We start from the raw sequence: 144,179 nt of genomic DNA on the forward strand, positions 1-144,179 counted from the left end.
GAGTCACACAGCTGAAAGTTCACCTTGTCTCCAGCCCTCCCTGAAACTGTGTCAGGGGGGCTATTGGAGGATCGGAGGTCCAGTGGACCTCCAGCCCCCTGTCGCTCGGGGGGGGGGGGGGGTCGGTCGCCCACTGGGCCACCATGTACTTTTTAGAAATGCTGAGGGGAATTAGAAGGCGCTGGAGACCCACCGGATCTCCAGCCCTCCCTGAACCTGGGGGGGGGGGGGGGGATCGTCAGGGGGACCGGAGGTCCGCCGGACCTCCAGCCCCCGTTTTGTCTTGCTCGGGGCAGGGTAGTTGGGGTCTGATGGTCCCATGGACCTCCAGCCCATGTGTTTGACAGGTTTGAGCTTTTGACAGCGCAGACCTGTCAAACAAGTGCGGGAGGATTGTGCTGAGTGCATGCTCAGGCACAATTCTCCTGCACTTCTACCCCATGATAAGAGATAATTGCATGCTTAAATTTGCATGTCATTATCTCTGATCATATATCTAATAATGCCCTGCACTGTTCCAGCGCTATTTTTAGAGCGCGGTTTGGAACAGTGCAGGGCTTTTGATCATCTGCGCTCTAGTATATTGGATGTGTTAGTGCCTAATATACTCATTAGATATTATTTTATAAACATACATAGGTGCCAAATGTAACCCATATATACATTGCAGAGTGCCAAGTCACACACATCCGGGTCTTTTCTCCAGCACACATACTTATGGGGCCTGATGTCACACATTGGCATCCTGTCCTGTCCTATTTTTCCCTTCCCTTCCCTCCTGTGGAATCAAACATCTCTCCCCACTGCACCCCCTCGAATACAGCACCTCTCTCCCTCTCTATCCTCCTCCTCTTCCCCCCCCCCCCCGCCCCACACACACACAATCTGTATGTCTCTTTCCTTGCCAGGATTAATTTGCTGTGCACTGTCGGCACTCTCAGCAATAGCAGGCTCCTTCAATCAATCCAGAGGCCTTCCTTCAGCCGCATCCTGCCCCTTCTGAATAAACTTCCTGTTTTCTTGAGGGTGGGATCTGGCTGAAGAAGGGTTCCCAAATTGGATGAAGCAGCCTGCTATTGCTGAGGGTGCTGGCATAGCACAGCAAGATTAATCATGGCAAGGAAAGAGAGGTACCAGATTGTGGGTGGGGGAGGGGGGAGGACAGAGAGGGAGAGATGTTTTGCATCATGGGGGGGCAAGGAAGGAGACAGATGCCGCATCAGGGGTGGGGGCAAGTAGGGAGAGCAGTGCTGCATCGAAGGGAGACAAGGAGGGAGATAGGTGCTGCATTGGAGCGAGGTAAGGAGGGAGAGCAATGCTGCAACAGGGGAGTAAGGAAGAAGAGAGGTGCTGGACACGGAGGTCAGGTAGGGAAGGGAGACATCCAATGAAGGGGGAGAGAAAGAGAGGGGGGAACAAAAAGGGAAAGAGGTGCTGGACTTGGGGGGGGGGAGAACAAGAAAGGAGAGAAGTGCTAGGATTTACGCTAGTCAGCTTAAAAGAAAAATACTCTTATAAGCCAGGTGTCTTAACAAAGTGGTGAGATACTGGATGAGCACTGACAGAGAGAAGAGCACATAGTAATGTCTGTGACCTCAGGGTACATTGGAAGGCTGCCATCCATGCACTGATTAGGAATGAGGCAGTTTAGTGTCAAATCTCTCAAGCTCAAAGCCCAGTGTGGAATGGTTGCAGGCCACATCCTATGAATTGCTTTTAAGTCTTTTGAAAGCCAGCATTGTGGTCCCAACCATAGGGCTCCTTTTACAAAGCTGTGCTATCGATTTAGCGGTGCGCTAAATGCGAAGAAGCCCATTCTATTCCCATGGACTTCTTGGCATTCAGTACGCCGCTAATGGTAGTGCAGCTTTCTGAAAGCACCCTATAGCATGTGACCCAGCCATCTGCAGCTCAAGCAAGAAGAAAAGGATTTTGCGAAAGAAGCCCCCTAACCTTCACTAAAAGGACTGGTGCATTTCTGAGCTGAAAAAAAATAATAAAATTGGCAGGTTGCTATTTATGCCACAGAAACACTTCAAGCCCCCCCCCCCCCCCCCCCCCCCCCACTAAATAATAATTAAAAAAAAAAAAGAAAATGCTTTATTTTGCAAACAAGCCCTTTCAAGTAAGAATGCCATTTTCACAAGGTGCAGCACCTGATCGTACTATAAGCTGTGATTATTAAGAAACAAATAAATAAATAAATAAAATCACCTAAAAGCCATTTCTGATATCTATCACATTGTGTGCAGCAAGAAAAGCAGTTCCAATGCACAAATGCATTGTATGCCCTGCTGGAAGTAGAATATTTATAAAGTATGACTTAGTCTGGGGAGAAAGTAAAAATGTTTACAAACTGAAGATCCTCAGTATTACCAGACATGTTTTCTAAAGAGGTGAAGAATGAGATTGGTTTGTTCTCTTTAAGGGGCCTTTTACACAGTTGCATTAGCATTTTTAGCTCGTGGTAAAAACCAGCTGGGGGTAAATGCTGAGACCCCTATAGGAATATAATGGGTGTCTCAGCACTTACCGCCAGCTGTTTTTTTACTGCGAGCTAAAAATGCTAGCACGGCTTTGTAAAAGCCCCCCTTAGAACACTGGAAAATAGGGATATGCATTTATTTGGCATGATCTGGAGCATGTCATACAACGCAATGGACCCAATCAGTCCCACATACAGAGGCAAGCAAAACAAGTTGCGTGGGAATGACCATGTAGATAGACCAGGATGATGCCAGCAAATCCTTTATTGAGGTAGGATGACAGCAGCAAATCTATTATTTAAGCCAGGATGATGCTTCAATGTTCTCTGTGTGGGTTTACCTTCACCATTTGTAAGCATATGTTTTCATAACAGAGGACTCCTGAGGAAGGCTCGACAGCCGAAACACAGCCCATGTTGGGTCCACAGCTTGATTTCCACCTATATTCTTAAATAAAGGATTTGCTGTCGTCATTATGGTCCATCTGCAAGGTCATTCCCACCCTTCTTGTTTTGCAGGGGCATGTCATTGCATGTACTTTTAACTTAAAACAATAGAGGAAATGCAAAATGTCAAGGTTTTGTCCTGTCATCAATAATGTGCACTATTGTGGAACAATGCACATTATTGCACAATGGTATGCCCTATGTATACTAATGCACCTTATTTATAAATAGGCACACTAATAAAAAATAACCCAGCCAATATTCAAAGTGACTTAACCAGCCAGAAATGGCTGCCGCCCTATTAACTCACTTGGAGGCTCATTTTCAAAGCACTTAAACTTACAAAGTTCCATAGGTTACAGTCATGGCTATCCAGTCATTTTCAGGGCACTTAACCGGTCATCCTTGCTAAACATGAAAATTTAGCGCCAAACTTAACGCTGACTATGTTGGGGGTATTCCGGGGGGTGGAATCCAGTTAGGTCCCGACATTCAGACCTAACTGGTCAGGTTTAGCACATAAATAGGACTACATAACTTGTTGTCCTACCTTTGGCGTTCTTTTACGAAGCTGCAGCAAAAGGAACCCTGCGCTGGCATTGGCACATGTTGTTGATGCGTGCCAAAGCCCCCTTTAACCGCAGCGGGTAAAAGGCAGGGGGGTTCAGGTAGGAGCACTTACTGCCACCAACTGAGGTGGCCGTAAGGGTTCCCGTGCTACCCCAATGGTAACCAAGCAGCGGGCGGCACTGCCCAATTACCACTGGATACACACTGGTGCTACAAAAACAAAAATATTTTTGTAGCACTGAAAATGGTGTGTGCTGGGGGTGGTACTTCCCTTTTACAGAGTGGTAAGCCCACGTTGGCCTTACCGTCACTTTGTAAAAGGGCCCCTTTATGTGCTGGTTGTCTGAATATTAACTTAGTAGGTCATGCGCTAGCCAGCTTAAAACAAAAACAGAAATTCAATGCCGAAACCCACACATGGCCCGGCACTGAATTTCTGGTTTTAGTGGCGGACCAAGAAAATGCTGTCCGCCACCAGCTGAATATCAGCCGGGGTGTGCACTATTGAGCAATACGACAAGCTACAGAACAATAGTGGGCATTATTTTAGAAAAAAGATGCACTATTGTGCAACAGTGAGCACTATGGATGACATCACCACTGAAATGAAAAGGAAAACAAATAAAATAAAAAATAGGGTAAATTATACATGTCAATTTAAACAGAATGAAAATGTTTGGCCTGCACACCCTATTGTTCAGGTCATTTCTGTAGATTAATTATTGCCGGCAGCGTGGACACTGAAGAGACAGAACAGGAAGAAAGTGGCAAAAGATGAAGCAGATCTCACCCAGCATGACTGGAAAGATGGCAATTCCACTCACGCTCCAGTGCATGAGAATGCAAAGCTAATCTTGTTCAGAGATAGGACTCACACCTACTGCCCCCAGCCTCTAACAACAGATGCACACGTGTTTGCTCAACTGCCAAGTGACTGTCATGGACATACTGTCATCTGCTCCTGGAAGAAGGAGCACCTTGCTGGGAAATGGTTATCAGCTGTAGCAACTTCACACTGAGGCGAATTGACTACAGTAGGACTCCTGCCTTCTGATGCTGGATTATTTATTCAAAACATAACTACATGCGGCTTTTTTCTACAGGTTAGACATAAAGCACGAGTAGAAGCATGTATTTATGCATAAGGAAAGGGACAGGGAATCGAGACAGCAATAAGAACATAAGAGTAGCCATACTGGGTCAGACCAATGATCCATCTAGCCCAGTATCCTATTTTCCAAACAGTGGACAAGCCAGGTCACAAGTACCTGGCAGAAACCCAAATCATGGCAACACTCCATACTACAAATCCCAGGGCAAGCAGTTGCTTCCCATGTCTGTCTCAATAACATACTATGGACTTTTCCTCCAGGAATTTGCCCAAGCCTTTTTTAAACCCACATAGGCTAATGACTGTTACCACCTCCTCCAGCAAACAGTTCCAGAGCTTAACTATTTGTTGAGTGAAAAAATATTTCCTCCTATTTTGTTTTAAAAGTATTTCCATGTAACTTCCTCGAGTGTCCCCTAGTCTTTGTACTTTTGGAACGAGTAAAAAATCGATTTACTTCTACTCGTTCTACACCACTCAGGATTTTGTAGACCTCAATCATATCTCCGCTCATCCATCTCTTTTCCAAGTTGAAGAACCCTAACCTCTGTAGCCTTTCTTCATACGAGAGGTGTTCCATCCCCTTTATCATTTTAGTCACTCTTCTTTGAACCTTTTCTACTTCTTCTATATCTTTTTGAGATACATTGTCCAGAACTGAACGCAATACTCAAGGTGCAGACACAGCATGGAGCTACAATACAAAGGTATTAAAGTATTTTTGGTCTTATTCACAATCCCTTTCCTAATAATTCCTAGCATCCTGTTCGCTTTTTTGGCCGCTGCCGCACACTGAGCAGAAGATTTCAGTGTATTATCTACAATGACATCCAGATCTTTTTCTTGAGCGCTGACCCCTAAGGTGGACCCAAGCATCAGGTAACTGTGATTCAGATTATTCTTTCTAATGTGCAATGAAAATGGTTTGCAGTAGAAAAGAACAGATACCTAGTCCACCTTTCCACCCGCCCTCACGTGAGCTCACTCATGCTGTCACAGTACATTACGATTTTTTTTTCATAGCCCATCTGCTAACTTGCAATCAAATCTGGCATGGTATTTCTATTCCTGTGATTTTCATGATGTGATTGCTTCATTAGAAGGTTTGCAGAGCCCACATATGTGGACACTAGTGAGTCATTTTGGTAAGCACAAAGGGGATGTGTGGCACATCCTGTTCCACATTACTGACATGTTTGATGTGGGAATCTTTACAGCTAAGCAAGGCAGATACCTTTCACTTGAAAAAAATAAAGTTAATATGGAAGAACAAACAGGTTTGCTCATTATTTTTACCATGTGTGCAGGGGTTTGTTGAGAACAGAATTATTCAGGAAAAGACAGAAGGCTCAATGGCCCTTCATCGGGATTTTCATTAATAGAGGATTACAATAAAAAATTTCAAAGTATTGTACTGGTAGCCCATGGGCACGGTCCAATCTTCTGATGTGAATACAAACCTACTGTCCTCCCTTGTGGTCAGTCTTGGCTAGTTCTACACCAAAAACCCAAGAGAATCCACAAAACAAACTATACACCAAAGAAATTAGAGAAAAGAGGTTAAAGACAGGAAGATGATTAAAAACAGACAATTGTACATGCACAGTGGCAATTGATATGAAACATTTAAAATAAAATAGACTGGATAGGCCGTTCTCTGTCATTATCTTCCTCTGTTTCTGGTAGGGTCCATCACATTGCATAAAAGTCTGATGCCAATGACCACCATGCATTTTCTAAAGGAAGGACAGGGCAAAGCCGTGAGACAGAAGGATGGAACTGACCTTTATCCAACACCCTCCTGGAGCTGCTTTTTGATTTGATGTGTACTGGTTCAATTAATGCACTGTGCCAAGAAGTCTAATGGTTAGACAGCAGAATAATTAGTTTTCTTTGCTGTTGGGAAAAGCTGATAGTTGATTGAATGGGATCATGAGCTAAAACATACAAAATAGCTTTAAGAAATCTTGCCATCCTGTTCGTTTCCATGTGTGTGACTTAATGTGGTTCTAGTTCCAGTTCAAAAGCTGCTTTTACAAGTGGCTGATAATATCACAGATACCGTGTTTTACTCTGCGAAACATTCAGAATGCGGCAACTGTGAGAGTTGTGTTTAGAACACACTCTAATCATCCATTCCTGTTGTGTTAAGGAGTCTTTTTACTAAGCTGTGGTTAAAAGTGGCCTTAGCGCGTTCTTAAGTGGGTCATTCCTATGCACTAAGGCCATTTTTACCGCAATATCGACTGGGTATTCGAATGGTTTGGCAATAGTGCTGATAAGTATACGTACATGTAATTTGTAATCTGTAAGAATGAAGCTATGGAGTAATAATTAGTGCATAAATTTATTAAAAATCAAAAAAATCTATTCTTAGTGTGTATTGGCCATAATTTATGGAGGAACAGTGAAAATTTTATCCCAAAGTGAATTTTGTGTGCCACTAGCATATGAGTATTTAAAAAAATGACCACGGTGGTATTTACTGCCATCTATTTTGTGGGCGGTAAGGGCTCCCACAATATCCATGCGCTAACCAGATAGTGTGCAGTAAAGTACTAGTTAATGCAGGAATGCCCACTCTCTGCCCCTGACATGCACCTCAGAAACCAAAATACAAAATAATTATTTGTCTTGCATTTAATGCTAGATTTTATAAATGACGCCTAAAAAATCAGCTCTGAAATCAGTGCCGACTAAGCATATTCTAAAATCAGCACCTATCTGGGCCTGTTATGAACTGTGGGCTCAGTAATGGAGATATATATCTAGCAGCAGCCATTAAACAAAAAAGTCTCATTGTATTTTCAGTGGCGCTCTATGGACATCCCCAGTGAATTTTATGTGCCTATTCCAGCACATAAGACACTGTCCTACATGCTCAAGTCACTTATACAATTACTGCCTAAGCTGATATAACTGAACAAACACTTGCGGTGTGCCATTGTCTTTTTCTTTGACAGGTTTTCCAAACATTGGTTTGGTTTGTAATGAAAGTATGAATGTTCAGGCCATTCTCTCACTAAACAGATGGGCAGCTGCTGCTGCACGGAAACAGCTACTCATCAGATTGTGGTTAAGTGTGACAAGGTTTTTGCCTGCATCTATATTTATAAATCATGCATGAGAACCTATCCTATCTTTGCACCACAGAGGTACTTCCATGTTTGATATTCTAAGCCTGAATAACCACACACTGAAAAACAGTGTGTTTCAGTCTGCTGCCCTTCATTTGCATTTTTTACCCATGTTTAACCCAATTTCTCTAGCTTATTATAAATTGTTTTGGGTTCTTTCTTTTTTTTTTTCCCCCATCGGATTGATGTAGATCCTAAACATCACCTGAACAGTTTGGTCATAGGCTGCTGAACAGCAAGTCTCAACAAGTTAAAGCCCTTCCACATTGAAAACACATCCAGCAGACAGATCTCATTTTCTAATAGCAAAGCATTGATGGAAGAGAATGCATTACCGTTATACAACAGCAACAGGTGGAGCAGTCCCCTATGACAGATTGTACCTAATGCCTAGCCCAAAGCGATGCTCCACAGAGACAGCTGAAACACCTGGAAGCTTAAAAGGAAATACTGCCATTTCAAACAAATATATATTATGGAGGGGGGGGGGGGGGGGTCCTTTATTTACTCCTTAAGAGTTTGACAGCTTGAAATGGCAGTGGTGCTTTTTCATCTCTCGGGTGGCTCAGCCTTTGCATAAGGAATTAGATCATGTGAGCGGGCTCAGGTTCTGTTTGTTTTCTTAATGGTAAAATCTCCTGCAGTGAAATGTTAGACTATGAGTATTTGATATTGTAGCAGCTGATGAGTTTTCTGTATGTGCGGAGCCTTCTGATATTTTGATGGGTGTTTGGCTTGATTTGCAGTCTTTGCCCATCTGAATTTGCAGCATGGAACCTGACCCAACCATTCTTCCTACCATTCATGATAGTGGTCAGAAGGTAAGTCCCTGTCCTCTGGATTCTATATAGGTTACCCAAAGTTGGACACACAAATTTGGATACGCAGGGCAGATGTGTGCACAAATTAATGAGTTAACGAAGTGTTAATTAGCACTAATTTGGATTTGTACATGCATCTGCCTATGAGCTATTCTATAACACTGCATGCCTAAATTGAGTTGCACACAACCAAAAAGGGGGCATGACTATTTGAGGGACATAGGCAGGTTATTATTATTATTATTATTATTATGTGTTGCATTTGTATCCCACATTTTCCCACTTATTTGCAGGCTCAATGTGGCTTACATCATGCCGGAGGTGCGTTTGCAGTCTCCGGTGTTTACAAATACAGAGTGATGTTGAGATGAGATAAACCTCATGTGGGACAGCCACATAAGGTCATTGAACAGTGGGAGAGTTGTGTTTTGTGCATTCTGAATTCTAGTGTTGTTGTGTTGCAGAGATTAGGCATTTGTTGGGTTGGTAGGGTATGCCTTTTTAAAAGATAAGTTTTTAGTGTTCTCCGGAAGTGTAGGTGTAGGTGTAAGTGTAGGCCAGATGGCATAGAATAATGCTACTTGAATTTTGTTTGGATTAAGTCATTTTGATCATATCTCTCCAACAGTGGTGGCCCTACCATTAGGCCACCTGAGGCGGGTGCCACAGGTGGCACTCTCCCCTTCCCTCCTCAACCCCCACGTTTACCTTATTTTTTTCATTCCCAAAAGGTGGCAGTGGCAGTGATTCCCATAGGTTGCCCTGCCACCGGCACAGGCCTCTTCTCCCTACTGTGGCCCGCCTCTTAACATAACTTCCTGTTTCCTCAGAGGCAGGATTCAATAGAGTGAAGAGGCTGGTGCCGGCAGCAAGGCAGCCTTTGGGAATTGCTACCATTGCCGCCTTTTTGGAAAAGACAAAAATAAAGTAGACACAGGGAAGAGGGCTGAGGAGGGAAGGGGGGAAATGCCAGACCATGGGTGGGCGAGGGAAGCATCTCATCCCTGCCTCAGGCGGCAGCTTGCCTTGGGGCACCCCTGCTCTCTGGTACTGATGAAGTTGCATTGATTGCCAATAGAATTTCAGATTCAGTATAATTTTATTGTTACTAGTATTTAAAGTAATTACTAATATTGTACCATCTGCTAGTCTGCACTTGTATCAGCCAGCTAGATCCTCGAGATCTGTTACAGCTAATTTACTTGATATGCTTCCTTTTCAGGTAGTGCATTTGCAACAATATAGTGCCTCAATGTTGTATATAATGGGACTCATATTGTGGAACAAGTTACCCCTAACAATGAGAATGCTTAAATCTTTGGATCAGTTTAAAAGAATGTTAAAAGACATATTTCTTTCAGTGTGTCTTTTCAGATTACGCATTTAGGGGTCCTTTTACCAAGCTGCAGTTAAAAGATCCCTGTGGTAGTGGTGGCAGCCGTTTTTGCCATGCTCTAGGGCCCTTTTTACCGCAGCAAGTAAACAGCCTGAAAAAACACATGGACACGCGGTAAGCTTGCAGTTACTGCGTGGCCATGTGGGGGGAGCACTTACCGCTACCCTTGAGGTGGTGGTAAGGACTCCTGTGCTACCCCAGCGGTAACACCCTGCGGTATGTTTTTTTAATAATCCAGCAACACCAGATATGGCGCATGCTGGAGGCAGAACTACCGCCGATGGCTGCATTGGTCTAGCGGTAGCTCTGGGTTGCCACCAGGGGCGTAACTAGGTGGGGCCACAGGGGCATGGCCCCCACAGATTTAGCCCTGGCCCCCTCTACTTTCGACCCCCCCCACCGCTGACCCTCCCCCGCCACTTTCAACCCCCTCCTCCCGCCACCGCCGCCGCCGCTTAACTTCCCCCGCTGCAGCACACATGCAGGGCGTCAGGAGTCAGGACTCACTGAAACAGATCAGCGAACGTGCCAGAGGCCGGCGCTGAAGAAAACTTTGGCTGTCGGGGTTTGGGGACTCCCGCCAACAAAGGTACCTGTCAGTGGTGGCGATGGGGGAGGGTTGGCGGCCGGAAGGAGGGGTCAAAAGTGGCAGGGGGTTCGGCGGCGGGCTAAACTGAGTCTCCCACCTCGGGCTCTGGACCCCCCTCCCTCCGAGGTCTGGCTATGCCCCTGGTTGCCACACTGCAACCCTTTAGTGAAAGGGCCCCCTCAATGAGGCTGAAGAATGTGCCACTTTGCTCAAGTCAGGTTGGTTATATGATATTTAGAACTATTATAAGAAGGGAGCAGATGTTTGTCTTATGTGTGTTTTTATATGGTTTTTGATGTATACAAATGATTTTGTTTGTTTTACTGTACACTGAATGGTAGATTGTGCGGTAAAGAAATTTATAAAATAAACAAATAAGTTATGCGCCCAATTTGCGTATCAGGATTTACACCAGGTTTCAGCAGGTGTAAATACTTACACCCAAAGTTGGGTGTAGGAATCAACTCCATGCTCTATTCTATTAAAGAGTGCTTAGCCCAGAGCACCCATTATGGAATACAATTTAGCACAGATTTTCCCACCACCTAAATCTGAGTGCCATTTACTGAAGCTGGTCCCGTAGGGGAATTTTATAATGGGGTACCTAGATTTAGGTGCTAGCAGAGCATCTACTTGAAGCCTATTCTATAAAGAAAAGTTGGTGCCTACTTCTCTTTAAAAAACATTGCACTAGTGTAAACCACCTTAGACATGCCTACTTTGCAAATGTGGACATTTATACCAGCCTTAGAGTTGGTGTAAATGCTAAAATCTAGACTGCAAAAGAACATGCACAAATTACAAGATGTCTCTCGTATTATACCAAGGGTGGGGTGGTAGGGATGGTCCGCCCCAGGTGCAGGCAGAAAGGGGGGTACACAAAGCAGTTGCTCAGCTGTCGGCTCCTCCAGTTCCCTGTCCCCTCTGATGTTACTTCCTGTTCCGGGGCAGGAGACCAGCGGAGCTGACAGCCATGCGACTGCTCCATGCACCCCCAGGTGGTGAGGATGATGCGCTTCAGGGAAGTTTTGCCTCACCAATTTGCTTTATTTCTTTGAATACGTGAATAAACATGTGAGTAAAGGTGACCCGGTTCATGTAGTGTATCTAGATTTTCAGAAAATGTTTGACAAAGTCCCTCATGAGAGACTCCTGAGAAAATTAAAAACCCATGGGATAGGAGGCAATATTCTGTTGTGGATTAGGAACTGGCTGATGAATAGAAAACAGAGGGTAGGGTTAAATGGCCAATTCTGTCAGTGGAGGACAGTGCATAATGGAGTGCCCAAGGCATCTGTAGTGGGACTGGTACAGATGCCTATTCAGCTTATTTATTAATGATCTGGAAATGGGAACGATGAGTGAGGTGATACATTTGAAGATGGCACAAAACTACTGAAAGTTGTTAAAACACATGTGGATTGTGAAAAATTGTAGGACGATCTTAGGAAGTTGGAAGACTGGACATCCAAATAGCAGATGAGTTTAATGTGGTAAGTGCAAAGTGATACACATTGGAAATAATAATCCAAATCATAGTTATTTGATGCTAGGTTCCACCCTATGAGTCAGCACTCAAGAAAAGATCTAGGTGTCATCGTGGCCAATATGCTGAAACCGTCTGCTCGGTGTGTGGCAGCAGCCAAAAAGCAAGCAGAATGCTAGGAATTATTAGGAAAGGGATAGAAATTTTTTTTTAAAAAATAATTGAATGCCTCTGTATCGCTCCATGATGCGACCACACCTTGAGTATTGTGTGTAATTCTGGTTGCTGTATCTTAAAAAATATATAGTATAATTAGAAAAGGTTCAAAAAAAGGTTGCCCAAAATGATTAAGGGGATGAAACTCCTCTCATTTGAGGAAAGGCTTAAGAAGTTAGGATTTTTCCACTTGGAAAAGAGATGACTGAGGAGGGATATGATAGAGGTCTACAAAATACTGAGTGGTGTAGAATGTGTAAACATAAATCGATTTTTTTTTTACTCTTTCAAAAAGTACAAAGACTAGAGGACACTCAAGGAAGTTGCATGGTACGAACAGGAGGGAATATATTTTCACTCAATGAATAGTTAAGCTCTGGAACTCATTGCCAGAGGATGCGGTATCACTGGTTAGTGTATCTGGGTTTAAAAATTGACCACTGTTGGAAGCAGGATGCTGGGCTAGATGAACCATTAGTATGGCTATTCTTATGTTCTTAGCTTTGATAAAACATTTAAAAAATAAAAATACTGGACTTAGGATGAGTTAAAGTGGGTGCTCCTAGCTGGAAGACCAGATTGAAGCAAGTTCTCTGATGGTCCTGATAAAAATTAAAGTAGAAGATAAAATTATATATTGAATAATGGTTGTAAGATGTGTTGAAAAGTGGTCTGGCTACCTATTAAAGAGATTGATGATGTGGGAAGATTGTATTTTCTGATGTGGTTATCATCCCCTATCTAAATCGCTAAGTTTTGTAATCCAGAGTGTGTAGGCCTTTATATAATAGGTACATTTTTCAAAAATTTTATAGGTGCCCTGTTATGAAATTACCCCTCCCCCTACATTATTACTAAAACAGCCTGCAAAGGTTCACGTCAAATCTGTTGCCGCATTCAATTACCTTTCCTGATTTATCATCCAAGCTGTAAATGCAGTGCTCATCTCCCTCATATATTTCCTGGTGTTAGGAGGCTGCCTCTGAAGCATTCCCTCCTATCCACAGTCATTTTATGCAACAAGAGTAGCTTAAGGCATGATTCAAATCAAATATCATCTTAATACACTCTCCTCCTTACAATTTTACTTTTTACATAGAAAAATAGAAACTACTCCTAAATCATAGTAAAATAGCAAATGACATCAGATAAAAGACCTGTATGGTCCATTCAGTCTACCCACCAAGGTAGCCAGAGTTGTACCTGCCACTTCATGCAGGTTACATCTCTCTTTGCCCTGTTTAAAGTGTGAAATCAATTATTTCCCGCCAAACCAACAGGAATGACTCTATACGAGGACTACTTTGTCCTGGGATGGGCTTTTAATAACTGGTAATGGATCAGCTTGAGAAGAATAAGGATCTGAAAAGGATATTACAGTGGGAATTGCTATAGATAACCATGGTTTGCATGACAGTTGTTTTTTAATTTAAATCATTTATTTATAATTTTTAATTTTACAAGGGTGACTTGCAAACGGTAATACAGAGATGATTGCACATTAATACAATATAAGAAGAAAACAATCCCAACTAGATATATGGATTATATACAATCTTTCTCTTTCTTAGACCACAAAGTGAAGAAAAATAGGGAGAGTGAAATAAGACAAGGAGATTAACCTGATTATCGCCAGATATTACTCATCTAATACATTATTCTACATTGATCATCTGGTTGGCTTCCTCAAGACCAAATACGGCGTATAGTCAATTCATTTCATTGAGAACATACGTATTGTCCAGGTTTTAGTTAGAAATAATACATCTGATTACATTCTCTCTCTTTTAAAAACCAGAAATTATTTAACGATACATATACTCAAGTCTCTAATTCAAATCCCACTGATTAAAGCAATCCCAGTTTTCACAGGCTTCACTCCTTTCGAAGTAATAATTAAGGAAATATTTCTGAGTGCATGACAGTTCTATGACAGCATGGCGTTAGATTAGCAACGTCGGGCTTCTCACCTAACCCTGTGACACAGGGCATCGGTACAGTCAAGCCACATGCCCAACTACAACATCCAAGGGAGTCAAAGGAAAGGAAAATAAATCAACTCTAAGTGCAACTTTCTCCATCCAAACCCTGCTAATAAAATAAATGAGCTAAATTAAACTCACATCCGCTGGCATTAAAACAGCCATCTGAAAACACATTAAAATCCAATTGCTTAGACATCACTAACAAAATCTGTATCCATGCGAGATGTGACCCTGCATTAGCTCTGTGTGATAAGGATTTACACGCTTAAGATGCCATCTCGCCTCATTTTCTCCCAGCTTCCTGGTAGAATTAGTGCTTCGCCTTGCATACTCTTCCTCAGTTCACCCCCTTTCCTTTTCCCCTCTCTAAAGATGCTAATATTTAAAGAGTATTTACTCAATTTCATTTTCAGTCTTGTAGTGCAATTGATTGCCATTTAGTTTGATTTAGCCAATTTGGTCCTATAAATTAATTGGTTAATAAGCCATCTGTATGTGTTAGGACTTGATTTCAATTTTACGTGGTTGTGCACCCGGGAGTGAGCACGTGTATAATGTTCAGATATATCCACATATGAAGAAATATATGCACACAGTCAAACACACAAAAGCGCAAATGTCAAATGAGGCGCATACTTTGATGTCCAGACACACAAGGACATGCATATACAATGACACAAACATTACAGTTTCATATATTTGTATGATATACATTCCCCCAGCATTTCATACGAATCCCTTGCGGTATGGGAGGATGGTGTACTGAGGAAGTGTGGATTCATACATGATGTGTAAGAGGAAAGGGATATGGTATGGGGCCATTCACATTGACTGTGAACCAGGAAATCTCATTTGATGGCTTCTTGCCCATAAGGAGGACAGGTGGTCTAAACAAGTTCAAAATTGAAAAGCCAATTCTATAACTTAGATACTCACATTTCCACATGTGTGATGCATATAAATGTTTAGAATACTTGCATTTATGTGTGTATGTGCTTTTCTAGAAACATCCGCTTAACTTACATAGCACGTATTTGCTTGGGAGGTGTATACAGGGGTGGAGCATGAGCAGGGCATAAGCAGACCACAAACTTATAAATGTAATTTACAGAAAAATTTAAATTACATCCAATCCTGTAGCACTTTGGTGTGTGTCCTTACACCAACTCTATGGCTGGCATAAGTGTGAGAACCAGAGGCAGACTGACAGAGGTCTGGGTCCCCAGGCAATAAGGGTCATGGGCCCCTAACTTGCTATCAAACTTAATTAAACTAGATAGGGCCTAGAGGAGAGTGGATCCCCTACTCTTGATGGCCCTCAGGCACTGCCCTGTTTTCTTAATGGTCAGTCTGCCCCGATGAGCGTCTAAATTTTAGGCACTTTGATAGTCAGTTATGTTTGTATTCTATAACAGAACCTAGGTCCCTTTCTTTTTTATAGAATAGCCTCGAACACCTAATTGAAGGCATTGTTTTATAGAATTGCTCTGTAATTTTAAGCACCCCAATGCAGCATGGGTAACACCTATTCCATAACAGCATCTGGGACTTGCAGATTCCATTATAGAATACCAGCATAAACCTGAACTGGTTCACCTAAATTTAGGTGTGACCACTTAAACCAGGTAAATTACTCGCATAAGTCAGAGATAGGCCTTGGCCCCTCCCATGTGTACACCCTCTTGCAGTTACACTCTATCCACCAGATTCCATGAATGGTGCCCAAAAGTGCACACAATCCTGAGATCTATGCACAAATGAATTAGTTAGTGAGCTGTTAATCTAATCTAATCTAACATGGAGTTTGTATACCGCACAATTCCCAGCAGGAGGTTCAAGGCGGTTTACAGAGCAGGGTTAGTGCATTGCCTGTTAACAATCGATTATTGACCTTAATTGGCTGCAATTTGCATCTGTGCACAGATCTGCCTTTAAAGATCCGTGCCCAAATCCTCTCACGTGCATCCCAAAAGAGGGTGTGGCTATGGGCGGGGCATTGGCTGCTCTGAGTCATTCCAAAGAATTACACATGGAGGGGCATAATTGAACGGGGACGACCATCTCTAAGGGTGTCCATCTCTAAGAACATTCCGGCAAAGGGGCGGGGAAACCCGTATTTTCGAAACAAGATGCACTTCCATCCTTTATTTCGATAATACGGTCGTGGACGCCCAAATCTCAACATTTAGGTCGACCTTAGAGATGGTCGACCTAAATGTTGAGATGGTCGACTTTAGAGATGGTCGTCCCCGGTTTTCGGCCATAATGGAAACTGAGGACAACCAAATCCAACCCCTTTGGTCATGGGAGGAGCCAGCATTCGTAGTGCACTGGTCCTCCTCGCATGCCAGGACACCAACCGGGCACCCTAGGGGGCACTGCAGTGGACTTCAGAAATTGCTCCCAGGTGCATAGCTCCCTTACCTTGGGTACTGAGCCCCCCAAACCCCCCTAAAACCCACTCCCCACAACTGTACACCACTACCATAGCCCTTAGGGATGAAGGGGGGAACCTGCATGTGGGTACAGTGGGTTTCGGGTGGGTTTTTGAGGGCTCACATTTACCACCACAAGTGTAACAGGTGGGGGGGTGGGCCTGGGTCCACCTGCCTGAAGTGCATTGCACCCACTAAAAACTGTTCCAGGGACCTGCATACTGCTGTGATGGAGCGGGGTATGACATTTGAGGCTGGCATAGAGGCTGGCAAAAAATGTTTTACATTTTTTTAGGGTGGGAGGGGGTTGGTGACCACTGGGGGAGTAAGGGGAAGTCAAACCCGATTCCCTCTGGTTGTCATCTGGTCAGTTCAGGCACCTTTTTGAGGCTTGGTCGTGAAAAAAAAGGGACCAAGTAAAGTCGACCAAATGCTCGTGAGGGACGCCCTTCTTTTTTCCATTATCGGCCGAGGACGCCCATCTCTTAATCACGCCCCCGTCCCGCCTTCAGTACACTGCCGACATGCCCCCGTGAACTTTGGTCGTCCCTTCAACGGAATGCAGTTGTGGACGCAAAAAATCAGCTTTCGATTATGCTGATTTGGGCAACCTCGGGAGAAGGATGCCCATCTCCCGATTTGTGTTGAAAGATGGGCGTCCTTCCCTTTCGAAAATAAGCTAGACAGTGTAATAGAATTTGAGGGCTGTACACCCAAGTTGTGTGCCAGGATTTACAAGTCAAACACAGGTGTCAAATCGAGTTTGTCATTTAGACCATTGGGTGTAATTGCGTTTAATTTAAAAATAAAGTATGGTTCTTCTTTTAAAATAATATTTTCTAAATCCCCCTCTCCATTTTTTTTAAATCTGTTTTATAACAAAAAATGTAATGTCTTCTATACATTTTTCATTATATCTTGTACAATAATATCATCACATATGTTTACGTTGGTCGGCTATCCTTTCACTTCATTTATCCATTTACACTGGGTCTTCACATATCCAACAATTTTCACCATGTATCATATGATAACAATATTTTATATGTTTATATGTAACATCCTCGCTGTGTTTGACTTGTTTGTGTGACTGTTTCTTTGCCATGCCAAGGAATACACCAGGTTTCAATTGGTATAAGTCCTCACACCCAAAGCTGGGCACCAAAATATGTGCTAAACATTATTCTATAAAGAACGCTCAGCCCAGAGAATAGCTCTTGAGTGTATTTTTTTCTAGTCTCTACTTTTCAGCAGCCCTATAACACTTACATGCTCCTTATAGAATAAGGTATATTGCATATACTTGAGTAAGTGGTAACTATCTTGGCACTTACATGAGCATGGCTTGTGTAACTACATGCACCAGTTATAGAATTGCCCTTTCGGTGCTTATTTTATGCCTATTTCATAAAGGTCACACTCCAACAATTTTATGTGTCTTATTATAATTATCTTCACCTGAGCCCTCAATGGTGCCGTTTGTCAATATCATAACCCATACTCGGAAAAGATGAGTACAAACATATTTATTACTGTGGGGAAATGTGAAGAGTTGATAAGATTTAAGCAATTTATAAGACTTCCAAAGTTTAAAAAGTATATGAACACACCTAATGCCCAATGATGAGGTGGAGGCCTAAGACTTACCAATGAAAAGCATTCTATGATATTGACAAGCGGCACCATTGAGCACTTCGGTGAAGATAATTATAATAAGAAACATAAAATTGTTGGAGTGTGATCATTGATGTTTCTTAAAGTATATTGCCTATAACGATTTGAGGTATTTTATAAAGGTGACATAAGAGCTTATGTGCTGTTATATAACAGACTCCTACAATGACTCTCAGTATTGAACAAATTTACACCTGCTGGGAAGAAGGTCTAAGGGTGTGCATGTACTTCATGTATGTGCATGCATATTTAATACAGTATGGGCTTGGATTGTACCGCTGCCTCATCTTCATCCAAACTCAGGGTCACTGAGAGACAAAGCTTGACATGAGGCAAACAATCTTCAGGGCGCTGCCCCCACCCCGCTGCTTCTGTCTCCCGCCACTGCTACCCCCCTCCCGCAGCAGTAAATGAGAGAGAGTGCTCTGCTGGTTATAGGTACTTCTTCCTACTATGACACGCCTCCTGTGAAGTAACTTCCTGTTTCCACATAGGGAGGACATAGCAGGAAGAAGGACTTATGGCCAGCAGAACAGTCTCTTTTGATCGCCTGCACCGGGCCCTTCTTGGAGACCGGGCCTGGGGAATCTTGCCCCCCCCCCCCCTCCCTCTGTGGCCCTGTCCAAACTATACCCCTGGCACACTGAGCAAAGGTAGACTATCTTTCAGTGTACCTGTTTTTTATGCATGTCTACTCCCATGCAATTGTATAATAGCCATTTTATGCAGTCAAAGCTTTATAATATTACTCCCACAATGACTTAAAAGGGCAAATGGTTGCACTATGTTTCACCCAGCCCTACAGCTTGTTCTGAAACACAGACTGCCCTGATGGTGGTTTGGCCAACAGGTTGATCAAGGGTCGTCATGGCTAATCTGTGTTCCACTGAGCTCAATGAGGTTAAGTGGAGGAGAGGCCTAGTGGTTAGAGCACTGGTCTTGCAATCCAGAGGTGGCCGGTTCAAATCCCACTGCTGCTGCTCCTTGTGATCTTGGGCAAATCATTTAACCTTCCATTGCCTCAGGTACAAACTTAGATTGTGAACCCTCCTGGGACAGAGAAATATTCAGGGTACCTGAATGTATACTGAAAAAGGTGTAAGCAAAAATCTAAATGAATAAATCGCAGGTTACCAAACCTGCCAGAGACCTCAGCTACCTGAAAGTTAGAATGACCAGCAATGTACAGAAGATCTCTGGTTGCATTCACACATGTGCTCATAACCAGTGCAATTACCCTGTGCTCTTGCTGACAGACTGAGGGAATTCTATAAATGTTTTTCGCAAGTCGGTGATGGAAAGAAACAGCGCTAGGCTGATTATATAAGGATACTTGCCCTTTATAGAATTGTACTTAGCGCCAAGTCCCATGCCAGACTTATGCCTACTGAAACCTAGTGTAAATGGTGGCACCCAAGTTAGGCATGCTGAGAGCGTATTCTATAATTATGCACACGTTTCAGAATGCCCCTGATATGCTCATGGCCAAACCCCATTTTGAGTTAGCACTAGTAGAGTTAGGTGCCCTTAGAAGAGCGTACATCCAGATTCACATGCAAATTATGAGTGCCAGTTAACTTCAATAATTGGTTGTCAGCACCTAATTATTCATAGTTGAGGGCTCGTTCTCAATTAAATTGCACGCAAATCTGGGCGCCATATATAAAATCCAGAAGATAATGCTTTCTTTCTATGCTTCACATGCCAACAAAGTAGATAATTGACACTTCAAGGTATGCTATTTATGAAAAAAGAATCTACTGCTCAGTGTTAGGAACCAGATGCTAATTATTCCTGAAATACATGGAGTATCTGCTTGGGTTAAGCTTCAAAGTAGGAAACTGCTTCTTGCCTAACTGGATTCAGTGTTGCTATTACATTTGCAGTCACTCGAACTGTGTTTAAACAAATGATCTGGCAGCTTGTTATTCCAGTATGACATTAAGCCAGTTAAACAGAAGGAACATAAAGCACAGAAATGATTGATAGGGTGCTTCAGCATTGTACTAAAGCACTGTTCATGCTAGATGCACTGGATTATGTCTTAAAGCTCCATGTTGTGTAGGAAAGCAGCCTAAATGAGCAGAGAGAGAGGAAGGAGGCAGAGGACCCGTTTCGGACAGTCATACTTCCAGTTGAGGAAAGTTATCAACTTAAGTGGGTTCATCCTTCACCAAGTGTAGACTCTTTCCAGTCACATCTTCTTACTTAGAACGAGCAGTGGCGATCTTAGGTCGGCTGCCACCCGGGGCGGATCGCCACTGTGCACCCCCCCACCCGGGTGCAGCGGCGTCCCCCCCCCCAGGTGCAGCACGACACCCCCCCCCCCCGGCACAATGACACCCCCTCCCCGGTGCATCAAGCCCCTCCCCCCCCCGGTGCATTCTTGGCTGCTAGAGGGTGCAGAGAGCAGCCGCGCGGCTGCCGGCTCCACTGGCTCCCTGCTCCCTCTGCCCCGGAACAGAAAGTAACCTGTTCTGGGGCAGAAGGAGCAGGGAACCAGCGGAGCCAACAGGCACATGGCTGCTCTCTACACCCTCCAGCAGCGTGCACCCAGGGTGGATCGCCCCCACCTTGCTACGCCACTGAGAACGGGCAACTTGATTGAGTGAACTGATTAATAAAGAAGACGGAGAATAATATATGGTAGCAAATCTATGCATTGGTGCCCAGATTTGGGCACTAAAATGCAGCGCTGTTTGTATCAATTCTATAACGGCATATGGGTGCCCAGATTCTGTTATAGAATACAAGCACAACCTGGTATTGGCATGCCAAAATGTACACACACCCACTTACATAAATCAAGTGTAAGTAGTCTCAAAAAACTGATTTACTTCTACCAATTCTACACCACTCAGGAATTTGAAGACCTCAATCATATCCCCCATCAGCCGTCTCTTTTCCAAGCTAGAGTCCTAACCTCTTTAGCCTTTCCTCATATGGGAGAAGTTCCATCCCCTCTATCATTTTAATCACTCTTCTTTGAAACTTTTCTAATTCCGCTATATCTTTTTTGAGATATGACAACCAGAACTGAATGCAATACTCAAGGTGAGGTCTCACCATAGAGCGATATAGAGCTATTATAGTATTTTCGGTCTAATAATTCCTAGCGTCCTGTTTGCTTTTTTGACTGCCGCTGCACACTGAGCATTTTCCACTCTCCTTGCAGATACAGGGGATGCCTCTTATGTGCACCTCTAGCGTACCAAGGGTGGGGCGGTGGGGGCGGTCCACCCCAGGTGCAGACAGCAAGGGGGTGCACGGAGCAGTCTTGCACCTCTCAGCTCCACCAGTTCCTTGTCCCCTCTGACTTTACTTCCTGTTCCAGGGCAGGGGACCCATGCACCACTAGATGGTAGGGATAATGCATTTTGGGGGGAGGTGGGTGATGAGCTTCAGGAGAAGGGGGTGATATGTCAGGGGGGGTGATGCACCAGGGGGGCATAGCGGCTACCTGCTCCGGGTGGCAGCCAACCTAGGTATGCCACTGATATGCACCCTTATATATGAGCACTTTGGACAAGTGTGTGTGTGTGTAAGTAGCAATTAAGGTGCCATTCACACACACTTATGCCCCCAGATGTTATAAAGTTCAGTGCCCATATTTCTGAATGGTGTGCAGGTTATAGAATAGTGCCAGTTGTGCACCTAACTTAATTTTTAAATTAGGCATCATTTGGCCTTAAGTGCCAATAATAGCCCTTATCTGGTGTTAATTGGTGCTAATTGGCACTAATTTGTAGTTATGCACGTACCTGTACTTATGCGCTATTCTATAAACATACCCGCTGATATTCAGTGCTGTTTATCCATCCAGGAACAACTCCTGGCCAGATAAATAGCACTTAACCAGCTAAGCATTAATATTCAGCATGAGACAGGCAGTTATCACTGCTGAATATTACCACTTAGCGCATACCCTTGGATTCTATATAGAGCACCTAGCATTCCGCGCCAAGATCCAAGCACATCAATCTATATAAATGAGCTTGGACCGACTCACCCACAAATGCGCAGTAGAGCCCGAACGTTGAGAGAGCAAAAGTCCAAGTCCCGCCTCCACCAGCTCCAGAACCAGAAATGAGGAGGAGTCAGAGGCGGGGCAAGGGGTGGACAGTACAGAAAACAGCCCGAACGTAATGCAAACATTCTGTCTCTCACACACATGAAACTCGGAAGGGGAGGGAGGATGGAGGGAAGGACGAGACGTGGGAATCAGAGGGGGAGGGAGGGATGAGGGCAGGAGGGGGTGTGGAAATCAGAGGTGGAGGGAGGAACGATTGAAGGAGGGGTCGAGGGAATCAGCTGTCATGAACAACGGCGTTGCAGTCAAAAGGGAGGCTCTAGGGAGGGAGGGAGGCCAGTAGCAGGAGCACTTGAACTCAACCAATAGGGAGGAACTCTGGCAGAAACATCAGATACAGCACTCGAAGCCGCCCCTGCATTGAAGCCACCCGTGGCACCCATTGCAAAAAGCCAGGAAGAATCAGAGTAAGAAAATGGCGCTGCCTCCACAAATTTTGGACGTTTTTGCAATGGGCAGTTAAGGACGTCCAAAAGTGGATGCTTCTATGAGAAAGATGTCTTTCTCATTGAAACATCCAATTTTGGACGTCCTTAACTGCCAATTGCAGAAGCGTCCAAAATTTGGACTTCCTCTACTGCCCCGTCACAGAAATGTACACATTTTGGATGTCCTCAACTGCATTTGCATGCTGGCAGGCCCCCATTCCCCCAATGATGCAAACCACCCCCCAACGACAGAGGACTGGAGGTTTGGCAGACCTCCGGTCCCCCCGACGATCCCACCCCCCCAGGCTCAGGGAGGGCTGAAGATCCGGTGGGTCTCCAGCCCCCCCAACCCCCCAGCAAATGGTCCCTGGTGGTCCAGTGGATGCTGACCAAGCCCCCCCCCCCCAGCGACAGGGAGGCTGGAGGTCCGCTGGACCGCCATTCCCCCCTCCCTAACCCCCAGCATTGGCAAGGGTCCCTGTGTGATAGTGTCACTCCATCCACCGCCTGCCACCCTACCTTGGTTGGAGGAGGGATGCAGCTTGCCTGCCTCCCTCCTCTTCCTTCGACGCCACAAATGGCGGTGCCCAGCCCTGCCCAGTGCATCTGGGATGCACTGGGCGGGGCTACACACCATATAAGGGAGTTTCTCTTGCCAATGCTGGGGGTTGGGTTGGGGAGGGGGAACCGGCGGTCCAGCGAACCTCCAGTTCCCTTGTTGCTGGGGGGGGGGGCTTGGTCGGCACTCACTGGACCACCAGGGACCATTTGCTGGGGGGTTGGGGGGGCTGGAGACCCACCGGATCTCCAGCCCTTCCCGAACCTGGGGGGGGGGGATCGTCGGGGGGACCAGAGGTCCACTGGACCTCCAGCCCCTTTTGCTTGGGGCAGGGGTAGTCAGGGCCTGGTGGTCCCATGGACCTCCAGCCCCTGTGTTTGACAGATAGAGCACAACTTTAAAAGGGCCCCCCTTGTTTTTTTTTTTGTGCTAGCAGTAGGCTGCAGTGCTGTGAGGACACACACACACACACACACACATATATTGTCAGACTGCTGCTCCTCTCCGGCTGTCTGCACTCTAGTTGCACCTCTCCGTGCTGTCCGCAAGCCAGCCGCACCTCTCCGTGCTGTCTGCACTCCAGCCGCACCAACGTCAGACTGCCGCTCCTCTCCGAGCTGTCTGCGCTCGAGTTGCACCTCTCCGGGCTGGCTGCAATCCTTGTAAGATATGCCAGCCGCCCTCAGGTTAACTCAGTTGCGTTCTCTCCAGCCAGTAGCCCACCCCCTTGTTCAACCCCTACCGGCTACTGGCAAGTATACGTCTCCGAGTGGAGTCCCCCTCCTTGTAGCCTAGCCGCCTAGATTCTTTCCAGTCCGGCTATTAAGTCCCCCACCCAGGCCTCTGGACCGGGCCCTGTTCCTGACACAGGCCCCTTTCTTTAGAGCCTCTATTCAGAAGCAAATGTTTATCACACAGTTCAGCTTTTCTCCAGCAACAATATAAAGTTCCAAAGTTTCCACTATGGTATGAATTCCTCTAGGTTTAGCACTTCCTACTGGCTACACCTAGAGACCCACCTCCCTCATTTGTCAGCACTAACTCCTGACAACCACCCACTGGGTTAAGGAATTCATACCTTTTGTTGTCCAGTACACACAGCACTCTTTCTCCTTCCTCTCTGGCCCTGAGCAAAGGCTGATATATCCATTTCCTCTGATTCCCCTCCCCCTTCCCCCCCTTGCCAATCCATCTGTTCCACCACTCCCCTCTCCCCAGGTGTTCCTCCTCCCCTTCCTCTGACTTCATCTCCCAATCAACCCCCTCCCCCTTTCCCCTCTGAGAGGACTTCTCCTCCCACTCCTGTTTCCTGCTCAGCTCGGGCTTCTGGGACTTGTAGTTCTTATAGCCCCACTCTTTCTTCTTTTGATCCCCGGCGGGCACAGGTAGTCCTTTCCTCCCCCACCCCTCCGGTTTGCCACCCCCTTTCTCACAATATACACACTCTTACTCTTTCTCTCTGTCTCTCTCTGAACTCTCTCTCACACTCTCTCTTTCAGACAGACGCACACACATATTTCATTACATTTTTCACAACAAATATGTCACCCGTTTTAATGGACTTTACAGCTTGTTCTATAATAGAGCATATGTTAATTGGCCTAACAAGCTAGTTAGCATTGCTAACAGCAGTTAACACACAATAATGAGTACTAATTGACAATAATTAGAATTTACACACACAATTCGCTAAGAGTATTCTGTAACTCAGTGCACCTAATTTCTAATGTGTGCAGAAAAAAAGGGGCGTGATTATGGGTGTGGAAATGGCCATTTTGCAGGAGTTCTGAAATTTACACGTGTAGTTATAGAATATGACCCAGTGCGTCTAAATCTATGCACTAGGATTTACACCACATTTTCGTTGATCTAAATATAGGTGCATTTTAGGAGCTGGGATATCTACTAAGGTCTTGCACATACCGCACCTAAATCTATGCACGGCTAAGGCTTACAGAATACACTTAGTCGGCAATGTTTTCTGTGCTGATTTTTTAGGTGCCATATATAGAATCTCCCCCAAAGCGGCTAACCGGCTATATCGTATATAACCAGCCAGCCGCAAATATTCAGCGCAACACTGCCTAAGTTTGGAGGCTAAACTGGGTCACCCAAATAGCAGTCCTATCTTTGGCCACTATAAACTTAACTGGCCAGTGCTGAATATTGGCCAGTTAAGTTTAAGCCAGCCAGAAAAAAAATGGATATTTAATGCTGGTCACCATGAACGTCCTGGCATTAAATATACGGGCTCAGCGCTGATCATGGGACTTAGCCAGCCGGCCTCCAGTGGGTTGAATTTTGGCCAGATAGCACCTAAGTGCTATAGTGTGCACATGGGCAAGGACATAAGAACGTAAGATTAGCCATACTGGGTCAGACCAATGGTCTATCAAGCCCAATATCCTGTTTCAACAGTGACCAATCCAGGTCACAAGTACCTGGCAAGACCCCAGAACAGTAAAACAGATTTTATGCTGCTTATCCTAGAATATGCAGTGGAGTTTTCCCATCTTAATAATGGCTTATGGACTTTTCTTTTAGGAAATCATCCAAACCTTTTTAAAACCCTGCTAAGCTAACTGCTTTTACCACATTCTCTGGCAATGATTTACAGTGTTTAATTACTCGTTGAGTGAAGACATATTTTGTCTGATTCATTTTAAATGTACTACTTAGTAGCTTCTTTGTGTGCCCCCCAGTCCTAGTATTTTTGGAAAGAGTAAACAAGCGATTCACATCTACCTGTTCCATTCCACTCAATATTTTATAGATCTCTATCATATCTCCTCTCAACCATCTTTTCTTCAAGCTGAAGAGCCCTAGCCACTTTAGCCTTTCCTCATAGGGAAGTCGTCCCATCCCCTTTATCATTTTCATCTCCCTTCCAGTGACCAGAACTGCAACTTGTTATAAATTTACCTTCCAAATGCACACCTTGGCATACATTCCTAGTATGGCCAGTTCAATGCAAACTATGAGGTACAATGTGAGATGATCATAGTAATACAACTTAAATATGAGAAGTGGAAGCAACAGTGAGTCCCCTTGGAGATAAAGGCAATTTTGGAGGTGCGATATTGGCTACTCTTTGATGTGTTAAAAAATAGTTATAGATATATAAAACAAGAAAGAATGAATCTTTCGTTCTTACCAATGATGTTACGGGCTCTGATTTCCCAAATCAAGCACATTTGCCATCTCTCTGGCAATCTGACTCACAACCAGGGCCATACTGAGGGTTGTGCGAGCAATGCAGTCTTACAGACAGCAAAATCACTCTCTGTCCATTGTATCCTCTTCTTGTCTGCAATGCACTGGGCAGAGTGGAGTGCCAGGGGATACGTCACACTGAGTGTGATTCCAGCTCAGTGCAGTCCTGATCACAATGGCTGTGAATTGGAGAAATCCAACTCCCTTAAATATAATGGATTGGTATTTTTCAAAAAAATGGACACATTTTAGAGAAGGAAAGTCTTTCAAGTACTTTCAATTTTTCATACAAAATGTAGCTGGGATTCCTTAAGTACTCAAAGAGAGAGATACATTGGATTCTAAGATGGCACTTTTGGCCAGTTCTAACCCTTCAATGCTGTACATGTAATTGGTCTCCTGTCAAACCCAGAATGTCAGGTTGACTTAAGATTCCTTTAAGAATAAACGTAGTCACTTGAAGACTGATCTTTCTCACATTTATTATCTACTCTAATTTCTGTCACATGCCCTTTTTCCAAATGCCTTTTATTGACCATTTGAAAAATTGACCATTTGAAAACGGTTGCATCTTGCAACATATATATATATATATATATATATATATATATATATATATATATATATATATATATATATATATATATATATATATATATATATATACTATGTTTTTTTATGAACTACCAGTACTCTTGACATTATTTGTTATACATAAGTAGAAAAAGGATGATTTGAAAGGGTCAGGGGAACATCAAACTCATGGTAATATGAAGTGAGGTTGGCAATACTGATAGTTTGTAGCTACTATAATATTGTCTTGCCTGGGTGAGCACCAGAAAAGTTATTTTAATAAATATTTTAGTTTATAGGGAGGGTAGGAGGCAATCCACTAGGTGGATGAACACAGACTCCCACGGAAAACAAAACTATCTGATATGGAGTGGGAAGTGGACCAATGACTCCAGGGAAACAGGACTATGGTGGTAAAGGAATCAACTTTATTCACAGACACGACACAGTACTGTGTTTCGGCCACAGGCCTGCCTCAGGAGTCTTATTGTTTTTCAAAAGATGGTAGTGGCAGCGACTCCCATAGGCTGCCCTGCTGCTGCCACCAGCCTCTTCACTACTGTGTCCTACCTCTGAGTGTCATGTCCCCTACCTCAATGCAAGCGGCGTCCTCAGGCTGCGCAGGGTCCCGTCGACACACACACTTAACTGGCTATGTGGCCGAAACACAGTACTGTGTCGAGTCTGTGAATAAAGTTGATTCCTTTACCACCATAGTCCTGTTTCCCTGGAGTCATTGGTCCACTTCTCACTCCATATCAGATAGTTTATAGGGATGTCAGGGCTGAGACCAGCACAAAGCTGTATATCGATTAGCATATTAATCCACTCAGTTAGCATTCTTCTTTCTCTCAATAAAGCAGTTCAGTCCAGAATGTGATTATTCAGCCAAAACTTAGGACAAATGCAACTATATACAGCAAAAGCAAAGAAGGAAAACATTTTAACACTTAAGTCTTTTAATAGATTGTTTCCTGGGAACCCTCTGTCTGGAAAGGGGTTCCTCGATACAGTCCCTCTGCTGTCTTACACTCTCTGGGACCCCTTCTCCCACACGGTAAGTGTAAGTCTTTTGTATTTTTAGTAAACAGGGCTTACTGAGCATTCAAGCTCAAAGCCTTGGCTATTTGATGTCTTCCTCAGATGGGACTCTGTTGCTGATTCCTTTATCCTTGTAAATATTATGGTTCCCTTTTTGGTCCCCTCTTGCTCTTTCAGGCCTGACCTTCTCACAGATCCTCTCCTTCTTCTTCTCCTGTGAAGGCAGTTTTGGTGGTCTGGTCCCCATCTAGTTTCTGTGCAGCAGCTGAATGGGCTGTGTTACAGTTTCCACATTCCTTTTCTTCTCCTGTGCACTGGATGGGCTAAGCTCTCCTTACAGTAATGGTGAGCTAGCCAGGGAGCAGGAACCAAAGACAAAACATTTTCCCCTGGACTAGGTATTTAAATGACCCTACATTTCCCTTCATGGGAGTCTTGCTCCTACTGCTGTCAGTCCAGGCAGATGGGCCATCCCTTGTTCCAGCATAGAGTGAGAAAAGGGTTAACCACAGTACACTGGTAGAACTCCTAAGAAGGGCAGAACCCTAATGCCTCTGCACTAGTATAAGATACTGTACCATCCATTCTATTATGTATCCCTGCAATTTAGCAAGCCAGAGTGGAAACCTATACTATCGCTATCTAGGTGTTTGTGAAACATGCATATAGTACAAGCGATTGAAATATAAACTAAGGAGCGAAGATGTTTAAAATTGGGCATTGTAAAGTATAATTTTTTGAAAAGTCATAATAGTTTTGCAATGAAAGTGTTGATCCGTGTCAAGCAGCATTGGGAAGAGTTTTCAAACTATAAAACTGGCCAAACACTGGAACAAAATGCCAAGAGAGTTGCCAAAATTCTGGTCACTGAGAGCTTTAAAGTGTAGATTAGATGCACGTCTGCCTAGGATAGTTTTTGTGTTGGGCATCCTGTTTTCAGTCCAGTGTATGATCCAGAGGATTCTTGATGTCCCTTTAAGCATTTCAGCTTTGATATTCTTAATTATTTATTCATCCATGTTATCCATTTATGTGTAAGACAATAGGGCTGGAAGATTCAGCTGATAACAAGATCCCTGTCAACTCTTCCAGTTGATTCAATGCTGTTATCACACCAAATTTTCACTATTCTAACATTTACAAGCTAAAATGTGTGTGTGTTTGGTTAATTACTGTCTACGAAGACGACTTAAGCTTCCCCATGAGTATGCCATCTTTCAAATACAAATTCAGTACAGGTTTCCAAATACAGTAGGATCCTCCTGGTGATTGTAAATAAAGACTTGGAAGTAACAGTCAGAAACTTATTTGCAAAGAACAAGGGTGAACAGGAAGGGGAAATCCAGTGGCGTAGGAAGAGGGGGGGGGCAGTGGGGCGGTCTGCCCCGGGAGCACATGCTGGGGGGGGGGGGGGTGTCAGCTCCCTGGTTCCCTGCTCTTTCTGCTCCGGAACAGGTTACTTCCTGCTCCAGGGCAGAGAAAGCAGGGAAGCAGCAGAGCCGACGCAGCTCCCAGTGACGTGCACTGGGGACGGATCGGCCCTCCCGCCTGCCCTCCGCTGAAAGGTAGGGTGCGTTTCGGGGGGGGGAGCGCTCTGGGGGGGGGCGCCGTGCCCTGCACCCGGGGGGGGGGGTGCGCAGCGGCAACCCGCTCCGGGTGTCAGGCACCCTTGCTACAGCACTGGGGAAATCATGCATCTTCTAAGATGGGCCTGCAGTGGGACAAAATGGTTTGAACACGGAGCTGTAGCAACAAAAAACACTATCAGCTACTGTTTTTCCTACTTAGCAAATTAATCTCATATGTCTTTCAATGTCACTCCCTGGAAGTCACTTGATTACCCTGCACCTAGTCTTTATATGTTTGTGTCTTCACTGAGACTCAGGCTGATTTCAAAGGGCTTATTAGCTGCAATTCTGTAACAGAGAGCCTCCATTTAGGCTCCCCAGTGGATATTATTTATTCATTAGGACTTATTTACCATCGTTTTGAAGGAGTTCACCCAAGGCAGTGTACTGTAAGAATAAATCAAACATGAGCAATAGACAATTACAGCAGTAAAAATATTCAAATAACAATACAAAGTATGGCAAAGAGGGGCATAATCGAACGTGAATGCCTATCTCCATGGGCATCTATGTCCGAAAACGGGTACGTGAAGAGGCAGGATAGACCGTATTTTTGAAAAAAATGGATGTTTTTCAGCTGGGCGTTTGTTTTTTTAGCGATAATGGAAACTAAAAACGCCCAGCTCAAAAACGTCCGAATCCGAGCCATTTGGTCGTGGGAGGGGCCAGGATTCGTAGTACACTCGCCCCCCTGGCATGCCAGGACACCAACTGGACACCCTAGAGGTCAGTGTGGTGGACTTCAGACAACGCTCCCACATGCATAGCTCCCTTACCACGGGTGCTGAACACCCAACCCCCCCTCCCCAAAACCCACTACCCACAAATGTACAACACTACCATAGCTCTTAGGGGTGAAGGGGGCACCTACATGTGGGTACAGTGGGTTTTGCAGACCTCCCATTTACCAGCACGAGTGTTACAGGTAGGGGGGATGGGCCTGGGTCCACCTGGCTGAAGTGCACTGCGGTACCCACTAAAAGTGCTCCAGGGACCTGCATACACGCAGGCCTCTAGGACTTGTTGCTGCTATATAACATTGGCACACCAGTTGACACCTGAAGACTAATCTCTCCGAAAACGTCCTTTATTGGAATAAGCACGCTTACTCACAGTTAACTGCAGATCAGAGGTTGTGCCCCATTGGTAACGAGTCTCCCAGGTACTGAGATGAGCAGTAGGTCAGAGCTGGCAGAATGGTGTACAATGCCCTCTTTCAGCCACATTCAAGGTAAGAACTAAGTTCTGTAACGTGGCTAACACGTGAAAGGGATCTAAAACTGGCTTACAAAAATGGCCACTACCTCATGGACTACCGGAAACAAAACAGGGCACACTCTGACCCAGTAAGCAGGGGGAAAAGCACCATGGGAGTAGAGCCTACCAACTACTAACATCGTGAGCATTTGCCACAAGCTACTGGAATCACTGAGACCAATACCCTACACCCACCACAATGCATTGCTGATGTGACTCTGCAGTGCGCATAACAGAAAAGGTGTCACACTCACCCAAGAGCCACATCAGAACCAGGGAAAGGCTGTCACAGGATAGAACACATTCTGCTGTCATGGAGGTGGGTATGGCATTTGAGGCTGGCATACAGGCTGGAAAAAAAGTTTTTAAAGTGGGTTTTTTTTGGTGGGAGGGGGTTAGTGACTACTAGGGGAGTCCGGGGAGGTCATCCCCGATTCCCTCCAGTGGTCATCTGGTCAGTTGGGGCACTTTTTTGGGACTTGTTCGTGAAAAAAAAAGGTCCAAAAAAGTGACCCAAAATCGCGGTAAAAATTGCTTTTTTTTTTTCGATTATCAGCTAAAGACGCCCATCTCTCCTCGGCAGATAACCACGCCCCAGTTCCGCCTTCACCATGCCTCCGACAAGCCTCCATCAACTTTACCCGTTTCCGCGACGGATTGCAGTTGGAAACGCCCAAAATCAGCTTTCGATTATACTGATTTGGGCGCCCACGGGAGAAAGACGCCCATCTCCCGATTTGGGTTGCAATATAGGCATTTTTCTCTTTCGATTATAAGCAGGATAATATACTACTTTTCACTCAAAGTCTACCAAGTGGGGATAAGATATTCCACTCACAGCACTTGAACTGTTTAATCAACCCAAGATCTCAACGCTACCAAGCCTCGCTATTCCGCAAGGAGTACTTGCTCTCTCTCTTGCACTTATTAGAGAGTGCCACCGCTTTTAATTGGAGCTATAGTCCTATCACAGGCCTTATTCTTTTTATTCTTATTTTATAGTGACAGGAGCAATCAACAGCCAATGTAAAAAAAAACTATCTTCTACTCTACATACTCATAATCAAACATTATCACTTCCAAATTCTATTGCTTCCAGTTTTCTGTTTTCATATTGATCACCCTTCACATCACCCACCCTTTGTCTTGTACTTATCTTAAGCGTATGCTCAATTTCAGCTCTTGTACAGACCATCCAACCGGTTGGTGCGTCATTTACCTTGCTGTCCAATTATTTCATTTAATATCTGCTGAGACTACCCGTTATCATTACTTATGTTTCAACCAACCAGTTGGTGGTGAAAGACGCACCACTACTACTTAACACCAACCGGTTGGATGGTCTGTACAGGAGCTGAAATTGAGGGAAAGTCCCATGTTAAGATGCACTAAGCCCAGACTTTGTGCGACTTAGTAAAAGGGCTTTGCGCGGAAGTCTATAGAATGCTGCCACTTCCCCTTAAGGACACTCCCTCACAGTCTCAGAGCCACCTTAAAACCCATAGTTCCACCCAAGGGGGAATTGTGACATGGGAGGGGAGGAGCCAGGAGGTCATGATCCAGGAAGTATAAAAGTCAGGGGCACAGCTAGGTAAAGGAGGCCCAGAGGGAAGCAGTAATGCCCCACTACATATGCCTCTACCACCTATGTTTGAACTGCAACAGCTACAGTGAGGTACGCCAAGCCTGACTTAGAACCATGCATTTTTGTATCTTTGACCTGACTGGTTGCAGACTGGCCGCACTGAACTACTAGCAATTGTCCTGGTAACTCTGGGAAGCCAGGCCAGAGCCCAGCATGCTTGCCCTGGAATTGGTAACATAGAATATTGCTACTATTTGGGTGGTTAGTGGGGTTCCTCAGGGGTCTGTGCTAGGACCGCTGCTTTTTAATATATTTATAAATGATTTAGAGATGGGAGTAACTAGCGAGGTAATTAAATTTGCTGATGACACAAAGTTATTCAAAGTCGTTATCTCGCGACAGGATTGTGAAAAATTACAGAAGAACCTTACGAGACTGGGAGACTTGGCGGCTAGATGGCAGATGACTTTTAATGTGAGGAAGTAAAAGGTGATGCATGTGGGAAAAAAAGAACCCGAATTATAGCTACGTCCTGCAAGGTTCCACGTTAGGAGTTACGGACCAAGAAAGGGATCTGGGTGTCGTCGTCGATAATACACTAAAACCTTCTGCTCAGTGTGCTGCTGCGGCTCGGAAAGCGAATAGAATATTGGGTATTATTAGGAAAGGTATGGAAAACAGGTGTGAGGATGTTATAATGCCGTTATATCGCTCCATGGTGCGACTGCACCTTGAGTATTGTGTTCAATTCTGGTCGCTGCATCTCAAGAAAGATATAGTGGACAAACATGTGGACAAAGGGGAGCCGGGTGTCGTCGTCGATAACACGCTGAAACCTTCTGCTCAGTGTGCTGCTGCGGCTAGGAAAGCGAATAGAATGTTGGGTATTATTAGGAAAGGTATGGAAAACAGGTGTGAGGATGTTATAATGCCGTTGTATCGCTCCATGGTGCGACCGCACCTTGAGTATTGTGTTCAATTCTGTCGCCGCATCTCAAGAAAGATATAGTAGAATTGGAAAAGGTGCAGCGAAGGGCGACTAAAATGATAGCGGGGATGGGACGACTTCCCTATGAAGAAAGACTAAGGAGGCTAGGGCTTTTCAGCTTGGAGAAGAGACGGCTGAGGGGAGACATGATAGAGGTATAAAAAATAATGAGTGGAGTGGAACAGGTGGATGTGAAGCGTCTGTTCACGCTTTCCAAAAATACTAGGACTAGGGGGCATGCGATGAAACTACAGTGTAGTAAATTTAAAACAAATCGGATAAAGTTTTTCTTTACCCAACGAGTAATTAAACTCTGGAATTCGTTGCCGGAGAACGTGGTGAAGGCGGTTAGCTTGGCAGAGTTTAAAAAGGGGTTAGACGGTTTCCTAAAGGACAAGTCCATAAACCGCTACTAAATGGACTTGGGAAAAATCCACAATTCCAGGAATAACATGTATAGAGTGTTTGTACGTTTGGGAAGCTTGCCAGGTGCCCTTGGCCTGGATTGGCCGCTGTCATGGATAGGATGCTGGGTTCGATGGACTCTTGGTCTTTTCCCAGTGTGGCATTACTTATGTACTTATGTAGGTATTTGTGACCTGTTTTGGCCACTGTGGAAACAGGATACTAGGCTAGATGGACCATTGATCTGACCCAGTATGTTTCTTACGTGGCATGCTGTGGCAGTGCAGGAGCAGGCAACATAAGGACACTCTTTTATGAAGGAACTAGTTTTGTGTTCACTTTTCTTCCCATCTGTGAATTCAACAGGACTGTATCCTTAACCCCATGTGGCTTTGCCAGTGCCGTAGCAAGGGTGCCTGACACCCGGGGTGGGTCGCCGCTGCGCACCCCCCCCCCGGGTGCAGAGTACGGCGCACCCCCCCTCCGGAGCGCACCCCCCCAAAACGCACCCTCCCCCCGAAACGCACCCTTACCTTGCAGCGGAGGGCAGGTGGGAGGGCCGATCCGCCCCCAGTGCACGTCACTGGGAGCTGCGTCGGCTCTGCTGCTTCCCTGCTTTCACTGCCCCAGAAAAGAAAGAGCAGGGAACCAGTGAGCCGACACCCCCCCAACGGCGTGCACCCGGGGCGGGCTGCCCCCCCCCCCCCCTTCTTACACCACTGGGCTTTGCTTTATCCTGGCTCCAGGGCCTGCCCTCATTCATGTTACCACAGGCCCCTATAAAATTATCCACAGTTCATACATGTAAGTGCTCTACAAGACATGGTTGAAGGCATTCCTTGGGGCAGAACTTAGATGCAATTTGCTTTTATGTAGGTATTTTATAAAATATGCACATAATTGTATCCGGAAATTTGTGAATGCCTGACAGCTGGTGTGACCGTGTGAAAACTTCCTGGGCTTATTTTATAAAGACAGAAATGAACATGAGCTACTCTTATAAAACAGTTGTAAATACAAGCTAGCCAGTCCTTTAAAAAATTGCCCTGATTATGGTGGCATTTCCATTTGAAAGCACAGCCGGCTCTCAAGAAAAGGTATAAGTGTGCTTTATTAATGACCCGACATGGGCCGTGTTTCGTCGTGAAACAACACCTGCCTCAGCGGTCGATTCTAAAATCAACAAAACAGCACAACTAACTAATAATGCTCAGAGAGTAAACAGGCCGCTCTCTCGGAGCGATGAATCACGGACTAGGTGGGGCACCAGCCGACATCAAAGCCGCCAAAGGAAACCTGTTTGTGCTTTTTTCTGGATTGCTATTTTGTGCACTTTGACCCTCTCCATTGTATGCTGACATTTCCATTCTATAGTGCATATATATTGCCACAGTGCTACAGCCATCCGCCAGGATTACTTCAGAACGGTACCAGCAAATGACTCATCCATCAGGAATTCTTTTTTTTAACTCAAATGATAACATGTGTAAGTTAAAGGGTCATGGATTTGATATACCACATTTCTGTGGTACAACCAAAGAAGTTTACATGTATTATATGCAGGTACTTTGTCACTAGTGGGCTCACAGTCTGTTTCCCTGTTTCCAGAGCCCTTAATGTTGGATCCAAGAACTCTTCAATTTGTTTTATAAAGGACTTGGTGAAAAGTACTTTATTGTCTGCTTCAGGGGCATAGCTACAGGCAGGCCTGGCTGCTTGGGGCCCATCCACTTTTACCTCAGGCCCACCTGCAGCCAGGCACAGCATCCCTTTAGCTGGGTGGAGGGGATCCCTAAGTCCCACCAGATGAAGAAATATGGATCCCGCCTGCAGTCTTTCATGCTCAACAGTCAACAGCAGCAGGTTGAACTGCTGACACTGGCACTGCGGCATGCTCAGTTCATGCTCTCGCCTCCTGCATCAGTGGCTCAGTGTGCCACCACTGACTGCCAGTTTGACAGACTAGAGGGGGCTCTGCATTTCTTCAGTTGGCAGGGCTTAGGGATCCCCAACTGCTAAGGTACTTTTAATTTTAATAGGGGAAGAGGGGCAGCCTAGGACCCACTCATATTAACTGTTGCCCCCACCCCCACCCCCCCACCAACACCAAGAAATCTGATGTCTGGCTATTCTACTATTTGCAAGCACTGACACTACAACGGCACCTGTATCCCTTTTCCAAAGCTTGTACTTTCTGGCTCATTCCTACGTTTTTTTTTTATAGACATAGCTGAGTTTACATTGTGCTGTCAGGCACAGCAAATCTGATGCCCAGAGGGACAGATGCATGTGTGAGAAAAAGAGAAAAACCTCTTCATTTTCAATGGCCAAAACCAGCAACATTGTGTCATCTGCTTCCAGTCTCAGCAGGCACACCCTGGGGTGGGCTCTCATTTGCTCCCTGATAGTTCATTTTCCCTGCCTGCTGACACAATCCTGAAACAAAACTCTAAAAAAATGTCTCTGATGAGATGAAAAGGAGAAAGTGAGCGCCGCAGATTGCAAGTGGGCATTTTTGTTCTACACTTGGAGGGTTTTCTAAGTAATAAAAACCAATTAGATAACACTCGGCAGCTAAGATGAGGAGTGATCTATGCAATCGTTTCTCCACTAATAGCTTTTTTTTTTATATATATAACAGATTGACTGCTTTTCTGTTGTGGCTGAGTGGGAACCTGGAGTGTTTTCAGCTGTAACACATTGTCTGTCTTGTACCAATAGAAACGACATATCATTAAAATTGCATGAATATGGAGGCCGAACTATATTGTCCCTCTCATTCTAGGAGGGTGGGGCTTCTACGTGGGTGAAAGATTAGAAGGACAGATGCAGCAAAGGGGACAAAGCCTTTGCATGGGGGTAGCGTGGGGTGATGCGCGGCTTTTAATGCACAATTTTCATGGGTGCAGAGATTAAAAAACAAATAAAGACAAGGGTTTTGTGCATTAACTAACCCTGTGCGAACTAATGGCTTGCATTAGATACCGCGCACAGCATATTGAAATCAATGGTAATGAGGCTATTAGATATTCAGCGCAGATGCAGAGATTTATGTCATAAGACTGAAATGCTGAGCATAATGTTGGGGCTTCAACGCCAGTCTGGGGAGGCTTAAAAGGTTAGCCCATTCTTCTGTCAAATTTAGTGGTGATTTCATGCCTGTTTCTTCTCTTTACTGTCAACATATAAGACCAGAAACTTTCTTTCTGGTCTCACTAGGAGCATAGTTTTAAAAGAAAACACAAACAAATAAACAAAACAACAACAAACAAAACAACCCACTGAAGGGGAGGTGTGCTCATTCTTCTGAGGTCACTCTAGCAGCAGATTGAGCTGTGCATAATTCGGAGTAGAAAAATAATATTGGCGTGCATATATATTGAGTATGTGCTAGGATGCAAAGAAAATTATGCACAGAAGAACATTCCAGCATATGTGCAGATGTGAGTGCATGCACTTCGGGTGCTGATACAATTTTCTTTTTTTACTCATAACCGTGAGCAAGCGCTAGATATCATGTTTGCATTCACCCAGTGTGCTCTCCTGGCTGAAAGCACAAGTTCTGCACAAGTTCCATTTACATGAAATGTGCTTACTTTTACTGTATCAACAGGCAAAAATTTGGTATTAATACTTGCACCAGGAAATCATGCACTAAGACATCAGTGCATGGCTCTAACGCAAGCTTACTGCATCAACTCCTAGCTCACTTGCAGGCTGAAAGGATATGGAACCTGTGTTACACCTAACTTTTGCAGAGCCTGCTGGCTGGACTTTGAAACTACGCTTAAGGTAATTTCGTGAAGCAGCATATAAGAGCCCAGGACAAAATTAATATGAACACTAAATACCCTGTCAGAGCATCCAAACTAAATCTGTCACAGGAAGATGGACTTTTCAGACTGTGGTTACAATAAAACTGATGCAGTCTGTACAGAAGGCAAGTGCAGTAGAGAAATGAAGAGAGCTGTACATTTGCTTCTGGTCAAGTAGGACACAGGTCTAACCAGGTTATACACCCACTTCATTGATGGACCAAAGTACATTGACATCCCAGAAAGGAATTTGTAATTGAATATAGTACTTCCTTTTTTTAAATAACTTTATTTAGCTTTATATTTATCACCAAACATTTCACAGTAACCTAGTCCATACAATTCATATTGATAATGGGAATACATCCTTCCCTTATTTCCAATCTTTCTGGACATCAACTTAAACATCTCTCAATTATAAATCCTATTCCTGAGCCATCTAATACACTTAGCATTATTATATCCTCTGAGTAATGTACTTTTTCTATCATGGTTGCCACCATTAATTTCCTGCTATCTGTGACAAAGATAAATACATAAATCATATCAACAGCAATAAACAATTTATTCTTAATCTCTTGAACTTGGTGTGTTTGTCTTATCTGTCTTAATAATTTCTTATAAACTTCTCCACTACCTTATTTGACTTCCCATTCCTCCTTCTGGGTATGTGAAGCAGGACTCTTCATTGCTCTCTACTCTACTGTCCACCCCCTTCCCTAAAATCCTCAGCCCTTCTCTGCTATCATCAAAGAACTGTGGTTCCCCCAAACTCTGCTTCTCTATTTCTCATTATGGCCATCCCTCCATTCCATCTCCAACATCTGCCAGAATGTTGTTTTCCATCTAGTTGTTAACATCAGAGCTGGTTTCCTTTGGAGGTACAATGGGGTAAGAAAGCTAAAGATGTTTGAATTCTGTTATTATTGATCATTTAACCAAGGATCAAACAGAATATTGAATAATACAAACAAGTATGCCCCCAAATAACAATAATAAATATAGAAAAATGGTTCCCTAAAGTCATCAGAAAGGGCCAGAGGAATAGCCTACTGGTTGGAGCAGCTGGTTGGGAGCTAGAGGGCACAGATTCAAGCCCTCATAGCCTTGGGCAAGCCACCCAACCCTCCACTGCCTTGGGATGGCCAGGGGTGGCACTGGCAATCTCCCCCTGCTTGGGCTTGCCATGGAAATCACCATGTTTTTGGCAGCTCCCATAAGCTATTTGTAGCTTTCTTCATGCACACAGCGAAGAGAGTCAATTAAGAAAAAAAAAACATAAGCTCCTCAATCTGCATCATCCTTTTTAGTGAAGCAATACATATCGGGCGTATGAGCAAGAGAAGAAACGGGGCAGCAGTTTTTAGTGAGCTACCCATGTACAAAGGGAAATTCCCCAGGTAGGTAACATATAAGCAGGTATTAAAAAGCTTTGCCTCTACTCGTCTGCAATAGGAAGAGGCAATGAAAACTGCTGACATCTACTGAAACATTCATTAAGGGGGTCATTTTATTACAGAGATCCCACGTCAAATTTGGAAAAAGGCACCAAGGAAAGGAAATAGTCAATCTTATTAGAGAATAAATAATGAAACAAATAAACACTGAACAATCAAGTCCATGTGTTGGAGACAATAGAGAGTCCCATCAAAGAATAAGAAACAGAAAGAAAGCTAATGTAAAAAAAAAAAAAATCACAATCCTTAGAAGCCCCTTATACACCTCCTTATTACTCATGAAACAGTTGATGAAGGAGAAATCTCTTGGTCACAAAACAATTTTTTTCAAGATGCACTGCGCCAAAAAATAAAATAAAGGTGTCAATATTCAAAAAGGTACACTGATCAGGAGAGGCTCCCGCCTGGTTATACCCCACTTAAACTGGCCAGCTGCAAAATTCAGCAGCAGTTAACCAGGTAATGCCACTGAATGTCATCACCAATCTGGTTCATCCCCTAGCCAGCTAAGTTAAGGATGGGCCAGAGGCAGTTAGTCCACTATCGGCTAAGCAAGTGATAAAGTTAGGCCAGCAAAAAGGCTCTCCTACCTTTATGCTCTTAGGGTCCTTTTAATAAGCTGCGATAAGAGGGGCCTGCATTAGCATCAGTGTGTGTTTTCAACATGTGCTGAGGCCCCTTTTACCAAAGTGAGGTATAAGGCTGTTATTTTTTTCTCGATAAGAAATAGTCATGTGGTAAGTGAAGTGCGGCCATTTTGGGGGAAGCACTTACTGCCACCCACTGAGGTGGTGGTAAGGGCTCCCACGCTAACCTGGCAGTAACTGGGCAGCACCACCAGGTAAGCACCGGTGCTACAAAAATAGAAAAAAATGATTGTAGTGCCGTAAATGGCACACATTGGGGTGGGAAACTACCGCCGGGATGCTGCAGTAGCCTGGTGGTAATTCCAGATTGGCATGCAGCAAGCCCGATGCTGTGCGCCGACCCTTTAGTAAAAGGGCCCCTGAGTTAATCAGGCACCAGTCTGAATATTGGCTGTTGCCCAGTTAACTTCCAGGTCAGTGCACAAACCCAGGTATTCAATGCCAGGAGCCATGCATGTGCCAGGGTTGACTATTCAGGGTTAGTTCAGGCCTCAGTTGGGAGCAGCTTACAATCCATTTACCACTGTGGTCTGAATATACCCTCAAACATTACAGGAAATCTATAGGAAGGGCTGTGCTATAAATGAGCCAAGTGCAATTATGTGTCTTGTGCACATAAGTTGGCATCTTATTGGCATGCATGCACACAATTATTTTATTTATTTATATTTTGCTCACATCTTTTTCAGCTCAAGGTGAGTTACATTCAGGTACTCTGGATATTTCCCTGTCCCAGGAGGGCTCACAATCTAAGTTTGTACCTGAGACAATGGAGGGTTAAGTGACTTGCCCAAGATCACAAGGACAGCGCAGTGGGATTTGAACCGGCCACCTCTGGATTACAGACCGTGTGCTCTAACCACTAGGCCACTATGAGCTATTATATAGGGGGCATACACATGGGCAGACCATGGAGTGTCTCCAACTTCTATAAGAGAGCTATACATGTGGGAGACATAGCATGGCACATTTAGGTGTGCCCATTTATTACCTGCCAGTGACCTAAGTGTAGGCGCAACAATTGCTAAGTTACACTACTATGGATAATTGGCACCTTGGTGCAGAGAACCATTATAGAATTGGTAGTCAGCATATGGCATCTGGGTGCCTAACTCGAGGCACCAAGTTTTTAGAATTGCACCTTTACAAGGGAACCACAAACAATCTTTGCCCTGTTACCAAAGCCCTAGATTTCAATATTCAAGGCACGTTCTCTGAATCACATGCTAGCATTTACAAAGGTAAGCCGGCACCTGCTTGTCTTTGGAACCCTTTTCTACTGAGCTGCATTAAACAGCTAGCTTGGGTTTTATCACATGATAGACGTTTGCATGGACCCACATTATGCATACCACACATTAAAATTATCAAGCATGGTATACAACCCACACTAGCTGCTTATGGGGGTAGAGGCAGACATGGGCAGATCGGAGGAGTAGTAGGCTTTCTGCTTATAATCGAAAAGAGAAAAACCGCCTATATTGCTACCCAAATCGGGAGATGGGCGTCTTTCTCCCTGTGGGCGCCCAAATCGGTATAATCGAAAGCCAATTTTGGGGTCGTTTCCAACTGCAATCCATCGTGGAAACGGTGTAAAGTTGACGGGGGCATGTCGGAGGCACTGGGTGAAGGCGGAACTGGGGGCGTGGTTATCGGCCGAGGAGAGATGGGCGTCTTTAGCTGATAATCGAAAAAAAAAGGCGTTTTTACCGCAATTTTGGGTCACTTTTTTTGGACACTTTTTTTTCACGAAACAAGTCCCAAAAAGGTGCCCCAACTGCCCAATGACCACCGGAGGGAATCGGGGATGACCTCCCTGGACTCCCCCAGTAGTCACTAACCCCATCCCACCAAAAAAAAACCACTTTAATAACTTTTTTTTACAGCCTCTATGCCAGCCTCAAATGCCGTACCCATCTCTATGACAGCAGAATGTGTTCTATCCTGTGACAGCCTTTCCCTGGTTCTGATGTGGCTCTCGGGTGAGTGTGACCACGTTTCTGTTATGCGCACTGCAGAGTCACATCAGCAATGCATTGTGGTGGGTGTAGGGTATTGGGCTCCATGATTCCACTAGCTTGTGGCAAATGCTCACGATGTTGGTAGTTGGTAGGCTCTACTCCCATGGTGCTTTTCCCCCTGCTTACTGGGTCAGAGTGTGCCCTGTTTTGTTTCCGGTAGTCCATGAGGTAGTGACCATTTTTGTAAGCCAGTTTTAGATCCCTTTCACGTGTTATCCACGTTACAGAACTTAGTCCTTACCTTGAATGTGGCTGAAAGAGGGCATTGTACACCCTTCTGCCAGCTCTGACCTACTGCTACTCTCAGTACAGGGAGACTCATTGCCTGTGGGGCACAACCGCTGATCTACAGTAACTGTGAGTAGGCTTGTGCTTATTCCAATAAGGACGTTTTCGGAGGAGATTAGTCTCAGGTGTCAACTGGTGTGCCAATGTTATATAGCAGCAACAAGTCCTAGAGGCCTGCGTGTATGCAGGTCCCTGGAGCACTTTTAGTGGGTACCGCAGTGCATAGGAGCCAACTTTTTAAAATTATTGGGGGTGCTAAGCCCAGTGGAAATAACCCCTCCCTGGACACATAAAAGGAATTTTCTCAATATTGGGGGTGCTCAAGCACCCACAGCACCCACAGAGTCGGCTCCTATGCCGCAGTGCACTTCAGCTGGTGCTGGTAAATGGGAAGTCTCCAAAACCCACTGTACCCACATGTAGGTGCCCCCTTCACCCCTAAGAGCTATGGTAGTGTTGTACATTTGTGGGTAGTAGGTTTTGGGGGAGGGGGGTTGGGTGCTTAGCACCCGTGGTAAGAGAGCTATGCATGTGGGAGAGTTGTCTGAAGTCCACCGCACTGACCTCAAGGGGGGCCCAGTTGGTGTCCTGGCATGTCAGGGGGGCGAGTGTACTACGAATCGTGGCACCTCCCACGACCAAATGGCTCAGATTAGGACGTTTTTGAGCTGGGTGTTTTTAGTTTCCATTATTGCTAAAAAAAACAAACGCCCAGCTGAAAAACATTCATTTTTTCAAAAATATGGTCTGTCCCGCCTCTTCACGTACCCGTTTTCGGACATAGACGCCCATGGAGATAGGCGTTCGCGTTCGATTATGCCCCTCTTTGACAGCTAATGCACAGGTGGGGACTGCACACTAGCTATCATGATTCCCAATAGTGTGGCTGCACTTAATGTCACCTCAAGAGTTGTTAGTATGTGCAGCTATCAGCAGTCTGGTAGTGCAGCCACGGCCCTGGAAGCTAACACCAAACAGCCTCCCTCCATGATTCCTCTCGAACTTTGGTCTCATCTTCCCATCTCAATCACACCACCCCCCATCAACCCCACCCTAGATCACCCTCCCAACCCAATCACATCTCTCCAATCACTGGTCCCCCATGATGCTAGAGCCCTCCCTCCTCTGTGAAGCTCAGCCTCCATCTTTTATTGTGCATGTTTTATTTTAATTCACTTAGTTGTAAGCGGAATAGAAATGTTTAAATAAATAAATGGTGAAACCCTGCCCCTCTGGCCAGTGATTCCAGTTCCTCCCCAACTGCCACAAAACCCTACATTCAAAGTTAATACATCTAGTCTTTAAGACTTACCCACACACTCCCTGGTGTCAAGTATATAGAGGAAGGAGTTGTCGCCCTCTTCTCCTGCCTCTGCCAAGCCATGGGTTGAAATTGGCAGATCTGAGGGAGATATTACCTGACTGAGCTGGTCAGTTTCCTATGAGGCATTCTACAGACAGCTTTGGGTACCTTTGTGACATCATTATTGGCTGACATGACCCATTTAAAAGGAAACATCCCAGTTGAGAACACAGGTATGGGCATATTGTTTCTAATTTCTTGGAACAAACCAATGCTTTGCACCCCCATCAAACTGGATTCCATTTGTGTAATTCTGCCGAGCATACACTATTGGGTCTAGTTAATTTTGTTATTTATCCTGGATGGTGGCAGAGATGTCATCTTATTCTCCCTTGACATGTCTGCCATTTTTGATTTAGTTGGCCATTCCATTTTGCTCCAATGCCTAACAGCTCTCAATATTTCAGATACTGCTTTTCAATGGTTCCATTCATACCTCACTGGTCACTCTTTTGTTGTTCAGCACTCCTGTACACTTTCTTCTTCTCGACCCTTACTGTCTGGAGTTCCTCAGGGCTCAATTCTCAGTCCAATTTTCTTTAATATCTTTCTCGTTCCCTTGACTATTCTCCTACAGTCACTCGGCTTCACATTTTTTTTTTATCTATGTAGATGATATTTGGCTTTTACTCTGCATGGGTTCCTGTTCACCCTCTTTTCTTGCTTCAGTTTATGAGAAGCTGGATAAAGTTGCTAACTGGCTTTCAGAGAACAAGTTACAGTATTATTAAATACTGCCAAGTCAGTTGCAATTCTCTTTTTCTACAATTTTATTCCAAACTCTCTCCCCTCTTTTTCAGTCATGGGTAAACCACTTCCTTATTATACATCCACTAAGAAATGTGGTGTCACTCTTGATAACACTTTCACTTTTCATTCCCATATTTCTAAGGTGGTTACTTCTTTTTCTTCACCCTTAAGAAGGTACGCTCAATTTGATCTCTTTTAAAACCCTCTTCTTTGCGTATTCTTCTTCTGGTATTTGTAATCTCCAAATTGGATTACTGCAATTTCCTAGTCACTGGTCTCCATAATTCACAAATACATAGGCTTCAATTAATCCAGAATACTGCTATTAAACTAATGCACAATTAGAAGAAATATAATTATGTGACTCACTTTTCATTGCTGAACGTTGGCTTCTGATTTCTTACAGGATTCCATACAAACTACTCACCCTATGTCATCAGCTTCTATCATCTGGGATACTCTCATTTTTGGCCAGCCTTTTATACCATATTCCCCAGCCAGGATCCTCCATTTGTCCCAAGATCACCTTCTTTCTGTTCCCTCTTTCTGTCAAGTGTACTTTAACACCACTAGGTCTTGCTTTAGCCTAACTGCCCCTACCCTATGGAATAATCTCCATCTACCTGAGGCTTGAAACCTCCTTTCCAAAATGTAAGTATTAACTTAAGGTTTATTTCTTTTCTATCACTTTTCCAAATTCTTGCCAGGATTAAACACTGTAGCATGGTCTTTAGGCCCAAACCCTTGAGAGAGAACTAATTGTGAATTCTACCCAATATTCTTTCCTCCCTGTCTTTCCTTGCTTTTACACTGTAATCTTTCCCTTCTTCTTTCACCTTCCTGTCTATGTTTATTGTCTGTTGTCTGACATCTACTGACATGTTGAATGATTTATGCATTCTCCTCCATTTATGATATTTCATTGAATATCCTCTTATTTTCGAAGGAGAAGGGCGTCCATCTTCCGACACAAATCAGGAGATGGGCGCCCTTAGCCTAAGGACGACCAAATTGGCATAATCAAAAGCCAGTTTTGGCCGCCCTCAACTGCAGTCCATCGCAGCAGCGGCAAAAGTTTAAGGGGGCTGTTGGAGGTGTAGCGAAGGCGGGACGGGGGCGTGGTTTACACATGGGCGCCCTCGGCCAATAATGGAAAAAAGAAGGGCGGCACTGACGAGCATTTGGCAGACTTTACTTGGTCCATTTATTTTCAGGACCAAGTCTCAAAAAGGTGCCCAAACTGACCAGATGACCACCGGAGGTAATCGAGGATGACCTCCCCGTACTCCCCCAGTTGTCACCAACCTCCTCCCACCCCCCAAAAAATTAAAAACATTTTTTGCCAGCCTCTATACCAGACTGAAATGTCATATCCAGCTCCATGACAGCAGTATGCAGGTCCCTGGAGCAGTTTTAGTGGGTGCAGTACACTTCAGGCAGGCAGACCCAGGCTCACCCCCCCCCCATCTGTTATACTTGTGGTGGTAAATGGGAGCCCTCCAAAACCCACCTGAAACCCACTGTACCCACATGTAGGTGCCACCCTTCACCCATAAGGGCTATGGTAGTGGTGTACAGTTGTGGGGAGTGGGTTTTGGGGGAGGGGGATTTGGGAGGCTCAGCACCCAAGGGAAGGGAGCTATGGAGCAATTAATGAAGTCCACTGCAGTGCTCCCTAGGGTGCCCGGTTGGTGTCCTGGCATGTGAGGGGGACCAGTGCACTACAAATGCTGGCTCCTCCCATGACCAAAGGGCTTGGATTTGGCCAGTTTCGAAATGGATGGCCTCGGTTTCCATTATTGGCGAAAACCGAGGCCGGCCAGCTCTAAGTCCAGTGATCTCAACATTTAGGTCGACCATCTCTAAGGTTGACCTAAATGTTGAGATTTGGCCGGCCCCGACCATATTATCAAAACAAAAGATGGACGCCCATCTTGTTTGATAATACGGTTGGCTCTGCCCCTTCCCGATGGGCGCCCTTAGAGATGGGCGCCCCCGTTTGATTATGCCCCTACACGTAAACCACTTAGACTTTTATTATATAAGCAGTATATCAAATAGTGTGTACTTGGCCTTGGGTGCACATGAGGAATAAGGATCAGGAGACAATTTTCATTTTGGATGGGGAAGTGGAAAATGAAGAACAATGGTGCTGGAAGATCATCTTTACCCACACTGAAAGACCCAATGGATCAATATGTAAGATGGGTTTGGCTCCCCGGGAACTGTAAGTGCTTCTTCTTTTGAAGCATCCTTAAATTCATGTGGTAGGACACACAACCTCACCCCTAACCATTTTTCTGCTTTAGGAGTTAGGAACTTACCCTCTGGTTTTGAGGGTCATTTCATGTCTCCTATGGATCCTTTTCCAGAGGGTGAATCTCGAATTTTACCACGTGTTGATGGATGTGGTTCAGCTTCCATCTAATCTGAGTAGTATGGATAAGACTAGAATTATTTCCAAGGAAAAGGAGGTTACCTTAAAAACATATTACTTGGAATGTTGTGCCCAGATCGAGGCTACTCTGCAATTGATGTCAGACAATTAAATGCATTCTCTGAGAAAACTGTCCCTAAATTGTCTGAGCATGACAGGAAGTTGGCTGGCAGAGATGCGTATTTTATCAAAACAGAGACTCAAACTGCTACGCTGCAATCAGTTGCTACCCTGAGTGTTAAAGATAGTTTATGGATTCATAGTCAATTGGAAATTATGAAGAACTCTTTCAGATCTAGGAATCTGAGATTGTTACATTTTCCTATTCTACACTTTCTGGCACCCCTAGAATTGTTTAAGAAATATTTGAAAGAGTTTCTGATGGATCTTCAGGTTGAAACATTGAGGCCCTTTTACAAAGTGGTGGTAAGCACTAACACATGCATACCACGTGCTAAAACAGTACTACTGTGGAATGCTCTCAGGCATCCTGCGGTAGTTCTGGGATTGGCATGCTATTTTTTAGTGCAGGGGCTGTTTTTGGAGGCGGCGAGTAGGCATGCCCAACGCTAATCGGGTAGTGCAGGTAAATTGCTGCGTGCTGCCCAATTAGCGCAGGGTTAGTGCAGGAGCCCTTACCACCTAGTAAATAGGTGGTGGTAAGGGCTCACATGCTTATGACCGTGAGCTAATTGGGAAATTAGCATGTAGCTGTTAAGGGGAAAATAGAAATTGCGGCCATTTTACTGCCATGCTAAAATAGCACAGGGCACTTTTTAGCACTACTTAGTAAAAGGGCTCCACTGATTGTTCTTAACATCCATTATTTACCAAGGGGGTCCAGGGAGGCATAGAACAGATTGCTTCAGGGTCAAATTCTATAAATTGCACCTTACAAATCAGCGCTGGAAATCCACACGATCTATAAACTACGCGCAAAGTTACACATAGTTTATAGAATATGCTCACATGCCATTCTTGCGACTAAAATTTAGGCACACCCATTTAGGCAACCTAAAACCAGGCCTAAATGCCTGTGTCTAAGTTAGGCACAGATCAGGTGTATTCCATAATAGTGCGTATAGTTTTTTGAAACATCCACAAGCCACCCATTCCATGCCCAAGGCCATGTCCCCCTTTTCCAACTGCATGCATTCGAATTTATGCACATCTCATTATAGGATACGCCTAGAAAGTTGTGCACATAAATTCTAATTAAAGCCAATTAGTGCCGCTAATTGGTTAATTATCAATTATCGGTGCTGATTGGCTTGTTAATCAATTAAGTTGTGCATGCAATTTGGCCATGCAGCCAAATTAGCGCACATAACTTAAGGCACCATATATATAACTAGTGGAACGGGCCCTAGGTAGGCTGTCCTGTAAGCTTTTTTTTTTCTCTCTCCCCTGCCCTCTCCTCCATGTCCAGCGATTCTTCCCTCCCCTCCCCTCCATGTCCAGTGATTCTCCTCTTCCCTGCCCTCCCACCCGTGTCCTGTGATTCTGTCCTCTACTGTCCTCCCCTCCCATCCATGTCCATCAATTCTCCTCTGCCCTGCCCTGCCCTCCCCTTCCTTCCCTCCTTCCTCCCTCCCCTCGATGTCCCGCGATTCTCTTCTCCCCTCGATTTGTACCTGAATGTTCTCTGGCTGTCTGGCGCTGGCTTCCGTTCAGTTCGTAACATCCCTCCTGATGTCAGCTCGCCTCTAGCATTCCCTTCCCTCTCATTGTTCTGCCCTCTGACATCATTACGTTTTGATGTGAGGGCGGGGCAATGAGTGGGAATGGATGCTACGAACCCAGGCATCCAGACGTAGAATGTTGGAGGTGCAAATTATTATATAGGATTTGGGGGTCAGTGGATAGCTTGGAATTGTCAGTATTTTTTGAGTCTTAGCATGCACTACTTTACTAGTCTTCTCACATTCTGAGATACAGAAGAAAGCTATTTTAAAATTGTTTTTTGCTAAGAAACATGTTCTCTTGTGTGGTCAGAAGATCAATATCTTCCCAGATGTGGCCAGACTGACTCAGTTATGTAGGAAGGCATTTTTAGAGCTGAGGCCTCATGTTTTAGCCTCGGGTATCTCATTCTTTCCTCAGTTTCCTTTTAAATATCTGTTCATGTTTGAAGGGAATCAATATGTTTTTCTAAACCCTATTTAATTATTGTCTATTGTTTATTGCATTTGATATACCGCCTGTTTTGCCAGGCAAAATAAAAATAAATTAAAGCAGAAATCCATAAAGTGGCAGGAAAGACACAATCATTCAAAAAGCCATCATACATTAAGAACAGGATTTAGCTGAAGTCACTGTGCTCTATCAATCTAACATACATATTATGGAATTTTCTTTCTGAAAAATCTGATGTTAATGATACTTGCAGGTGGGAATAGACTAAGAGGTTCCAGACTTATTTTTGTATGCCTGATTTATTAGGGGTCCCTTTACAAGGCGTGCTGAAAAATGGCTTGCGGTAGTGTAAGCGCGGATTTTGGCCATGCAATGATCCATTTTTTAGTGCGCTTGTAAAAAAGGCCTCTTTTTTGTTGTTGCCGAAAATGGACGTGTAGCAAAATCAAAATTGCTATGCGTCCATTTTGTGTCTGAGATCTTACCGCTAGCCATTGACCTAATGGTAAATAATCTGGGCAGTAATTACCAATGCGTGTCAAACGCTACTTGGTGCGCATCTGTTATGCGTGCCAGAAAATAAAAAATATTTTTTCAGATGCGCGTAGGGCCACACAGTAACTAGGTGGTAACTCCAATTTGGCACGCGTTCGGCGCATGTAGGTGCCTATGCAGCTTAGTGAAAGGGCCCCTTAATTTGTAATTTACCCACCTGGGATTGTTTTCTTCCCTTGATGTTGACTGGAAGCAATATTATATGGGATGGTGGCTTTTTTTTCCGTGTTTCTTTTTTGCATTTTCCTGAATTTGTATTGCAACTGTAAATACATTTAAAATTATGTGAATTTTTAAAAAAATGGCAGTTCTGACACCTAGTGTCAGTCACTAAAATCTTACCTGTTTAAAAAGGCACCCTACCAATCCAACATAAATGACGATCTCTGCAATGCACCAAAACTAAAGTACGTAAAGGACATGACTCAACTCTTCCGTTGTATGAATCCCAAATGTGGCTGTGCCACATGAACTTTATCTTACTACAACATCACTTTGCATTTGTTTACACGGGAGTCTGCAAACGCAGCCCCGGTACTATGTAAGCCACATTGAGCCTACAAATAGGTGGGAAAATGTGGGATAGAAATGTAACAAATAAATAAATTGTGGTAGTCTCTTAAAACTACCTCTAGGGGGTGACTGTCATCTATTGAAGCCAGGGCTTGGCTGGGGCAAGAGTAGAGAGGAACTGCTACATTCTCATCCTCTAGTCATCAGATAGGGGCCCTTTTAAAGAGTGGCAGTAAGCCCAACGCAGGCTTACGGCTTGCTCTTCCGGGACTACCACCGTCCCAATGCAGGTGTGCTATTGTGTCAAATTGTTTTCTTCTTTAGACCAGCCCCATGTTACATGCATTAGCAGATAGCACGAGTTCATCTGTGCTGTCTGCAAATGCATGTAATATAGTGCCAAGTGTCAACAGTACCTTGGGAAATTCAACATTCGCAAAGGCGGTTAGCTTAGCGGAGTTTAAAAAAGGTTTGGACGGCTTCCTAAAGAAAAAGTCCATATACCGTTATAAAATGGACTTGGGGAAAATCTACTATTTCTGGGATAAGCAGTTGTGAGAGGGTAGGTGAAAGGGGATCCAGGAAGGCACGCAGATGGGGGGTGCAGGCAGCCGGGGAACCCCAACGGGGCAGACTTCATGTGCACAACACCCACATTCAGAAAGCTGCGCTACCAGAGGCAGAGAGGTTGGCCGGGTTAAGGAAGAAGAGGAGGAACTACCAGTCCCAGAATCCCTCTCTTCCCCACCCGGCTGTGCAAGAGTTAGGGGAGGAGATAGAAGATTGGGAAATGGTCTCTGAGGGAGGTGATGAGGGCCAGCTGGAGAGGTTGGGGGTGGGGGAAGTTGAACAGGAGGATAAAATTGAGGTAACTGAAGGACTAGAGGAGGAACAGATGGAGATTTGAGCTCTGGCTCAAACCCGAAAAACTGCTGTAAGAGGGTGGCTAGCTGTGCCTTGGAGAGATTGGTGGAAGACCAGAGGAGAGAGACTGAGGCGCTGGGGGAGATCTCTACTAAAGAGGAAACAGGTGCAGCCCTTGGGAGAGAAAGAGGGCTGGGCACAATTGAAACCCCAGTCGGAACCAGGTGGGAGTCAGACCAAAGCTGTGTAGCTGTGCTGTAAGAAAGACTGTGTAAACTGTTTCATACTGAAAAGGTCTGGACCTGCAACCTACCAAGCTATGGTGTTTTCTTTCTGATAACGTATTGTTCCCTAAAATAAGTAATTTTGGCTAAAGTGAAGTTATATGGACTGTTTAAACCCTGAATGAGACTTTGGCAGCAAACCTTAACAACCTGGGAGTAAGGTGTTTTCCTTTTCTGTCTATGCTAAATGGAAGCAAGAAAATAAAGGTTTTTTTTTCTATAAACATTTTGCCTTGATTGAGCCCCTGTGGAAACAATAGAGAGAGGAGGAAGTCCTGCAAGCTCTCACGGGGTCTGGCGGTGAGTTCCCAGGTGGTGTGGAGCGAGGAGGCAACAGTCGGGTGAAGAAGGAAGCTAAGCAGGGTCAAGCCTGGCTGGGTCCTGGAAGGGAAACCCAGCTTCAGCAGTATAAAATGTTTTGTACATTTTTGGGATCTTGCCGGGTATTTGTGACCTGGATTGGCCACTGTTGGAAACAGGATGCTGGGCTCGATAGACCTTTGGTCTTTCCCAGTATGGCAATACTTCTGTACTTATGTACTTATTTTCCATTTGATCCAGTCTTCTACGAATAACCATTAACCCCTAATTATATAAAGTGCTCCACAAGTTAGGCACCAAACTTTAGGTGTTCAAATGGAAGTTTGGCACGCAAATAGGGGAAGAAGGCAGATAGGCACCTAACTGCACTTAGGCGCTATTCTGTAAATGCATAAGTGCTTTAGTGAGTTACTACAAAAGACGCATGCCCCCCTTTAATGGGCCCTTTTACTAAGCCGCGTAAGCGTCTACATGCGCCCAACGCGTGCCAAATGGAGTTACCGCCCAGCTACTATGTGGCTCTTGCAGTAATTTCATTTTTGATGTGTGTCTGATACGTGCATCCAAAAAATAATTTTTATTTTCAGCCACACGCCAAGTGGCATTTGATGTGCGCAGGTCATTACTGCCTGGTTACCGCGTGAGACTTTATTGCTAGGTCAGGGGCTGGCGGTAAGGTCTCAGACCCAAAATGGGCATGTGGCAAGTTTCATTTTGCACACGGCCAAAACATGCATCTATATTAACACAGGCCATTTTTCAGCACGCCTTTTTGATATGATGTCTAAGTCCAACTTTGGATGTTTTGCCAAAAACGTCCACAATTCAAGGGGGGAATATAGCCATTTTCAAAACAGAAAACATCTATCTTTGTGTGTTTATCTTTTTGGTCCATTTTTGAAAAAAAAAAAAAAAGACCAATTGAAAAACGAACAAAATCAAGCTATTGGGCTGTAGGAGGAGCCAGCATTCTTAGTAGACTGGCCACACAGATATGCCAGGAGAGCAATGGAGCACCCTAGGGGGCACTGCAGTGGACTTCAAATAAATAGTCCCAGGTATTCATCTCACCATTGCTCCCTTATCTTGTCTGCTGAGCCTCCCAGAACCCATTGAAAAACCCACTACCCCCAACTTTATACCACTACAATAGCCCTTATTGATGAAGGGGATACTTATATATGGGTATAGTAGGTTTCTGGTGAGTTTTGGAGAACTCACAGTTTCCACCACAATTGTAACACGTAGGGGAAGATATGGGCCTCGGTCCACCTATTTGCATTGTACTGCACCCACCACTAGACTACTCCGGGGACCTGCATGCTGCTCTAGTAGACCTGGCTTTAACATCTGAGACTGTCATAGAGGCTGGTAAGTAATATTTTTAATTACATTTCTGGGGGGTGAGAGGGGGTTAGTGATCACTGGGGGAGTACGGGGAGGTCATCCCTGATGCTCTCCAGTGGTCATCTGGTCATTTAGGGCACTTTTTTTGGCTTATTTGTTAATAAAACAGGTGTAGACCAAAACACCCAACTTATAGCTTTGGATGTTTTTGTTTTGTTCCATTATGGCAGAAAAATGTCCAAGTGTTAGGAACACCCAGATCCCGCCCTTAACACGCCCCCTTGTGATTTGTATACACTTCTGACAGACTTCATAGAAAAACGTCACAATATTGGTCTTGAAAATACCAATTTGGATGTTTTTGTGAGAAAGACATCCAAATGCAAATTTATGCCACTTTTTGAACATTTTTCTCTTTTGAAAATGAGCTCCTTAGGCACCAAACTTATAGAATACTTTAAGTTGTACAACTAGGAGCCAACATGTAGGCAATAACCTTTATGCCTACCTTTTACATGGTGTAAGTGTTGATGCCTAAATGCCAACTTAAGTTTTATTATATAGCAGAATCTAAGTACCCAGATGCTGTTATAGAATACTATCCTAGCTAATGGATTTTGGGAGCCTAATTTATAGCGCTCTTTATAGAATTACCCCCTTTATCTTTAATTCATGCACTCATTGCAATTTTAGATTAATGGATTTTTTGCTCCACAACAGCAATCTTATCACAATGCTATATATGTGACAATATTTATTTTAGTTTTATTACATTTGTACCCCGCACTAACCCACTCAAAACAGGTTCAATGCAGCTTAATATTATATACAGGTACTTATTTGTGCCTGGGGCAATGGAGGGTTAAGTGACTTGCCCAGAGTCACAAGGAGCTGCCTGTGTCTGCAGTGGGAATCGAACCCAGTTCTCCAGGACCAAAGTCCACCACGTTAACCACTAGGCCACTCCAGCAATCTGTACTAAAGAATTTATATTAAAGGAAAATTTATTAATAACAGAGTCCGGTGTAACCAGCATTGCCCATATGTTTTGTAAAGAGACTTCAGAGCTGGGCGCTGATTTTGAATTACCTCTGAAGTACCTATTTCTCTCTACCACAATACCTTGACTTGGAACCAAAGCATTATTCTCACAGTCTGGTCGCTGCTGAATACTTCCAAACACCAGCTCTGCTTCCTCAACAGATCCTTCCATAGCTGTCAGGGCTATTGCAGTGTTTTCCTTCACTGAAATGCTGCCCACAGTGTTTGATATTATAGATGCCAACACAGGACTCGAAACCGAGAAACTCGTCTGAGGGCAAGAAGAATGATTATGCGGGCCGAGGCATACCTATGCAGCTCCAGCTTTCCATTCTGAGATGCTGCTATAAAGGACTGGCCCCGAAGCACTTCCAAGAAACTGCTAAGCGAACTCAGTGAATTGTGGCTCAGAGTCTGCAGGTTTTGAGCTTGCTGAAGGATAAGCCCAGACTTTATCTCTACATTTAGAAGCCATCAAAGAAAACCCGCCAAAGGTAAAAGAAGAGAACTCTCTACAGTCTCAGTGTCTTGCTTTCATCTTGACTGCCTAAAGTTCTCACTTTTTACCTCTTGGTCTCACACTTTAGTTTCCTGAAGTAGTGCTATTCTCATAAGAAATAAAATGGAAGTTGTACTTTTGTTGTTATAAAATCTAATATACGTTTAGGAGAATAATATTACCAGCTTACTACTGAGGGGGTTTCTAGGATGATGGTTTGGGTGTGGGGGGTAGAGTGGCGCTCTATGCTGCTCACCCTCAGGGCTGGGAAGAAGGGTAGTTCCATGACCTCACATTCTGGAACTTTCCATTACCCCCCCTTTCCCTCAATCACTCCTCTCAGTAGCTTGCTCTTTTCAGTCTAGAGAGAGAGTTGACTGAATGCAAAAATAAAATGGTTTATATTCAAATGTACTTATCTGGTTAGTAGGTACTCCTAACCGGATAAGTTCTGGTAAGAAGGATATTCAGTGGCACTAACTGCATAAAGCCACTGGATATATCCTCTGACTGCCTCGGCACTTAACCTCAGGCTGTGCCCAATCTCTGCCCACAGACTGCACTGGACTGTCTGAAATAGAAAAATCAACAGTAGTAATGGAATTTGTTTAGGCACTTGGCAAGTTCATTAACACTGCAGAAACCTCCTTCTCCTTTCTCTCCCAGTTTCCTCACTCACTAAACCACCCTCATCTCTTGAGCTCCTTCAACTTTGATAACCTCTGTAGGAACAGCCTCTGAAAGCATTAAAAAAAAAAACAATTCTAAACAGCAAGATACCATCTAGGTGCCCTAACGACATGGGTAGTGAGCTTATTCTATAAGGACAATTATGAGTGTGTATGTCCTTATAGAAACTAGTGTACCCAACAGCAGCTCTGTGGCTCATATAAATCTTAGCACCTAAATGCAACATTTATGAACATAATTTACAGTATTCTGTAAGTTCCCCACGTAAATGTCAGCCATGCCTATGCCCTGCCCATACCTTTCCAATGTGAACAGCCCTCTAACAATAATGCACTATCAGCATTATTTTCGAAAGTGATGGGCGCCCAGATTTCAACCCAAATCGGGAGATAGGCGCCCATCTTGCAAAGGCGCCCAAATCGGTATAATCAAAAGCCGATTTTGGGTGTCTTCAACTGCACTCCATCGCGGGAACGAACAAAGTTGATGGAGGTGTGTCGTAGGCGTGGTGAAGGCAGGAGTGGGGCGTGTTTATCGGCAGAGGAGAGATGGGCGCCTTCGGCCGATAATTGAAAAAAGAAAGGCGTTTTTAGCGCGAATTTAGGTCACTTTTTGGACCCTTTTTTTTCACGAACAAGTCCCAAAAAAGTGCCCTAAATGACCAGATGACCACCGGAGGAAGACCACCCCTGACTCCCCCAGTGGTCACTAACCCCCTCCCACCAAAAAAAAACAACCAATTTTAACAACCTTTTTTTCCAGCCTGTATGCCACCCTCAAATGCCATACCCAGCTCCATCACAGCAGTATGCAGGTCCCTGGAGCAGTTGTTAGTGGGTGCAGTGGACTTCAGGCAGGTAGACCCAGGGCCATCCCCCCTACCTATTACACTTGTGGTGGTAAATGGGAGTCCTCCAAACCACCACCAAAACCCACTGTACCCACATCTAGGTGCCCCCCTTCAGCCAAGGGTTATGGTAATGGTGTAGAGTTGTGGGCAGTGGGTTGTGGGGGGGATTTGAGGGGCTCAGCACCCAAAGGAAGCGAGCTATGGACTTGGGAGGTATTTAACTTTTTTTTTTTACTTGTTACAAGTGCCACCTAGGGTGCCCGGTTGGTGTCCTGGCATGTGAGGGGGACCAGTGCACTACGAATCCTGGCCCCTCCCATGACCCAATGCCTTGGATTTGTTCGTTTTTGAGCTGGGCGCCTTCGGTTTCCATTATCGCTGAAAAACGAAACCACCCAGCTCAAATTCGCACAACTCCGATGCATTTGCCGTGCACAAACCGTATTATCGAAAAAAAAAGATGGGCGGCCATTTTTTTCGAAAATACGGTCTGTCCCTCCCCTTCACGTACCCGTTCTTGGACATAGACGCCCATGGAGATGGGCATTCACGTTCGATTATGCCCCTCTATGGCATTTAAGCATGTAATTATGAAAGCATGGTGCACTACTGCCATTTATGCATGTATGTGAATCCTTACTTGTGTGGATGGCAGTATTCTATAAATTGAAGTGTGGAAAATTTCTTATTTTCAGCCCTAGCTTTTCTGCTTCTTGACTACCTTGACTTTCAGGACCCTTTTCTGGAAGTCCAAGGGCTCAGGTCTTGAGTCCCGAGCCTTCCAGGGAGTTTTTCAGAGATAGAATAACACTACAAAACACATCTAGTGCTTCCTGGGAATACTAGGGCAGGGAATCTAGCAGGTCTGAGCTTGAACTAAAGTAACTCCACAAGACTGGATAGAAGGGACAAAATCCTCTTTCACATTAGAGAAGTTATAACAATCTTATAAATCATCAAATCACCATATTTCTTCTCATTGCACTCCTCCTAAATGGGAATACCATACACAAGTATACTCCCATTTGGTATCAGAGATAGGTGACTGTGGAGCCTCCAAATTAACACCACCACCATGAGATCATTTCAGATTTCATTCTTGAGGCTGTATATTAGTGTGTGTGTGTGGGGGGGGGGGGGGGGGGGGGGAGGAGGGTTGGGTTAAATTTTGCCATGCCCTATACTATTTTCCAATAGCAGCTTTGCATCATTGAAAGGGAAAGGGGATGGGATTTGATATACTGCCTTTCTGTGGTTGCAATCAAAACAGTCAGTTACATATTATATAAAGGTACTTATTATGTACTTGGGGCAGTGGAGGTCGAAGTAGCTTGCCCAGAGTCACAAGTAACTTGAAGGCAATCGTAGCTACATAAAAAGGAACCCAAATCACACACATTATTTTGCCTTGAGAATCCTTATTTTCTCAGTCATAAATGTGTCCTCTTTTCTTGACTAGCTCACTTAGGGGCCCTTTTACTAAGCCGCATAAGTGTCTACATGTGCCCAACGTGCGCCAAAATGGAGTTACCATCCGGCTACCGCGTGGCGCATGGGCTTATTTTTATTTTTGGTGTGCGTCCGATACGCGCATTCAGAAAATAATTTTTATTTTCGGATGTGTGTATTGGACGCGCGCCAAATGACATTTGATGCACGTAGGTCATTACCGCCCGGTTACCGCGTGAGACCTTACCCGTAGGTCAATGGCTAGCGGTAAGGTCTCAGGCCCAAAATGAATGCATGGCAATTTTCATTTTACCGCACGTTCATTTTCGGCAAAATTTTTAAAAAGGCATTTTTTGCATGTGCGCTGAAAAATGATTCTGCACTCGCCCAAAACATGTGCCTACCCTACTGCATGCCATTTTTCAGCGCACCTTTGTAAAAGGACCCCTTATTCTTCTATTCTTTCTTCCTGTTTGTTTGCAGTGTTCTTATCTAATCACTTGGATTGTAAAAGGAATTCCTCAGGACACACAGAGGGGCATTTTCAATATGACATCTAAGTCCGACTTTGGACATTTTGCTCAAAACATCCTGAATATAAATGGCAAATATAGTGATTTTTGAAACACCAAAACGTCTTTTTTTTTTTTTTTTTTTTATGACCACTTGCTTGATGTTTTTGTGCTCTGTTTATTTATATTTTTGGTCCATTTTCAAAAAAGAAAAAAAAAATTCCAAGTGAAAACACACAACATCAAGTCACTGGGATATAGGAGGAGCCAGAATTCTTAGTAGACTAGCCACACAGACATCCCAGCAGAGCAGTGGGGCACCCTTGGGGGGGGGGAGGTACAGTGGACTTCACATAAAAGGTCCCAGGTACACATCTCACCATTGCTTCCTTATAATGTATAGCGAGTCCTCCAGAACCCACCAAAAACTTATGGTACCCAACTGTGCACAACTACAATAGACCTTATGGCTGAAGGTTTCACTTAAATGTGGGTACAGTAGGTTTTTGGAGGGTTTTAGAGGGCTCACACTTTCCACCACAAGTGTAACAGAGTGGATTATTGGCCTGGGTTCCCTTCTCCACAGTACACTGCACCAATCACTAAGCTACTCCAGGGACCTGCTTTAATAGGACTGGCTATAACATCTGAGGCTGTCATAGCGGTTGGTATGTACTGTTTCTTTTAACATTTTTTTGGGGTACAAGAGGGTCAGTGACCACTCATTCCTTTATTCCTCCAGTGATGATTTAGGGCAATTTTTTGTGGCTGAAAAATGTCCACATCTTAGGAACGTCCACATCCTGCCCTTGACATGCCCCCGACCCCCCCCCCCCCCCCCCCCCCCCCCCCCCCCGAGATTTGGATGCACTGCAGACGAACAGCATAGAAAAACATCTGCAATATGAGTTTGGAAAATAATGATTTGGACATTTTGGCGAGGAAAAAACATCCAAACGCTGCCTATGCCACTTTTTACATTTATTATTTTATTTTTATTTATTTAGATTTGCTCACACCTTTTCAGTAGAAGCTCAAGGTGAGTTACATTCAGATTCACTGGGTGTTTTTCTCTTTTGAAAATGAGCCCCACAGTCTATCTAAAATTCTGCATGAACTGATCAGGTCCATTATAAAATATTTTGCACCATGAATCAACTCTCAAGGATATGTCCATTACCAAATATCAGTAATGAAGTCCTGAACTGTAATCTAGTTTAAGTGCAACTCCAGAGGCATTTGGGAGGGGCATGGAGAAGCAACCACAAAGCATCAGTTAATTCCTGACTGAATGCTTGACTTTGTGGCTCACCCTGAGTTACAAAGGCTGACCCACTGTAAGTTAAAGCTACAGGACATGATTCAAATGGAGGTTCATCATCACCTCTGAAAGGGAATGACTAATACAATTATTTTATAATGATTGTACAAACTGTTAAGAATCTCAGTCTAGTTCTGTGAGATGGTGAGACCACATCCCCTTACTATTTGCACCAACTTTTGTGTGCATGTGTTGATGAAATGAAACTGGACAGCTGTCGTCTGATAAGCATAGCAGCACATATAAATCTGAAGAACCATGACATGTTATAGAGTGCTCAGTGATGCGGCACATTGGGTTGTGTTAACCCACAAGTCAAGGTCCTTATGGGCAAAAATGTCTTCTAATCATATTATTTCAGAGCAGGTCATGGGAATCTGAACTCAAGTCTTTCTGAGATAGGATGGCCAGCCCCCAATTTACTCTTTGTTTCATTCTTGTGTCTCTTAAAAAATTGTTCATTTTGGTCTGTTCTGGTTATTCTTCATTTTTGTTTCAGGGATAATGTCGTTTAAGGACTGTGCCATCTTTTCAAATAGGGTTAACACTCTTTGCAGATAGTGGACCTGATAGTGCATTCATGTGCTCGTAATTTGTGCATATCTGATGATTGCATATGTGCACACTTTTGAGAAAGAGTGCACCACTTTTTATCAACCAATGAAAAAAAAATTATGTTCATTTTCCTTTGTTAACAACATGCAATGGCATGAGATATGGAGGAGTGGAGGAGTGGCCTAGTGGTTAGTGGATTTTGGTCCTGGGGAACTGGGTTCGATTCCCACTGCAGGCACAGGCAGCTCCTTGTGACTCTGGGCAAGTCACTTAACCCTCTATTGCCCCAGGTACAAATAAGTACCTGTATATAATATGTAAGCCGCATTGAGCCTGCCATGAGTGGGAAAGTGCGGGGTACAAATGTAATAAAAATAAAATTGCAATTTCCTATATCATAGCAAATGCCAGCCCATACATAATTGTGGGGAAGAGAAGTAAAGCCAGAGATTGTACAGGAAAAAAATCGGAGCAGATTTGGTGGGCCTTTTTATTCACTATGATATTCCTGTGTTCTGTGCTTCTGTGGCACTAGTGCCATAGCTAGAATTCAATGTGCAGTATGTAGAAATGCATATCAAAGGTAGAAGTGTTTGCAGGACCAGAGTTTTGCTATGTAGACCAGGGGGGTACATGTGGGTTGTGTAGAGGGGTAATGAGACAACAGACACATGTGATTTGTGTCTGCTATGGTGTGGGAGTAAGGGCTTGTGTATTTCTAGAGCACAGTGGTGATGTGATATGTGGGAGGGAGTCAGTGGCGTTCCTAGGGGGCGGACACCGCGGATGGCGCCCGCCCCCCCCCCCCGGGTGCAGCACCCCCCTGATGCAGCGCGGACCCCCCCAGGTGCACGCGCTGGGGGCGGGGGGGGTTGCCGCAGCGCGCGCCTGCCTCAGAGTTCCCTGACTTTGCACGTTCACTGCAGCTCCCTCTGACCGGAACAGGAAGGAGTAACCTGTTTCCAGGGCAGAGGGAGCTGCATGGTGAACGCGCAAAGTCAGGGAACTCTGAGCAGGCGCGTGCCGCGGCACCCCCCCAGCGGCATGCACCTGGGGCAGACCGCCCCCACCGCCCCCCGTTGGTACGCCACTGGAGGGAGTGTAGATGACGCATATCAATGTGGGGTGATTGGGGAATTTGGGCAGTGTGTGTGTAAGGAACCAAGAAGGATCTAGGTGTGGGCCCGATCTAAGGTGGTGCAGGGGCTAAAGGTGTGTTTGTGGGGGGAGGAGGGGGAAGGAAAGAGGTAGTGTCTGAGTTTCCAAGTTATTTAATACTTGCTATACTGCATGTCAAACAGGATATCTGCGTAGTTTACAATTTTAAAACTATGAGAGAATATAGAAGAGGAAGAGTAAAAGGAAAGGAATTAAGAAGGAACTCCATTGTATAATAGGATAGTAATACAAAAGGTGGGTCTACAGGTGTCAGGGGTACAGTGGAAGGAAGTGTATGTGTGTGTGTGTGGGGGGGGGGGGGGGGGGGGGGTTGAAGTACAGTAGGCTTGTCCAAGTTCATTGAGAGCTATAAGCAGACAAAGGTTTTCAGGATATCTCTAATATGCATGAGATGAGGTCTGCATACAATAGATATAGTGGGCATGCAAATCTTTCACATGCATATTCATTAGGGATATCCTGAAAACCGGCCTGTATGCAGCCCTCAAAGATGAACTGGGACAAACCTGGAGTTAGAGGGTCCAGGATTGGTATCAAATCAATACCATCTGGTCTAGTGGTGCCTTCTTTCAGGCACATATATGTGGCAGGAATAAAGAGGGTGCTCATGCCCATTTAGGGGTATTTCTATAAAGAGAGCACCAATATTTAGGCACCAAGAACAATATAAATGTCCACATACACATGTAAATGTCAGTATTCCAGCAAACACATTATTCAATAAGATCATAGGCGCGTCGGTGGCCCAACTGTTTGGGGAGGCTAAAGGGGGCGGGGTTAGGGGTGGGGCCAGGGGTGGAGCTTAAATCCCATAATTGTCTGATAACATGCAGAAAAAATAAATAAATAAAAAATAAAAGTCACAATTAATACCTTTTATTACATTTAGATATTAGATATGTATCATTATGTCAAAGAATAAAGTGGTTGCTCAAAGCATATTCTAACCACAATCACGCAACTGCAAACACTATGCACAACTTTGTCCAAAAACACACTCAGAACCTTACTGTACCATAAATATTACACTGGGCAGAACCTAATACACCAATATACCACCCATACGGAAATGCAGACCATCAACAATACGAAACAAGGGATCATATCATCACAATTCTCATGTAGAGCCACAAAACACCCTAATTCATGTTTAATGTTGAGCACCTGATTCTCAAAGTGGACATATTCCAAGCACTATAATGAAAATAAAATGATCTTTTCTACCTTTGTTGTCTGGGACTTTTTCTGATCATGCTGGCCCAGTATCCGTTCTGCTACTATCTGTCCTCAGTGCAGGTCAGGAAGTCATCCTCATTAAATATCTCCCTGGAACCCAGGACACGTCCAGCCAACCCCCCCTGCTTTCCCAGCAGTAAGGTAAACAAACCATAAACCAATTTCTAAACTGCTAGAGGGCTTTCACTGCAGCTCCTGCTTGAGGATGGAGGTAAATCAACAATTTAATCCCCTCAGAGCAGCTGGACTCCACAGCTGATCCAGCAGGGGGGAGGCTTAGCCTCTCCACGCCTCTTATACCGGTGCATATGAATAAGATGATGACCAAATGCTATGCAACACAGTTTGAAGGTGGGCATAAGCATGGGATAGAACATGGCAGGGTGGACAGTTACGGCTCCTGATGCAGGCGGGTGTGTTGAAACACAGCACTGTGTCACATCCTTCTTCTAAACTTCCACTGTTTTGGGAATTGCTCTTATACAGACCTGACAGTCTAGTTCTTATTACAATAAACTTTGTGTTTGTCATTCCTTGACTCCTAGGTTCCTTTTTTATTATTTATTTTATTTTATTGTTTATTGGTCCTCCTTCTTTTTCATGTCGTTTTTCATAGGGGATTTTTTCTCCTTTTTGGTGTTTTGCTGTTTACACACACACATGATAGATTATGATAATTTACACATATGATTTAGCAATCTAGGTGTGAGAATTTACACCAGCTCAAGGTGTAAGTGCCTGCCTCAAAATTACACACATGTGTTTATGCTGCTACACTAGTTTTCTACAAATAAAAATACTTCCTTTATAGATTCAGGACTCCAAACAGGTGTCACTATATCAAATTGCCTTCCATGTGTCCTTGTGTAGAAGAATGCACTCCCTTATAGTAGTTTCATAGGTAGAAGCTCTCAATAATATCTGAAGCTGTGCTACACAACTGAAACCCTGAGGCAATGTAATCTTGGGCTGAAATTCAGTTAATGAAGCTCTTTGCCTTACAAATAGTATGCTGTTCCTACTCTAATGGCATGTATTTGCCATGTTATTAACTGGTTTTCTGTGTCATATTATGGTCATGTTGAAAGAATTTTGCCCATGGGGATCTCCAGTACTAAATTTACTAGGAAATATTTAAAAAATTCATGAATTGTTGTAAAAAAAAAGATATTGTTATGGTCACAGCTGTAATGTAGACAGGGAAAAAAACTTCCTACTTCCTATAATTTCTAGGATAAGAGGGAACCATTGATTTACTTGTTACATTGATTTTTATCACTGCTATCACTGGTTAATAATCTGTAGTGTAATTGTGGTGACCCAAGTACTAGCTGTTTCCAGAGCTATTAAAATGAACTAAGCTCTTAATTCTTAATACTAGGAATAAAGATCCCATTGTCTATATCCCCATCAGCGGCATGTCATGGCCTTTGACATAAAGGCATTACCTGTGCAAGATTCCTGTCTAAAACCCATGGCATGTAATGAGTTAATCCCCTGGATTCTATAAACGGCGATTAAAGTTCTGCGTACAAAATCAGCACACATAGCTGATTTGCGTGTGGAGCTTAATTAACAAGCAGTCATCGCCAATATTTGGATGTTAAGCAACTTATCGGCACTAATTAGGATTTACACACATAAGTCATTAAGTATATTCTACAAAGGGATACATATAAATCGGACCTTATGGATCTCAAAGGCATGGCCATGTGAAGGCATGGGTGGGTCATGGGCAATCCTCAACATTACACACAGTGTTATAGAATGTGCCCGATCCTTGCCTACATAAGATATGAGCATTTATACCAGGTTTTAGTTGGCATAAATGGCTGCGCCTAAATTTTAGTCGAAGGGACGGTCGCTACATGTATTCTATAAACCAAGCCTAACATTAGGCAAGGTTTATAGAATAGCACTAACCCTTGGATTCTATATATCGTGCCTAGTGTTCTGTGCTGAAATCCAAGTATATTCTATATCAACGGGCATAACTTAATTAGCTTAATAATCTAATCAGCATTAACTGCACTTAATGAGCAATAATGAGCACTAATTGTCAATAATTAGAATTTGAGCGCACAACTTGCTAAGTATATTCTGTAACATAGAGCACCTAAATTCTAATATGTGCAGCCAAAAAGAGGCATGGTTATAGATGGGGAAATGGGCACTGTTATAGAATATGCCCCTCTGCATTAAATCTATACGCCGGGATTTACGCCACATTTTCATTGGTGTAAATGGATGCACGTAGTTCTAGGCACTGGGATATCAACTAAGCATATTCTATATACCATGCCTAAAGCTAGGCGCCACTTATAGAATACAGGGGTCTTTTACTTAGGCGCACTGGCATTTTTAGCGTATGCTAAAAATAGGCGTGCGCTAAACGCTAAAGATGCCCATAGGAATACATTGGCATCTTTAGCATTTAGCGTGCGCTAAAAACACCAGCATGCCTTAGTAAAAGACCCCCCCCCCCCCCCAACACCACTTAGGCAGAAATTTGTTCCATGCAGATTTTTCAGCACCATATATAGAATCTGGCCCTGTGTTTTTTTTTCAGCACTGATTTCTTTTGGCACCATAAATAGAAGCTAATCCAATATGTATACGTAACAACTAGCAGTCATACAAAATAAAGCTGCTATTATTGTCTTAGAGGTTCAGGTGGTATCTAATGACAAAGTCACAGTTTTAGCTATGCACTAACTTTCTACAATATTACTGCTAATCTCTTTTGACTTTCCATATCTTAGAGAAAACAATTCTCTACCTTCTTTATTTAGGATCCTTGTTCTCTAGTCTCCTAATTTAAATCAGCATCTTGGATCCTTCTGGAACAGTAAGTTGCGAAGGAAAGAGAAGCAATGTTCAAACCATTGTCATGTGCAAAACTATGAAGACATATGTGTGCAGCCTGTACTTGGAGGTGGTTTTCATTCGGGTTCTGCATGCTATAAATGTTCATTTTGTTTCATCTCCTATGTTTTTTTTAAATAGGATTTTTCATTGTGTTTACTTTATCTTTTCATTTTGGGAAACAATGTGTCAACAGCATGCTTTATTGCTTTTGATCAATAAAATGTGCTGCTTACCAATAGACACACTCTGGACGCTATTCAAAGCGAGTTAAATGGCCAGGAATTTAGAGGTCTATGGTGAAATTCAGCCATACTAACCAGTTAAGTGTCACTGAATATTAGTGGATAACCCCTAACAAGTGATTTACTGGACAGGGGTCATTTCTGGCTGGTTAGATCACTTTGAATATTAACCCCTTATTTTTCATGGGGATGTTGTTGACATTTCCTATGTCATTTCAAACAGAAGCACATCCAAAGATTTCGTATGCATGCATGTATTTGCTCTCTGAAAAATAATATGTACCAAATAGCAGGTGCAATGTATGTGCGTAGTTTTCCTGGAGTATTTTTACAAGAATTTCTATAGTGAAAAGTGCATGTGTACTTTTCACTAATGTGGGAAGTTATAAAATTAATCCACAATGCTTATATAAGTGTCTCGCCATATATTTATCTATACACACTGATGGAGTCTTCAGATTGGCTATAAGCATTTCCTGCATACAGTCCATCTCCCTCTAAGTCTTATATCCTGTTAAGTAGAACTCTTATTGGTTGACTGGCTATCAATCAATATAAACATTCCAGCAGAGAACTTTGTAGTCGACCATCCAATAGTAAAGTAGAACCAATCCATACATTATTTTTAAAACATATTTTCATTGGTCTTTAGTTTTTGAGTAGGTTGGGTGCAACTGAAGGGCTGTTGGATGCTTCTGGTCTCATTAGTTTAAGCATCCATTTTTGAGTATTTTTTTATGAATCTTGGAACTGTTACAGAAACAAATAACTTTGTGGTTCCTGAAAGCTGAGATCCAGGGGATTTTCAAATTAGTTACAAGAACATACCTAGGCTAACTTTTAATGTACTATCTCTTTGTATAATACATGAATCTAGGGACATCACCACTAAATGGGAATCAGGAATCACAAGTACTGCAACAGATATTGTGACTGCTGGGACTTGTTTCCTATGAAGTTGCATCTGCTAGACATACATTTGCTGCCCTTTCCCTGTGAGGAGATCTTATAAACCTAATCCTTGGCCAGTAATCTTAATGAAGCTAATGAACACATTAAAACTTTTTAATGCTCTGCTGATGGTATCTTTACTGAATTCTAGAAACTATTCTTCCATTTAGTATCAGTACTTCCAAGCCTCAATATTTGGCCAAAATGCACTGTCCATATCATTATTAAACTAATGTGAAATGGTTTGTAAAGGAAATACCATATCATAAGTTAAAAGATTATGTCCTTCGTGGACGATGAAGACATGGGTCCATCACTGTATTATCATAATGCACCAGAGGCATACATAGCTGACTACTAATCTGTATTCCTGTGTTATTTCCTACATTATAAGCAGCCATATCATAAAAGTCAGTAGCCAGAACAACATTCTCTTCCTACTTAGATGAATTTATAATTGTTTCCAAGTTTATTTAGAACTTACTATACTACAGATTGGAACACCATCTAAGCAGTTTACAATACTAAAAAAAAAAAAAAAAAAAAAGAGAGAGCAGAGAGATAATTTCAGCAGAGGAAACATAGGTAGGAAAGAAGAAGCAGAAAGAATAGACAGGGGAGGGGTATGATATAAAGAACTACAGTGTGTGACAGGAAAGGAGCAAGAAGACAGTGATTCAGAGGGGAGGGAGACAGTAGTTGTGTTCAACAGGTCTCCCCAAGGGAAGAATCATCACATAGCTAGGTAAACGTGTCAGCAAAGAGGTACGCTTTAAGTTGAAATGTAAAGGTTTGTTAAAGAATCAAGGTGATGTAGGTGAAAAGGAAGCACATTCCAGAAGGAAGGACCAGCGACTGAGAAAATGGAATTAGTGTGGCTACATGAGTTAATTGCCTGAAGAAGGGGACAACCAGCAGGTTTTGCTGAGAAGAATGAAGGGTCCGTGAAGGGGAGTAGGGTGTTAATAAACTGGCCAGGAAAGCTGAAAGGCCAGTGGACCTGATTTTAAAAAGCAGAAGAATTTTATGAGTAATATGATAGGTAATTGGAAGCCAGTCAGTCTTAAGGAGAGGAGTAACATGATTAAATTTCATTGAGCCCGTGATCAGCTTAATAGATGTGTTTTGAATCAATTGCACTCCAGAGCTGCCTATCTTTCTCCTTAGAAACAGTGGTGTGCTGGTGCAGTTAGTTAGATCACACTCTCAAGGAGACGCAGAGGCCTCAACAACAACGCCTGTTACATGTTACTAGTTCTATATTCTTTCTGGTGTCATGGTGGAGCTAGCGAAATACTTTGTGTCAGGTTTTATACCAGTCCCAATTTTGTTCCAAAAGGAAAGTCCTTCCCTTAGAAACCTTGGGGATATAAACAGGTCAAAGCACATTAATTTATTAGAGGCACTAGAGGTCTCTGTTATCTTTCTAAATCAGAACCTTTGGGGATGCTACATGTTATCCAAGCTAATACTAGAATGTGGAGAGAAGATGAAAAGAAAGAAACCTTAAGTTATTACAATCAGTTCAATGAAACCTGGCCTAAATCTGAATTTTTGCTTTCCTTTTCCTGACTAATTCCTGCCTCCCTTACACCCCCAAATCCATTTTTGTATCTGTGTCTGATTTGTCCTTATATAGAAGGCTGACCTCTAGCAGTGGCACTGTTTTGCACATAGATCCACCTCGTCCCTGTGGACCACCAGTGATTACTCCAGGCAGGTGCTCAGAGGGGTAATGTGGTTGGGGTGGGGTGGATCATTTTGGCATGAAGGGAAAGGGCTCTGGGCAGGTGGTAGGGCTTCATCAAAAGTTTGAGTTTGGGTGGGAGGGACTTCTTGGGGATCAAGTCGGGGGGGGGGGGGCTTCTTGGGGGGATTGGACCAAGTAGGAGGAGGTGGGGTATTGGATCAGATAGGTGGGATGGTAGGGAGATTTGCGTCTTTGGAGGAATTGTACCGTGAGAGATAGGACAGAGAAGTGTGACTTAAGAGTAGGGGTAGATGGTAGGGGAATAAGCTGCTACACTGCAGTATATATGTATTTTTAATTGGGACAGCATCGTGCTACATGCTGTGTTAGCATGGGTGCTGCTGCATTATCTATCACTGAATGTAATTTGGTGCCTATGTGATTAGTATCTGCCTTATGCCCCCTGCATTTACCACACAAGCTTTCCCACTTACCGCATGCTAGTTTTTGCATCTAATGCACATAAGTGCAAAAACTTACCAGACTTTAGTAAAAGGTCTCCTAAATCACAAAATATTAACATGTTAACCACCTGTAAGAAACTGTGTTCTGTTCTCAAAGTGGGTTCACTCTGATGCCAAAGGAAGGAAAACAATCCAAACAATGGAGAATTTTCAGCAAGCAAACCAAGATATTGTCAATAGCCCTTTCAATATAACTTTTGCCGACAAAATGACAACCATCAGATCATGTCACAAAGAATAATGAATGCTCTAAAAAGGAGAGGTCTGATCGCCAGGATTTCAATTGCTTCCTATACTTTACTCTTGATCATTCCTCTTCCTCTTTGCCTCTCAGACCCTTCTATTCATGCCAAAATAAGTCATTGTACAAGGAAACTGAGAGGCTATTACCTCCAACAAGATCTGAAGGCAGGAGAAAAACATTCAGGAAGCTTTGAAATTACAAGTTAGCAAAACGGATACCCTGGAATCTCAGATTTAAAAATATGAGGATAAGGGCAGCATGGTCTCAAGTCTACAAGTCTTGTACTCTGATAAAAGCATATTTGCTAAGGCTTTGGATTGTACTAAAGTAGAAAAGAGCAATGTGGAATGAGACTCTGACAACCATGCTCTACCAAAATGCTATCTGTTCTCCCTCTATTCATCTCAGCTCATTTTTGCTATATTCTTTCTCACATGACCTTCTCTACCTTAGAAATTGACACTCTGTTGTGTATTTCTTGCTCTAAAACACATTTTTTTCATGTTGTTTTGCCTTCTCTCTCCTTGCCCTTTTTCACTAGAATAACCAGGAATCTGTGATTCAATAAATTACCTTGCTAAGGGCTCCTTTTATTAAGCGGCGGCAAGCCCAATGCGGGCTTACCGCTCACTGTAACAGAAGTACCGCCAGGCTACTGCAGCAGCCCAGCGGTATTTCCCACCCCTACCACGCCATCATTTCCGCCGCTACAAAAATGTATTTATTTTTATAGCACTGGACTGTACCCAGCGGTAATTTGGCAGTGCCACATGTTGCCCGGATACCGCTGGATTAGCATGGGAGCCCTTACCGCCACCTCAATGGGTGGAGGTAAGGGCTTCCCCACAAAATGGCCACATGGCAAGTTGCCACCCAGCCATTTCCTGCAGGAAAGTGAGATCTTCTCTTTTACCAGCTGCAGTAAAAGGGGACCTTGGTGTGCGTATAAAACATGCACCGATGCGAGCGCCAGCCCCCTTTTGCTGCAGCTTGGTAAAAGGGGTCTTAACCAGAGCCGCTGAGGGGGGGGGGGAGTCAAAATTCCCTGGGCCCGGGCCACCAAGGAGGGCCTGGTGCCGGAGTCTCTCACCCTCTCCTTCTCCCAGGCCGCTGGCGCCACAGTCCCATCTCCACCTGCCTACCCTCAGCTCCCTTCTGTCTGTCGTACGGCCGCCTGCATTAAAAATAATTTTCTAAAGCAGCAGTGCCTTCTCTGTGAAAGCGGCAGATCGCTGTGTCCCGCCCTCCTCTGATATAACTTCCTATTTCCACGAGGGCGGGACACAGTGAGGGAAGGCCCACCCGAGGTGATCTGCCACTTTTGCACAGAAGGCGCTGTGCCTGCTGCTTTAGATATATATATTTTAATTTAAATGAAGGGGGTCGGATGGCAGGCAGAAGGGAGCAGAGGGTAGGTAGGTGGAGACTGGGAACTGCGGCGCCAGCGGCCTGGGAACAGGAGAGGGAGGCGAAAGAAGTAGCGATTGAGGGGTGGGGGGGGTGATCCTTTGGGGCAGGGTGGTGGCGATCCTGGGGGGGGGGGGGGCGCTGCCTTGCCCCGAGCACGGCTTAGTCTCTCGGCGGCCCTGCTCTTAACTACCTTCTAATCAAAAGTAAAACTGCATCTCTGCAATGGCATATCCACCAAACAAGTCTTTTAGGGGCCCTTTTACCAAGCTGCACTAGGCACTAGTGTGTGCCTCCCAAGTCCCAATTATCAAAAAGTACTGCCATGGGACACGCTGGGGCGTCCCGTGGTAGCATAGCAATCAGCTTGTGCTAATCTCCCGCTAAAAAATAGTCCAGAAAATGTTTCTTGCTCTAGGAATGGTAGAAAGTTAAATGGCATGTAACCATCTATCTATCCATATTTAGCAGGGGATAACTGGCTATCTCTGAATATTCCCGGTTAGCTGCTAGGAGATAACTAGCTATATCAGGTGATATAGTTGGCTATCCCCAGATATTCAGCGTATAGCCAGCTATTGTAAGTGAGCACATCAGGCCACATAAATAGCTGGAATATCTTTAGTCGGTTTAAATTTAACCGGCTATCTCCGAATATTAGTATCATCCATGATCCTTTCCTTTAATGTTATTAGTCTCATGCATTACGCCAATGGTCTCTATCATAGGCGCCCCGTATAAGAGGCTTGGGGAGGCTAAGCCTCCCCAGCCCAATCGTCGACTTCCGCTTGTGGTGCAGCCCACCCTCCCGCCCCGCGTATTTTTATCTTTTATTTCCGTGGCTGCGACGTCAATGAAGAAAAAGACTACAGGCTCGCCGCCAGCTTCTCCCTTCTCTCTGCTCTCGCGGGAAACAGGAAATGCATCACGGGACACTGTGTGCAGAGAGAAGGGAGAAGCTGGCGGCGAGCCTGTAGTCTTTTTCTTCATTGACGTCGCTGCCACGGAGCGTATGGAGGTAAGCTCCGCCCCCTTTAGCCTCCCCAAACAGTTGGGCTACCGACCGTCTATGGTCTCTATGTTTCTCATACCTCATACTAACGCTATTTGCTTTTGTCTCACCTACAATGTAAACCGCACTGAACCCTGGAAAGGGGATATTAGCGGTATACAAAAATTGAATTGAATAGATACTTAACCAGTTAGCAGACTGAAGTTGGTACAGTAAAAAGGCTATCCTAGCTTCATCTGCAGTGCTAGCCAGGCCCCGGTTTGAATATCGGCCAGTGCCCGGTTGATTTTTGGATGACTGCATATACCTAGATATTTAGTGCCAGAAGCCTAACTGGAATAAAAAGTAGTGACTCTGCTTATGAAATTTGGACTGCACCAGAGATTCAGAGTGAGATAACTGCTGGGAATATGCATAGGTTTGCATTGTGATCTCTCCAGTGCTCTAGAGCAACTAGGAATATGATGTGAAGAACAGCTGGGGATTTAAGGAGATGTCTGGAGTAAAAGACAAACTATGGACTTGATCACAACAATGTATATTACTGTAGGGGTCCTTTTACAAAGGCACGCTGAAAATTGGCTTGCAGTAGTGTAGACACGGGTTTTGGGTGTGCGCCGATCCATTTTTTAGAGTGCCTGTAAAAAAGCCTTTTTTTGCCGAAAATGGACGTGCAGCAAAAATCAAAATTGCCACGTGTCCATTTTGGATCTAAGATCTTACCGCCAGCCATTGACCTAGTGGTAAAGAATCCGGGCAGTAATGACCTATGTGTGCCAAATGCCACTTGGCGCTCATCCATTATGCGCACCCAAAAATACAGAGCCGCGTGGTAGTGGAGCGGTAACTTCATTTTGGTGCATGCTGGGCGCGCGTAGATGCTTACGCGGCTTAGTAAAAGAGCCCCTTAGTAAGCTAAGGCATACTTCTGCATTGAATGGCCCCTCAAAACACACCCATAACTTATGTGCACCTCATACATCAAGAAACTTCAAACAGCCCAAAACACTGCAGCCAGACTTATATTTGGAAAAATAAAATACGAAAGTGCCAAACCCCTAAGAGAAAAGTTGCACTGGCTTCCACTTAAAGAACATATTACGTTCAAGGTTTGCACTCTGGTCCATAAAGTCATTCACGAAGATGCCCCGGCCTACATGTTAGACCTTATTGACTTGCCACCTAGGAATGCTAAAGATCAGCAAGTACATTCTTGAATCTTCACTTCCCCAGCTGTAAAGGACTAAAATACAGATTAATACATGCGTCCAGCTTTTCCTACATGAGTACTCAGTTGTGGAATACACTGCCATTTGACCTGAAAACAGTTTATGACCTAATCAACTTTCGTAAATCACTGAAGACTCATCTCTTTAATAAGGCATACCACAGTGATCCATAATAGGAACTGTAACGCATCACCACTTATCCGATATTTTGAATGTTTTCTTTCTATACCTGATAGCTTAATTTTATTATGCCATCCATGTTTCTTTATGCAATACCAATTGTATCTTCACTCCGGATTGGCGAATGCCATGATGGAAAACTGTAAGCCACATTGAGCCTTCAAATAGGTGGGAAAATGTGGGATACAAATACAACAAATAAATAAATACATAGTTCTTTTTTAAAATCACTACTTATAGGTCACCCTTAATGTACATGTGTAAATCAGCTCTGTACATGTATAAATGGCTCATAACCCTTCTAAATTCGCCTTGAGAATGTGACACTTTTTCTCTAGAACAAAATGACGTCACTATGTACCAAAGTGAACGACCTACCCTTTTCGCACAACAGGTTTTTTTTTAATAAATTTTCTTTACCATGTAATGAAATGGTTAGTAGATTGTTTTGAGCAAAACATTTCCTGAAATGAATAAATAAATGGTTTGCTTTTTGTCCGAACGTGGGGGAGAAAGCCATCAGCTCCCTTTAAGGAACCACCCTCCCTAATGTTTGCAATCCCAGCACAAAACATAAAGCCTCTCACGTGGAAGTAATGATCAGTTTTAGTTTGTGCGAATGTATGCAGGCATCTCCGGGAAGCCTCACGTCCTGTGACTCATGCCACCCTAGCCATGCCCAAGGCTCTAGCAAAAAGCAATTCCATCTGAGCCCTGTCACAAACACAATCAAAATTAGGTCAACAGCTTTCTGCAAAGTACATTACAGCTCAAATCCTCAAGACAAAACATTCCAATTTTTTATGGTGGGGAGGCAATATTAATGTTACAAATAGCACACACATTAACACAAACAGCACTGCATACTAATGGGCTCTAGCTACAGCATCGCTTTGCTTTTACCCACAGACAGCCAGAGGCAAGCACTTTTACTCAAAGAAATGACATTAGTGCTAATGATAATGGTGAAAAGTAGCTGCTGAAGTGATGGGATGATTCCATATGTTATCTGCTCCCGGTGGACTTTTTATTTTTCCTGCGAATAGATGTGTACACATAAGAAACGCCATTTCTGTTTTTCATATGGATAAACCGTCACGTGGATATTTATGTTGCATGAACGTCTGAAGCCCAATTTTACAAAGACAGAATATATACATCGAAAACTGAAGAACGTGCATCTGGCAAGCGGGCCTGTTTTACGCATGTTTGGGTGGGACTAGGTCAGGCCTAAAAAATTAACACATATTCTCCATTTTCGAAGGGGAATGCACAACTATGCCCTAAAAGACAGACTCTAGAATTTACTCCTACTACCGGGGATGTCTAGGGGAGCCGATGATCAAAACCTAACGCTGGTGTTTGAGGCAATTAGCTACGGACTAGTATGCATGTTAATGTGTGCAGAATGTTCAGAGGGCTCTAATGTGGGAAACAGCATGTATGCCAAAGATGGCCGCAAATTGTATTGAAAATGGATGTTAATGAGGTGATTTGGTATTTCCTCCCAATGCGCGAACAGCGCAGAAACAAATGCTGTCCTTAACGCTGGAAACTTACCACCAGCTCGGGGGGTGTCATTGAAGGTTTTGAAAAGAGCATTACTTCAGAATTTCTCACTTTAAGCTGCCGAGTTTTTTCTTCTTTTAGAAGAGGAAGGAAGTCCATGCAGACGATAAACGCTGATAGTGAGAAACAAGGATTAGATTCTATATATGGCACCTAAAAGTATTCGCTGAAATTAGTGCCCATTAGGCATATTCTGTGCCCATTATAGAATATGTTTAGTTGATATCTGAGCGCCTAAAACTAAGCATATCCATTTACATCTTCAAAAATGTGGCGTAAATTCCAGCATATAGATTTAAGCGCACTGGGCCATATTCTATAACTATGCATGTAAATTTCAGAATGCCCATGAAATGCCCATTTCCCCACCCATTACCATGCTCTTTTTTGCCTGTGCGTTTTAGAAGTTTAGTGCACTTTGTGACAGAATAGGCTTAGTGAGTTGTGTGCATACATCCTAATCAGTGCCAATTAGAGCTCATTATTGCTTGTTAAGAGCTGATATCAACGCTGATTAACTTGTTAAGCCAATTAAATTACACGCATTGTTATAGAATCCATGCCGATTTTGGCATGGATCTCTAGGTGTCCTATATAGAATCCGGGGGAAATATATGCGAGTCCCAGCAAAACAGAAAGTGCAAGTACACATCAGTGCCATTCTTCTGTGTTTAAATATGAGCTTTTCAAGTGAAAACAATTTTTAAAAAGGTGCAAAATACTGACATTGACACATGCTTGCACTTCTGGTCTTGCCAGATGCATGTGCATAAGAGTTTTGCAGTAAGTGCAGGTCTTGTGTGCATGCACCAGGCATGTCCCCCAACCTTCAGCTTTCCCTCTCATTGTGCACATATAATTTGAATACAATTTCCTTTGAGCATCAGAGAGATAAGTTTCTGTGCTGTTCTTGCACTATGGGGTCTGCGCTGTTGGCTTTAGCGCCAGATCTTTGAGCATCGGGGCCCAGGTTCCTGAAAAGTGATCCTATTGAGCAGTACTCCAGTGGAGGGATTATGGGGGGAGGGTCACCCCTCTATCTCCCAGTGGTTGATGTGTCCCCCCAAAGCAAAACTGGCAAGGGATATTGGTCTGTGATAGCTTTGGGAAAAATACATTTTTGTTTCTAAAATGACAACATAAACATTTATATGTCAGCACAAATGTTAATGATACTATTCCATTTTGACTTGCTGATATTTTAAAGGTTTATGATTTTTAAACAGATGCCCAGCCGACACATAACTGGCACATAAAAGTCCATTGTACCACGTATTTAGAACAGGCTCTACATCGGCAGATCCTGTTCTAAATACTAGAGCAACCTGAGATGTCTCACCCTGGGCTTGAAAATTATGAACAATTTTCAAACCTTTTTTATAGCAAAAAGTCTATGGATGCTTTTTATCCTATGTTTTTACACCAGTTTTCAAAACCAAAGTAATCCATATACTTAGCTCTGAAAATTGCCCCAGAGATGAAATATCCACCAACATTGACCTCAGCACTTTTTTAACCCAGCGTCAGCAGGGACAGAAACAACTGGGGATTGCTACTGCCACATGACTCCTGGACCACCATTGATTTCTTGAACTAAGATGGCTGAACCAATTGGTGGGAGGGGGTCTTTGCAGAGGGAGCAAGGGAACAAAGGGTGTGGATGGGGCTATAACCTTTCCTACTTAATGTGTGTGATTTTTTTGGGGAAGAGTGCAGTTCTGGGGAACTTGGAAGCATGTTCAAAGGGAGGAGTCTTTGCAGTGTGGAGAGAGTTGAGGGAGGGAGAACTTGCAAGTGCCTTTTTTTAAGTGTTGTTGTTGTTAATAGTGTGGCCCCTTAAGGAAGGTCCCCAGGAGCCTTTTAGCAGCCTGATGCTTCCCTGCAGGAAAATAATGCCAGCTTTGACCTGGTATTATTTTTCCTGGAATAATTCAGCTTGAAAGTTAAATGCAAGCAATGTAATTCAATTTATATAACAGTGAGATTATTTTTTTGCATGCTTTGCATTTCATTATTATGTAGCCTGTGGTACTTTAAACCAATATGCTTTAGGGTAAAATAATGCACGATTTTAATGCATTGTTTAATGCATATTATGGGGTAAATTGGCATAAATCATTGTGGACATTAATGGCTGCTTGGGAGCAGATATTTAGCAGGTAATATTCCCCCAGGTTCTGTAAAGGTCACTGAATATTGCACATGCAAATTGATGCACGGTTCCAATTTGCGTGTGCAATTTAATAGGATAACAAGCCAATTAGTGCCAATAATTGGCTTTTTAACAAGCAAATATTGGCACTATTTAGATTTAATTGGTTGTTAGACGCATAAAGTTAGATGCATGATCCATGCCTAACATTTACATGTGGCTCGAAAAACAGGGTATGGAAAGGGGATGGTCATGGGTGTTTCAGGTTGGAATGGGGGCATGGTTTTCAGTTACGTACATAATTACAGAATAAGGGTGCTCCACGCGTAAAATTAGGTGTGGACATTTGCACCATATTTCCATTGGTGTAAATGGTGGCGCCTAAAATTACATGCAACCATAATGCTTAAGTGTTATTCTATAAACCATGCCGAACTTTAGGCACAGCTTATAGAATAATACTTAAGTGGGGGGTTTTGGCGCCATATATAGAATCTAACCCTGTATGTGTATATGTGAAAACTTAATAACCTGAAGAGGAGGGGGGTAGACATTTAGGATTAGATTCTACATATGGCACCTGAAAAATTGTCACTGTAAATATTTACACCTAGGCATATTCTGTAAACCATGCATAGATTTAGGCAAATTTACAGAATAAATCTAGCCAGTTTATAGAATAACCTAGCGGCATGTCTGTGCCTAACTCTAGGGGGCCATGTCTGTGCCTAACTCGAGGCCCGGGTGGTAATTTCATTTTCTACACGCACCCACTACACGTCCAGGAAAGTTTCTGGCACACGGCGCTAACCAAGTGGTAATCGTCATTGTACGTGTGCTGATGATTACTTCCCAGTTAATGTGTGAGACTTTACATCCAGGTCAATGGGTGGCAGTAAGGTCTCAGGCCCAAAATGGACGCGCACCAATTTTTATTTTGCCGCACGTCCATTTTCGGCTAAAAAAAAAGAGTCCTCTTTTGCATGTGCACCGAAAAATGAACTGTGCTGGTGTAGGACGCGTGTATTGGGTGCGCGCAGGTTCATTTTTTAGTGCACCTGCAAAAGAGGACTCTTTTTTTTTAGCCGAAAATGGACGTGCGGCAAAATAAAAATCGGTGCGCGTCCATTTTGGGCCTGAGACCTTACTGCCACCCATTGACCTAGATGTAAAGTCTCACACATTAACCGGGAAGTAATCATCAGCACACGTACAATGACGATTACCACTTGGTTAGCGCCGTGTGCCAGAAACTTTCTTGGACGTGTGGTGGGTGCGTGTAGAAAATGAAATTACCACCCGGGCCTCACAGTAGCCGGGTGGTAATTCTAAATGGATGCACATAGGATGCGCATATGCGCCTACGTGGCTTAATACAAGAGCCCCTAGGTGTGTCCATTTACACCAAGTAAAACTTGGTGTAAATTCTGGCGCCTAAGTTAGGAGCAGAGCAGGTGTATTCTATAATTGTACAAGTAGATTTCTGGAATGCTCATGGTCCGCCCATTCCACGCCGATGGCCGTGCCTCCTTTTTGACAGTGCACGTTAGAATTTACACGCACCACTTTACAGAATACACCTAGCAAATTGTGCGTATAAATTCTAATTAATACCAATTAGTAACAATAAATGCTTATTAAGCAGTAATTATCAGCGCTGATTGTCTTGTTAAGTAATTAAATTGCACGTGCAAATCCAGAATACAACCGGATTTGCGCACCCAATTTAAGTCGCATTATATACAATCAGGTGGTTAATGCTATTTAACTGGGCAAGAGAGGCTCCCACCCAGTGAAAATAATACTGATCACGTTGGGACAATTCAGCAACATTTAATGAGAGACTGCTGTTAAACATTATGACTGACTGCCGCAGCACTCTCCGGTTATTGTTGAGGTGGTCCATGGGCAGACTCAAGGTGGTCCTTGAAGTTATCCGGGCACTGCTGATATTCAGTGCAAGTTCCCAAATAACTAACTGGGTAAGCAGGACCGCATAAAAAGCAACTTAACTATGCCCACTTAGTTATCCATTACCTGCGCAGAATATCGCCTGACCCAGATAATTTCTGGGAATTGCCAAAGGCCCACATATTCTATGCCAGTACCTGGAGAAGGCCTGCCGCTGAATATCTGTGTCTAATTCAGTTCCCAGCAGAACATGTTTTCAAAAACACTGACAGCTATGGCCTGAATATTGACTGGTGTGTGCATAAATTGTAACTCTGTGTTCTATCAATCTCTGACCCAGAACATGCATACATGTGGGTTTCATAAAAGTACGCAATTTCTTGCACCATGGGGTAATTTCTAAAACGCTTTCTTACACACATGAAAAGGCCTTTACACATGAAGAATCCTTTATAGAATTGCCCCCAAATGTAATCTGCAAAACACAGATCCTCAAGCACTGTAAAAAGACACCAGATTTTTTTTTATAGGGGGCTGCAGCTGCTGAAACCGGTATCATCTTCTCACTAAGGAGAAGAGCAGAAAGGTTCTGCATCACAAAGCCTGACTTTTCTCCAATCCAGAAACACAATCAGTGCCCAACCCCTCTTTACATGAGCCCTGTGTTTGTTTTTTTGGCTCTGAGCATGATCATTTTCTCCTCTGAAATCTACACCTTCCTAACACAAGAAGATAGTGCTGGTCTCAGATTCATGAAGACATCATCAGCCGTGGGATTTAGAAAGCCCACATGCTCACAGAGGAGCTCAATGGATCAACATGAACTATGTCCTAAATTAGAGGTTAAATGTTAGGCCAGGGGGCTCCTCCAGAAGCTTGACTCACCTTCTGCTGCTCAATGGATGACAATTCAAGACATGCAGCTCCTTTGGCTTCAGCTGCCTATCTCTAGCCCCCACCCCCAAGAGTTATAGGTTCTTTCATCTCTGTTAAGTCTCAACTAGCTGAGCAAAAACAAGTGCTATTTTCCTGACCCCAAGACTATAACGGTACTGAAAATGTGGATTTTCAGGTCATTTAGAACCCATATCCATTTGGTTTGTTTAGAAGAAATGAACTGAAAATCACTCCATGTGTTGTGTTTTTACCATTCGCTTTGAAATGAATGTACATCCTTATCAAATACTGACAGAATGTTGGCAGCACCATCATGAGTAGTACTAGAACAAACAGATGGATTGGTGGTGAACAGCATGTCCTCAACATGTACATGGAATGTGTGTGATACTGTCTAGTCCCAATCAGAAGTTGTTTTAGGCAGAGGTGAAATGAGAACCACATTGAGGGACAGCAACATTAATGCAGCAGGCAGTCTTTGCCTTATGTCTGCCCATGGTTTTTTTTTTTTTTTTATATAAAGACATTATGATTTTATACTAAAAAAATACTGCAAAGATATTATTTTACAACATCCACTAGAAGTACAATTTCAAGATTATGCTCACTAGGAAATGTGTGATGAAATGTGATTAGTGTTGACAAGATAATCAGCAGAAGAGATGGTGGCACGGTCTTTGACACCAAAGATTAATCCAGAATGAACCAATTCTGATGACAGTGGAAAGTCATATATTAAACTGTAGCTGACGTCAATTATGTAGGGATAGTTGAGGACATCTCAATCTTACCATTTATTTATTACTTCAGTTTATAGGATACAATTTCCAGAAGGACCAAAATGGCTTATAACAACCTCAAAATGAACCCATTCAGGAGTTTTGGCCTCTCATGCGTTTTGCCATCTTATTTTCATTTCAAGATCAAATACTTGCAGGCAACTGTACTAGCGCTCAACAAATTTGCAAGTAATGTTTAGCAAACACACACGAGAAGGGATGAGCAGCCTGACATATTTCTGCTAAAATGTACATGGAATCATGAGAATTCACATCACCAATTTACTTCTACTTAACCTCAGGATAGAATGCCTGTCATTGTTATTAAAAACTAACCCCGCTGTTTGCTATGCTGTGTGGCAATGCCGACACAGCCCATTCAAAGTGAATGGGCTGTGTTGGTATTAGCGCATGGCAGCCGCTAGCGCGGCCTAGTAAACAGGGTGGTAAACCTGTGGTAGCAGCTATCCAATGTATTGTACAAGAAAGCAGAGAAAACATGTTGATTTCATATATATCTTCTATTCCCATGGTGACACAGAAAGAAAATCGAGTCACTTAACTTCCACAATTATCAGTAAACTCACCCATAAGAACACCTGAAGTTATCTACCCCACTGCTACTGCACCAGTAAGTAAGGGAGTCATATATGCTCACATTTCTAATTCAGCAGAAAAAAATATTGCTTGCAGTGCCATGCATCAGTTCTGAAATCTTAACGTTATGTGCCCTCCAAGTAGGACATGACATTGATTTAACATTTACAGATTACTGGGAAAGCAGTGAAGGGTGTCTATGAATGTGAAGAAAGCAGAAGTAATTGTAGTAGCACTCAAAGTCTTGCATGGATATAAATCCTGTGCTGTTCACTAAATTTCTCTGAAATAAGGAGGTTGTAAACTATTTACTGACACCAATCAACCCCCAATATCTTCAAAGCATAAAAAGCCTTACAGACCACAAATAGTGACATTCAAGCGTCCCAAATGTGTTTCAAATTCATGGAGAAACTTTCTTTGAAGCAAAGATTCAGAAGAACAAAAATACAACTAACCGATACAGGAAGGGTTGTGTCATATGCATGCAGGATCCATAATATATGCAATATTGTTACATGCATGAGGCAGACATGTATTTTTATAAGTATTTAAATAGGGTGCAAATAGGTCATATCATATTAATCTCCGGAAGTCAAACTGACTGCTCGGTATATCTCAAAGACGCTATTCCAGCCTATAATCTCCTCAAAAGCAATTGTTCTATTTACTGGTGCAGCAGATGGTTTGTTTTGTTGATTTTGAACCTCTCAGTCATGAACATCATATATAGGAGAAACACAAAGTAGTTAGCTGGACGTGAAATATTCTTATATGAGAATGTCCAAAAAGAACTCTCAGCACTTTAAATGTACAACAGTGCAACAAGTATTTTTCAGGTTGGGCAATGGTTTATTAAATAAATAAATAAATAAATAAATAAACATGAGCATTTTCATGAACCACTGTGTTACTGTGTTCCCAAAATTGTGAATAGTGATGGCAGCATATTTACATATACCCATGATGGGATGGATAACTGTACGCACTATAGAATGCACAAACTGAAGGTGCTCAGCAGCAGTTCCAGAAAGAGGACTTTTTGGCCAATCCTGGTTTTGAACTTATACCCCCAAACTGTGGGGGATTTACAGCACCTGATTAAACTTATTGAAATCCATGGCACAGCTCACTGTTCCCTCTAAGCTGAGTGGGAGTCCTCCAACTGCATTGCTGCCAGGGGAGGGGGGTGGTGCTTCAATATTGTGTTTTCAATCTCTAGAGACAGGCAGGTTCCCTGGAGTTCTGCAGAGCTTGCATGCATGTCTCTTGCTATTGAAAATTTGATAGTGAACAGCAACGCCAATGCAGCTTAGAACAGTGCTGCAGGTTCTATAAATGCATCATGATAGAGTGGTCAGAAAGTCAGCGGTGGATGAAAGAAAACAAAATACACCTAAAGTCCTTAAAATCTTTATTGAAATCCAACAAAAACCCAACCTGCCCATGTTTTGCCTGAAGTTTGCTTCAGGGGAACCTAGACAAGCATAGCTAAAATCAAAGGAAGAATGAAAATGTAAATAGCTACAACTAATAGGTACATATGCACATATTTATAGACCTAAACATCAATTCCATTTACAATTAAACTGAATTACTTTACATAACAATGTTAGGCTTTTTGTTAGATTTTGATAAAAGTTGTAAGGATTCTCCTGGATTCTATATATGGCGCCTAGATTGCACCCAAAATTCAGCATGCTTCCAAGATAAACGTACAACTTAATTAGCTAATAAGCTGTTAGCAAGCAATAATTGGATGCTAACCTTGTCACCAATTAGGATTTGTGAGAGCATCTAGCTGCGCTATTCTATAACGCTGGCACTTCAGTCTCATAGCATATAACCCAAAAGGAGGTATGGCCATGGGAGTGACATGGGTGGGTCAGGGGCATTCCAAAAAGTTGGGCATAGTGTTATAGAATAATGAGAATGGAGGAGTAGCCTAATTGTGAGTGCAGTGAGCTAAGATCCTGGGGAACTGGGTTCAATGCCCACTGTAGCTCTTGTGATCCTGGGCAAGTCACTTAACCTTCATTGGCCAGGTACAAAAAAACATCTTAGATTGTGAGCCCACTAGGGACAGAGAAAGTACCTGCATATACCCCCTAATTCTGTATATGGTGCTGCAAATTTGGGCACAGATCCAGTTTGCATGTGCAGTTTGATTGGACAGCGAGCAAATTTGTGCCCAATAATTGAGTGCTAACAACCAATTATTGGCGCTAATTGGCAACAATTTGCAGTTACATGCATATCTTCATAGTTGCTATTCTATAAAGATGTGAAAATAAATGTTTCCATGTGAAACCAAAAAGGGGCATGGTCATGGGAGTGTCATGGGTGGGTCAGGGGCATTCCAGAAATGTGCGTGCAGTGTTGTAGAATTTGGATGAACTTCACCCAGTTTAGTCACCAAGATTCAGGGGGTCTTTTACTAAGGTGCGCTGGCGTTTTTAGTGCTCGCTAAAAATAGGCACGCGCTAAACGCTATATATGCCCATAGGAATACATGGGCGTCTCTAGCATTTAGCGCACGCCTATTTTTAGCGCATGCTAAAAACTCCAGTGCACTTTAATAGAAGACTCCCTAAGTGTAAATCCTCACATCCAAAACTGGGTGTGGATCCTGGTGCTTTGCGCTAATCTATCAACGGTGCCCAAATTGAGCTCTGTTTATAGAATTCAGCACAGATTTTGTCAGTGCCCAAATCTGGGTGCCATTGACTAAGGGACCCTTTTACTAAGCCGCGCTAGGGCTAATGCGCAGGTAGCACGCACTAAATCAGCACTACCGCCGGGGCAGTGTGGGTGCCCTGTAATAGTTTCAAAGTTAGCATGCTGCTTCCCATACTAGAAAATAATTTTCTGTTTTACACCATGGGGGTGTTCCTGGCGGTAATCGACAGCATTGCCACATTAGCGCGATCTGTCAGATTACCGCAGGAGTAGCGCATGAGCCGTTACCACCAAGTAAATAGGTGGCGTTAAGGACTCAGGCAGCAAATTACCACACACTACTTTTAATATTAGTGCACGGCCATTTACCGCCCAATAAACAGGCCTTTTTACCCGCCATGGTAAAAAATGACCCAGTGTGTGCTAATTTCACGTGTCCAAACTAGCGCAGTCCACTTTTTATTGCAGCTTAGTAAATGGGCCCCTGAATTTGGTCTATAATGTAAAACACTGCATACGTCTAGTAGCACTATAGAAATAATAAGTAGTAGTAATGAGTCTCCACACTTGGCTTGGACACCGGGATTTATACCAGGTTTCAGCAGGCATAAGTCTGGCACTTAGGGTTGGGCACACATTGCTTATAGAATAGCATTTAGTGTCAATCTTTTCTGATGCCAATTTTTGAGCGCCATTTATAGAATCCCCTCCTCTGTGTGTATCTCGCTTTCTTTTCAGCTGGAGACTGTGTGCAAGCTGTTCATACTTCTTGGTTAGAGGAAAGCCAGGACTAGCCTAAAAATCTCCCTCTTTCAACTTGATAACTTGACCACTCTGCAGCAGCAGGATTTTAAAAGCAGTTTACAAATGCTTTTAAAATCTGTGTCCAATCAGAAGGACCACAGCTGTCCATTATTAGGACATGAAAGTGGTGCGTAACAAAAAAAAAAGTTGTAATTGGTCTTGCATCCTTTGCCCTTTATGATGAATTTTTGTCACTGAGGGGGAAAGTAATCAATTTGTAATTAGGTCTCATTGTATGAATTGGGTCCTGTGCTAAATCGTACGAGTTAATGGTAAAATAACATATCTTAATGGTAGCCCAGGTTGATAATTATGCCACTGAGTGTTGTGACACTCCCAAATACACATTCAGATGCACCTAATGAAATTAAACCCTCAGACATAGGGCAAACAGAGAAATCAGGTAATCTAGAAGCAAAAGGAAGAGACACACAAATGCATCCTTTCATTTTACTGATTTAAATATTGGCATTTATATTAAAGTGCCCCAGGTTACAGATGCCTGGTGTAGTCCCTTTTCCTTAGTCCCTTTTCCTTAATTACTCATCTAGACAGAGGCAACCAGCTGCCTTTATGCTCACTGAGATTTTGTTCAAGAGTTTTACCGTCTGTAAATTAAGGGTTCCACTGAAAAAAAAAAGCTGCTAAATGTAGACACCTACTTCCCAATATTCAAAACTATTTAACCGGCCGGGAACGGCTCTTGGTTGATCAGAGCTTAAGAACCTAACCACAGATATTCCGTAGCAGACAACTGGTTATCTCCCACTGAATATCTAGCCGTTAACCTGCTATATCGCGTGAAATAGCAAGTTAGGCACAGATATTTGGTGCCTAATTTGCTATGTTGAGTGGTCACAATAGGCAGCTTAAATAGCAGACCTATCTTTGACCACTACAAAGTTAACCAGTTAGCACTGAATATCAGCATAGACAGTTAACATTTTAGTGGCCAAAATAAGCCCAGATATTAAATTCCGGTCTCCCAATATGGCCCGGCATTGAATATCCAGGTTTAATGCCAGCCGCAGACAGCAAATACGATGCCTGTCACCGACTGACTATCAGACCCGTAACCTATATGCTGAAATTTGTCCCCTATTTTGAGCCAAAATTAGGGACATATTATTTCAGCAAAAATTTCACCTAAATGTAGTGTCCTAAAAGTTATGCTCTTAAAATTAGGAGCCTAATTGAGATGCTTAATGTTGAAAATCAGTGCTAACTCCTAATGCCCACCCATCCACCTCCATATGCCCTGTTGCCATCCATGTTTTTAGCGCCTAAATTTAGGAGCCTAGTGAAATGAGGAGCATGTATTTAGACACTCGGCCCTAGTAATATTTTCAAAGAAGCCTACTCCAAAGGTTAGGAGCCGAAACCTTTTGAATATTGGTCTTGAAATGTTTAACATGTTTATAAATGTATAAAGGGCTAGGGGATTGAGGTTCAATGCAGTTTTGTACGTTTAACATTTTGGTGCAAAGAGATCATCAACATTTTGAACTTGAACTCTGAACAAGACAGAAGAGAAACCTAATATCCTACCAAGTCTGGAGTGCCATGTTATCAACCATATTTGCTTTTTACTTTTGGAACAAGATTCATCAAGCTTTATAATTAGAGGTGGGCATTTACCATGTTAATAATGTGATTAAGGCATTAACATTTTAACACAGAATTTTTTTTTTAATGCAGACAACATTTTTAATGCTGTCCCCCCCCCCCCCTCATGTGTCTACCTTAACAGGCTTCACTCTTCATAGGATCACCAGTAGCAGCAGCGATTCCCACACGCTGCCTGCAACTAACCCAGAAGCATTCCCTCTGCCACATCCCGCCCCCCTCTCTGATGCAACTTCCTATTTCACCTGGGCTGAGCATGGCAGAGAGAAAGCATTGGGGTCAGTTGCAAACAGCATGTGGGAATTGCTGCTGGTGACCCTTTGAAGGGAGAAACCTGATGAGATAGACCGGGGGAGAGGGAAGGAGATGCCAGATATGGAACTGGCAGAGTTAGAGAGTGAACTAATGGACAATGGAAGGGCAGTAAGGCATGATGGAGAGGGAGCAATGCTGGGTGCAAGGTGGGAGAAAGAGAAAGGATTGGTGGACAATGGGAGGGAGGGAAGAGAGAGATAGAAATGTTGTACCTAGGGCACAAGAGAGGTAGAGAGAATGATGGTGATCAATGAGAGAGAGCAAATAGGAAAGGGAGAGAATCTCTCTCAGAAAATTTCTTAGTAATCTGGCACTATGGAACATTTTAAGCAATGTTGGGCTTAGTGCAATAGCAGATTGGGGCCCCCAGGCACACATTACTATTTGAACATGACCCTAAGAGGTTTTCTTATAAATGGAGTCAGAAAAATATTTATTGAATAGCCTGTTTCTGTGGAAGAATGAAAGTATGGCAGTCTGTAAGTAATGTAAGAAAGAATTCAAATATCATCACAGTCTCACGACACTACAATACCATCTAGAGTCAAAGCATGAGTTCATTTTTATATCGAGTAGAACTACCAAAAATGCTTTGTCGTCATCCTTTTTGCATGTCACGATTAAGCATAATTAATCATGCAATTACAATTTTATACCATAATTAATTTTGATTAAACGTTTTAATCATTGCCCACCCCTATTTATGCATGTTCCCAGCACTGGAGTATTCAAATATCTTCTAGGGTTCAACAACAAAGTCTCATCAGTTTCTCCTGACATGACTCTTTTCTCTGACATTATTACGACAATTATGCACATCCTTAAAGCAATACACTTATGATTAGGCATGCTACCTCCTTAGCAGAACAATATTCCAATAGCAGAAACATTGGTATCTAAGCTTTCTCTTCGAGCTTGACCACCAAGAAGCTGTGGACATCTAGCTAGCTTCATTTGCATCATGCAGAAAGAAGATCCACTTACCTAGAAAGAAAAGAAAAATAATTAATAAGAAACATACATGTTAATTTCTACAAGTTTCTATGGGTCATGATACCTTTTAAAGGCTCAACAATACAAACTGAAAAGTTGCCATAAGTACATTGAGACTACAAAGTTATTTTCTTCAGCCATGATAGGTTCTTGATGAGAAATATCTACTGACTTTTTAAAATTTGTTTGCAACCTGGCTGATTGTAACACCATTTAGGATGTGCTTTCATTGGAAATGAACCAGCAAATTCCAATGAAATTGCTTTTGCTTTATTTCATTTTAAAGTGAAACAAATGCAAAATGAGCCATAATTTCATTCATTTTCATTTGATTTTAACAAGAATGTCAAGTCAATTCTAAGCATATGGTGTTAGATGTAGGCAGAGATGGTAGATTCATTTGTCAAGACCTCAATTGTTGAGAAGGAGCACAAATAATGAACAAATTGGCATAGCCCCTCAGTGTTCTGAGTGGACTCCCAGGTCCTCCTTGACCCACTTGAGCCTCTGTTCCTGCTACTCCATGCTCCTTCCAGTCACTTACCAAGTGCTGGGAAGGTTTGCAGCCCATCTTCATGTTCTTCCTGATATGTTTCAGGGGGACTTCCTAGTCCATCCTGACCCACTAGGGCCTCCGCTTCTGCTACCCACGCTCCATCCACCCAAGTGATTTTACAGCATACACCATGGGCAATTCAATAAATGACACCTAAAGTTACGTGCTTGGATGGTCCATGTTAAACTAGTATTCTATAATGGACACAGATTTCGCACCTAACTTTGGGTACCAGCATTTATGCCTGCCAAAACCTGATGAAAATGTCAGCACCCAATTTATGGTTGTTGATAGTATTCAATAACATTGTGCCTAACTTCTGCAAACACCCCCGATCCACCCTGTCCCTCCATGGCTAACCCTTTGGAGTAGAAAAAACAAGACAAGGAGGTCAATAAAGAGGAAAATAAACTAAATTGGAAAAGCTAATTACGTGGCACCCCACCATTACAGCTTAACACTTGCTCAAGAAGTCCCGTGAGTGATCTTCTTAACATTCAAGTAGGCTTTTAACTGCTCTGGTTGGAAAAAGATATATTTCACCCCCAAATACTTCACAATATACTTGCAAGGATAAGCCTAAAGAAAAGATGCTCCTAAAGCCAATGTGCCCTGATAAAACACCAAAAAGGCCTTCCTACGATCTTCAGTCTTGTTTGTAACATCAGGATAAATCAGACTTTTTTTTCCACAAAAAAAAGCAACTAGAGTCTACAGAAAAATCTTATTTCATAACCAGTGCTAAGGCTTTGTTCAAACGTAAAAGAGGCTATTAAAGTAGAATGCTCAGAATTTTCATTCAAGGATGTCTCCGGTAAAACTGACACATTCAAATTCTCTAGTTGACCTGCTTGCAACAAGGGTCCATCAGGATCACCCGTAGACCCGTAGGTTTTGAGGGAATATAGTATATTTTATTCAATGGAGAAATAGATTCAGGGGAAAATTTTAAAATCTCCACTAACTACTTCCTGAAGCAATCAAAAGGTGAAATCTCAGTAGCCTTAGGGAAATTCAAACCACAAATTTAATCTTCGATTGAAATTATCAAACAAGTTTCCTATGAATCACCAATTTAAGTTTAACCAAACTAGAGGAGACATCCTGCAAAATTTAACTTCAGACTTGATTATAGATATCTGGTCAGAAAGGTCTTTCCTTGTATCTGTCAGAGTTTTAGATAGCTCATCAATTTTTTTCACTATGGCGGTGATTTCCTTTGAGGATTGCTCAAAGGAGACATCTATTTTCTGGAGAACTCTCTAAATGTTCTCCAGCAATGATGTCACAGACTCAGCTGGCATCTGCAGAGCCAGCAGATTCCTGGTGTTACACTGTACCGTGTTCAATCCGATAGTAACTGCACCCTCAGCACTGGGCCACCCATCAGTACATTTCACAGGAGTCACCACCGTCGACCCTATTGGGTCAGCAGGCTGCAGCAGTTTAGCAGGTTCCAGAGGTGATAGAGGGCTCTCCTCCACCCTCCACCACAGCCAGGCCTGACTCTCTGGTTTTTAATGCAGGGATCTTTGCTGCATTCAGTGAAGTCATATGCTGAATAGGAGAAGAGGTTCGGGCGGCCGAGGGAACATCCAGAACAACTCCTTTCCTCTTTGTGTGCAGCATATCTCAAAGAAACAATTTGAAACCAGCAGATAAGTTACTCCTGGTGAAGCCTCACACTACCATTTTAGCACTCCCCCCCCCTCCATAGCAGAGAGATTAATGAATTTTTTGCTTCAGTCTTCACCGAGGAAGACGTTGCAGAGATACCAGTGACAGAAATGGTATTCAATGGTAATGAGTCAGAGAAAATGAAACAAATCTCTGTAAACCTGGAAGATGTAATGGGGCAATTTGACAAACTGAAGAACAGCAAATCACCTGAACTGGATGATATACATCTCAGAGTACTGATAGAATTGAAAAATGAAGTTACAGAGCTACAGTTAGTAATATGTAATTAAAATATAGCATGATACTGGAAGATTGGAGGGTGGCCAATGTAACGCCAATTTTTAAAAAGGCTTCCAGAGGTAATCCTGGAAATTATAGACCGGTGAGCCTGATGTCGGTGCCAGGCAAAATGGTAGAGACTATTATAAAAGCAAAATACAGAGCATATTCAAAAGCATGGATTAATGAAACAAAGCCAATATGGATTTAGTGAAGGGAAATCATGCCTCACCAAAATACTACATTTCTTTGAAGGGGTGAATAAACATGTGGATAAAGATGAGCCAGTCAATATTGTGTATCTGCATTTTCAAAAGGCATTTGACAAAATACACCATGAAAGACTCCCGAGGAAATTAGAAAGTCATGGGATAGGAGGTAATGTCCAATTGTGGATTAAACACTGGTTAAAAGATAGAAAACAAAGAGTAGAGATAAATAGTCAATATTCTCAGTAGAGGATTGTGAAAAATTGCAAGAGGACCTTATGAGACTGGGAATCCAAATGGCATATGATGTTTAATGTGAGGAAGTGCAAAGAAAAGTCTTTAATTCATTATTAAGGTGGACTTGGGAAAATCCACTGCTTATTTGTAAGATAAGCAGCATAAAATCTGTTATACTCTTCTTGGATCTTGCCAGGTTCTTCTGACCTGGAGTGACACTTTGGAAACAGGGTACTGTGCTTGATGGACCTTCGGTCTGTCCCAGTATGGCAACGCTTATGTTCTTATGACCTCCGTGGTGGCATAGTGGATCAGGGCAGGAGAGATCCTCTCTGCTTCTGTCCCATGTGACTCTGAGTGTCAAAATGGTGGTGGTGACCCATAGTGGTAGTCTTGTGGTACTACCTCTAGGGATCTACCTTACAAATAACAGCCTAATTTGGGCAAGTGGGAGTGGACGTGAAGAAGAAATTGAGGAGGTGTAAGGATTGGAGTGGTGTCATTGGCCTACTAGAGTGAGGCTAGTAGCACAGCTGTATTTATTGACTTCTTGGTCAATGCAGCTGCACTATTGTCTATCTTCTGACAGCAAGTGCATGGTATCGACCCTGTGGACTAGCTGTCACAGCCACCCACAGTGCTTTTTGGCACCCTAGACATTCCCAACAGCAGGTCTAACTCTAGACATGCCATTCTTTTCTGTAATGGATGACTATGCTTTTGTCTCACACTGGTCCCGCTCAAAATACACCCCCTTACTATATGGACATTCTTCAGTTTTAGATGTCCATAACCCAGCTTTGTGAAATCAGGGTTTGGGCAGTCATGAAGCATGGATGCCAGTTTATGAGCGTCTAAAACATGAATAATGCTTCTAAACTAAGTACCATTGTATACAGACATGTGGCAGACTAAAGAGAAAGCAGATCTCGTTGAGCTTAACATGGAAGAAAACCTAGGAAAACAGAGTGTGACATGCTGCAGTAAATTCCTGTCAGGTGAAATAAGGATAAGAGGACTGAGCACTCCAGGTCATAAGGGATGGACAACACCTCCTCCCCCCCTCCCCTTGGAATTGCATCTATGAAATGGTAGTTCTGGTTTTCTTAGAGGTGTTGGAACTACAAGTCTGTAGATGAAATAAGGTAAAATCAGGACTGGCATGAAGCTCTCTGCTCATCTTAAACAGGAAGAGCTTATAAGAACAACATTTGAATACTTGCAGGATCACCAAATACCTTCCTCTCACCTGAGTTCTCTGATTCCATCCCACTATGGCAAATACTGTTAATGACTGAATGTGAAGTGTACACTTTGCTGTCAATTACAGGAATGGGGTGCTTGTACTTGAACCAATATGCCCAGCAGACAGAATTTATTAATGTGCAAACCTGCCATGTGCCAGCAGACCCTTGCAGCTCTTGAGTCCTATCCTGCTGCCTCCTTGAAATAGTTCACTCCAAGCTGCAAATTCCTTAATTATGTTATTAGCTGAATTATTAATTGATATCTAAACAATGTTCTATGGGGCATAAAATGTCATTAGAAAATAAGATAAACTCTCTGCAGCACGGACTGCCTCATGGCACTTGAATGACTATTATGCACATTAGTGCAATCTAGTTGGCTCCCAACAGGGAGAAATGAGTCTTTGTATCATGTGCATCCCATTTTCTAGTCTGTTTACTGTATCTCTATGGCTCAGTATGTCCCAGCAGAAGCTTCTTTTTTCATTAATCACATCAGTCCATCTCATAAATCTAAAGAAAATCTCTCTTTCCCACCCCATCCTGTCTATTCTTCATCTTACATTGTGACAATTTTTTTTTCCCATTTACTATTTATCATGGTCCCAAAAGTTTTAAAAAGTTGACAGTTCAATATTCAGCAGCATTTTTTTAAAACTGCCAGTTAAAATAGTTTGGGGGTATGCCCAGTGCTGGGCAGACTTCTACGGTCTGTGCCTTGAAAGTGCCAGAGATGGGCAAAGGTCGAGAATATATGTGTTATATCGCAGCATATGCTATGAGTTTATCTTACTGGGCTCTTTATCTGCTGTCATCTATTATGTTACTATGTAGATCCAATATTCAGTGTCAGGCCACACCTTGGCACTGGCATTGAATATTGGAGTCTTTGGTGGCACTTGAAAGTTATGTGGGGTATGGTTCAAAGAAGAGCAACCAAAATGATACGAGGAAAGGCTAAAGATGTTAGAGCTCTTGAGCCTGGAAAAGAGATGCTGAGGAGGGATATGATTGAGGTCTACAAAATCCTGAGTGATGTAGAACGGGTAAAAGTGAATTGATTTTTAACCAGGGGCGTAGCCAGACAACAGATTTTAGGTGGGCCTAGGCAAGAAGTGGGTGGGCCCCAAGTGTTCTCCCCTTCACCTACCACCCAAAAAAAAATAGCTGATGGGAAAACGCTTCTTTCCACATTGGCAGTCTGCAGCAGGCATGCGCTAAAAACTGAGCATGCGCAGGTGCCAGTATCGTGGAGAATAGCGTTTTCATTACCATCAGGGGGAAGTCTTTAGCTGGCTGAGCTCGGGATCCCCACCAGCTACCGCTAAACGTGTGCTATTGTTGGGTGGGCCTGAACCCTAATTGGGTGGGCCCCAGCCCACCCGTGGCTACTCCACTGTTTTTAACTCTTTCAAAAAGTACAAAGAACAGGGGACACTCAATGAAATTATACGGAAATACTTTTAAACAAATAGGAGAAAATATTTTTTCACTCATAGTTAAGCTTTGAAACTGATTGCCAGAGGATGTGGTAGCAGTAGTTAACGTATCTGGGTTTAAAAAAAGGTTTGGATAACTTCTTGGAGGAAAAGTCCATAGTCTGCTATTGAGACAGACATAGAGAAGCCACTGAAGACAACCATTAACAACAATTAACAAAATCACTACCTTCCGCAAATCTTTGAAAACCTATCTCTTCAACAAAGCCTACTACGAGAATCCATAGCTTAACTATAACACTTCACCAATCCACCTACTCTGAATGACACCTTTTATAACTGCATGCTTACTTCTATGTCATCCTCGATCTCATTGTAATACCAATTGTATCTTCTGCCCTGGAATGGCGTTGCCATAACAGATCTTTGTAAGCCACATTGAGCCTGCAAATAGGTGGGAAAATGAGGGATACAAGTGCAATAAATAAATAAACACCCAAGTACTGTTCTTCTTTTGTGCAGAAATTTCTTCACCCCCTAAACTGTACCATCAATGTAATTTCCTAGGTCATTTCAATGAATAAACTACAGCAGAGGTTAATTACTTGTCTTTTCAGCTGAGGTTACTATCCAGCTTATTTTCGAAAGAGAAAGACGCCCATATTTCGACCCAAATCGGGAGATGGGCGTCCGTTTTCCGTGGGCGCCCAAATCGGTATAATTGAAACTCGATTTTTGGCATCCTCAACTGCAGTCTGTCATGGAGACAAACAAAGATCACTGGGGCATGTTGGAGGCGTGGCGAAGGCGGGACTGGGGCGTGGTTATCGGCCGAGGGGAGATGGGCGTCTTTAGATGATAATCGAAACAAGAAGGGCGTTTTGACGAGAATTTGGTCCGCTTTATTTGGACCTTTTTTTTCAGGTCCAAGTCCCAAAAAAGTGCCCCAACTGACCAGATGACCACCGAGGGAATCGGGGATGACCTCCCCTGACTCCCCAGTGGTCACTAACCCCCTCCCACCAACAAAACCCCACTTTACAAACTTTTTTTTCCCAGTCTGTATGCCAGCCTCAAATGCCATACCCACCTCCATGACAGCAGAATGTGTTCTATCCTGTGACAGCCTTTCCCTGGTTTTGATGTGGGTCTCGGGTGAGTGTGACACCTTTTCTGTTAAGGGCACTGCAGAGTCACATCAGCAATGCATTGTGGTGGGTGTAGGGTATCGGGCTCCGTGATTCCACTAGCTTGTGTTAAATGCTCACGATGTTGGTAATTGGTAGGCTCTACTCCCATGGTGCTTTTCCCTCTGCTTACTGGGTCAGAGTGTGCCCTGTTTTGTTTCCCGTAGTCCATGAGGTAGTGGCCATTTGTGTAAGACACTTTTAGATCTCTTTCATGTGTTAGCCACGTTACAGCACTTAGTTCTTACCTTGAATGTTGCTGAAAGAGAGTATTGTACACCATTCTGCCAGCTCGGACCTACTGCTAATCTCAGTACCAGCGAGACTCGTTGCCAGTGGGGCACAACCTCTGATCTGCAGTTAACTGTGAGTAAACATGCTTATTCAAATAAAGGACGTTTTCAGCGAGATTAGTTTTCAGGTGTCAACTGCTGTGCCAAGGTTATACACCAGCAACAAGTCCTGTCCCTGGAGCACTTTTAGTGGGTACTGCAGTGCACTTCAGGCAGGCAGACCCAGGCCCATCCCCCCCCACCCGTAACACTTGTGGTGGTAAATGGGAGGCCTCTAAACCCACTGTACCCACATGTAGTTGCTCCCTTCACCCCTAAGAGCTATGGTAGTGTTGTACATTTGTCCCTCCCACAACCAAATGTCTTGGATTGGGACGTTTCTGAGCTGGGCGTTTTTAGTTTCCATTATCGCAAAAAAAAAAACCCCGCCCATCTCAGAAGGGACCAAATCCATGGCATTTGGTCCGTCCAAACCGTATTTTCAAAACGAAAGATGGACGCCCATCTTTTTTGATAATACGTTCTGTCTCGCCTCTTCACATACACATTTTCGGACATAGATGCCCAAGGAGATGGGCGTTCGATTATGCCCCTCTATGGGGCCCTTTTACTAAGCCGCGTAGACACCTACACATGCCCAATGAATGTCAACTTAGAGTTACCACCCAGGTACTGCGTGGTCCTTGTGGTAATTTCATTTTTGATGCGCGTCCACTAGGCGCCAGAAATATTTTTATTTGTGGCGCGCAGGCGGTAATTGGGTAGTAATCGCCATTCTACATGTGTAGACCACTACGGCCCGGTTACCGCATGAGACCTTACCACTAGGTCAATGGCTGGCGGTAAGGTCTCAGACACAAAATGGACGTGTGGCAATTTTCATTTCAAAGAAGGTATTTTTTACACGTGCGCTGAGAAGTGATTCTGTGCGTGCCCAAAACACATGTCTACATTATGGCAGGCCATTTTTCAGCACACCTTTGTAAAAGGACCCCTATATCTTTCTCTTCTTCCACCATAATGACTCCGAATGCGTTAGGTTTGTACACCCAATAATCAATATTTTGCCAGTTCTGCTAGCGGATGATTATTCATACAGAAAATGTATTCAAAGTCTTATAAACCTACACATTTCTCTTATTATAACAATGTCTATATATTAACCATGCCCCCCTAGATACTCCATACTATCCTAGTCTTCCCTTCCCCATTCCTTTCTTCATCATAACCATCCCCATTTCCTTATCTATCTTCATTACTCCTTCCCATGTTAATTAACATATACTTAAAGCATAGTGCTGACTGAATTTCTATACTCTGACATTTTTAGCATTAAAAAGGCAATTTTTTTCTCTTTGAAAATCAATTTTATGCTGATTTCAGGTACTGCCGTGGATGTCATATTTGCACCCTTGCCTGGGAATGTATTTAAGGTTGTTTTTAACAAATAGAGTTCACAGTCTGCCTTATCACAATTATTTTGATATGGAGACCTTATATTGATATTTTCATGTTACGGTCAGGAACACAATTCAAGCTAGAACTTTTTAAAAAGTAGTTGGTTAAACTCTTGCAGTGATGCAATCAAATTTAATATGAATTATAATAGTAATAAAGTAGGTAAGTTTTGGATATAGCAGTACATCAATGCAATGACACTTTCAGGCTTATTTTCCAATAGAAGGACGCCCATCTTTTGACACAAATAGGAAGATGGGCGTCCTTCTCACAGGGTTGCCCAAATCGGCACAATCGAAAGCCGATTGTGGGGCGTCCACAACTGCTTTCCGTGGCGGGGACGACCAAAGTTCCCGGGGGGCGTGTCGGAGGTGTAGCGAAGGCGGGACTTGGGAGTGCCTGGGCGTCCTCGACTCACAATGGAAAAAAAGGGCGTCTCTGACGAGCATTTGGATGACTTCACCTGGTCTACTTTTTCTTACGACCAAGGCACAAAAAGGTGCCCGAACTGACCAGATGACCACCGGAGAGAATAGGGGTGACCTCCCCTTACTCCCCCAGTGGTCACTAACCCCCTTCCACCCTCAAAAAAGAACTTTAAAAATATTTTGTACCAGCCTCTATGCCAGCCTCAAATGTCATACTCAGGTACATTGCAGCAGTATGCAGGTCCCTGGAGCAGTTTTAGTGGGTGCAGTGCACTTCAGAGAGGCGGACCCAGGCCCCCCCCCCCCTACCTGTTATACTTGTGGTGGTAAATGTGAGCCCTCGAAAATCCATTACAAACCCACTGTACCCACATCTAGGTGCCCCCTTTCACCTGTAAGGGCTATGGTAGTGGTGTACAGTTGTGGGCAGTGGGTTTTGGGGGACTCAGCACACAAGGTAAGGGAGCTGTGTACCTGGGAGCTTTTTCTGAAGTCCATTGCAGTGCCCCCTAGGGTGCCCGGTTAGCGTCCTGACATGTGAGGGGGACCAGTGCACTATGAATGCTGGCTCCTGCCACGACCAAAGGGCTTGTATTTGGTTGTTTCTGAGATGGGTATCCTTAGTTTCCATTATCGCCGAAAATGAGAAACGACCAAGTCTAAGGACGACCATCTCTAGGGACAACCTAAATGTCAAGATTTGGGCGTCCCCGACCGTATTATCGAAACAAAAGATGGGCACCCATCTTGTTTCAATAATACGGGTTTCCACACCCCTTCGCCGGGACATCCTCAGGAAAATGTGGGCACCCCTTTCGATTATGCTCCTCTTTATACCACAGCATATTCTAAATTTACAGATTGCAATACTTTTTTAAGTTATAGAAGTTATCATCCTTTAAATTAAAAGCTACTCTACTGTTTCCACATTTTTTGCAGTTCGAACATATTGTTCCTCCAAGTCACGCTTTTAAAAAGCTATGAATAAGCAAACAGGATGCTAGAATTATTAGGAAAAGGATGGTGAATAAGACCAAAAATAACAATAATGCCTTTGTATTGCTCCATGCTGTGTCCACACCTTGAGTATAGCACTCAGTTCTGGTCGCCGTATCTCAAAAAGATATAGCAGAATTAGAAAAGGTTCAAAGAAGAGTGACCAAAATGATAAAGGGGATGGAACTCCTCTTGTATGAGGAAAGGATAAAGAGGCTATGGCTCTTTTCAGCTTGAAAAAGAGATGGATGAGGGGAATTATGATTGAGGTCTACAAAATCCTGAGTGGTGTAGATAGAGCAGAAGTAAATTGATTTTTTACTCATTCCAAAAGTACAAAGACTAGGGATACTTGTGGAAGTTATATGGAAATACCTTTAAACCAAATAGGAGGAAATATTTTTTCACAGTGCAAATAGTTAAGCTCTGGAACTCTTTGCTGGAGGATGTGGTAATAGCAGTTAGTGTATCTGGGTTTTAAAAAAGGTTTGGACAAATTCCTGGAGGAAAAGTCCATAGTCTGCTATTAAGACAGACATGATAAGCAACTTCTTGCCTCAGGATTGGTAGTATGGAATTTACCACGATTTGGTTTCTGCCAGGTACTTGGGACCTGACTTGGCCACTGTTTGGAAAACAGGATACTGGGCTAGAAGGACCATTGGTCTGACCCAGTATGGCTACTCTTATGTTCTTATGTAAGTTGCTGGAGAGAAGATATATTTAAAATATTGGGGTCAATATTCAGCAGTGAGCGTTTGTCATGGCATTATTCCTGGATATTCAAAGCCAGCACCTGTACAGGCTTCAGCCTTGAATATCTAGTTATTTTTAAGCTTGCTAACACTAGTCGCTTAAGTCAATATTCATCACTTAAGTATGTATGGGGTTACCACATAAAGGGTCCCTTTTACTAAGTGGTGGCAAGCCCAATGCAGGTTTACCACTCACCATTCTGTAACTTCCGCCAGTCCAACACGGGCACCAATGGTAGTTCCACCACCAGAACATGGCATTTCTGGTGCTAGCAGAAATATTCACAAAATAATTCCACAGGTGGTTACCTGGCAGTAATCATGCAGCACCATGTGCTACCTGGTTACTGCCAATTTAGCGCGGGAGCCCTGTCCGTTACCGCAATGGATGACGGTAAGTGTTTCTCCTGCATAGCCATGCGGTTAGAGCAATCTTACTGCATGGCTGTGTGTTTTTTCGGCCTTTTTACTTGCTGTGGTGAGAAGGGCCTCAGCATGCAGCAAAAGTGGCCCCTGCCACTAGTGCAGGGCCCTTTGTACTGCAGCTTTGTAAAAGTGTCCCAAACATAGAACAAAACTTTATACAGACCCATTTATGAATTAAGCCTGGCCCCTTATGTGTAGCGGGTAAAAAGGCTGCAAAAATACATGGCCATGCGGTAAGATTGCTCTTTCTGTGTGGCCATGCGGTGCGAGCACTTACTGCCACCCATGCAGGTGGCAGTAAGGGCTCCTGCACTAACTTGGCAGTAACTAGGTAGCACATGGCGCTGCCTGATTACTGTTGGGTAAACGCTGTGCAAACAAATTGAGCCCTACTTTCCCCAGTGCAGGAAATGGTGCACGCTGGGGCTGGAGCTACTGCCAGCGCCCGAGTTGGGCCAGCAAAAGCTCCAAAATGGCCTGCAGTAAACCTGCATTGGGCTTACTACCGCTTTGTAAAAGGGGCCCTGAAATAGCATCCTTACTAGACAGGGCAAATGGAACACATATAGGAGTAACTTCTCTATAGATCACCTAAAGTTAGGGGCTACAAAGCTGCGCGCTAAGTACAAATTCTATATTAGTAATTATGCATGTAATCACATTATAAAATACTAGCATATGTCAGCATTTATTTAGGTACGGCCATTTACACCATGTCAATGGCTAGTGTGAATGTCTGCTACTACATGTTGCAGTTCCAGGCGTAACTGACATGATTCTAGAAGCTTAGCATGTAAATGTTTGGTACGCCCCTGACTTGCCGATGCCCCTCCTATATGCATGGCCCCTTGAAGTTAATTTTATAGAATAGCAACTAACTGCAGTACACATATACTTCCAAATTCTATGAAAGTTGCTAAAAATTGTGCAAACAAATTTGGGCATGTGCCCAATTTGTGTGCGCAATTTAACTGAATAATGAAGTAATTAGTGCCAATAATTGGCTTGTTATTAAGCAATTATTTACACAAATTTGATTTAATAGGAATATACGTGCATAAATTTAGGCATGGAATCCGTGCCTTACTTTTATGTGTGAGTTCAAAAAGGGGGCGTGGCAATGGGAGGGTCATGGGCGGAATGGAGACATTCCTAAAATTAATGCGTGTAGTTATAGCATAAAGGGGAAATGCTCCTAATTTAGGCGCGAAGATTTGTACTGTGTTTCAGTTGGTGCAATTGGCTGCACTGAAAGTTAGGCACAATTCCCAGGTGTAAGTTCTATTCTATAAAATCTGCCTAACTTTAAGTGCGACATATAGAATACTAGTAAAACAGGCCCGTTTCTCACACAAATGAAACGGGCGCTAGCAAGGTTATCCTCTGAATTCCAGCTTGGCCCCCTCCCTCCCCCATCTGAATTCCAGGCCCCCCTCCTCCGAGTTCCAGGCCCCCCTCTCTCTCCTCCGAGTTCCATGCCCCCTCCCTCTCCTCTGAGTTCCAGACCCCCGCGCCTCCCTCCCTCTCTCTCTCCCCCCTCCGAGTGGCAGCCCAACCTGCTTTGCCCGCCCTCTTCTCCCAGTCCTCCGCCTGCCCCTCACCTTCCTGTGTGCCGCCCAGAATTTAAAAGTTCTTACCTCAGAGTCTGGCGGCAGCAGTGAAAGGCGAGCAGGTACGGCGCTTAAGCCAGGAAGGCGAGGGGCAGGCGGAGGACTGGGAGAAGAGGGCGGGCAATGCAGGTCGGGCTGCCACTCGGAGGGGAGAGAGAGAGAGAGGGAGGGAGGCGCGGGGGTCTGGAACTCAGAGGAGAGGGGGCATGGAACTGGGATGGGAGAGGAGGAGAGGGAGGGAGGAGGAGGGCATGGAACTCGGAGGGGAGGGGGGCCTGGAACTCGGGAGGGGGGGATGACCAGAGGCAGAGCTGAGAGAGAAGGGAAGGCAGGCTGAAGCACCATGCCTGCTTGCCTTTCACTGCTGCCGCTGGACCCCGAGGTAAGAACTTTTAAATTCTGGGCAGTACGCAGGAAGGCGAGGGGCAGGCGGAGGACTGGGAGAAGAGGGCGGGCAACGCAGGTCAGGCTAGCACTCGGAGGAGAGGGAGGGGGCCTGGAATTCAGAGGAGAGGGGGGCCTGGAACTAGGAGGACAGGGGGAGAAGGGGGGGGCGAATCTCCCGCGATTCTATCCTCACCTCCAACGTTCTGTGGCTGGCTGGTGCTGGCTTCCCTTCCCTCTTACCGATCCGCCCTCTGACATCATCACGTTTAGACACGAGGGCAGACCAATGGGAATTGTGTTACGAACCCAGGCATCCAGACATAGAACGTTGGAGGAGCAAATTATTATATAGGCTTGTTTTTTCGGGAGCATATATAGAAGTCACCCCAAAACTGCAAATGAGTGTCAATTAGCTCCAATTTACTCCAATTATTGCAGATTATTGGTTGTTAGCAGAAATTAGTGCTTAATTAATCAATCAAGTTACACACATAACTGCAAGTATTTTATAACATACATGTGCAATTGTGTGTGCTATGCATGGAAATGTGCATACAAGACTATAGAATTCGGGGTGGGGGCTGCTAAATATTCTGGGTTATTATCAGAATGCAGTGTGCCTATGTAAGTACAACAAACTGCCTTGTTTACATATTCCCAAGACGGGCAGCAGTACTTGGCCTTAGAAGACCTGATTCCGATGCACAAAAAGACATAGACAGAATTTTTTTGTTGGTGCTGCTTTACCCCTCCCCCAGTGCCTTTGGGTGTTTGTGCTACCATTTTCTTATATATTGAGTTCATACGTTACAATCCATTTTGTCCAGGTGTATATTTACTGATCAATAGTAGTTTTTTTGTGACAAGAGAACAGTAAAGATGAACATTTAGGCCACATTCCAATCTTCTTTTCAAATTAGGGACCCTCACGTCTTTTCATGTAATCTTTCTGGCAGTTCTACAAAAGGAGAGCTTTTACAGTCATATTTTCACAGGTAACCCTTTCATGGAGACACCTGGATACTCCTTCATGCAGCGGTGAAATGGGATAATTTCCCCACGAAACTCTGACCCTAGCCTAATTCTGCTGGTGCTCAGAGAATTTGGGGTCTTCATACCAACATTGGTGTCTCTTTACCCCCTCTTGGTGACCTGGTGTCATCCTGGAAATCTTGGTGCTGCTTTACCCTTCTCCCAGGGACCCTTTTATTAAAGGGTTGGCACACGGCAAGAGGCTAGCTGCGAGACAATCTGGAACTACTGCCAGGCTACTGCAGGAGCCTAGCGGTAGTTCCCATCCCCAACGTGCACCATTTCTGGCGCAACAAAAATATTTTCTATTTTTGTATTGCCGGTGCTTACCTGGTGTTAATTGGGCATCACCCTGTGCTGCCCGGTTACCACCAGGTTAGTATAGGAGCCCTTACTGCCACCTCAATGGGTGTTGGTAAGTGCTCCACTCCGAAATGCCCATGCGGCAAGTGATTCACTTACCACATGGCCATTTCTTTTCCCCCAAAATGGCCAGCCTTTTAGCTGCTACGGTAAAAACGGTTTTCAGCACATGTCAAAAACACACACTGACACTATCACAGGCTCCCTTTACCACAACTTAGTAAAAGGACCCCCAGTGTTTAAGGGTCTTCATGCCACAGTTGGTGCCCTCTTGATGCCTTGGAAAGCTGTACCTCTGTGGCAGCTGCCTGTTGGCAGTTTTTAAGCAACTCTGATGAAAAATGGATTGAATTTGAATGGAATCAAATGAAACACATGATATAATTAATTCTAGCCCAATCATTGCTCCCTTGATTTGGGACCCACAGGTAATGTTTCTCCCATTTTGATCCCACCTTCTCCTCCCACTTTGTGCTTGCCCCTGAAAGCAGCTGATCTTCCCTCTTTCCTCCCATTCTTCACTTGCCTGTCAGGCCTCACACTTTTACAGCTGCTGAGCAAATGGAAGCAGCAGCAAGATGTGAGACAGCACCAATTAATTTCAAACTATCAGGACAGAAAATAGGACAAAATCCCTTTTCTTGCCTGAGATGTTACCAATTAAAGGCAAAGTGTTCTTCTGACCACAAATTATAACATATAATCACTAGAGCCCAAAAATGTCGATGATCAATGCTTTGACTCCAAGCAAACCTTGTAATTTAGTAATAACTGCTACACAGCCATTGACCTGTTAATTAATCCATGGATTTTTTTTTTTTATTTCACACTTAATCATTGCTTCAGTTATCCAAGTGTCTCGGACCACTCAAATCATTCGGAAGTTATAACCAAGGAAAGACAACTTCAGTTCTGTAGCAATAAAACACTGAAGTATATTGACTCCCTGCCAGCTCTTCATTCCAGTTCAATGTTGAGTGTTGCTGCCATCTAAAAGGAATGCAGAAAGGCCCCTTATCCCGCTCTACCCCTGGCCAAGGTGAGAAATTAACTTTATATCGCAGGTGACTGAAAAGAATTAGTCAGCTGTGATGAGCCAGAAGTCCATCAAACAAAGAGTTCGCAAAGCATTTTCAAAGCAAACCAACTTTTAGGAAGACTATTACCTCTTTATTTTTTCTTTCCTTTAGATTTAGTAGTTCTAATGTTTACATCTGGGGATTGGGAGAAGAAATGGAGAGAGAAAACCAGTTATTTCTAATGTTTTTGAGAAACTAAAATTGTGTTTATTGTAACCTGTAGTGCAGTAGAAATGGGTAAACAACTTTTTCATATTGAGTGTACCTTTGGGTCAGCAATTTTGCTGGTGTTGGTTTTAATGTACTTCAGCCAGAAAACTGATCCCATCCTGATTCTGGTCTAGATTCTATCCAAAATTCCCATGTTGAGGATTTCGTACTAAAATGATGGGAGTTTGAATAATTAAAGTTAGCCCAGAAATAAAACAGATGTTCCGATCTGAAGAAGAAGGGTTATCTTCGAAAGCTAATCAAAAGATGTATTAAGTTAGTCCAATAAAAAAGAAATCATCTTCTTTTCTTTGTTTTCTGTTTTGATTTATTTCTATTTATTACCTTTGTGATTGTTTAAAAACTAGGCTAAGAACTTGACCTTGAATTAGTTCTATTTCACTTAAAGCACGTTCTATTCTTTACCTTCTATGTTCAGGCTAAATTTGTAAATGTATTTTTATGTTTATTTTGTATCGTATATCTTTTCTTGCTAGGAGGAAAAGGCTTCTGATGTTCGATATGCTTACAGACTTTAGCTTATCGCTATGTCAGCTGCTGAATCAACTTCTTCATTAGCCTAAAAACTTCCTAGTGCACAATTTGTTTATTGAATTTATATTTTAACTTGTGTTTCATTTCATTTCCAGCATTCACTACTTCTGTTACTATACTTTACATATATTGTATCGAGGGCAATCCCAGTACTTATCTTTTTGTGTAGTGCTGTCTGTGTTGGTTTGCTGATAAAGAGAAGAGGGCACAGCAAAAACAGTACAATGTGGTTTGTCTCCTGAAGAAGTAAACAAAACGGAGGCACAAAAAATTGTGCGTGCAAATGTGGGTGTGCAATTTAATTGAACAAACCAATTAGTGCCAATAATTAGCTTTTTAACAAGCAAATTATTGGCACTAATTAAATTTAATTGGATTTTACATGTATAAATGTAGGCCTAAAGAGGGCCACGAAATGGGAGGGGCATGGATGGAACAGGGGCATTCCTAGCTTTTACACACATTGTTATAGAATAAGGGGGAATTTGCACCTAATTTAGACATGTATATTTGCACCACGTTTCCATTGGTGCAAATGGTCACACCTAAAATTAAGCGTGACTCCTGGGCATAAGAACTATTCTTTAAACCGCACCTAACTTTAAGCTTAGCTTATAGAATAGCAATTTTTTAGTGTCAATTAATAGGCACCATATATAGAATCTAGCCCTAAATGTATCCTTTTTGGCTGTGCATTAAGTTTCATTTTGGAAAAACTTATGAGTGTAATAACACACACTACATTGACTTATGCATATAAACTTGCTAATTGGTGTGAGTGAGGTTGATTTACATATGATAACATGTTTTACCCATGTTAATAAAATGTTACAAGCAATTGTTGCCTGACTTACAAACTCAGGGGTCCTTTTACTAAACCGCAGTAAAAAGTGGCCTGCGGCAGTGGTGGCACGTGTTTTTTGGCACGCCCTGGGTCATTTTTTACCGTGGCTGGGGGAAAAGGCTTTTTTTAATGGGGGCAGTAAATGGCTGTGCGCTAGAATTAAAAGTAGCATATGGCTATTTACTGCCTGTGCCCTTACCGCCACCCATTGACCCAGTGGAAAGGGCTCACACGCTACACGTGCGTTACTCATGTAGCATGCACCAATGTGGCCACACTACCGATTACTACCAAGAATGCCACCTGCGATAGAAAATAGAAAAATATTTTCTGCTGCAGAAAACAGAATGCGCCACCTTCAACATTTCCGCCAGGTGGGCATGCTAACTGGGCAGTAATGTTGATTTGGCACATGCTACACACGCGGTAGCCCTACTGCTGCTTTGTAAAATGGCCCCTTAGATTGTAATCTCTCTAGAGTAGGGGCCGTTAACCAGTGGTGTCTACACCCCAAAGGGGTATGGGAAGGGTCTTAAAATTTGAGGCAATTTATTGAAACTTTCTAGATAGAATGAAGGCAGGACAGTTATCGGTAGTATAACTGTGTTCTACTGTAATTTTAGTGACATGGGAGCAGTTAGCACTGTTAGCAGATACCAGTGATATATGTAGCTGTCAGTAATCACTAGTGGACACGTAGTTTAGGAACGGGGAGCAAGGGTTTCATTCAGTGCCGTAGTGAGGGCGGCTGACACCCGGGGTGGGTCGCCGGCGCCCCCCCCCCTTGGCGCGCACCCTCCCCCCCGGAGTGCATTCTTACTTGAATTAGGAAGTGAGGGGCGGGAGAGAGGGCCGATCCGCCCCCAAGTGCACGTCGCTGGGAGCTGCGTCGGCTCCGCTGGTTCCCTGCTCTCTCTGCCCCAGAACAGGAAGTAACTGCTCCGGGGCAGAGAGAACAGGGAACCAGCGGAGCCGACACCCCCCCCAGCGGTGTGCACCCGGGGCGGACCGCCCCACTGCCCCCCTTCCTATGCCACTGGTTTCATTGATCAGTTAAAGGGGTGCGGGAATAAAAAAAAGGTTAAGAACCCCTCTTCTAGTGACAAAGAAATACTTACTGTACCTGAATGTAACTACAGAAATGGTATGAGCTACATTCAGCATAAACTCATAAATAATTTCTGGAATGAACCAAACTTCTGAAAACAAACTGAAAATGTTTTCCATGTACGTCAGAACCTGCCTGCTTTTCATTGCTCTTAAATTGATCATTCAACATTGAGAAGATTATTCATTTTCATATGGTGGAATATTGTTTTATTATTTAACAAATGTGAGGATATTTCATTAAAATGTCTTTCTGCTACATGTAAACGTAAACTCAAGTGGGGTACATTAGATCAGTATTTATCTGTTTCTTTATCAATTAATGAATCTTTGAAATTCATGCTAAAACATTCTGCTCAAACGTTTTGTCATGTTATGTTCTGTTGATTGTGTTTCACGTTTGAAGCACAAACCCAACGGTAGCTGAACAAGAAAAAACCCACAGAGAAACCAACAGGAAGTCCAGAAGTGGGAAATGAAGGACAGCTAGACAAACCACTGGTTCAACCAATCCAATTTATTTTTCAAACGTATATATGTGTATGCCGAAACACGGTTGTTGTGTCAAGTCATTATATACGTTTGAAGAATAAATTGGATTGGTTGAACCAGTGGTTTGTCTAGCTGTCCTTCATTTCCCACTTCTGGACTTCCTGTCACGTTTGAAGCACATCATACCTGTGCTATTTCATTGATGTTTGCAATTTGGCTTACCTTATTACACTGTTTTTGTACAAAAACTCAATCAAAATGGTTTAAAAAGAAAAAGAACCTGCCTGCTTTCCAGTTCTAGAATTTCACAGACACTCACGCGCTGAAACTCCTGTTTTATCTCAATACTGATGACTCGCGAATACTAGTCAGGGGAATTTTCATATCAGCAGTGGCCCCGGCACATTCTCCACTCCATTTATTGCACCACATTTCATCTTAATCAATTTGTTGCCTGTTCTTCACTCATTGGTATGGTGACAATATTAATTTAGGTTCTAGCACCGCCACTTAAATTAATACATAGGTTCAGTGTCATTACACGTATAAATAGCAGCACTGAATATCTATATCTATATATAAATATCTATATCTATATCTATAGATAGATAGATAGATAGATAGATAGATAGATAGATAGATAGATATAGATATAGATATAGATATATTATATAATATAGGTCTGGATTCTATACATGGCACCTGAAAAACCCGCATGGAAAAACATTTTGCCTAGGCGTATTCTTTAAAGTGTGCCTATATTTTATAGAATAGTCTTAAATTTCTGCACAATATATAGAAAACGCCGAGGAGGTCTCTCCATGTGACCAAATTTAGTCATAGCCATTTACACCATGTTTAAATTGGTGTAAATCTTGATGCCCAAATTAGGTGCAGAGTGGGTGTATTCTATAATAATGAACATAGATTTTAGAAACACCCATGCCCTGCCCATTGCCACACCCCCTTTTCAATTATGTGACTTAGAATTTAGGTGCAGCACATTATAGAATACATTGATGACCCCTTTTACTAAGCGGCGGTAAGCCCAATGTGGGCTTACTGCTCGCTAACCAGGAGGTGCCGCTGGGCTACTGAAGAAGCCCAGTGGTACTTCCCACTCCTAGCGTGCCATCATATCCGTCGCTACAAAATATATATTTATTTGTGTAGCGCCAGGGTGTATCTGGTGGTAATTGGGCAGCAGTTACCGCTGGGTTAGTGCGGGAGTCCTTACCGCCACCTCAATGGGTGGCAATAAGGGCTCCCCCCCGAAATGGCCATGCAGCAAGTGCTTTATTTATTTATTTATTTATTTATTTATTTATTTATTTATTTATTTATTTATTTATGTATATATGTTACAGCACTTATATCCCAGAATTTCCCACTGCTGGCAGGCTCAATGTGACTTACAACATTTAAATAGCAAATAGGCGAGTACAATAAACGGAAAGGGATAAGTGGGGTGGAGAGACAAGGATAAAGGAATGGGTCAGAGTACTTTACTTGCCACACACCCATTTCCTGCAGGAAAGAAAGACTTCCTTTTTACCTACTGCGGTAAAAGTGGGCCTTGGTGAGCGTGAAAAACACGCACCGACACCAGCGCAGGCCTCTTTTGCCACAGTGAGGTAAAAGGGGCCCTTAGCGAGTTGTGCGCATAAATCTCAATTAATGCTAATTAGTGCTGATAATTGCTTGTTAACATCCAATTAATAGCACTGATTAGCCAATTAACCAATTAAGTTATGCGCACTGTTATAGAATACGCTTCAATTTTCACGTGGATTTGTAGGCACCAAATATAGAATCCGGGGGTTCGTACTGTCACCTTGCCAGCATTGGGCCCCAAATTCAAAATACAGCAATCAAAATAGTGCATGCAAATGTAGGCATGCGCTCAATTTGTGTGCACAATGTAATTGAACAATGAGCCAATTAGTGCCAACAACTGGCCATTAACAATCAATTATTGGTGCTAATTGGCAACAATTAGAATTTCCATGCTCAGGTTTCTAGTTGGGATTCTATAAAGATGTGTTTGTAAATTTTCTGTGCAGATCCAAAAGAAGGCTTGGCCATGAGAGGGGGCATGGGCGGATCATCAGGGGCATTCCTAAAATTTGCGTGCAGTTTCACAGAATATGGTAGATCTGCACCTAATTTAGGTGTTAGGATTTATATCAGGTTTCAGTTGGTGTAAATCATTGCACCCAAAATTGGGTGCAGACCCTGGCACTCATTTCTATTCTATAAATGGTGCCCAATTTGGGGCTCCATTTATAGAATAGTGCTTAGTGCTCATTTTTTTCAGTGCTCAAATTTGAATTCCATTTACAGAATCTAGTCCCATCTATTTAGTTTAGACCTAAACTTATTTGGTAAGTTATCTGGCTAGCTGTTAAATTTTGCCACTATCTGGATAATTTTAAAGACCACCTTTGCTCAGCCCCAAACTTAGTCCCAAATTCTATGGACAGCATTGGCCTGTTCAGATGTTTGACCTGATGCTGTATACCTACCAGCTGATATTCAGAGGCAGTTGTCCAGTTAACAAGCTAAATGCTGGCCAGCGGAATATTCAACAGTAGTAGCCAAATAGTGCTGCTGAATATTCCCTCTGATTTCCTTGGCACTACCCGGATAGTGCTGTGGTGGTTTATAGGTGAAGTCAGAAGCACTACCCAGATAGTGCTGTGATGGTTTATGGGCAGAGCCAGAGGCACTACCTGGATAGTGCTGTGGCGGTTTATAGGCAGAGCCAGAGGCACTACCCAGACAATGTTGCATCGGTTTGTGGGCGGAGCTAAAGGCACTACCCACAGTGCTGTGGCAGTTTGTGGGCGAAGACAGAGTTTAGATAGCTAACTGGATAAAGTAAGGATAGTTAAAAGGTTGTCCTAACATTATTCGGTTAACTATTTGGTTAACAGCCTAAATATCACCACAGACTGGATAGCACTGCTGGTCTGTGCCAGTTCCTGGATATTCACTGCCGACCGGCTTCCAGACACCAAATTGAATATCTAATGTTGTTTAAACTGCGGTGGCCTGCAATTTAAATAATGACAACTGCTGTGGCTTAATATCGACCTAATAACTTTAAGAAGACATTGGTAGAGATGTCATACGTTCACAGGCTGCCAGTGAATGTGTAACTTATGGGACCCCCCCCCCCCCCCCCCAAGCAGGAGGTGTGAAGATCTTCTGGGTGTCACTAAAGTGATGAGAGCGGGACAAGCTACCCTGATGGGTGGAGATGGGGGAACTCAGTTTCAGGAGGCTGGGTGAGATGATAAATAAAGGGACTATGTTTGATGGAAAGGAGTCTTTGGTTGCACTGGGACCCTGAGTACTGAGAGGGCATCCCAGAGATTAACAGGTGGATCTTGACTTGGATGGCTGATGTAACATCTGCCAGGGGGCAGAGGGGATCTATGGTTGGTTCCTCAACACAGGGAACCGTGAGAAGGAAGGAGTGCATGGCAGGAAAGAAGTGGGCATGGAGTAACCTCACTCCCAGCAGGATTTTTGCCAGGTGCCCTGGGATCCCTGATCTGGGGTGGACTGGACTTATACTGGACATTAACCCAATGTGATTTTGGCCTCTTATGCACTTGAACTGTAATTATTAGGGTTGTTCCATGAACTATTTGGTATGAGTTGATCCAGTAAAAGAAACGTTTGAAGTTTACCTATGGTGACTGCTGGTCATTATTTGGAAGTGGATTTTCATACAACCCATGGTGGTATACCCTCCAGCCTACCGGAGATCTCTTCAGCCCCAGCCCACTCCCAGCTCACTGGATCTGAACCTGTTTTGTGAATCCTGGTCCCGGATGCCTGACCCAAGGATTTAGCTGGCATCCAACGCTGTGGGGTGAGACAGGATTACACTTAGTTTAAATATCAAGCTGAACTACTTCAAAGTAAATAACTGAACATGGGTAATTTGTCTTCATTTGTAATTTTTAAAAAAAAGTTCCTGGAAATGTTATATGCACAAGCAAACAAAAAATCAGTAAAGGCAGATTTTTTTGATCCTTAAACATTTCAAAGAAACATAATAATGTATTTATTGGAAATATAAAGTACATTCATACTGAAATGTCATAAATCAGGCTATTTTGTTTCACATTGCTTCAAAATGAAGTAAAATCACTACTGTTCGTCATTGCTATTGTAAACAGCATGCTGCAAAGTGACAAATGAAATCAAATAACAAAAGCTAAAATGAAAGGGAAAATAAATGGACCCCCCCCCCCCCATGAAAACAAAACAAAGCAAAAAACAAATCTGTACACACACCTAGAGGGGCAATTGTTTAACAGTGGACTCGATTCTGTAAATGGCGCCCAAATTTGTGAGCCAAAAAGAATGAGTGTTAAGTGCTAGGATCCATGCCCAAAATTTGGTGTGAGGACTTACACCAACTAAAACCCAAAGTGAATCCTCCCGCCTAATTTAGGGGCCCTTTTACTAAAGGGTTGACACGTGACAACAGGCTTGCCACACACCAATCCGGAACTACCGCCGGGCTACTGCAGAAACCAAGCGGTATTTCCCAACCCCAGCGTGTGCCATTTCCGGGACTACAGTCATTTTTTAGATTTTTGTAGCACCGTAACTTAACTGGTGGTAATCAGTGCTTTCTGGTTACTGCCAGGTTAGCATGGGAGCCCTTTGAAATTTCTCAATGGGTGGCAGTAAGGGCTTCCCACCAAAATGGCCATGCAGTAAGTGGTTAACTTACCGCATGGGCATTTCTTTTGCCCCCAAATGGCCAGCTTTTTACCTGCTGGGGTAAAAGAGAGCCTCAGCGTGCATTAGAAACATGCGCTGATGCTAGAGCAGGCCCACTTTTACCACAGCTTAGTAAAAAGACCCTTTAGGCACAGATCTGCCATATTCTATAACTGCGTGCAATTTCTAGGAATGCCCCTGATCCACCCATGCCCCTTCCATGGCCACAACCCCTTTTCAGATCCACACAGACAATTTCACGTGCATCTTTATATAATCCCAACTAGAAAGACGTGCATGTAAATTTTAATTGTTGCCAATTAGCACCAATATTTGATTGTTAGCACCCAATTATTGCCAATTAACTACTCATTTGTCAATTAATTAATTTATTTATTTGTTACATTTGTATCCCACATTTCCCCACCTATTTGCAGGCTCAATGTGGCTTACATGGTACCGTATCGGCGTTCGCCAATTCCGGTATGGACAAATACAAGGTGATATTATGGTAGAATAAGGTACGTGTATGATATACACTTTGGGGATCTTAGAGAGGAAGCGTTAAGTATGTCCATTACGTGCTTTGGTTTCGTTGTGTTGCAGGTATTCAGTCTTTATGTTGGTCGGTGGGGTATGCCTTTTTGAACAGGTTTGTTTTTAGTGATTTCTGGAATTTTAGGTGGCCATACGTTGTTTTTACGACTTTTGGTAGTACGTTCCATAGTTGTGCACTTAAATAGGAAAAGCTGGGTGCATACGCTGATTTCTATTTGAGTCCTTTGCAACTTGGGTAGTGGAGGTTTAGGTATGTTCGTGCTGAGCCTGTTGTGTTTCTGGTTGGTAGGTCTATGAGGTCTGTCATGTATCCTGGGGCTTTACCATAGATGATTTTATGAACCATGGTGCAGATTTTGAAAGCAATACGTTTTTTGATTGGGAGCCAGTGCAGTTTTTCTCGGAGGGGTTTGGCGCTGTCAAAACACTTTTTTCCAAATATGTCTGACTGCCGTGTTTTGAGCAGTCTGAAGTTTCTTTATGATTTGTTCTTTGTGCACATAGGAGACATTTTACTAAGGTGCATAGGTGCCTGTGCGCATCCAACGTGCTTCAATGGGTGGCGGTAAGGTCTCAAGCCCAAAATGGACGTGCACCAATTGTATTTTGCCACACGTCCATTTTCAGCCCCCCCCCCAAAAAAGGGCCTTTTATGCAGGTGTGCTGAAAAATTGACCTTTGCGTGTCCAATACATGCACTTACAACAACGCAGTCCATTTTTCAGTAAAAATACCCCATAATTATGTAATGCACCTGATGTGTAATTTTGGGCACCATATATAGAATCCAGGGAGTGTGCCTATATTTAGGCATCTATTCTATAAAGAAAGGTAGACTCCTACTGTCCTTCATAGAATGCAAGTATTCTATTAGGTGCAAGAACATATTCCAGCCGTAGAGTTATAAGCACAACTTACCGTATTTCATAAGTTACATGAATTAACCCCAGATTCTATACATGGTGACTAAAGTTATGCATGCAATTTGGCTGAATATTGGAGGGCTAGTGCCTAAATTCTGTGGTGCATAACTACAAAGGAAGCGTGCCCATGGGTGGGTCAGGGGCTTGTTTTGCAGTTACATGAGTAAGTTATAGAATTCTCAGAGGGCTCTAGCAAGGGAAACAATGGGGCTCATTTTCGAAAGAGAAGAACATCTTCAAAGTGGAATAAAGGGAAAGGGAAATGGAACTTGATATACCGCCTTTCTGTGTTGTTGTTGTTGTTTTTTTTTGCAACTACATTCAAAGCGGTTAACATAGTATATTCAAGTACTTATTTGTACCAGGGGCAATGGAAGGTTAAGTGACTTGCCCAGAGTCACAAGGAGCTGCAGTGGGAATTGAACTCAGTTCCCCAGGATCAAAGTCCACTGCACTAACCACTTGGCTACTCCATAAAGCAGCATTTTCTCACAAAAACATCAACATCTGTATTTTCAAAAACAATTTTTCAGATGTTTTTCTATGCTGTTCATCTGCAGAGCATCCAGATCTTAATGGGATGTGTCAGGGGCATGTTAAGGGTGGGATTTCGGCACTCCTAAGACCATAATGGAACAAAACGAAACCGTCCAGGACTAAAAGTAAGACGTTCTTAGAATGAATAAGGTACAAAAAGTTGCCTTAAATAACCAGATGACCTCCCCTTGTGCAAAACGTCCAAATTCAGACTAGACATCATATCGAAAATGCCCTCCATGTGCACCAAAGATTAGCGCATATAGCATGCAAATGTAGTCAAACAAATGTTAATGAGGTCATTTCCCTCCTAATGCTCAGAGAGCAATGCACAAAACAAAGCCGCCCTTACTGCTGAAAACCTAGTGCCAGCTCGGAGCAGACATTAGGGTGTCATGAGAAACCCTCTCTTCATTCTTTAAAATCTGCAGCTTTTATTTAATTTGGAAGCAGAAGGAAAGCCCTTCAAGCCCCTAAGCACTGGTAGTGAGAGACATACGTACATAAGTATTGCCATACTGGGAAAGACCAAAGGTCCATCGAGCCCAGCATCCTGTTTCCAACAGTGGCCAATCCAGGTCACAAATACCCAGCAAGATCCCAAAAATGTACAAAACATTTTATACTGCTGATCCTAGAAATACTGGATTTTCCCCAAGTCCATTTAATAACGGTCTATGGACTTTTCCTTTAGGAAGCCGTCCAAACCTTTTTTAAAGTCCGCTACGCTAACCGCCTTTACCACATTCTCTGGCAACGAATTCCAGAGTTTAATTACACGTTGAGTGAAGAAAATTTTTCTCTGATTCGTTTTAAATTTACTACACTGTAGCTTCAACGCATGCCCCCTAGTCCTAGTATTTTTGGAAAACGTGAACAGATGCTTTACATCTACCCATTCAACTCCACTCATTATTTTATAGACCTCTATCATATCTCACCTCTGCCGCCTTTTCTCCAAGCTGAAGAGCCTTTCCTCATAGGGAAGTCGTCCCATCCCATCCCCTTTGTCATTTTCGTCGCCCTTCTCTGCACTTTTTCTAATTCCACTATATCTTTTTGGAGATGCGGCGACAAATGTGTGCAAGTCAGAGTAAACCCAAAAGTGCAAGCACACATTGGCGCCTGTTTCCTGTGTTAAATATAAGCCTTCCAAGTAAAAAAAAAATTAAAAGCTTATATTTAAAGGCACAGAAAACATTTGCTAGTGTTTGCTTCACTTTCGGATTTGCCTGGCGCATGTGCACAAGAGCTGAGCTTACTGTGAAACCATTCTGCATATGCGCCAAGTACACTCTCCCTTGCTTTCGCTTTTAGAGTGCATATATAATTTGAATACCATTTCCTTTGAGTACTGGCAAGCTAGTTTTCTGAGCTGTTCCAGTGGTATGGGTTCTGCGCTGTTAGGTTTGCTGCAGGAGTTCTGAGCATCAGCCCCCTGATGTCTCAGGGTAAGGAATATTCCATACAGCCTGTTTTAAAGGAAAGCAGTTTTTTATTTACAATTCCCAATTTCCTGCTGCTCTCACCCCTAATAGGCAGGCAACAAACACAAAAGCATAACAAAATCAAACTGCAGTTCACAACCTGTCAGCCACAGGCTTGCTTGCTGGGGTGAATAGTGTTCTCCCCTCTCCCTCCCTCGCTTTTTAACACCATGGATGCTAGCCATCTGCCCTACCCCCTACACATGAGTCTTACAAAGAGATCAGCTTGCTTCCAAGTTCAGACCCTGCCTCCTGCTGACAGCTCAGCTATGATCCTGCTTCTGCTTATGGTTCTCTGCTTCTCACAGTTCTGCTGGGTGTGGCTCTGTGTGAGCAGTTTACATAAGTACATAAGTAATGCCATACTGGGAAAAGACCAAGGGTCCATCGAGCCCAGCATCCTGTCCATGACAGCGGCCAATCCAGGCCAAGGGCACCTGGCAAGCTTCCCAACGTACAAACATTCTATACATGTTATTCCCAGAATTGTGAATTTTTCCCAAGTCCATTTAGTAGCGGTTTATGGACTTGTCCTTTAGGAAACCGTCCAACCCCTTTTTAAACTCTGCTAAGCTAACCGCCTTCACCACGTTCTCCGGCAACGAATTCCAGAGTTTAATTATACGTTGGGTGAAGAAAATTTTTCTCCGATTTGTTTTAAATTTACTACACTGTAGTTTCATCGCATGCCCCCTAGTCCTAGTATTTTTGGAAAGCGTGAACAGACGCTTCACATCCACCTGTTCCACTCCACTCATTATTTTATATACCTCTATCATGTCTCCCCTCAGCCGTCTCTTCTCCAAGCTGAATAGCCCTAACCTCCTTAATCTTTCTTCATAGGGAAGTCGTCCCATCCCCGCTATCATTTTAGTCGCCCTTCGCTGCACCTTTTCCAATTCTACTATATCTTTCTTGAGATGCGGCGACCAGAATTGAACAGAATACTCAAGGTGCGGTCACACCATAGAGCGATACAATGGCATTATAACATCCTCACACCTGTTTTCCATACCTTTCCTAATAATACCCAACATTCTATTCGCTTTCCTAGCTGCAGCAGCACACTGAGCAGAAGGTTTCAGTGTATTATCGACGACGACACCTAGATCCCTTTCTTGGTCCGTAACTCCTAATGTGGAACCTTGCATGACATAACTATAATTCGGGTTCTTTTTTCCCACATACATCACCTTGCACTTGCTCACATTAAACGTCATCTGCCATTTAGCTGCCCAGTTTCCCAGTCTCGTAAGGTCCTCTTGTAATTTTTCACAATCCTGTCGCGATTTAACAACTTAGAATAAATTTGTGTCATCAGCAAATTTAATTACCTCGCTAGTTACTCCTATCTCCAAATCATTTATAAATATATTAAAAAGCAGCGGTCCTAGCACAGACCCCTGAGGAACCCCACTAACTACCCTTCTCCATTGTGAATACTGCCCATTTAACCCCACTCTCTGTTTCCTATCCTTCAACCAGTTTTTAATCCACAATAGGACATTTCCTCCTATCCCATGACCCTCCAATTTCCTCTGTAGCCTTTCAAGAGGTACCTTGTCAAACGCCTTTTGAAACTCCAGATACACAATATCAATCGGTTCCCCTTTGTCCACATGTTTGTTTACTCCTTCAAAGCATTGAAGTAAATTGGTCAGGCAAGATTTCCCCACACAAAAGGCGTGCTGACTTGGTCTCAGTAATTCTTGTCCTCGGATGTGCTCTGTAATTTTGTTTTTAATAATAGCCTCTACCATTTTCCCCGGCACCGACGTCAGACTCACCGGTCTATAATTTCCCGGATCTCCCCTGGAGCCTTTTTTAAAAATCGGCATTACATTGGCCACCCTCCAATCTTCCGGTACCACGTTCGATTTTAAGGATAAGTTGCATATCAGTAGCAGTAGCTCCGCAAGCTCATTTTTCAGTTCTATCACTACTCTAGGATGAATACCATCCGGTCCAGGAGATTTGCTACTCTTCAGTTTGCTGAACTGCCCCATTACGTCCTCCAGGTTTACCGTGAAGTCAGTAAGTTTCTCCAATTCGTCCGCTTGAAATACCATTTCCGACACCAGTATCCCACCCAAATCTTCCTCGGTGAAGACCGAAGCAAAGAATTCATTCAGTCTCTCCGCTACGTCTTTGTCTTCCTTGATCGCCCCTTTTACCCCTCGGTCATCCAGCGGCCCAACTGATTCTTTTGCTGGCTTACTATGTTTTTTTGCCTCTAATGCTATCTTTTTTTCGTAATCCCTCTTGGCCTTCTTTATCTGCGACTTGCATTTGCTTTGACACTCCTTATGCTGCTGCTTGTTATTTTCAGACGGTTCCTTCTTCCATTTTCTGAAAGCGTTTCTTTTAACCCTAATAGCTTCCTTCACCTCACTTTGCAACCAGGCCGGCTGTCTTTTGGACTTCCGTCTTTCTTTTCTAATTCGCGGAATATGTATGGCCTGGGCCTCCAGGATGGTATTTTTGAACAGCGTCCATGCCTGTTGTACAGTTTTTACTCTCTCAGTTGCCCCCCTAAGTTTTTTTTTTACTGTTCTTCTAATTTTATCATAGTCTCCTTTTTTAAAGTTAAACGCTAACCTATTTGACTTTCTGTGTACAGTTACTTCAAGGTCGATATCAAAACTGATCATATTATGATCACTGTTATCAAGCGGCCCCAGTACCATAATGTCCCTCACCAGATCATGCGCTCCACTAAGGACCAAGTCTAGAATTTTTCCTTCTCTCGTCGGCTCCTGCACCAGCTGCTCCATAAAGCTGTCCTTGATTTCATCAAGGAATTGTACCTCTCTAGCGTGTCCCGATGTTACATTTACCCAGTCTATATTTGGATAATTGAAGTCACCCATTATTATCACATTGCCCATTTTGTTCGCGTCTCTGATTTCTTTTATCATTTCTGCGTCTACCTGCTCATCCTGGCGAGGCGGACAGTAGTACACTCCTATCACCATTTTTTTCCCTTTTATACATGGAATTTCAACCCACAATGATTCAAAGGTGTGATTTGTGTCCTGCTGAATTTGTAATCTATCTGAGTCAAGGCTCTCGTTAATATACAATGCTACCCCTCCACCAGTCCGGTCCACCCTATCACTACGATATACTTTGTACCCCGGTATGACAGTGTCCCACTGGTTATCCTCCTTCCACCAGGTCTCAGTAATGCCTATTATATTCAATTTTTCATTTAGTGCAATATATTGCAACTTTCCCATCTTATTTCTTAGACTCCTAGCATTTGCATATAGACATTTCAGAGTATGTTTGTTGTTCCTATTTGCATGATGCTTAGTACCTGACACTATTGATTTGCCATCTTTTGTCTGATCTTTAGTTGTATTTAAGGGCACCTGGCCTACCACGGTCTGTTGTGCAACTTCACTATCCAGAAACCCTATCTTCCCTGTTTGTGAGGTATCTTTGCAAGATACCTTATCCCGAACCATGCGCTTAACTCTGACTGGGTTACCTGCTTCCTTGACAGAGAAACTCCCAGCAGGCTATTTTCAAATAATTACAACCATCTGAACAGGGGGTGGGGGGCTCAAAAGTGTATGGTTCAGAACAAGGTATCTTTGAAGGACATCACCAAAGCAGGGAAGATAGGGCATTCTGGTAGTGAGGCTGCAATAAAGGTTAACCACTTTGATTTCATGAAAGGCGGTATATTAAGCCAACAATAAACTAAACTAAAATAGTAGACCGGGTGCCTTTAAATAAAAAGCAGACAGACTTGAAACATTGCAAATTATCACTGTCAGCTGTTAAGCAAGTTGTTAATAAGAGTAACAAACATTGTTTGAAGGGACAAATGCTAGAAGCCTAAAAATAAGATGATAGAGTTAGAATATACTGCAATGCACTAAATGAAAAGAGATATAATAGGCATCTCTGAGACCTGGTGGAAGGAAGATAACCAATGGGACACTGTCATATCAAGGTACAAATTATATCATAGTGATAGGGTGGATCAAATTGGTGGAAGGGTGGGGTTATATGTTAAAGAGGGCCTTGGTTCAAACAGGCTAAAAGTTCTGCAGGACACAAAATACACATTGGAATCCTAGAAATTCCATGTGTAAATAGAAAAGGATAATGATATGAGTGTACTACTGTCCACCTAGCCAGAATGAACAGACAGATGCAGAAATGTTAGCAGAAATTATGGAAGCTAACAAATTGGGTAACACAATAATAATGGGTGATTTCAGTTACCAAGAAAATCAAATAAAATCTGCTTTAATATCAATTGCAAGATCCCATCCCCTTTAAATAGGTTCCAATCATGGGCGTAGTTTGAATGTTTCATTTGGGGGGGCAAAAATGGGGCAGAGCATATTAGCATATTCATTTGTATATATATATATATATATATATATATATATATATATATATATATATATATATATATATATATATATATATATATATATATATATATATTCTCAAATGAATATGCTAATATGGAGGAAGGAAGGAAGGGAAAAAGAGCTGGCTTTTTGGGGGGAATAACCATAATTCTCCTCCTTCCTCTGCCCTCCGCTCCATGTCCAGCAACTTTCCATTCTCCCCCTGCCTTCTCCTCCATCCATCTCCAGCAAATTTCCTCTCTCCCCTGTCCCCTCCATCAATCCCTGTTGTCCAACAATTTTTCTCTCTCCCCTGCCCATCCTGTTTTTTTCCATCCCCTTCTCTTCCCCTCCCCATTCTATCCAGCGTCTCCCTCCCCCTTCAAAGCATCTCCCAAACAACAACGTGGATGCAGCAGCAGCAGCAGCTCACACAGGTTTGCTTGCTGTGTTTGTGATTTGCGACGGCTGCACGGGGCAGTGGAAATGGCTTCCTTACTTACAGACTAGATAGGCCTGGCTCACTCCACTCCTGAAGCTGCAGCGGCGAACGGGCGGGGGGGAAAGCAGCAAACAAGCAGCCACGCAGAACTCCGTCCTTCACTTCCTGAATCCTGCCCTCTCTCAGTGTCCCACCCGCCCCAAAGGAAATGACATCAGAGGAAGGTGGGACGCAGAGAGAGGGCTGGATTCAGGAAGCGAAGGACAGAGTTCACGTGGCTGCTTGCTTGCTGCTTTCCCACCCGCTTGTTCGCCACTGTGGGAAAGAACTCATCTTCGTCGTTTGGGGGGGCACTGCCCCCCCTGCCCCCCCAGTCTACGCCCATGGTTCCAATGATGATATTAAAATCACAGTGGAGAAAAAGACTTCAGAAATTGAGCTGTACCAGTCCAACACCATCTAACTTAATTCCTCATTTAATAACGGGTCAGAAAAAAAGTCTGCTGTCAAATGTTTAATATTAAATTATAAACTTGATAATGGTACAGGAATCAATACGAGAGTTGAATTAAATCTTATACAGGCACTTTTACATTTCAGTTATCCCAAATAAGTAGACTGCAACATATCTGAAAGACAGCTGTTCATAACTTCCACATAGTTGTTCAAAATGTCAGGCTTTCCCAATGGGGGCCCCCTGTTTCGCTAACCGCTAACAGGGGGCCACGGCTCTGCTGTGATGTCTGTGTGGCCAGTCTACTAAGAATGCTGGACCCCACTCCCATACATCCCAATGGCTTGTATTTGTGTGTTTTTCCCTTGGACCTTTTTTTTCCCCAAATGGTCCAAAAAGGTAGATGAGCAAAAAAAACATCTAGGAAATGACCATTTTCAAAACAAAATTTTAGATGTTTTCTGTTTTGAAAATCGATGTTTATCACTTGATTTTTGGACTCAACAAAACGTCCAAAATTGGATTTTGACGTCATATCGAAAGCGACCCTCTGTTAGCACACCTTAGGAAATATTTAGGGGCCCTTTTACTAAAGGTCATTATGCCTTTAATGTACAGTTTACATGCACAAACAGGCTACCACAGAAATGTATTAAAGCATGCTGCGGCATTTTACCTGTTTGTGCGTGCTAACACGTATGATATTGATTTTTCAAAATATTTTTCAGAGGCGGTGAGTGGGTGTTCCTAGCATGTCATGATTAGTGTGTGCAGACTGGATAACACAGAATTCATGTGGGACCACCTAGAGGGGCATAATCGAACGGGGCACCCAAATTTTCATGAGGGCGTTCTCGCAGGATGGCCCTGCGAAGGGGCAGGGAAACACATATTATCGAAACAAGATGGGCGTCCATCTATCGTTTCAATAATACGGTCGGGGACGCACAAATCTCAACATTTAGGTTGACCTTAGAGATGGTCGACCAAAACGTTGAGATGGTCTACCTTAGAGATGGTCGTCCCCGGTTTTCGGCCATAATGAAAACCGAGGACGTCCATCTCAAGAACGACCAAATCCAAGCCCTTTGGTCATTGGAGGAGCCAGAATTTGTAGTGCACTGGTCCCCCTGAAATGCCAGGACACCAACCGGGCACCCTAGGGGGCACTGCAGTGGACTTCACAAATTGCTCCCAGGTGCATAGTTCCCTTACCTTGGGTGCTGAGCACCCCCAAAACCCACTCCCCACAACTGTACACCACTACTATAGCCCTAAGGGGTGAAGGGGGCACCTAGATGTGGGTACAATGGGTTTTGGGTGGGTTTTGGAGGGCCAACATTTGCCACCACAAGTGTAACAGGTGGGAGGATGGGCCTGGGTCCGCCTGCCTGAAGTGCACTGCACCCACTAAAACTTCTCCAGAGACCTGCATACTGCTGTCATGGAGCTGGGTATGACATTTGAGGCTGGCAAAAACATTTTTAAAAGTTTTGTTAGGGTGGGAGGGGGTTGGTGACCATTGGGGGAGTAAGGGGAGGTCACCCCCGATACCCTCTGGTGGTCATCTGGTCAGTTTGGGCACCTTTTCATAGCTTGGTCGCAAGAAAAAATGGACCAAGTAAAGTTGGCCAAGTGCTCGTCAGGGACGCCCTTCTTTTTTCCATTTTCGGCTGAGGACGCCCATCTCTTAATCATGCCCCAGTTCTGCCTTCACTACGGTGCCGACACGCCCCATGAATTTGGTCATCTCCACACGGGAAGCAGTTGAGGACGCCCAAAATTGCCTTTCGATTATGCCGATTTGGGCGACCCTGAGAGAAGGATGCCCATCTTCCGATTTGTGTCGGAAGATGGGCGCCCTTCTCTTTCGAAAATAAGCCTGATAGCGTCTTCTAAAAAGGAGGTGTGGTAAGTGCTGCCCCATTAATTTTTTGCAAGTATCCCACACTAAAGACAGCAGTGCATGACCTGAAAATACAAAATAAATAAATAAAAAGCCCTGCAAAAGTGCCACGTTAAATCTGGGATTAGTGCGTTGGAAAGTCCCGTGTTAAAACGTGTTAAGCCCGGATTTTACCACACTTTAGTGAAATGGTCCCTTAGTTTGTTCTTACATCATTATAGCTTTTATTTTTATCAATTGGCTGTTACCTGGATGTGTCAGATAAACAGCATTTAATCAATCAATAAGCATTAAATATTATTTTAAACATGACAAAACTGTATGTGTACCTGTTTAATTGCATAGGGACAGTTTGGACTCAGAGAAACCTAAGGTACAGAACAATGAGACAGCAGAGTTAGCATGTAACTGTTAAAATGAAGATGTAGTAAAGGTAAACCTGGAAAACACTCCCCTATCACCACTTGAACATACAGCACGCCATCAAAACGTTAATATAATAGAAACTTGTTACAGCTGGTAGAATATAACTATGCTGTGAGCTCTAGATTTTTCTTCCTGGGCACACATCCAAGGTAGAAAAAAAGATAACTTATTGGATCTTCAGTGAACTCAAAGATGGTTCCAATATTAAATACTGGACACCATGTTACCCAAGGCTTGGTTGCCATGCTCCACGCTGCTAGTTAGAGATTGCAGAGCACTCCAGCATACAGTGGTGGAAATAAGTATTTGATCCCTTGCTGATTTTGTAAGTTTGCCCACTGACAAAGACATGAGCAGCCCATAATTGAAGGGTAGGTTATTGGTAACAGTGAGAGATAGCACATCACAAATTAAATCCGGAAAATCACATTGTGGAAAGTATATGAATTTATTTGCATTCTGCAGAGGGAAATAAGTATTTGATCCCCCACCAACCAGTAAGAGATCTGGCCCCTACAGACCAGGTAGATGCTCCAAATCAACTCGTTACCTGCATGACAGACAGCTGTCGGCAATGGTCACCTGTATGAAAGACACCTGTCCACAGACTCAGTGAATCAGTCAGACTCTAACCTCTACAAAATGGCCAAGAGCAAGGAGCTGTCTAAGGATGTCAGGGACAAGATCATACACCTGCACAAGGCTGGAATGGGCTACAAAACCATCAGTAAGACGCTGGGCGAGAAGGAGACAACTGTTGGTGCCATAGTAAGAAAATGGAAGAAGTACAAAATGACTGTCAATCGACAAAGATCTGGGGCTCCACGCAAAATCTCACCTCGTGGGGTATCCTTGATCATGAGGAAGGTTAGAAATCAGCCTACAACTACAAGGGGGGAACTTGTCAATGATCTCAAGGCAGCTGGGACCACTGTCACCACGAAAACCATTGGTAACACATTACGACATAACGGATTGCAATCCTGCAGTGCCCGCAAGGTCCCCCTGCTCCGGAAGGCACATGTGACGGCCCGTCTGAAGTTTGCCAGTGAACACCTGGATGATGCCGAGAGTGATTGGGAGAAGGTGCTGTGGTCAGATGAGACAAAAATTGAGCTCTTTGGCATGAACTCAACTCGCCGTGTTTGGAGGAAGAGAAATGCTGCCTATGACCCAAAGAACACCGTCCCCACTGTCAAGCATGGAGGTGGAAATGTTATGTTTTGGGGGTGTTTCTCTGCTAAGGGCACAGGACTACTTCACCGCATCAATGGGAGAATGGATGGGGCCATGTACCGTACAATTCTGAGTGACAACCTCCTTCCCTCCGCCAGGGCCTTAAAAATGGGTCGTGGCTGGGTCTTCCAGCACGACAATGACCCAAAACATACAGCCAAGGCAACAAAGGAGTGGCTCAGGAAGAAGCACATTAGGGTCATGGAGTGGCCTAGCCAGTCACCAGACCTTAATCCCATTGAAAACTTATGGAGGGAGCTGAAGCTGCGAGTTGCCAAGCGACAGCCCAGAACTCTTAATGATTTAGAGATGATCTGCAAAGAGGAGTGGACCAAAATTCCTCCTGACATGTGTGCAAACCTCATCATCAACTACAGAAGACGTCTGACCGCTGTGCTTGCCAACAAGGGTTTTGCCACCAAGTATTAGGTCTTGTTTGCCAGAGGGATTAAATACTTATTTCCCTCTGCAGAATGCAAATAAATTCATATACTTTCCACAATGTGATTTTCCGGATTTAATTTGTGATGTGCTATCTCTCACTGTTACCAATAACCTACCCTTCAATTATGGGCTGCTCATGTCTTTGTCAGTGGGCAAACTTACAAAATCAGCAAGGGATCAAATACTTATTTCCACCACTGTATAAACAGTAGACATGGGATCTGCAGAGATGGGAAAAAGGCAGCGTAAAGCTGAGAGGAGAATGAGAAAATTTCATAATGGACCTGAAGCAAAGATAACCCTAAGGTCAAATCAGAATGGTATTAACTGGCAGGACTATATTCTCTTTTTTTTCCTCAAAGGGGAAAAGAGGGTTGTGTTAATTATTTCCCATTGATCTGAGAGTCCCTTAGATCAGTATTTTTTTTTCCTTGGAATACAGGAAAGTCATGGTATTTTCTAAGGCAACTTTCTTCTCTTTTTCCTTTGAAAACCTTTGCTCAGGAGATCATCAGACAAGTGAAACCATCAATTACCGAACTAGTGGAAACTAAAACTTATTTATATTATAGGGATGTACATTTGATTTCAGACAAATTATAAAAAATAGTGAATAAAGGCAATTTTCAGTTAATATAACGTTAAACAAATTGAATGACAGTGAGGGCATAATGCCTTTTATTCTCATTCAAGCATATTCTTTCTTTCTTTTTATTTTTTGGCTCCACTATAATATAGCCAATGGGGCCAGATATAATGTAGTTGCTTTGGAAGGGGAGAAAACAGAGGTAGAAGTCACTTTCCAAATCACATTATAAGGCAGCCAAACAACACTGTCTCTTGTCTCATTTCTCTCAAATCCCATGGCTGATAATGTCAGCAGTTCAGCATGAAACTAAAAGAAAACATCAGGAGAGCACGACTTTCTCTGTTGTATTTGGAGAGAGACTCAAAAGAAAGCTGCTATTTTCAGAAATTACTTTAGTGAAGTCAAAAACTTGTAAAAAAATAGAAAAAGCATCATAAGAGCACAGAGCTCTGAGAGAAGGAGACAGACACAGTAGTAGCATAGTTCTTTCTTAGGGTCATGGAAAACTAAAATATATCAGGCTTTCTGGACCTGAGTCTAGAGCCACATAGAACTTGATGATGGAGAAAAAGAACCCAAACAGGATAGGGCATAGAGACATAAGCAGGCAGTTACTGCTCCTCTCTCAGTGTCATGGAAAGCTGTGATTCAAAACAGGCTCTGTGGGTTCAGATAGCCCGCATACTAAAGGCAAAGAGAAAAGGAACTCAAAGAGCGTGAGCAGGACAGATAGGCAGAACAGGCAATCACTGATTACTCCTTATCATTTATGAAGCACTACCAGGTATATGCAATGCTGCACATACACACATGAAAGAGACAATCCATGCTCACTAGAGCTCACAATGCTTAGATAGGGGAGACAAGGAAATGGTGGTAGAAACAGAGGACTGAAGGTTGACCCTCCTAAGAAATGTAATAGAGAGGAAAAGAGAGGACGGTCTCAGATCCCTAGTATTTAGGGAACTGCATTCATTGGTGCATCTTAAATATTTTAGTTCATGCAAAATGTGCATTAACAGCTAGAACTAATGCACATTAAGGGGCTCTTTTACTAAACAGCAGTAAAAAGTGGCCTTAGTGTGCCCTTACACAGGTCATTCCCATGAGCTAAGGCCATTTTTACTGTTGGCGTAAAATGGTTGATTTTCTGAACTTTAAAAAAAAATGGCCCCGCGCTAAACCTGTGCTAATTGGTTAGCATGTGGAAAAGTAGCTGCTCTACCAGAGTAGTACAGAACACGCCCTGTGCCAAAAAATAAAAAAAATATATTTCTATTGCATAGGTAGCATACGTACACAGAAAACTTGGCACAGGATGCCTCAGCACACCCCGCGATATGCCATTTTTTGCTGCAGTAAATACACGTTAGTGCTTACTGCAGCTTTGTAAGAAGGTCCCTAAGATTTAATGTGCATTAAAAATGTTTATTAAATGGAATGCATAAAATGAACTGGGGAAAAAATGCCCCACAATCCAGGAACATTGGAAAAAACTCCCTTTAGCTTGGCTGGTAGCATGCAGGTAGTAATATGCATGAAAAACATATTAAATTTGTTTTTGAGCAACTTTCAGATTTTCTAACTAAGCTCAAGGGGGCGTGCTGATACTAGGTTGCAAACTCCATCCTACAAGAGTACTGCTGCTTTATCGTATTTGTGGTGCTTTGGTGGCCTTCCCAAGGAAATGATTACTGCACTTCCTAGTTCCCAATTGCAAAAACTCTAGGATAACATTTTGTAGGCTAACAAATTTCATGTACCAAATCATGTAAGGAGCAGGAGTGTTGCAAGGTGCAAATTCGCCATATGTAACACACTCCAAAGTGCTCCTATTGCACTCCTGCCCTACCCATGCATGTCATCAGCAAGGGAAATCAATGAACAGGGCTCAATTTTGGTGCCCCAGCTTCCCTTGCACCCTCTGCAGCCATACCAGCCGCACGTAGCTAGCTGCAGCCCTGCTCAGATCACTTTGAATATTGATGGCACATAAAATGCTGACCTGCCCACTTAACTCCAATGGGCAAATCTTTGAGGATAAGCCTCTACACACCAAACATCAATGTCCAAATTTGTCATGCTGTTTGCCCTGATGTCTTCCTGTCAGTGTTGGTGCTGCTTTGCCCCTCTCTTCTTCTGTTGGCATCTTCAAGGCACTGTCTCTTTATCTATTGAGTTTACATATTCCAATTCCTATTGTGTTTGAGACTGGTCAATAGTAACTCCTTGGTGACAGTAAAGATTACTGCTTAGGCAGCATTCCAATCTTTCTTTCAAAAGGAGCTATGTACTTTCATGTGATCTTTGTGGGAGTGGAACAGAAAATATGTTCCGTAGAAATATGTTCTGCCCTCATATTCATGGAGGCAGGGGTGCAGTGTTGTATATATTTAATGTAGGTATTACCTGTATTCAATTACATTGTCTGTGTAATAGATAGCACTGTATAGTGGGGCTCCCCTCCCCCTATAGCTTACAATATTCTCTGATTTGACTCCTTGTGAGCTTTCCCTATTGGCTCTTAGCTCTGAGATAGGGCCAACCTTCCATCCCTGCCCCCATGGGCTGCATGAGAGAGCTCAGTCTTGCTTGCATACCTTGGTGATCAGCAGCTGTTCTAGGGGGCTGATCCCTCCTTAATCTACTATAAATCTATCAAGGTTTTTCACCATCTCCCCAGGTTATTCCCCTTTTATTTACTCTCTCCCCCTTATTCCCCTTTGAGAGTTACAACTTTTCTTCTCAGCTGGGCTGAGGTTCTGGCCAACTCCTTGCCTCTGAAGTGGCTAGATGCAGACTCCGTGCAGAAGGCAACAATTTTGTCTAAGCAACTGAACTGTAAATTGGATTTTTCTTTGTTTATTCTCAGTACTACAATAAAGAAGATATGCTTAAGAACTGAGAGTTTACTGGTAAAGCTACACTATACTTTGCCTAGAATATATTCCTACTGTCAATTTCTCCTGGGAAAACCTGTCTTATGAAAACAGGGGAGAGGGAGGAGGACAGTAATCACTGCCTTAATCCCTCCAGTGACAGCTACTTAATCAGAGTAACTTTCTGTAACCTGGACATGACAAATACAGGTCTAAATAACAACGTTCATTTTTTTTAGACATGGATGTACCTTACCCTTCTGTGATCAGAGTTAGATGTCTGTATTTTGGGCCTTCTCTAGTCCTGCCGAAAACACATCCAGACCATGCCCCCTTGCCATATGGACATACTGTAGTGTCAGACATCCATATCCTACTTTTGTAAAATTGGGATTTGGACATCCATGTAATATAGTGTATGAACAACTCTAACTGAAAACACATACTGTATGAACAACTCGTTCACACAGTGCAAACATCACAATCAGAAAATTGACTTTTATGCTATTTGTAGTTCAAATGAAAAGTATCCTAAGGTCTTGAGGGAAGGAGTTTTCTTACGAGTTCTAACATTAAACAGATTCATTGTGAAACCCTCTTATGTATGTATTATGTATGTATTTATGTGAATTTACCTACCACCTTTTAAAAAAAAAAAAATTCACCCAAGGTGGTATACAGCAAAAACAAGTAGGACTTATATATGAGAGGCATCTAATTTGCAGAGGTACCCATCATCATCTTCATCTTAATTAAGTATGTAAACAATGTGTGTTGCTGTTTTACTAAAGTATGTTTCCGCTTCTTGATCATAGAGAAGGACTGTAAATAGAGACTGAGAGTTTTCCTTTTTTCTGATCATAGAGAAAGACTGGATAGAGAGTGAATCTTAAACCAGGAAATGAACAAGGGATGTCTGCAAGGAAGTTGGATGAACATAAGGTGAAGTGAACCTATATAGTAAATTATATGAGTTGAAGCCAGTAGGTGGAGCTTGACGCCATAGCAAATGCTATTGAAAACAATAGCTAAAGATTATTAGAAATAAGGGACTGCCTATACATAGTTCATCTGTAAAAAGTCTATAGTTGTTTCAGTTGGATAGGCAGTGCCTTAAAATGTGGTGGACAATTTTTTTTTTTACTTATTTAACAGCTTTTAAAATTTACTTGAAAGCTTCCCATATCTAGATATAAATATCATGAAATTAAAATTGAATATCACTAAAACTGCTTATAAAATTATTGTAGCTGGTAGAAACAGCACTTATAAACTCTATATTTTGTGCTCATTTTACTACACTGTTCTATACAATACAGATGGCCAAATTTCAGTGAGGATATCCTGTTTCCTGATGGGTTCATCTTAACTGTTGTTGTAATCTGCCTTGGGAAGCCTGGTGTTATAAAGATGGAATATATTAAAATTAAATAGAAGTAAAATAAACCCTCATTGGGGAACATTGAATAGGAAATGGGACTTGATATACCGCCTTTCTGAGGTTTTTTTTGCAACTACATTCAAAGCGGTTTACATATATTCAGCTACTTATTTTGTACCAGGGGCAATGGAGGGTTAAGTGACTTGCCCAGAGTCACAAGGAGCTGCAGTGGGAATCAAACTCAGTTCCCCAGGGTCAAAGTCCACTGCACTAATCACATCTACATCTGTTTTGTAGAAATTTACATTTTAGATACACAAATGGATTATTCTGTTTGAGCATGTTTCAGGGGCAAGTGGTTTATAAGTCAAAATAATCAAAATAAATATTTTCTTTCAAACAGATCTCTCATTTGTTGAAACGTACCTAAATGGGCTATAAGCCCCTAATGCAGTCCATTGGTTTTCTTATATTTTGTTCTTGTGATGGCTTATACTGTGTCAAAACTAGAAATACATTGAGACAGAATAATAGAATTCAGTAACATCCAAAACGTATTTTTTACATTTTAATCATCTTTATTAAGACAAAACATGTTGTTTGATAAGCTTCATACAGAACAAGAAAAACAGTGAACCATCCAACATGGCACAATATAAACTTTTACAGAGAACATATCCCAAGAACCCTTCTCCTCCTGTACTATACTCCTTTCCTTTAAGCCCACTTGTTTCCACCCTCCAAAATAACACAACAGATATACAGATTAATAAGACCCAAAGCAGTAAAGTCATAAACAACATAGGAGCCGCGTAGGCACCTATATGTGCCCAATGGATGTCAATTCGAAGTTACTTCCTGGCTACCGCGTGGCCCATGCAGTAATTTTTATTTTCTGGCGCGCAACGAAAATCAGGTGGTAACTCTGACTTAATGTGCATAGGCAATTACCGCATAGTTAATGCGAGAGACCTTACCACTAAGTCAATGTTCCTTTCATTTCTTCCACATCCTCTCCTTTATTTGTTATGTAGGTTTCATGATGTATTAGCTTGATTTACTGCATTGGTGTCCGCCTTTGCAGTGTGATGTAAGCCACATTGGTCCTGACACAGTTGGGAAAATGTGGGGTGTAAATGAGATAATAAATAAATAAAATAAATAAATGACTTAATTTTGCCGCATTTCCATTTTGGCAAAAATTTTAAAAGGCCTTTTTTTACAGGCACACTGAGAAATAGATCTATGCGCGCCTAAAACACACGCCTACACTAGTGTTGCCCATTTTTCAGTGTATCTTAGTAAATAAACCCCATAGTTTATAGCAAATTGTTTAACCACCCTACGTTTTGCCTTTGGGTTTAACAAGAAATACCGTGTGCTTGTAAGGTCTAGATAAATGAATTTAAACAATCTATGTTTAAAAGGCATATGCCTTAAATATGTTACACTTGGTAGCAATAATGAAAGAGTGATGGAATATTAACATAGCAGGCAGCCAACAGATTTAATTTCCACTGGAAATAATTAACTTTGTATGAATATAAATGTCATTCAGCTCCTACTGCTGCTTTCCCTTAGCCATCATTATTCCTGGGACTCATTTAAATACAAACATACAGCTAGGAGACAAAGATTAATCCCCCCCCACCCACACACACACACACCACCACCAACAAAAAAATAAAAATAAAAAATGCCTTTTACAACCAGACTAGAAGAAGAAATAAATATGTATCACAGAAGTGGAAAATGTTGGCACATTTAGACTGACTCTGGACTTCTGGGTGAAGGTAACTCTGCCCTTATTATTAAATATCTCTTCTTTAAATAGTAGTAATAAACAATAATAAGTGCAGTTTTATAATACAACACTGAATTCCACAAAATAAAAGGAGCAAGTTCCCACAAACCATCTTTCTCTTTTGATCTAGGCACAAGGGGAAAAAAAAGATTTGAAATGTCCCCAGGTTTCAACCTAACTTATGTTTAATGTTGGATATAAATGTCATAAATAAACAAATAGAAACTGAATGTTGAACACCTGATTTTCATAACATGATGTCTGTTTTAGTGGCCCTTTACCTGGAGAAAAAAAATCTCTGCACAAATATAACACATGCTAGGGCATCCCTATAAAAAGCCTCTCCAAATGACACAGTGGTTACGATTTATAACAAATTAGTACTCTACCTATGAAAAGTTATTCCATTATTATACTTTGTCTGTGTACATCCGTATGCTGCATAAGCCGTCATGTTTGAAAATATAAGTGGGATCAAATAAAAATGCTACCAACAATAAAGAATGACAATGTGGATGCAGCAGCTCATAGGTTTGTTTGCTTTGTTTTGAGTGTATTAGATGATGGCTTGCGCGGGAAAGGCGAAACATAGACTACCCTAATTGGCTTCAAGTTTTTGAAGTCATCTCGTCTCCTGTTTCTTCAACCTCCTTGGATGTCGGGACTGATTCAGCTCCTCCCACACAGATGACATTGCCAACTCTCATTGGTGTATTTTAAATTTCAGGGGAAACAGGAAAAAAAAGTCATTCATGGGCCGATAATCAGAAGCAAACGCAGGCACTAGAGACTGTTAGCGCCATATTAGCGCCTGTGTTTGCTACTGCCCCATGATCAGAGTCCCCAAGCGTATGAAAACGCACTCATGCTCTTTGAGCACAACTAGCATACAAACGCATGCAAAACGGGGCTCTCAGCACAGGTAGCATGCAAATGCATGCTAAATGTAATCCTCCCCAATGATCAGCAAGCAGTGCACCAAACATTGGTGCGCTGTCCGCGGCAAACCCTACGCCAGCTTGGAGCTGGTGTTAGGGTTTGCAGACTATTGGGGAGGAACAGTGAGCCCTGTCCAGCATGCATTTGCATGCTAGCAGGCCCCCATTCTCCCCAATGTAGCAGCCCCCCCTGCAGGAGCAGGAACCCCAACACAACACCCCCCTAGTGACACAGGTGCTGGAGTCCCCTAACCCCCCCAACACAAGTTCAGGGGGGGCTATAGATCCGGCGGGTCTCCAGCCCCCCTAACCCCCATAGCATCCCTTTCAAATAGAGCCCTGGTAGCCCAGTGGGCCATGAGTCAACCCCCCCCCCCCTTGACCTGGTGGTCTAGCGGCTTTCTTCCTCACCCCGTGCCTTTGTTGGAGGAAGGAGGTGGCCTCCCTCCTCTTCCATCGGTACAGCCTCGAAGATGGTGGTACCCAGCCCTGCCCAATATATCTCCCATAGATGGTGTGAAGCCCCATGCAGCACATCCCAGGATGCACTGGGCAGGGCTGGGTGCCGCCATTTTCGAGGCGGCGCCGATGGAAGAGGAGGGAGGCCACCTCCCTCCTCCAATAAATGTAGGGGGTGGGGAAGAGGGCCGCTAGACCACCAGGTCAGGGGGTATGAGTCACGGGCCACTGGGCCACCAGGGCTGTATTTGAGGGGATGCTAGGGGGGGTTAGGGGAGCTGGAGACCCACTGGATCTCCAGTCCCCCCTGAACTTGTGTCGGGGGGGGGGGGGTTGGAGGGACTGGAGGTCTGCCAGATCTCCAGGCCCCATGTTGCTTGGCTCTGGGAGGGGGTACTAGGCCACCAGGGCCATGCTGTTTGGGGTCTGGTGGTCCCATGAACCTCCAGCCCCTGTGTTTGACAGGTCTGGGCATTTGACAGCCATACATACATAAGTGTTGCCATACTGGGACAGACCAAAGGCCCATCAAGTCCAGCATCCTCTTTCCAACAGTGACCAATCCAGGTCACAAATACCTGTCTAACAAGTGTGGAAGGATTGTGCAATCCTTCCGCACCTTACCCTATGATCAGAGATAACAGCGCACATAAATTTGCATGCTATTATCTCTGATCATTCGAGCGCTGTTTGGAACAGTGTGGGGCTTTCGATCACCTGCCCATCGGAGAGACAACAGTTTGGCTTTTTGGCTGTGCAGGGGTCCAGAAAGGTTGTGTCCCAAAGAAGAGAGAAGAGCTGGCTGGGGAGAAAGGGAAGCAAAACTACTGGTAAATTGTTGCGGCTCCTGTACTCTAGGAGTGACTTCTGCAAGGAATGAATTTAAAGTGAACTCAGTTCTAGAGAGCTGCACAGAAATGGGGATATTGGGAATTCTGCAGAACCCAGGGGATTCTTACAAGGATGGAAGAAGTTGCTACAGGATTCCCATGAGGATGGAAGAAGTTGCTGCAGGATTCCTGCAGGAGTGTAGTCCAAATCTCTGGTAATGCCAGAATGCTTATAATGCAGTGAGTGAGACAACTGGAGCACCAGAATGAGGCTTAGAACATTCAATTGTTGAATAGTGAATACCACCCAAAAAAAACACAGGAGGCTGTTGAGGTCAGGAGGAAATTAAGGGCTGTGAGCAAATAAGAAATAGTTATCGACTCCTGCGGGTATAGGTTGAGATGGAGGAGATTAATTGTGGGGATGGTTGGGGATGGAATGCATCTTAGTAGATACAGGTGGGGATGGGTTAGATTTCTGTCCATGTGCAACTCTCTTCTAGTTCTTCAGACACAGATCCTTGCCCGCTGCCTGCGGTCAAGTTACACACCAATAACAAAGCTTCATCTTCAGATTACCAACAAAACAGAGTGTATACACCTGATTATATAAACTGTCAGCACAAGGTAACAGAGCTGTTTCCCTCCTGCTCTCTTGTTCACACGAAACCTTAAGAGATACCAAGAATCTTATAAATTCTTCCTTCTTTCTAATCTGGTCAAGACACGTTTCAGGACTACTCAGCAAACCATTATCTACCTGTTCTACTCTTAGAGCTTTCACAACACAGTTAAAGTTACAATAAGTGCTAGAGAACACTTTGATAAAAACTCTAAAGTGTCAGTTATCCTGTCAGCAGTTGCTGACTGGTTAAAAGCTTCAAGAACATTTCTAAACAGATGCACTGTTGTGTATCCATGTATCCTTTGCTTTAATTATATCACATGTCTATAAGTTCTGTTGTATCTCTTTTCATTTCAACTGGAAAGACGTGGAGAAGCCTAAGTTTTCATGACGGCATCTTCGCAGGACAGCCCCGTAAAAGGGCTGAGCAACCCGTATTATCGAAACAAGATGAGTAGCCATCTTTCGTTTCGATAATACGGTCGGAGACGCCCAAATCATGAAATTTAGGTTGACCTTATAGATGGTCATCCTTAGGTCGTTTTTGAGATGGTCATCCCCAGTTTTCAGCAATAATGGAAACTGAGGACGCCCATCTCAAAAATGACCAAATCCAAGCCAGTTGGTCGTGGGAGGAGCCAGCATTCGTAGTGCACTGGTCCCTCTGACATGCCAGGACACCAACCGGGCACCCTAGGGGGCACTCCAGTGGACTTCAGAAAAAGGTCCCAGGTGCATAGCTCCTTTACCTTGGGTGTTGAGCCCCTCAAACCTCCACAAAACCCCAAACCCACAACTGTACACCACTACCATAGCACTTAGGGATGAAGGGGGGGCACCTACATGTGGGTACAGTGGGTTTCTGGTGGGTTTTGGAGGGCTCCCACTTACCACCACAAGTGTAACAGGTAGGGGGGATGGGCCTGGGTCTGCCTGCCTGAAGTACACTGTACCCACTACAACTGCTCCAGGTACCTGCATACTGCTGCGATGGACCTGAGTATGGCATTTGAGGCTGGCATACAGGCTGACAAAAAAGTATTTTAAAGATTTTTTTTGAGGGTTAGAGGGGGTTAGTGACCACTGGGGGAGTAAGGGGATGTGATCCCCGTTTCCCTCTGGTGGTCATCTAGTCAGTTCAGGCACCTTTTTGATGCTTGGTCGTGAAAAAAAATGGACCAAGTAAAGTCGCCCAAGTGTTTGTCAGGGACACCCTTCTTTTTTCCATTATCAGCCGAGGACACCATCTCCTAAGCACACCCCAGTCTCGCCTTCGCTATACTGCCGACACGTCCCCGTGAACTTTAGTCATACCCGCGACGGAAAGCAGTTGAGGATGCCCAAAATCGGCTTTCAATTATGACGATTTGGATGACCTTGCAAGAAGGACGCCCATCTCCCGATTTGTGTCAGAAGATGGGCACCCTTCTCTTTCGAAAATTCACCTGAAAGTACACCAAAGTAAAGGTTATTTAATTTATATTGTGTCTGAGGTCTTTTATCTATCTATCTATTACTACAAATCATTTCTATAGCGCTACCAGTTGTACGCAGCGCTTCACAATTTAACATGAAGAAAAGACAGTCCCTGCTCAAAAGAGCTTACAATCTAAATCAGGACAGACAGACAGGACAAGGGTATATCACTGCTACAGAGTTCTACACAGAAACTATAAGCAAACAGAATAACACACCTTGGTCAGACACAAAACAGACAAAACTTCACCAAATACACAGCAATGAATCACAAATTGGAAATACAACTATAAAGACAAAAATTGGCACTGGGAACCCCAAGAAGTCAAATTAGGCATGGGTCCAGCACCTCTCCCTCTTTCTCCCCAGCCCCCCCCCCCCCCCCCCAAGTCCGCCATGTCTTCTTCATCCTCCCTCAGCCCCTACCCTCGGTCCATCAAACCTGCCTTCTTTTCTGGCAAAGGCAGCAAAAACATGCTGCCTGAGCTGAACCAAAGACTTTCCTCTGTCGCATCCCACTCCTCTGGTACAACTTCCTGTTTATTCCTAGGTGGGTCACAGCAGAGGAAAGCCTCTGAGTGGGCCCAGGCAGTGTGCTATCACTGCTGGCAAAGAAGGCAGGTTTGATGGACTAGGGGGTGGTGGCTAAGGGAAGATGAGGGAGAGGTGCTGACTTCATGGCAGGAGGGGAGGGGAGCAAAGAGAAGAGAGCCATTCTGTAAACTTAACAAAAAAAAAGTTTCTGCTCTGTTCATGTGTCAGTCCTAAATATTAGTGATGCACTAATGTGTCATGACACACTGATTGATAACTGGTGATCTAGAAGATTGGTGGTTTTCCTTCTGAGCCCCTGAGAGCACTGATTAAAGCATGTTAACACAAATGAGGAAATATTAGGAGATATTATACTGAGCCTGCTGGCACAGTCAGTAATCCCATCCCTGGTGAGCTAGATTAGTTCGAAAGATTAGAAAAGGCTTGTTGGGAATGTGTTCCCAGCAACCTGAGGGCTGTTGTGCCACTACAGAGCCTCTAACTAGAGAGATCTTTGATACCTGACAACGTAATTGGAGTTGATTAGTTTGTAAGTACCTGCTTTCTAAATGAGAATTACATACGATGAGAAGTGCCTGGAACTACTATGAACTTGTATTTGTTATAATCCCTGTCCTAGAAGAATTTGCATCTAACCTGAAGCCTTGTGGTGAAAAGAACCTATATATTTGTGTAGTTACCCCTATACTTAAATACAATTAGGCTTAAAGGCTGAAAGAGACAGTGTTTGGACATCTACAGGCTCAAAAACTGATATTGCCTGGCCATGGCTACCAATTTCACAGTATAGCTGTATCAAGCGTTCATTCCGGCTCCTGGCAAAGCAGCATACATTGCCAAGTCTGAGCAATTGCATAGAAGACAGAGATTCTGGTGACTTGATATCCTTTTAGATAATAACCAGATTTACATGAGCTGGAGAAGGGTGTGAAATGGTTGAAGGTCAATTTCATGCCAGGTAGAGCCCTGAAGGAAATGAGCATGTAAATGGTAATAGCTGTAATTCTTGCTGACACCGCCAGTGACCAATTAATTTCCTTTAATCACAATGACCAATTTGTTGTAGGCAAGAAGGGCAAAATTCATTACTGTATTGCTATTAGCATATCCTTTAAAAAGCACACATCAGCAGTATACTTTAACTGTGAACCCAGTGTTTAACCTGGTGATATAGCATCCAAGGAAAGAATACAAAAGCATTTTACCACTACCTCGAAGAAGGCTATATGGGACTAAGCTGACCCTTGGGGGAGTGTGGAATCTAGGAAAATTCAAATGGAGCAGGATCCCCTGCCCCCCCCCCCCCCAAATAGAATCAGGGATTATGGGGACAGCACTATACCTCCTAGCCCAGTGTTGATATTATGGGAACATCAACTTCTGGCCTACTGGTGCTCCTGAGAAAGTTATATTGGGCATGTATCAGGCAGGCTCTCCATTTCTCCCCCTCCCCCATCATGACTACTATGAATGGGCCTGACAGTGAGTATCTACTATGAAATAATTGCCCATTGTTCCATGATTGGTCAATGCATTGCGTTATATAAATATTTTAATAAACTATGTAGAACAGCGGTTCTCAACCCAGTCATTGGGATCCATCAAACACGTCTGGTTTTCATGATATCCACAATGAATATGCATGACACAAATTTGCATGTATTGTCTCTACTGTATGCAAATCTATCTCATGCGTATGCATTGTGAGTTACATTATAGACAGTTTGCCAAATGACAAAAAATTATTCAAAGTTGTTAAAGAGCAAGAGGATTGTGAAAAATTGCAAGAGGACCTTATGAGACAGGGAGATTAGGCATCCAAATGGCAGATGACTTTTAATGTGAGCAAGTGCAAAGTGATGTATGTGGGAAAGAGGAACCCAAACCATAGTTATGTGATGCAAGTTTCCACATTAGGAGTCACCGACTGCCCAGGGAAAAGATCTTGGTGTCATCGTTGATGATACGTTGAAACCCTCTGCTCAATACACAGCAGTGGCTAAGAAAGCAAATAGAATGTTAGGAATTATTAGGAAAGGAATGGAAAACAAAACTGAAAATGTTACAATGCCTTTGTTTCACTCCATGGTGCAATCGCACCTCGAATACTGTGTGCAGTTCTAATCACCAGATCTCAAAAAAGATGTGGTGGAATTAGAAAAGGTACAGAGAAGGGCTGCAAAAATGATAAAGGGGATGGGATGACTTCCCTATGAGGAAAGACTAAAACAACTAGGGCTCTTCAGCTTGTAGAAGAGACAGCTGAGGAGAGATATGATAGGGATTTATAAAATACTAAGTGGAGTGGAACAGGTAGATGTGAATCTCTTATTTACTCTTTCCAAAAAATACTAGGACTTAGGTGGCACCCAAAGAAGCTACTAAGTAGTAAGTTTAAAACAAATCAGAGAAAATCTTTCTTCACTGAATGTGTAATTAAACTCTGGAATTTGTTGCCAGAGAATGTGGTAAAAGCAGTTAGCTTAGCAGGGTTAAAAAAAAAAGGTTTGGCTTATTAAGATGTCCTTGGGAAAGTCCACTGTATATTCTAAGATAAGCAGCATAAAATCTGTTTTGCTGTTCTGGGATCTTTCTAGGTACTTGTGACCTAGATTGTCCACTCTCCCTTTCTAACCCCCTCATCTCTTCCCCCCCCCCCCCACCCCAGCATCTCTCCCTTTCTCTTCCTTCCTTCCCTCTCTTCTCTTCCCCCCGATCTAACATCTCTCCCTTTCTCTTCCTTCCTTCCTTCCTTCCCTCTCTTCTCTTTCCCCAGGTTCATTATCTTTCTTTCTTTCTTAGGGTCCATTATCTCTCTCACTCTTCTGTGAGCAGCAACACAAACATTGTGGTGAGTAGCACTAATCTCTTCTTGTGGCTGCTGGAGCTCACTACCTCAGCCATAGCTTCCACTGGTGTCCCCTTCAGTTTTGCTTGTGGGTCTGCAGCTCATTCCCCTCCCCCCTGCCTGGGGTTCGGCATCTGCCCCCTTTTCAATCCCCATTCTCACTGGGCTATCTTAAAGGTGGTCTTCTGTTGGTCCCCAGCAGCAGTAGCGTTGCATGTACACTGCCTGCGACCTGGTCTGAAGCTTTCCTTCTGACCTGTCCTGCCCATAAAGAAACAGGAACTGATATCAGAGGAGGCGGGAAGGGTCAGATGGAAAGCTTCAGACCAGGTCGCAGGCAGCATATGTGCAATGCTGCTGCTACTGGGGGCCAACAGAAGACCATCTTTAAGGTAGACTGGTGCGCGGAGGGGGGTGATATTGAATGACGGGTGGTGGGGGATGGAAAGTTTCCAGATTGCACCGAGGAAGACAAGGATTAGGAGTGGAAGAGAACAGAAGAGAGGTTTGGAGGAGACAGGAGATGTTGCAGCATGATTAATTTTTTTCAAATCATTCATTTTTTAAAATCCCAATCAATAATTAATGTATTAATTAATTAACTTGCAGCCCTAGTTAATAGCAGAGCTTTAACTGGCTAGTGCTCAAACTTAGCTGACTAAAGCCTTTGAAAACTGACCTCATTCATAAGTCATGATCGATGGCATGTTCCAGAAACAACTGACCAATCCTTTGTGATCATAAATACAGAATTGCAGGCAGAATCAAACTAATTAAAACATACCCAATGGTAGAAGTTATCTACTGCCAGATAACATTTCCACATTAGCTTTTGACTTGGTTCTTTGAGTAGTCTCTTACAATTGCTGACAGCTCCTTGCATTAAAAAACAAACAAACAAACAAAAAAAGAAAAAAAACAACATTTGAGCTATTCCTGCAGGCTTATAAAATATTCCCTCCTCTTCCCCAACCAACACCACCTGAGGATAATCTTATACCATAGAATCAACCCCCTAGTTGCTACAATCTACTAACAGAGAGACCTAGACTTCAGCGATGAGCAACATTTTAATATTTATTCCACTTTCTCCTCTCCCAGAGGTGCTGCAAAATGTGATTACCAATCCTGATGAATGCATTAGATGCCTATATCAGGTTGCCTGCTTGCCTCTCTGTTTCTATTATAGATCATAATGAGGCACCAACCACTCTGAAGCCTGTTACCTTGGGAACAAAGCACTTTATATAAGAATAATTCACAGGCAAAGCAATGACATCAGAATGCACATGGCCAAAAAAAGTGGCAAATATTTCTATACTAACAATGAAAGAGATACAAAATGTGTGTTTAATCACAGCAAAGTTCACCAGTGCAGCACACATCTGGCTGCTCTTAGGTAACACTGTCTGCCTTTAAGATGTCCTTACAGTCCTCATGACTTCACTGTACATGTGTGAGTTAAGAACAGTATGACCACCCTTCAGGGAAGAACATATAGAAGTTAAAATGTGAGTGTGGACAGAAACTCACAAAAGGCCAAAAAGAAAAATGATGACGACCATTTCTATGTATTATTTGGATGTATACATTCCTTGGCTTCACAAGCTTAGTTCTAGTACCTTGATATATTCACTTTGAGTCCTTGAAGTCCACCAAAGGGGTTTTCAGGATATCCTTAATGAGTATTCATGAGAGATATTTGCATGCCCGATACCTTCAATGTATCTCATACATATGCATTACAATGTACTATACCGAGTATCTCTTTTCTACTCTAGTTACACGCTATAATCACTACACACTAAGTAACTACCAGACTACTATCTGCAAAACTATATAGCCTTTATTGAACATTGCAAGTCATAAAACTATTTATAAAACCACAGGTTCACTTACTTAACATTAATCCCACATTCATATTCATCCACTTCATTCGTACAATCGCAATCACCATTTTTACAATCATCCAGACTATGTGAGCACATCCAATAACTTCTTACTACTCCCTCTTATCTAACTTCTTTAACATTAACCATGTTGGTAATATTGTACAAGAATACTACAAGTTTCACATGAGTACTCCCAACGTTGTAAGCTGTAATTCTTCAATATGTTGTCTTAGAATAGTCTTACATCTTCCACCATATATTTACCACTTGATGTTTCCACCAATGTGACTCTTCCAATTAGTGTAGAGCCCACATATCTGGTTGAAATTTTCATAAATCATCTATAAAAATATATCCAGTTCCAACAGTTTCTCCAAGAAGCACCAGTGCAGTTCCTTCCATCACTGTCCGTCTCTGCATTCAGCATATCCTATTTCACCCTACGTGTGGCGTCATGAAACCCTACACAGGTCTGTGTTTTGCTATTTGTGTCTTCAGGGGTTTAATTAAAAGTACAGATCAACATTGTAAGAAAACTCTCCCCTACACAATCCTTTTACAATATTACTAAAAATATCTAATCAAGTCTCCTACCTGAGTTCTAAGACAACATACTGAAGAATTACAGCTTGCGACTTTGGGAGTACTCATGTGATACTTGTAGTATTCTTGCACAATATTACCAACATGGTTAATGTTAAAGAAGTTAGATAAGAGAGAGTAGTAACAAGTTATTGAATGTGCTCACATAGTCTAGACGACAGTAAAAATGGTGATTGTGATTGTATGAATGGAGTGGATGAATATGAGTGTGGGATTAATGGTAAGTGAACCTGTGGTTTTATAAATAGTTTATGATTTGTAATGTTCAATAAAGGATAGTTTTGCAGATCGCAGTCTGGTAGTTACTTAGTGTGTAATGCATATTCATTAGGGATATCCTGAAAAACTGACCTATTGGTAGCTCTCAAGGAGTGAATATTAAGGTTCTAGAATATTAGTGGTCCCAAAAGAAGCTCTTTTGTGACTGGAAGAGTCATTAGTTTCTTTTGGATGTGAAAACCAGTGAGATTTGCAGTTTTGAAAGCACACAGCAGTCTGATTAATGCATTACAAAACCAATCTACATATGTATACACAAGGGACGTGCATGACTCTAATACTGGGAATTTCCATCCTTTTTTCATAAAACTTGCAGGCAAACAGGCAGTAGTCACAGAGGCAACATCATTCCAAATCATCTAGAGTGACATGAAGACTCCATAGCACCAACAAAGCAGCAAAGAGGGGCATAATCGAACGTCGCCGGCGGAATAGTTCACCGGCAATGTATTTTGGCGGCGGCGCAACAACTGGCCGGAACTGTATTATCGAAAAAGATGGCCGGCCATCTTTTTTTCCGATAATACGGTTTAGCCCGGCCAAATGCCAGAGTTTGCCGGGTTTGAGATCGCCGGTTTTGTTTTTCAGCGATAATGGAAAAAAATGCTGGCCATCTCAAACCCGGCGAAATCCAAGGCATTTGGTCATGGGAGGAGCCAGCATTTGTAGTGCACTGGTCCCCCTGACATGCCAGGACACCAACCGGGCACCCTAGGGGGCACTTCTAAAAATGTTTTAAAAATACAAAAAAAGCTCCCAGGTGCATAGCTCCCTTACCTTGGGTGCTGAGTCCCCCAAATCCCCCCAAACCCACTCCCCACAACTCTACACCATTACCATAGCCCTTATGGGTGAAGGGGGGCACCTACATGTGGGTACAGTGGGTTTTTGGGGGGGTTTGGAGGGCCCAACACTTAGCACCACAAGTGTAACAGGTAGCAGGGGGATGGAGGTTGGTCTGCCTGCCTGAAGTGCACTGCACCCATTAAAAACTGCTTCAGGGACTTGCATACTGCTGTCAGGGAGTTGGGTACGACATTTGAGGCTGGCATAGAGGCTGGTAAAAAAAGGTTTTGATTTGTATTTTTTTAGTGTGGGAGGGGTTGGTGACCACTGGGGACTACGGGGAGGTCATCCCTCATTCCCTCCGCTGGTCATCTGGTCAGTTGAGGAACCTTTTTGAGGCTTGGTTGTGAAAATAAAAGGACCAAGTAAACCCGGTGAAATACTGCTTAACGCCATTTTTTGTTTTCATTATCTGCGAAAGCCGGCCATCTGGTAGCCACACCCATGCCTGCCCATGTCCCGCCTTCGCTACACCGCCAACACGCCCCCTTGAACTTTCGCCGGCGAGGCGATGAGAAAGCAGCGATGCTGTAAAAAAAGCCGCTTTCGATTATACCGATTTCGCCACTTTTGAGTGATCGCCGGCCATTTCCCAATTTATGTCGAGAAACGGCTCGCGATCACTTTCGAAAATAAGCCTGAAAATTCACTAACAGTGCCATAAGACTGATTCCCTCTGTGAAAGGTCAAAGTGACACTAACATTGGTATAAAACCCGCAAAATACCAGGAAAGGGTTAAGGAGGATCAACAAATAATTCTATCCACCTCTTTTTGGGTATTGGAAACAAAGTCCCTTAAAGCTGTGTATCATTGCCCATCTTGAGAATATCTAGCTAAAATAAATTACTACTACTACTACTTAACATTTCTAGAGCGCTACTAGGGTTACGCAGCGCTGTACAATTTAACAAAGAGAGACAGTCCCTGCTCAAAGAGCTTACAATCTAATAGACAAGTGAACGGTCGGTCCGATAGGGGCAGTCAAATTGGGGCAGTCTGGATTCACTGAACGGTAAGGGTTAGGTGCCGAACGCAGCATTGAAGAGGTGGGCTTTAAGCAAAGACTTGAAGACGGGCAGGGAGGGGGCTTGGCGTAAGGGTTCAGGAAGGTTGTTCCAAGCATAGGGTGAGGCGAGGCAGAATGAGCGGAGCCTGGAGTTGGCGGTGGTGGAGAAGGGTACAGAGAGGAGGGATTTATTCTGTGAACGGAGGTTACGGGCGGGAACGTAAGGGGAGATGAGGGTAGAAAGATAGTGAGGGGCAGCAGACTGAGTGCATTTGTAGGTAAGAAGGAGAAGCTTGAATTGAATGCGGTATCTGATCGGAAGCCAGTGAAGTGACCTGAGGAGAGGGGTGATATGAGTATATCGGTTCTGGCGGAATATGAGATGTGCAGCAGAGTTCTGAACAGACTGAAGGGGGGATAGATGGCTAAGTGGGAGGCCGGTGACTAGCCTGTAGTACTTATGTAACCAATATATAAATTGTTTGGGTGCTTGCGAAGCTGGCATTTTGATCCATGTGATTTTTCTGTCAGTACTTGATGATGTCATACTTGTGAGACAGCAGGAAGGCTGTCAGTGAATATGTCAGTCAGTAGTTTGTCTTCTGCATGGCAACTAAAGGTGTGAAGAAGGGGGGGGGGGTTGAGGAGGGAAATACTGTGTGTTCCTTGGTTTGGGGAGATTGTTGTGTGATGTCTGTCACAGTGAGCAGAACACAGATAACAGAGGGGTGAAGAATTTGGAGAGCTAGGATCTTTGTCAGTGTGTAGAGGTGTGAGAGGTTTTGTGGGAGCTGTGAGAGGCTGTCAGAGTGAGTGGACAGAGATGAGGGACTGATGTGAGAAATTTAAGAAACTTGAATTTACTGAGGTTTTGGATTTTTTCCTGAGGGAAAGGGAAGGGAATCCACCCTTTAATACCCTTTCACCATGGGTGGAGGCAACAGAGTGCCAAAGATACATGAACTGGCCCCAGTGGGGGCATCTGTCAGATGAGTCCCACTCCCCACTCCCTCCAGGGAACACTCTGAAGGGGGTGTTACATTTATATGGGTATACCACATTCTTACAGTAATCCAGAATAAATTATTTTGAACTCTAATTTCCTAGTAAGGATTCTGTGCCTATGAACTTGTGGTACAGCTATATCATGCCAGACTTTAGTAGTGGAGTGACTCTCACACCCACACACAGAATCAATCTGTGCATGTGTGTTCTTTGCCATGGTTAGTAAGGATGCTATGACACTGCAGCACACTGTAACACCACCATTCACTTCTGTGAATACACACAACATGCCAAACTTTATTAGCAGAATGATTCTCACAACTACAATGACAGTGTATGTTTCCCTTTGCCCGACCTTTTGCTGCCTTACCTCTGCCAGTCCTCTGCTCTTGCACAATTGGCTTCTTACTACACAGTCTGCAGATGCAGCACACACAGCCTCTTTTTTTTGTTCCTGACCGAATCAAGCAGTCCAGCCATTCTGTACCAGTGTCTACCTTAAGTGTGATATTTATTTCTGTCTAAGGATGATAATATTTTTCGATTTATACCTATTTTGTTTAACGTTAGCATGCAGCTAAAAATGCACCCTATCCCTCTGAAATTCAGTAAAGAAATGAACAGAGGGCCCCTTTTACAAAGCGGCAGTAAGCCCAAAGCAGACTTACCACTCGCAAAAAAGGAAGTACCGCCGGGCCCGCACAGCAGCCCTGCGGTACTTCCCACCCCCAGTGCATCGTCATATCTGGCACTACAAAATACATAGTAAAAATTTTTTTAGATACATTAAAAGCAGGAAACCGGCCAAAGAGTCGGTTGGGCCGCTGGACGAAAATGGTGTTA

This window comes from Microcaecilia unicolor, chromosome 5 (assembly GCF_901765095.1).
Source record: "Microcaecilia unicolor chromosome 5, aMicUni1.1, whole genome shotgun sequence".
Classification (NCBI taxonomy): domain Eukaryota; kingdom Metazoa; phylum Chordata; class Amphibia; order Gymnophiona; family Siphonopidae; genus Microcaecilia; species Microcaecilia unicolor.